General features: G+C 44.7%; 3 protein-coding genes, 1 long non-coding RNA gene and 1 pseudogene across 5 annotated transcripts; 2 read left to right on the top strand and 3 right to left on the bottom strand.

The window, feature by feature from the left end:
* Positions 1-41,803: 41,803 nt before the first annotated feature.
* Positions 41,804-52,553, bottom strand: LOC111960606 (rho-related GTP-binding protein RhoU). Its single transcript, XM_023982678.2, has 3 exons — positions 52,101-52,553; positions 50,030-50,088; positions 41,804-42,821 (listed from the first exon to the last, which is right to left on the bottom strand). Exons 1-3 carry the CDS (start codon positions 52,315-52,317, stop codon positions 42,366-42,368), a joined length of 732 nt encoding a protein of 243 aa, XP_023838446.1. The 5' UTR covers positions 52,318-52,553; the 3' UTR covers positions 41,804-42,365.
* A 3,306-nt stretch (positions 52,554-55,859) lies between these two features.
* On the bottom strand, positions 55,860-56,083 carry LOC139024036 (uncharacterized). The gene is made up of 2 exons (XR_011475274.1): positions 55,991-56,083; positions 55,860-55,936 (listed from the first exon to the last, which is right to left on the bottom strand). It is a non-coding gene; the product is annotated as an uncharacterized lncRNA (long non-coding RNA).
* Positions 56,084-56,272: 189 nt separating this feature from the next.
* Positions 56,273-74,052, bottom strand: LOC111960605 (reticulon-2). Of its 2 annotated transcripts, XM_023982675.2 has the most exons (9): positions 73,946-74,052; positions 72,853-73,377; positions 72,062-72,274; positions 61,255-61,462; positions 60,607-60,745; positions 57,457-57,526; positions 57,120-57,166; positions 56,942-57,000; positions 56,273-56,707 (listed from the first exon to the last, which is right to left on the bottom strand). In XM_023982675.2, the coding sequence occupies exons 1-9, from the start codon at positions 74,043-74,045 to the stop codon at positions 56,632-56,634; spliced, it is 1,437 nt and encodes a 478-aa protein (XP_023838443.2). In that variant the 5' UTR covers positions 74,046-74,052; the 3' UTR covers positions 56,273-56,631. The 2 variants fall into 2 exon arrangements, with proteins under 2 accessions (XP_023838443.2, XP_023838445.1); XM_023982677.2 differs by lacking the exons at positions 72,062-72,274; positions 72,853-73,377; positions 73,946-74,052 and adding an exon at positions 67,558-67,670.
* Positions 74,053-78,804: 4,752 nt separating this feature from the next.
* LOC111960604 (protein phosphatase 1A-like) lies at positions 78,805-90,388 on the top strand. Its single transcript, XM_023982674.2, has 5 exons — positions 78,805-80,916; positions 81,716-82,287; positions 89,245-89,362; positions 89,594-89,708; positions 89,845-90,388. The coding sequence occupies exons 1-5, from the start codon at positions 80,511-80,513 to the stop codon at positions 89,927-89,929; spliced, it is 1,296 nt and encodes a 431-aa protein (XP_023838442.1). The 5' UTR covers positions 78,805-80,510; the 3' UTR covers positions 89,930-90,388.
* Positions 90,389-98,295: 7,907 nt separating this feature from the next.
* LOC139023515 (amino acid transporter heavy chain SLC3A2-like) lies at positions 98,296-105,959 on the top strand (annotated as a pseudogene).
* The last annotated feature ends 10,850 nt before the right edge of the window (positions 105,960-116,809 follow it).

Genomic DNA, 116,809 nt, shown 5'->3' with positions numbered 1-116,809 from the left:
ACAATATTTATTGTATAGCATATGTTTTTTTTGAAAAATGTGCATATTTATGGTATAAATCATAAATTACATTTCAGCTACAATCGAAATTGCACCGAAAGCAGCCATAACATTTACAGACACCACGTCAAATAACTAATTACTCATCATAAAACATATCTGAAGAAATACATACTGTGCAGCAATTGAAGACAGGATTCTTGTGATTCCAGACAATATTCCGATTTATTAATTTTACAGCGAAAACAAAATGTAGCGCTATTTAGGCATAGCCACAATAGCCAGCACACTTGGGCGCGCACGACCAGTTGACATGCACGACAGATATATGAAATAACATTATAAATTGGGTCTTACTTGGCTGATCTTTCATCAGAATGTTGATCAGGGTGTCCTTTGTCCAGATGAGTCGTTGTTTTGAGTCAGGATGGCAACTTTCCTTTCTCACTTAGCAATTGGCACTGGTCGACTGGCACGGATTTTGTCCAACGTTAAAAAAGTCAGAGAACGAACACGCAAAACTCCCGAAAAAAATTCAAATAATCTGATTAAACTATATTGAAAAAACATACATTACGATGATATGGTCTCATTTATCAAATAAAAACCCAGCCGGAGATTGTTCCCGTCCAAAACAGCAGCAAAACAGAACACAATATCACTCCCAAGACGCGCGCTTCAGACTTCCGGAAGTGGTCGGTCACGTCAAAGAAATAGCTCTTATTCAACCTCTGAACAAGATATTCACTAAATTTCTTCTCTCATACCCTCTTGACACCCAGAGCAAGGGTACGGAGTGTACGTAGGGTCTTACGTATAAGACCATGTATAGCATAACGTTTGAAGCGAGCATAGATTTCTGACATTCTACTTCTTGGTCAGGGAAGTGCTGCAAATGACTTCTGTACCACTAAGAGAAAAAATTAGAACGGTTTTAGAAACTAGAGATTGTTTTCTATCCAATATTATATTAATATGCATATTGTAAGAGCAAAAATTGATTAAGAGGCCGTTTGAAAATTGGCACATATTTCCCAGTTTTTTTTTGCTCACCGTTCTTGTGATCATTTTGACCCCACGGGGTGAGATCTTGCGTTGAGCCCCAGATCGAGGAAGATTATCAGTGGTCTTGTATGTCTTCCATTTCCTAATAATTGCTCCCACAGTTGATTTCTTCAAACCAAGCTGCTTACCTATTGCAGATTCAGTCTTCCCAGCCTGGTGCAGGTCTACAATTTTGTTTCTGGTGTCCTTTGACAGCTCTTTGGTCTTGGCCATAGTGGAGTTGGGAGTGTGACTGTTTGAGGTTGTGGACAGGTGTCTTTTATACTGATAACAAGTTCAAACAGGTGTCATTAATACAGGTAACGAGTGGAGGACAGAGGAGCCTCTTAAATAAGAAGTTACAGGTCTGTGAGAGACAGAAATCTTGCTTGTTTGTAGGTGACCAAATACTTATTTTCCACCATAATTTGCAAATAAATTCATAAAAAATCCTACAATGTGATTTTCTGGATTTTTTTTTCTAATTTTGGCTGTCATAGTTGAAGTGTACCTATGATGAAAATTACAGGCCTCTCTCATCTTTTTAAGTGGGAGAACTTGCACAATTGGTGGCTGACTAAATACTTTTTTGCCCCACTGTATGGGCGGCAGGTACCTCAGTGTTTAGAGCGTTGGGCCAGTAACCAAAAGGTTGCTAGTTTGAATCCCCGAGCTGACAAGGTGAAAAATATGTCGATCTGCCCCTGCACAAGGCACTTAACCCTAATTGCTCCAGGGTCGCAGTCAATAATGGCTGATCAGCCACTGTGGCCCCACTCTCAGACGGAGTCTCACACGCGTAAAGGTTACCCACTTGTACATGCAGTGAAACAGGACAAATATAAATACATCCTATTTGACATATGTTATCAGACTGTTTGCTTTGGAATGAGAAGACCCCACAAAGTTTTCCATTGGTACATTTTCCATTTATGCCTCGCAGGTCTGAAACAAAACAAAGCGTAAGTGCACTAACAACATTCCATCTCATGTTTCCAATGGAAAACTGACGTATAGAGGAACACACATAACACAGATATGCTCATTATGTGTTTACCAACGGAAGAGGTGAAGAGACATACATTGACTAGAGGCCGGTATGAACCAAGTCATCACTCTAGTGTCTGATTATGCATCCCACTACATGTTGAGTCTCATACACTCTTCCAAAAAGAAAATGTCATCAAATCCAAGTGTACTGTAATAAACGCTCCTCAATGCGTGTGTGCCATCTGTGCATCGATGCATCTTTCAACACCAGGCCTAAGAAGAATGGGCCTTCATAGGAGACAGTGGCTTGTGTTAGGCAATGGAAAAAAGTAAAAGGTGTGCATCTGTCTGTCTGTCTGTCTGTCTGTCTGTCTGTCTGTCTGTCTGTCTGTCTGTCTGTCTGTCTGTCTGTCTGTCTCTCTCTCTCTCTCTGTGTGTGTGTGTGTGTACGCATGTCAGCCCACCTGTCAGTCATTACCTACTATCACAGCTTGTTCAGCGTCCCCCAGGTATTCCCTCCCTGTCACTTTTATTCCCCAGTAGAATGAACTGAGTCCGTAGTTTATAAAACACACAGCAATTTGCCAGGGAAATAACTAGCTACTAGTCATTCAAATAAATCACACTAAAGATCCCCTTGACACAACACTGGCTAGACAGTCCTAATAAATGCTTTGAGTTAGCACACAGCATGGGATCTTTTAGTTACCCCCCCACACACTCACTCTCTCTCTCTCTCTCTCTCTCTCTCTCTCTCTCTTCTCTTCTCTCTCTTCTCTCTCTTCTCACCGTCTCTTCTCTTCTCTCTGCTCTCTCTCTCTTCGTCTCTCTTCTCCTCTCTCTCTCTCTCTCTCTCTCTCTCTCTCTCTCACACACTCACACACTCATACAAACACACAAACACGTGCGCTCATATCATCCTGTGGCGACGCCGTTGATCCCCCAGCCTAAGACAGTCTGCTCTTACTCGGCCCTACCCAAACAATCGCACGTTTGGAGAAGAAATTGGTACAATAAATCACAACTGTAACAGACACCAGCCGCCCTGCCCGTGTTCCACTGACCCTGAGAGCCCAATTAAACAAACTCTGAAGGTTCAGGGAGGAAATCGGGCTGCCTGCATCCCTTCCTCATAGCACCGCAGCACATTTCCCACACACCACTGGGGCTCACCTCTAACCCCTGACCCTTAAAGAGGACCACCCATCCAGGCTCTTAGAGGGGCCCCCAGGGGGATGAGAAGGGAGGGTGAGGGACGTCAGGGGACAGTCCCATCCCAGAGTGGGGGAGTCCCATCACCGGCACTGGGGCAGGGGAGAGGAGATTAGAGCAGGGGGTACTAGGAGGGGGGAAGAGCCTCAGGGTGGATGGGTGGAGGGTTATTGGGGTAGGGGTGAAAAGGGCTTTAAACTTTCAAACTATTGAGTGGGGGGTCACTAAGTACTTCATTAACGACTACAGGAAAGGCAGGCAGATCCTAAATACTGACATCTGTCCCAGTTCCCCTCTCTCCTTTCTTTCTCTTTCTTTCTTTCTTTCTTTCTTTTTTTCTTTCTTTCTTTCTTTCTTTCTTTCTTTCTTTCTTTCTTTCTGTCTTTCTTTCTTTCTTCTTTCCTTCTTTCTTTCTTTCCGTTTTTCCTTCTTTCTTTCTTTCCAAATCGCCTCCTCACTTTGTCTTTCTCTATATCTGCCCTACTCCCCTCCCCCACCTCTCTTACGATCTGTCTCTCAGAGTAAAGATCAGGAATTAAAGCCGATTTTAAAGATGGTGGAAGTAAGTACCTTCAAAGTGGTTTGACTTTTTAATGTCAACTTCCTTTGGTGTCACGCTAAATTCACTAGCTGATATTTTCCACAAGCTAAAGTTATGGAATTTCATCAGGGTAAGGTCATTTGGGAAAGGTTGTTGTGGGTCTATTGAAGTGGGATGGTTCTGTGGGTTATGGAGGGGAGGGGGTGATGAGGTGGTATGGATAGAGTGAGATAGACAGAGGTGTCTCTATCCCAGGCTATAAATCTCTCTCTTCACCTGCCCATTAATGCTCCCAGGGCCTTCTTACAGGCTGTATAGAGCCGCAATAAAGCTGCCAGATTTCCCCCAACACATCATCAGGCAGTAAAGCCACTTCATCCAACCCTGCAGGGCAAAACCATAACGACTGGTTACAGACTCTCAGATTCAACCCCCGCTCCCGGATGTCTCATATCACTGCTGCACAAATCATTCTGAATCTGTTTATACTTTGATATCATTTGAAGAAACACCCAGAGAAAGTGGCTTTTTTTGTTGTCTGACTACAGGTCTTAATGACCGTGTGCGCTGGCGGGAAGCTGTCCGATGTGGCGTTTGAAATCCAAGCGTTTGTGATGTGTGATGGGGGAGAGAGCTGGAGAAAGAGAGCGAGAAAGAGAGATGAGAGAGAGAGAGAGGAAGAGAGAGAGGAGAGAGAGAGAAGAGAGAGAGAGAGGAGAGCAGAGAGGGAAGGAGGAGAGAGGATGAGCAGATGAGAGAGAGAGAAGACACAAAGGGCTGAAAAGGACAGTGCTGGAATGTGCCGGCAGGTAGCAGAGGGGCCCAGGAAGCAGGGAGACATGGGAAAACATGGAGTGGGAACAATAGCAGCGGTGTGTTTTGTAGGAGAGGGGAGAGAGCCCAGGGGGCAGATCAGCTTACCTACTACCACTTACCTGCGCAATACAACATTCACACTGGGAACAGGCCTCAAAGGGAGAAAAATCAATGTCCGCCATTCATATCAGCCCAGGAATGTGTGTGTGTGTGTATACGTGGTTGAGTCTGTGTCTGTCTCTTTTCAAGAGCACACTTGCGTGCGTGTGTGTGTGCGCGTGTGTTTGGCAGAGAGGGGCCCGTTTATTAATTGATGTAGGGAAGAGAGGGAGAGGAAATCTTTCAGGCTTGAGTCAATTATAGCCTAAAACAAACCCCTGTGGTCTTTCTACGAGCTTGTGGTATAGAAACAGAAGTCTAATTTCCTCAGCGTAATAACTCCTTTCAAATGAGCTCCCGTGCTCTTTAATTACACTAACATGCTGACCAGACTGATTTTGTCCACCCGCGCCAGACGCAATCAGGACACACAGGTTGAAATATCAAAAACAAACTCTGAACCAACGATATTAATTTGAGGACAGGTCAAAAAGCATTTAATATTAAGGGCAATTTAGCTAGCTTGCTGTTGCTAGCTTATTTTTCCTGGGATACAAACATTTGGTTGTTATTTGACCTGAAATGCTCAAGGTCCTCTACTCCGACAACTAATCCACAGATAAAAGGGTAAACCAAATTAGTTTCTAGTAATCTCTCCTCCTTCAGGCTTCTTCTTCTTCGAAATTTATATTGCCGGTGGCAACCAATTTTAAGGTGCATTACCACTACCAACTGGACTGGAGCGTGGATGTAATGAATACGATGGGAGACAGACACTGGTTTCAAGCGCAGGGCGCAGCGGGTTTTTATTAGGAAAGGACCACAGGAGGAGGAAGGTAGCTGGGTCCAGGGACAGGCAGAAGGTCATGCACAGGGAGTCCAAACAGGTAACAGTACAGGCAATGATGGGGTGCAAGGAACAGAACTAAATAGTGTGTGTAAATGACCTACTGGTGTGTGAACAGGTGATCAGAATTCAGGTGATTGGGATCTGGAGAGTGAGCTGCGTTCAGGGAATCTACGTGTTTGAGAGTGTGAGTTGGAAGCAGATGTTACAGTGGACCTCAGTTCCTCGTTCAATCACCCACGTGGGAATATGCTCCTAAAAACCAATGAGGAGATGGCACGTGGGTATATGCTCCTAAAATAACAATGAGGTGATGGGAGAGGCGGGACTTGCAGAGTGTCAAGCATCACAAATAGAACCAAGTTATATTTTAGCATCTGGCAACGCAGACACTCGTTGACGCGCGCGAGCAGTGTGGGTGCAATGATTGAATAACACGTATGTGTACATTTATTTTGCGACGCTCGGCACACGTGACGCGAGCCGTGTGGTCAGCATGTAAGTGGCAGACTGAATTCATGTTGAAATGTTGACCCAGATACAGAGAGAATAAAACCATGCTTCATTCACCATGGGACCACCATTTCACATGAATTATTCTAATACTTCCCAGTTTCACCCATATGCCACAGTGACCCCTCCAACTTCAGTTCTAGTTTGTGTAAGGAATAAATGGTGAATAGTGCAAATAATAATAAACATGTATAAAGGGAATAATTCAATCTCCCTGAATTGACCGACATTGTGAGGAAGTGGGTCGAATAAGAACCGTAAAGAGTAGCAGATACGATCTCAGTCCCCCAGCCCAACCTTCAGTCTCTCCTGATATATAGACAGGGTTGCTATGAGGGCATGAGGAGGTGCAACATCTCTTTCAAAAACAGAGAGGCCCAGAGACAGCAGGGGTGAGAGGAATGTGTGTGTGTGTGTGTGCACGTGTGTATATGCATGTGTGTAAAGATCACCCGTCCTCTTACGATCTGTGTCTAACGTGGCAGATGTTGGAGTGTAATATGAGAGGAGCCCTGCTTTTCTCCCAGGGCTGCAGAGACATGGGTCACAGTGGCAACAAGTCACATAGTGGAGCAGTGGGACTGGGCTGGTGTGTGTGTGTGTGTGTGTGTGTGTGTGTGTGTGTGTGTGTGTGTGTGTGTGTGTGTGTGTGTGTGTGTGTGTGTGTGTGTGTGTGTGTGTGTGTGTGTGTGTGTGTCGTGTATGACACTTGATAGGCCATTGGCCAGATGTCTGATTGAGACATGCCCAGTTGTCAGGGGATTCTCACGCCAATTCTTTAAATAAGGACCAGCTCAGCCAATGTTGTTGAATTCCTTGTGTTCTTCAATGAGCTTTACGTTACAGATTTTGTGAAACAATACACTTTCAAAGATATGGGCAAATACTGAAAATGATGATGATGATGTTAATTAAAAACAAAGTGGCAACAAAGTGACACGGCTGTCGTCCTCCCTTTTAGTCACACTACTCAAACGTTATTTAAAAACATGGTAGTGTAATAGTGAAAGCACGTGCTATAAACCCTAAAAACACAACAGAATCACAACAGCCCTCATTTACCCTCCCCTGTGTATGCTGGCTGAGCACAAACACCAGATCACACGTGAGCGACATGCTAGCCCGGACACACAAACGCGTGAACACACGTACACACCTGTGTCTCCTGCGAGGTCAGGTCGCAAGACGGGGGAGACAAAGAGAAATGTTTATGTTCACAACAGACCGACCGCTGACTGTTGCGCAAAATAGGACTTGTTATAAGGGAGGTTTGCGAGAGACGTCAGAAAAATTACTTAGATGGAAGAAGGGGGGAGAGAGAGAGGAGAGACAGGGAGAGGGAGAGAGAGAGGAGAGGGATGAGGGAGAGAGTGGGAAAGAGAGATCAATGAAGAGACAGAAAGAGAGAGTGAAACAGAGATAGCACTACTTTAGCCCTGTCCAACGGTATATATATATTTTTAAAAGCCTCATGTATACTGTATAGTCCTGAGATTTGGCCTAGGTGCCCTCAGCAGGGGCTGGGGTGTCCTCTCTCTGCCCTCCACTGTCCCAGCAGGGGGCTGTTATCCCGGATCCTTCAATCTACCCCCTATGGAGAGGGCAAATGTGAGGGTGCCATCTCCCCCAAAACATTCACCCCATTTCGCTGACCACCTCTCACCTCCTCCTCCCGTCCAGCACGCAGACACACTCCACACCTTTTGCGTTAGCACAAGTCATGACCTGGGAGTGCCTGTGGACCACATGTCACATGGTGGATATTCCATACCGTACCACCCATAGCTTCTGGTGATAGGCTCATTCTCAGCCGGATTTGCCTTTGTAGTCTGTGCTAGTCTGTAGTCCTTGCCACATGCGACCCGAGTCTGAGTTGTCGAACAGCGATTCAACTTTGAGTCTTTTTTCCGTCCCTAATGGATTTGAGGAGCTCGTTTCTGCTTGCTTTGTACGCACCGTGCGTCGTCGAGTCATCAGGGTTTGTTCTGCTGACATTGAATGCTGCAGTACGGGCTCTCAGCACGGTATGTAGGGTATGTTTGGATTGTTATTGTGGGTACAACATCATCAAATCATTTCCTAATGAAGCCCGTGACTGACGACGTCAATTCTTCAATGTTGATGGATGAGTCCTGGGTGGATGAGTCCTGGGTGGATGAGTCCTGGGTGGATGAATCTTTGAACACTCAACGTCAGCAAAACAAAAGAGTTGACTGTTGACTTCAGGAAGCAGAGGAGGGAACATGCCCCGATCCACATAAACGGGGCCGCAGTAGAGCGAGTCACGAGTTTTAAGTTAATCGGCGTCCACAACACCGAGGACTTGTCATGGACCAACAACACCGCCACTCTTGTCAAGCGGGCGCAACAACGTCTCTACTTCCTAAGGCGGCTGAAGAAATTCAGCGTGTCGCCCCGGATCCTCTCCAAATACTACCACTGCACCATCGAGAGCGTCCTGACCGGTTGCATCATGGCCTGGTAAGGTAAATTGCTCCATCCACAACCACAAGGCCCTCCAGCGGGTGATGAAGACGGCCCAGTACATCACTGTGACCGTGCTTCCACCTGTCCAGGACATCTACTCGAAAACGGTGCCTGAGGAAGAGACGCAGCATCATCAAGGACCCCACACACCCCAGCCACGAGCTGTTCTCTTCCTTACCGGACACATGAACTGGACTGACCACCTGCTCTAATTCTCTGCACCTTAGCACACACGCGCACGCACACACGCACACACACACACACACACACACACACACACACACACACACACACACACACACACACACACACACACACACACACACACACACACACACACACACACACCACACACACACAACACACCACACACACACACACACACACACACACACACACACACATTCATGCTACACACACACATACAACTGCTGCTACCAGATCTGTTATTATCTGCTCAGTTTATACACTTCCCCCCCCTTCCCCCCTTCCCCAATACACATGTAAATATTGAACTGTATGATGTTCCTTCCTGTATTATACTTATTCAAAAAATAAGCTTTGTACTCTACTGCCATTTACTCTATGTTCGTATTCTTATATTTTATTATTTATTATTGTTGTTTGCATTGTCTAGAAGGAAGCTGCAAGTAAGCATTTCATTGGACGATGTATACCATGTATATCCTGTACCTCCCTACGACTAATAAAACTAGAAACTTCTCTGCTTTGACCAATCCATAGAATGTTCAGCACCAAGCCACACTCAGAGACAGAGGGCTCCACCCTACTGATAGACAGGTGGAAATATCCAGGAGCTTTCCCCTACCCTGCAAGTGGAAGACCCTTATCTGGCTCATATAAAGCATACTGCTGGGCAGGAGCCCCCTCACTGTACCAAAGCCCAAGGGCAGAGACACCATAACAGCCTATAAAGACTTGCAGTCAATGGCAGATGTAAAGAACTGCTGGGGAAGTATGCAGGTGTGTTTTTCAAAACAACCAGGAGAGCCATCAGCTGCCCTCTCTGCCCTCTCTGCATTCGAATCTGTCCTGATACTACCAATCTCTCCCTTTCTGCAGCGTCTGTCTTCAAACTGTTTCTGGGGCAGAAGTATATGTTTCACATGGGTTGTCGGAAGATTTACAATAACCCTGTCCCCTCTCGCTCACCTCCTCTCCTTCCATCCCTCTCCCCGTAAGGAGAGCGTCCTGCCTTGAGCTGTCCTGGGAGTCCGTCAGCGGGTCATCCTGCATCCCGTTATTATGTCATCCCTGAGCCCTCAGTCCACAGCCCCAGGGGCATGTCAATCAACCAGAACATTTTTTTTAAACATTTAAAGTAATTTAGCAGATGCTCTTATCCAGAGCAACTTGCAGGAGCAATTCGGTTTAATTGCAACCTTTCGGTTACTGGCCCAATGCCCATGAAACAGGGTTTGTGCTGCCTCCTCTACTTTTCTGTACAGACAAACACCCAGACAGCCTAGTTAAAGCTTTGACAATTATTCGTTTTGACAGATAGTGCTTCCAACTCAGTGCATTACTGAATATCTCCTATGCACAGCAGTCATTTTGGTTTGTTATAACCAAGCCTGAGGTGTATGAAACATTCCCCACTGCCACAATGACAACCCCCCCCACTCTCACGTCACACAAAGACGTGATAGACGTCCACACAAAGACCTCCCTACACAGAAAGCTCCCCGCACAGGACCTCCCTACACAGAGACCTCCCTACATCAGAGACCTCCCCGCACAGAGACCTCCCCGCACAGAGACCCTCTCCCTACACAGAGACTCCCTACACAGAGACCTCCCTACACAGAGACCTCCTACACAGAGATCCTACACAGAACCCTCCTACACAGAAAGCTCCCCGCACAGAGACCTCCTACACAGAGACCTCCCTACACAGAGACCTCCCCGCACAGAGACCTCCCGCACAGAGACCTCTCTACACAAGACCTCCCTACACAGAGACCTCCCTACACAGAGACCTCCCTACACAGAAACCTCCCTACACAGAGACTCCCTAACACAGAGACCCTCCCCTACACAGAGACCCCCCTACACAGAGCCTCCCTACACAGAGACATCCTACACAGAAAGCTCCCCGCACAGAGACCTCCCTACACAGAGACTCCCTACACAGAAAGCTCCCCGACACAGAGACCTCCTACACAGGACCTCCCTACACAGAAGCTCCCCCGCACAGAGACCTCCCTACACAGAGATCTCCCTAACACAGAGACCTCCGATCACACAGAGACCTCCCTACACAGAGACCTCCCTACACAGAGACCTCCCTACACAGAGACCTCCCTACACAGGACGGCCCACACAGAGACTCCCTACACAGAGACCTCCCTACACAGGGACCTCCCTACATCAGGACCTCCCTACACAGGACCTCCCTACACAGAGACCTCCCTACACAGAGACCTCCCTACACAGAGACCTCCCTACACAGACCAGGACAGAGCCAGGATGGGTTAAGTTGCCATTTGGGCTCCATCCAAGCAGATGGCTGAGTAATGACACTGTCAACATGGCGCAGCATGCAGGTCTCCCTCTACAAACAGGCTCTTGAAAAAATCCTGTCTTTGTATTGGAGACACACAAACAAAGTTCACCTGAGAAGTCAACCTGAAATGCACGCACATCCCACTTTCCATCTCCCCTGGGGGGTTATTTCCACCCAGAACTGACAACCAGACTCACAGTGTAATGCATACAAATGTGTTGGGCTCATCGTCTGTGTTTAAATTAGGACACAGTGTGTGAGTGTCTGTCGCCGTCTCTGGGGGTGTCTCGTTTGTTTATCTTTGTATATTTATAAACGATATGAGCGTGTATTTCTGCTCTCTGACTGTGCACGTGCGCGCGGGCGCGCGGGTGTGGGTGTGTGTGAGGGGCAGCTGAGAGTGCTCTCATTATACCTGTTAGGGCATGAATACTGTACCCACTGCATGACGTGCTTTAAATGTAGAATGCGTGTAGTGTGCTATATCCTAGAGCCATCTGTTTAGAAAATTGAGAAAATTGAGGGGTTTTGCTGGGAACAATATGGGTTTGTATGTGTAGTGAATTGGACATGTGTACGGAATATTTAAATGTCATACTTGTCTGACAATATGTTTTTTTGTGTGTGGGGGTTGGGGTGCAGTGGGTGGGTGCATTGGGCATCGTTATGTGCTATGCGCTTAACAGGCAAACTGAGTGGGGCAGTGAGAAGGGAGAGGTCAGGGGAAGGGAGTGGGCAGTAGGTTGACGAATGGCACACAGTGTCCTTCTGTCTCTCTGAAAGAGCCCTATTGACAGGAGGAATCATGGATGCAGATTAACAAGGGGCCTTGCTCCGTCCGACATGTCGCTGCATGGAGACACACTGCACATCCAACTCCATCCCTGTCCCCGCCTCATCCCCTCCACTCTGTAGCTAGTTCCATAGCCCACCCCAGGACACCGCCCACCCAACAACCTCACCCAGCCTATTCATACCAGCCTACAGACACACAGACAAACAACAGAGAGACGGATACACACAAGCAGAAAAACAAGTACACACACACACAGCAGACCTGCCCTCTGGTCACTGGAGCATTGGTCTCATCACCTGCCTCGTCACTCAACACACACACTGAGTGAATATGTTTTAAGGTAGAATCTGTATTTGGTGAAACAGCGCCACTGATCGCCCCAGCACCTTTGTTTTTGTTTTTGTTTTGTTGGCGAAACGGAGGAGAGGAGCGATCGTCAGCGCGGTTAAAACTTTTTTGAATAAAATACTCTGCTGTTCTTTCTAGACCCGCGTGTGTTTGACAGCAGCTGATAATGAGATACCGATGGCGGGAATCATCGCAATTGTGCATTCGATGAATCATTCTCAGGATTGGTGAGCCTAGTATGTTGATATTTGTTGCTCACTGAATTCGTTTTCACAAAACAGTACATTATCAATAGTATGCAGTATGATTAGTGCACAGTATGTCGTTTGAGTAAGTAGTAGGCAAGACAGATTTCAGACAAGGCCGTATGACTCTAATGCATTAGGTGCATTACATACAGTTGAAGCCGGAAGTTTACATACACCTTAGCCAAATACATTTAAACTCAGTTTTTCACAATTCCTGACATTGAATCCTAGGCAAAATTCCCTGTCTTAGGTCAGTTTGGATCACCACTTTATTTTAAGAATGTGAAATGTCAGAATAATAGTAGAGAATTATTTATTTCAGCTTTTATTTTTTTCATCACATTCACAGTGGGTCAGAAGTTTACAAATAGTAGTTTACAAATAGTATTTGGTAGCATTGCCTTTAAATTGTTTAACTTAGGTCAAACGTTTCGGGTAGCCTTCCACAAGCTTCCCACAGTAAGTTGGGTGAATTTTGGCCCATTCCTCCTGACAGAGCTGGTGTAACTGAGTCAGGTTTGTAGACCTCCTTGCTTGCACACACTTTTTCAGTTCTGCCCACAAATTTTCTATGGGATTGAGGTCAGGGCTTTGTGATGGCCACTCCAATACTTTGACTTTGTTGTCCTTATGCCATTTTGCCACAACTTTGGAAGTATGCTTGGGGTCATTGTCCTTTTGGAAGACCGATTTGCGACCAAGCTTTAACGTCCTGACTGATGTCTTGAGATGTTGCTTCAATATATGCACATAATTTTCTCTCCTCATGATGCCATCTATTTGTGAAGTGGACCAGTGCCTCCTGCAGCAAAGCACCTCTACAACATGATGCTGCCACCCCCGTGCTTCACGGTTGGGATGGTGTTCTTTGGCTTGCAAGCCTCCCCCTTTTTCCTCATAACAATGGTCATTCTGGCCAAACAGTTCTATTTTTGTTTCATCAGACAAGAGGACATTTCTCCAACAAGTACGATCTTTGTCCCCATGTGCAGTTGCAAACCGTAGTCTGGCTTTTTTATGGTGGTTTTGGAGCAGTGGCTTCTTCCTTGCTGAGCGGCCTTTCAGGTTATGTCGATATAGGACTTGTTTTACTGTGGATATAAATACTTTTGTACCTGTTTCCTCCARCATCTTCACAAGGTCCTTTGCTGTTGTTCTGGGATTGATTTGCACTTTTCGCACTAAAGTACGTTCATCTCTAGGAGACAAAACGCGTCTCCTTCCTGAGCGGTATCACAGCTGCGTGGTCCCATGGTGTTTATACTTGCGTACTATTGTTTGTACAGATAAACGTGGTACCTTCAGGCGTTTGGAAATTGCTCCCAAGGATGATCCAGACTTCTGGTCTACAATTAGAGGTCTACAATTATTTTTTGATTTCTTTTGATTTTCCCATGATGTCAAGCAAAGAGGCACTGAGTTTGAAGGTAGGCCTTGAAATACATCCACAGGTACACCTCCAATTGACTCAAATTATGTCAATTAGCATATCAAAAGCTTTTAAAGCCATGACATAATTTTCTGGAATTTTCCAAGCTGTTTAAAGGCACAGTCAACTCAGCGTATGTAAACTTCTGACCCACTGGAATTGTGATACAATGAATTGTAAGTGAAATAATCTGTCTGGAAACAATTGTTGGGAAAATGACTTGTGTCATGCACAAAGTAGATGTCCTAACCGACTTGCCAAAACTATGTTGTTAATGTGGAGTGGTTGAAAAACGAGTTTCAGTGACTCCAACCTAAGTGTATGTACATGTTCGACTTTAACTCTATATAAAATGTTCTACATGATTGGTAATACATGTTGTAGATATTTGGGTAAGTTTGCATGTGGCAGCTTGTATATTCAAAACCCCTCTACTCAACTCAGGGCCTGGATGGAGCAGACAGGTAGCGTGTACCTTCTCTGATCAAAATCAACACATGTAGCATTAAAACAGCAAAAGGTTGTCAAGGTAGCCAATATAAAACTGTTTTTTTACTGTACTGTAATAAAGTAATAAAATCAAATCATTAGCTGACAAGTCGAGGGTGTGTGTTTTATTGGAGTCAATGTACTGTATACTGTGTGTGTGTGTGTGTGTGTGTGTGTGTGTGTGTGTGTGTTGTGTGTGTGTGTGTGGTGTGTGTGTGTGTGTGTGTGTGTGTGTGTGTGTGTGTGTGTGGTGTGTGTGTGTGTGTGTGTGTGTGTGTGTTGTGTATTGTTAGATCAGCTGTTTTGGGAATGGAGACTGCACTGACAGTTATAAGGAGGCAGGGTATGTATAGGCCCTGAGTGATGTTAGGACCAGCTGTTGAATATAGTCACTGAGTAAACACACTGTCAGAGTAGGCCCAAATGAAAGGGGGAGATAGAGGGACGAGAGTGTCAAATAGTGAAACGGTGGAGATTTGCCAAGACCAGCAGGATAACTGCTGTGGATCTACAGGTCAGTGAGGACACTGGATCATTGTTTTCCCAGGAGAGAGAGAGAGAGCGAGACGGAGAGAGAAAGACAGAGAGTGACAGAAAGCGAGAGCGAGAGATGGATGTTGTGTACTATGGGGAACCTCCGGTGCTGAGACCGTGTTTGGGCTGGGCTGAAACACAAGGAAAAGATCATGGATGTCTCTTGACAGCTGGTCGTCTCATCACAGGGCAAAGGGGACCTATTTCTCTCTCAGCTGCTCTTCTTCCCTTTCATGTTTACGAAGCCAGACACGAACCTCCAACTTCATGCCATAAGCACCCAATGTACCTCAGAGTCCAGCGAACGAAATAGAATAGAAACACCAAGGCAGAATGAGTTCGAGGTATTGCAGTAAAGGACATAGACTGTTGCTCCAAGATGTCTTAATCATTGGCTCAAACCATCAGAGTAGTATCTAGCGAGCTTGAAAATAGAGTCTGTGTCAGATTTACGTCAGAGGGGTCACCATGAACCCACTCACACCCACATACAAGCGCACACACTGACCCCTACACACACACAGGCACGCTCCTCTGCGCAAACACTGACCCCTACACACACACACAGTCTCAGACGTACACATCTGGTTTGACAGAGAGCCCAGTTGTTCCCCAGTTCCTCTCCTTCCTCCTCAAACGAAATGCTGCAGGTCTACATTTCAAAGGCCAAGGTCACGGTAGCCTGCATGCGTACACCAGGAAGTTAGACGCTAATGAGAGCAATTAGGGGGCATGGGTCCCATTATGACTGGCAAAAACCAAACACTGCTTTCCACAGTAAGAACCTGATACCAACGGTCAAGCATGGTGGTGGTATTGCAATGGTTTGGGGATGCTTTGCCAATCAGGACCTGGAAGACTTACCTTAATAGAAGGAACCATGAATTCTACTCTGTATTAGAGAATTCTACAGGTGATCTATTTCACCTGTCTTGTGATTGTCTCCAACACCCACCAGGTTTCTCCCATTACCTCGTGTGTATTTATACCTGCATTTTCTGTTTGTCTGTTGCCAGTTCGTCTTATTCCGTCAAGTCCTACCAGCGTGTTCCTGTGTTTCCTGTGCTCTAGTTTTAGCTTTCATTTTACCTTTATTTAACTAGGCAAGTCAGTTAAGAACAAATTCTTATTTTCAATGACAGCCTAGGAACAGTGGGTTAACTGCCTTGTTCAGGGGCAGAATGACAGATTTGTACCTTCCCTTAAGAACAAATTCTTATTTTCAATGACAGCCTAGGAACAGTGGGTTAACTGCCTTGTTCAGGGGCAGAATGACAGATTTGTACCTTCCCAGCATACCCCGGTGTCCTGAGAACCTTGTTTACCTCCTCCAGAGCACTACGCTAGAGATTCTGGAACCTACCGTGCGTTTCTCTCCCAGTGCTCCCTCATCTTCGAGCTGCAGCCTTCTTCGTTCCCCTCGAACTGCTCGAAAATAGCATACCTGATAACGCTGATGTCCGGGAGGGCACTCGCCTGGGCGACGGTGGTGTAGGAGCAACAATCCACCATTTGCCTCAGTCTGGAGGAGGAACGAAAAGTGGCTGATTCTCCATTGTCCGGCCGGGAGGCTGTTCGTAAGCTGCTCCAACTCCGTCAAGACTCCCGTCGTGTGGCAGACTACACGGTGGATTTTCGCACGTTGGCGGCTGAGAATGCCTGGAACCCGGAAGCCCTGTTTAACCATTTCCTTCCCAGATTATCGGAGGTGATTAAAGACAAGCTCGCAGCCTGGGAGCTGCCCATGGACTTTGACTCCCTCATAGCCTTGACCATCCGGATTGATGGGCAGCTACAGTAACATAGGAGGGAGAGGGGGTCTGTTCCATGTCGCCCACACTCGTCCTCGAATTCCACCTCGCCCCCGAGGAATCCAGGAAATCCCAGAAGTCTACATTTCCGAGAGAATCCGGTGTCACCCGAGTTCCCTTGGAAATCACTGAGGGCTGTCGACTCGCCTCCTCCGGAGCCCATGCAACTGGGCAGGACTAGATTCGCTCCTGCTGAGTGCTTACGCAGACTGAACACCAAGAGCTGTCTGTATTGTGGAGCTACGGAACATTTCTTATCTACCTGCCCATTAAAAGACCAGGCTCATCAGTATGTACAAGTACACTGGTGAGCCGTACGGGGAGTTTCCAGTCTCTCACTACACATAACCCCCTCTATGCTACCCTGCTGTGGGGAGACCAGTCCAAATCCATCCAGGTGCTCATTAACTCTGGGGCCGACGAGAGCTTTATGGACACTACCTTGCTGTCGGAGCTGGGCATCTCCACTCAACCCCTTTCCATTCTGATGGACGTCAGAACGCTGGATGGGGCCTCTATTGGCAGAGTCACCCACAATACGGTTCATATCAACCTGCGAGTGTCAGGCAACCACAGTGAGTCTATGCAGTTTCTGCTCCTGGACTCACCTCATGTACCCATGGTTTTGGGGTTTTCATGGCTCCAGAGGCACAACCCCTTAATCAACTGGGCTACGGGTTCCATCATGGGTTGGAGTCTATTTTGCCATGCACATTGTTTGTGGTCGGTGCAGCCTGGGCTTGGGTAAAGCCTTGGATCTCTCCGCCGTTCCCGTGGAGTACCAGGACTTTTGGGAGGTTTTCAACTCTGCCCGTGCCACATCTCTTACTCCACATCGGCCCTACGACTGCTATCGACCTTCTCCCGGGCACTGCACCGCATCAGGGGCAACTTTATTCCCTGTCGGGTCCGGAGACCAAAGCGATGGAAAGGTACAAATCAAATCAAATTGTATTAGTCCCATACACATGATTAGCAGATGTTATTGTGGGTGTAGCGAAAATCTAACAAGTAATATCTAACTAATTACACAACATATGCCCAATAAACACAAATCTAAGTAGGAATGAATTAAGACTATGTACACTACCGTTCAAAAGTTTGGGGTCACTTACAAATGTCCTTGTTTTCCATGAAAACATACATGAAATCAGTTGCAAAATGAATAGGAAATATAGTCAAGACGTTGACAAGGTTAAAAATAATGATTTTTAATTGAAATAATAATTGTGTCCTTCAAAACTTTGCCTTCGTCAAAGAATCCTGCATTTGCAGCAATTACAGCCTTGCAGACCTTTGGCATTCTAGTTGTCAATTTGTTGAGGTAATCTAAAGAGATTTCACCCCATGCTTCCTGAAGCACTTCCCACAAGTTGGATTGCTTGATGGGCACTTCTTATGTACCATACGGTCAAGCTGCTCCCACAACAGCTCAATAGGGTTGAGATCCGGTGACTGTGCTGGCCACTCCATTATAGACCGAATACCAGCTGACTGCTTCTTCCCTAAAAAGTTCTTGCATAGTTTAGACCTGTGCTTTGGGTCATTGTCCTGTTGTAGGAGGAAATTGGCTCCAATTATGCGCCGTCCACAGGGTATGACATGGCATTGCAAAATGGAGTGATTGCCTTCCTTCTTCAAGATCCCTTTTACCCTGTACAAATCTCCCACTTTACAACCACCAAAGCACCCCCAGACCATCACATTGCCTCCACCATGCTTGACAGATGGCATCTTTTCATTTTTTCTGCGTCTTACGAATGTTCTTCTTTGTGATGTTCTTCAATCTTAGATTCGTCTGTCCATAACTGTTTTTTCAAATCTTCCTCTGTCCAGTGTCTGTGTTCTTTTGCCCATCTTAATCTTTTCTTTTAATTGGCTAGTCTGAGATATGGCTTTTTCATTGCAACTCTGCTTAGAAGGCCAGCATCCCGGAGTCGCCTCTTCACTGTTGACATTGAGACTGGTGTTTTGCAGGTAATATTTAATGAAGCTGCCAGTAGAGGACTTGTGAGGTGTCCGTTTCTCAAACTAGACACTAATGTACTTGTCTTCTTGCTCAGTTGTGCACCGGGGCCTCCCACTCCTCTTTCTATTCTGGTTAGAGCCAGTTTGCTCTGTTCTGTGAAGGAAGAAGTACACAGTGTTGTACGAGATCTTCAGTTTCTTGGCAATTTCTCACATGGAATAGCCTTCATTTCTCAGAACTAGAATAGACTGACGAGTTTCAGAAGAAAGTTCTTTGTTTCTGGCCATTTTGAGCCTGTAATCGAACCCACAAATGCTGATGCACCAGATACTCAACTAGTCTAAAGAAGGCCAGTTTTATTGCTTCTTTAATCAGAACAACAGTTTTCAGCTGTGCTAACATAATTGCAAAAGGGTTTTCTAATGATCAATTAGCCTTTTAAAATGACAAGACCCTGCGCATGTGTATCGACTACCTGGGTCTTAATGACCTGACAATTACATTTTTTTACCTGCTACCACTCATCTCCTCAGCTTTCAAGCCTCTCCAAGGGGTGGTAATCTTCTCCAAGTTGGACCTTCAGAACACCTACCATCTGGTTCAGACACGGGAAGGAGACAATTGGAAGACAGCCTTTACCTCGGCTAGCGTGCACTACGAGTACCTGGTGATGCCGTTCAGACTGCCCAACCCTCCTGCAGTGTTCCAGGCCCTGGTCAATGATGTGCTCCATGACATGTTGAACCGATTTGTGTTTGTCTACCTCGACAACATCCTCATTTATTCCCAGTCAGCTCAAGAGCACATCCTCCATGTCTGACAGGCCCTCCAGCGTCTCCTGGAGAAGCAGCTTTTCATGAAGGCAGAGAAATGTGAGTTCCATCGCTCCACCATCTCCTTCCTAGGATACGTCATTGCTGCAAGGAATATTCAGATGGACCCTGACAAGGTGAGCGCAGTGGTGGATTGGCCTCAACCCACATCCAGAGTGCAGCTGCAACATTTCCTGGGTTTTGCTAATTTCTACCGTTGTTTCGTCTGGGGTTACAGCACCATTACTTACCCCCTGTCTGCGGAACCTCTTCCAGGGTTCCGTTCATATGGTCTCCAGCAGCTGACTGGGCATTCTCAGACTTCAAGCAGCGATTCACTACAGCTCCCATCTTAATCCAACCGGACCTGTCCCGTCAGTTCGTGGTGGAGGTCAACACCTTGGACATCGGAGTGGAGGCTGTCCTGTCCCAGCATTCTGCCCAGGACCAGAAGCTGCATCCATGCGCTTTCCTTTCCCATTGGCTTAACCCCGCTGAGAGGAACTATGACGTGGGAAATCGAGAATTACTCGCAGTTAAGATGGTGTTGGAGGAGTGAAGGCACTGATTAGAAGGGGCAGAACATCCATTATTGGTGTGGACAAACCATAAGAACCTGGAAAATCTCCCCACCGCCAAGCGCCTCAACTCCTTCCAGGTGAAATGGGCACTGTTATTCACTCGTTTCCATTTCACAATCTCCTACGGACCCCGAGACCATCCTCCCTACTTCCTGTCTAGCGGCTGCTATCATCTGGGGAATCGAGAGTCTGGTCTGCAAGAAACAGTGCTCCCAGGGTGTTCGTCCCAGACTCTTCTCCGGTCTTGGAATGGGCACATACCTCGAGACTCACCTGTCATCCTGGTTCCCGCCGGGCCTTGGCTTTTGTCCTACAATGTTTTTGGTGGCCCACCATGGTTCCTGACGTCTCAGCGTTCGTTGCCGCCTGCACTGTGTGTGCACGTAACAAGACTCCGCAGCAAGCTCCGGCTGGTCTCCTTCAACCACTCCCTGTTCCTCACAACCCCTGGTCCCATATATCCTTAGACTTCGTCAGGGGTCTCCCTCCGTCAGATGGCAAGACCACCATCCTTATCCCACTTCCTAAGTTGCCCTCAGCTAAGGAGACGGCCCAGCTCATGGTGCAGCACGTCTTCCGGATCCATGGACTTCCGGTCGACATGGTCTCCGATCGCGGTCCTCAGTTCTCATCCCGGTTCTGGAAGTTGTTCTGCATCCTCATTGGGTCGTCGGCCAGCCTGTCCTCTGGTTTTCATCCCCAGTCTAACGGCCAGTTGGAGCGAGCAAAATCAGGACCTGGAGACGACTTTTTGTTGCCTCGTCTCCACGATTCCCACCACCTGGAGCCAGCAACTTGTGTGGGTGGAATATGCCCGCAACACCCTTCCCTGTTCTGCTACTTGCTACTGGTCTCTCACCTTTTGAGTGTTCCCTGGGATATCACCCCCCACTCTTCCCAGAGCAAGAGGAAGAGGTCAGCATACCTTCTGCCCAGATGTTCGTCCGTTGCTGTCGCCGTACCTGGAAGAGAGCCCGGGCTGCTATTCTCAAGACCACCTCCAGGTATCGATGACAGGCGGACCACCACCGGACCCCTGCTCCCCGCTATCATCTTGGGCAGAGGGTATGGCTTTCCACTCAGGATCTGCCCCGCCGGGTTGAGTCCCGCAAACGTTTCCCCGTTTTATCAGCTCTTTCCCAATCTCTAAAGTCCTTAGCCCCTCTGCTGTTCGCCTTCTGTTGCCTCACACCCTCCGTATAAATCCAGTTTCCATGTATTTAGAATTAAACCCCTGTCTCACAGCCCGTTGTCGCCTGTTCCCCTTCTACTGTAATAAACTCTGAGACTCGTACTATTTTATTTAAAAAAAATTATTTAACCTTTATTTAACTAGGCAAGTCAGTTAAGAACACAATCCTATTTACAATGACGTCCTACCCTGGCCATACCCTAACCCGGACAACACTGGGCCAATTGTGCGCCGCCTTATGGGAGTCCCAATCATGGCTGGTTGTGATACAGCCTGGAATCAAACCAGGATCTGTAGTGAAACCTCTAGCACTGAGTTGCAGTGCCTTAGACCGCTGCGCCACTCGGGAGCCTGCCTCCTGTGTCTACATCTGGGTCTTAGCCTGAGACGTGATAACAGGAGAAAGTCAGGCCACCAGTCTGTGAGCTGAAGCTGAAGCGCAGCTGGGTCATGCATGAAGACAATGATCCAAAACACACCACACAATCAAATCTACATGAAAATGGCTTCAAAAAAACAAAGTTTGAAGTTTTGGAATAGCCTAGTAAAAGTCCAGACCTAATCCCAATTAAGATGTGGCAGGACCTGAAACGAGCAGTTCATGCTTGAAAAACAAACAAACGTCTCTGACTTACAGCTGTTCTGCATGAAAGAGTGGGACAAAATTCCTCCACAGCGACGTGAGAGACTGATCAACAACTACAGGAAGCGATTGGTTGGAATCATTGCAGCTAAAGGTGGCACAACCAGTTATTGAGTGTAAGGGGGCAATTACTTTTTCACACGGGGGCATTTGGGTGTTGCTTAACTTGTCACTACAGGGGTGCTGTTTCAACTTCGACATTTTGCGTCTCCAAATTAAACTGCCTCGTACTCAATTCTTGCTCGTACAATATGCATATTATTATTACTATTGGATAGAAAACAATCTCTAGTTTCTAAAACCGTTTGAATTATGTCTGTGGGTGAACCAGAACTCTTTCTACAGCGAAAATCATGACAGGACATGCGAAGGTCTGAAAACTAGGCTCTGATCTCGGATCAGTTTAAAACTCTGTGTGTGCCCTATGGATCGAAATGAACTGCACCCGCCTTCCCCTGGATGTCAGTAACCAATGAAAGTGGAATGGAATCTCTTACGTATTTCTCAGAGTTTATAAAAGGCAATGGAGTGACATGTCCCTCTTTTCGTCGCTCGCCAAGGCGCAAGAGGGGACATCAGAATGGCATGTTGAATAGCTCTTGTTATCGGGCTAAGATATATCCGTCTGTGATTTAATTCGAAATAGGTGTTAGAAACATCATAACGAAGTTATTTGAAACCGATTTATATCAGTTTATGCGAGTATATTGCTATTTTCTGAATTTCTGTAGTATTGCGTTTGAGGATTTGGACATGTGTGTGCCAGGTAGCTACTGTTAGCTGCTAGTTCGAAGTTGAAGTGGACGTTTTACAACAAAGCAACGATTCTTTTGGACAAAAGGACACCTTGCCCAAGATTCTGATGGAAGCTCGTCCAAAAGTAAAACTATTTATGATTTTATTCCGTATTTATGTGGAAAATGTAAACGCATTTTTTCGGCCAATATTGCGGCACTAGTCTGGCTGTAACGCACACTGTATGTCAAGTAAGGTTAATTTAAAAAATCTAAATCAGCGGTTGCATTAATAACCAATGCATCTTTCATTAGCTGTCCAACCTGTATTTTTTTAGTCAATCTAATCGATAAATAATCGTAAACTTAGGTGCCCTTCCAAGATGGCGCCGGCCAGAATGCATGCCATGTTTTGACTGATTACATAGCATAACCACGATTTGTGATGCTAAATATGCACATTCAAACAAACTCTATATGCATTGTGTAATATGATGTTACAGGACTGTCATCTGAAGAATCTGAGAAGGTTAGTGAAAAAATTAATATATTTTGGTGGTGATAACGTTATCGCGCTTTTTGCCTCGAATCAATGCTGGGGTGAGTTAGCTCATGTGGTATGCTAATATAACGATATATTTGTTTTCGCTGTAAAACACTTAGAAAATCTGAAATATTGTCTGGATTCACAAGATGTTGGGCTTCATTTGCTGTACGCTGTGTATTTTTCAGAAATGTTTTAAGATGAGTAATTAGGTAATACACGTTGCTCTCTGTAGTTATTCTAGTCGCTTTGGGTGAGTTTTGTGATAGTGGCTGCAATGGTAAACTGTGATTTATACCTGAAAAATGCACATTTTTCTAAAAAAACAATTGCTATACCATAAATATGTTATCAGACTGTCATCTTATGAAGTTGTTTCTTGGTTAGTGGCTATATATATCTTTATTTAGTCGAATTAGTGATAGCTTACTGATGAAGTAAAAAAAAATGGTGGACAAAAAAAAGTTGTGTCTTTTGCTATGGTGGTTAGCTAATAGAAATACATATTTTGTCTTCCCTGTAAAACATTAAAAAAATCGGAAATGATGGCTGGATTCACAAGATCTGTATCTTTCATTTGGTGTCTTGGACTTGTGATTTCATGAACATTTGATTATATGATATCCCTGTGGCTTTAGGCTAGGCTATGCTAGTCAGCTTTTTTGATGGGGGGGATCCCGGATCCGGGTTTGTGACTCGTTAGAGGTTAATAGGCCCTGATGCGTTATCAGTCACACGATGGGAGCAAATTAAGAAAAGAACAAACAGTCAAATTAACCTTTACTTCATACCCATATTATTTATTTACGAAATAAATTAAATAAGTATGTAATTGTTGTGTTATTTGTTCACTCAGGTTCCCTTGGTCTAATATAGATTTTGGTTGAAGATCTGATTGCATTCAGTATCAAAAATATGCAAAAGTAAAGAAAATTAGAAAGGGGCACCGGCACTGTATGTGTATGCTGCAATGAGCAGAACAATCAAAATAATTGATTTGGTCTTTGTCTGTTCTCTCATCCAGCATGTTCATGTTTGAACGAAACGTGACAGAAAAAAATCCCTTTTCCTCTCTTGCTCCGTTCAAACCTTCCCTGTAAATTCTCACACTCTCGTTGTTTCCGTCTTACTCCCCCTTCTGGAAAAACCACATGAATGTCACGTCATCGCATGTAAATTGTAGCAAAATCACATGTGACCTTCTGTGAAGACAACATGGAATGCAACGTGATAACATGAAACTACACGGGATTTCCCACATGGGAAATCATGTGGTTTTTCTGTAAGGGCCCTCACAGTCGGCTACTCCATCTCTCCCTTGCCTCACTTTATCTTTCCCAGCACCTCGTTATCTCACTCGATTCTTCTCTAACTCCCTCTCAGTCTCTCACTCCCTTTATCGCCCTGCCTTTCTGTCTCATCCTCCCCTGACCCTTGTTCTGACCTGATTCAGGGAAACCATGCCATTAGTCCATGGCTCACTGGCCATTCTTTACTGGTTTACGGAAGAAAAAAAACATCCCCATGGTAATCCTCTTAGGGGATCAACATTAAACAATTGCTCACCAAGAGAGGCCCGATCCAACCCAACGGGCAGAAAATACCTTTGTAACACACTAAAACGCGTCAGGGTGACTTACTGATTAAGACTGGGTGAAAATGTGGACCTGCTTGCTCTACTGCTTCGTGTGACTTAGGGTCAAAAAATGAACTTTGCTGACACACATAATCATGAACCCCAAACCTTACTAACAACAACTCCACAGGCCCTGATGCGTTATCAGTCACACGATGGGAGCAAATTAAGAAAAGAACAAACAGTCAAATTAACCTTTACTTCATACCCATCCCGGATCCGGGAGCATCCTCATCAAAAAAGCTGACTAGCATAGCCTAGCCTAACGCGACAGGGATATCATATAATATAATTTCATGAAATCACAAGTCCAATACAGCAAATGAAAGATAAACATCTTGTGAATCCAGCCATCATTTCCGATTTTTAAAATGTTTTACAGCGAAAACACAATATGTATTTATATTAGCTAAGCACAATAGCCAAACACACAACGGCATCTTTTCACCATGTTTCCACCGCATAGGTAGCTTTCACAAAATCCACAAATAGAGATACAATTAATCACTAACCTTGAACAACTTCATCAGATGACAGTCTTATAACATCATGTTATAAAATACATTTATGTTTTGTTCGAAAATGTGCATATTTATAGCTACAAATCCTGGTTTTACATTGCAGCCACMATCACAAATAGCACCAAAGCAGCCAGAATAATTACAGAGAGCAACGTGAAATACATAAATACTCATCATAAAACATTTATGAAAAATACATGGTGTACAGCAAATGAAAGATAAACATCTTGTGAATCCAGACAATATTTCAGATTTTTTAAGTGTTTTACAGCGAAAACACAAAATATATTTCTATTAGCTCACTACAGTAGCCAAACACACAACGCAATTTACTCCCCGCAAAAATAGCTTGCACAAAACCGACAAAGTAGAGATAAAATTAATCACTAACCTTGAACAACTTCATCAGATGACAGTTTTATAACATCATGTTATACAATACATTTATTGTTGTTTTGTTTGAAAATATGCATATTTATAGCTACAAATCCTGGTTATACATTGTGAATACGTAGCAACGATTCACCAGAATCTCCGGAGATATTTTGGACACTCACCTAATCTGACCAAAGAACTCATCATAAACTTTACATAAAAATACTTGTTGTATGGCAAATGAAAGATACACTGGTTCTTAATGCAACCGCTGTGTTAGATTTTTTTAAAATAACTTTACCATAACATACAGCATGCGTTATTGTGAGACAGCGCTCACCAACACGGCGGAGAATAGGAGTCAACATTTTACACAGAAATACGAAATAACATCATAAATGTTGTCTTACTTTTGCTGAGCTTCCATCAGAATGTTGTGCAAGGAGTCCTTGGTCCAGAATAAATCGTTGTTTGGTTTTAGAATGTCATTTTCTTCTGTCGAATTAGCAACCTTGGCTAGCCATGTGGCGCGAACATTACCATTATCTCTTGGCGCAAAGAACGGAAAATTCCAAAAGTCCCAATAAACGTTGAATAAACTGATCAAAGGCGGTTGAAAAATCCTACTTTATGATATTTTTATCATATGTATCAAATAAAATCAGAGCCAGAGATATTCGCCGTGTATAACGAACGCTTTTCAGAAGACAATGTCGAGATCCCCCGCGCGCCATGGAAATGTGACAAAATACCGGACCTGTCACTCTGTCCAGGGTTTCCATCAGCCCATTCTTTTCCCTCCCTGTCATTCCTTTTCCATTTCTCCTCTTTTCCTTGTGAATGCGTCATTGCCAGCAAAGTATAGAAGAACAAACTCCCTTTGTTACGCTCTCATTCGGTCTCAGATCAAGCTAGACACCCCATTCAACCTTCCACTGCCTGTTGACATCTAGTGGAAGGCGTATGAAGTGCATAAATATCGATAAATAAAAGCCAGTTGAATAGGCAGGCCCTGAAACAGAGCCTCGTTTTCAGATTTTTCACTTCCTATATGGAAGTTTGCTGCCAAATGAGTTCTGTTTCACTCACAGATATAATTCAAACAGTTTTAGAACCTTCTGAGTGTTTTCTATCCAATAGTAATAATAATATGCATATTGTATGATCTAGAACAGAGTACAAGGCCGTTTAATTTGGGCACGATTTTTTCCAAAGTGAAAACAGCGCCCCCCTATTGACAAGAAGTTTTAAAAGGCACCGGACAAAAACACCTCAATCAAAAGGTATCAAAACCTCTTTTCTGCTATAGAGGGAGAAAGTGAGAAAGAGAGAGAGAGAACCTGCTTTTCAATGGGCCATTCTGGGAAAGCATTGGCCAAACAAGACAGGGCCGAAAAGCAAACAGATGATATGGATTCACATTGACCAGTGGCGTAACAAAGGGAGTTTGTTCTTCTATACTTTGCTGGCAATGACGCATTCACAAGGAAAAGAGGAGAAATGGAAAAGGAATGACAGGGAGGGAAAAGAATGGGCTGATGGAAACCCTGGACAATAGTTTATTAATGTGCAAGGGAGAAGACAAATGTCAGTGTCTAAACTACTTTAAGATTTAACCTCCATCTAAAATGTATTTAAGGGGGCCATTTTCTTGGAAACCTGTGGAGTTGATGACAGCAACACAGAGTTGTAAAATCTCGTTGTCTGTTTCTCAAAGAAAGACCAACCCACCCTTGCAAGAGGCTGTTCAGCATCGGCTGTTCTGTACTGTTCTCGTCATTCTGACAATAGCCTACAACCCCCATAGATTCTAACCAAGAGAATGCAACAAGTAGATTATTAGCAGACTGCAGGGACACAGTGCAGCTCTAAAAAGGACACAAAGGGAGCTTTCAGATCGGTTTAGATTAAATATGGTTCTTAGTACAAACAGTAGTTCAGGTCAATACCATTGTATTCATCTCAGGGGCAATTCAGATACACAGGGCAAATGGGCCAATAGTTCACCGAAACTAAATTTATGAGCACCTCATCACCTTACAGGATTGAGAGTYTGCAACATTCTCATGGTAGAGTTCACCAACAACTGCCTTTCTGAAAACATAAACAACTCTCTGAAAACAGCCTGAGACCGAACCCTCCATCTCGGACTTGTCATGTTGTCCAGGTACAGACGCCAGGCCTGGACAGTGTCTGGGGTCAAGGCCCTCCAACAGAGCCTCCAGAGAGGGCACATCCTGTCCGAGGGGGGACCACGGGGAGCATCCCCAACCCCGGGAGGTGGGAGGGGTCAGGTCAGGGGTCAGGGCAACTCTCTCAGGTTTCAAAGCTGGCTGGGGGCTGGGGGGTCAGAGGTGAAGAAGAGGGGGGCTCAGATTGGGGGTGTGTGTTTGAGGGGGGGTGGTCCCCCTCTTCAGGGGCAGCTCTAGTTAAGGCTGCTGTGTCTTTGTGGAGCGAGGCAAGCAGCGGGACACACTAATGGCTTCCGCAATGAAACACTAAAAGTGGAAGCGATTAGCTCGTCCGCTTAAAGAGGCAACGAGTGCCTTGACGACGGCCGCATGGACCCAATCACCTCGTCTGTCTCCGAGAGCTCGCTTACCCAGCATGCAGTGGCATGCAGCGGGGCTTAACTGTGATTGAAGTTGGTCACCCAGAAATCAATCACTCAGGACCAGGGCACCTCTCCTATTGACCCCAGTATATATAACAAAGTCACTGTGTGAGCCCACTGACCGAGGAGAAAGGACTACTACGTATGGGACGTGTTTCAAAGGGGGCTAAAGAGTAAAGACACTGTTAGTTTAGAGAGAGAGAGCGCGGAGAGAGAGAGAGCGCGGAGAGAGAGCGGAGAGAGAGAGAGAGAGAGAGAGAGAGAGAGAGAGAGAGAAGAGAGAAGAGAGAGAGAGAGAGAGAGAGAGAGAGAGAGAGAGAGAGAAGAGAGAGAGCAGAGAAGAGAGAGAGAGAGAGAGAGAGAGAGAGGAGAGAGAGAGAGAGAGAGAGAGAGAGAGAGAGAGAGAAGAGAAGAGAGAGAGAGAGAGAGAGGTGGAGGTGCATTGTTGGGAGAGAATGAGAATTATGATTGTTGGAAGACTGGTGAAATACTTTAAGGAACAAATCCCTCTGAGGGGGGTGAACGGAGGATGAACAAAATGTAATAGAGAAAGAGAAGGCAGAGAGAAAGAGAGTGAGAGGGGTAGGCATGGTTTGGTTTGGAGGTCACTGTCTGCAAACACTGAAAGAATAACTCATGGTTCCTCTGTTTCAGTTGAGAAACTGAGGGCACATATTCAGAAGTGGGTTAAAGGGCAAACCAGAGAGCGAGCGAGAGACAGAAAGAGAGATGCAGAGAGAGTGAGCAGGAGAGAAGGTAAAGGAAGAGAAAGGGAGTGAGAGAATAAGGACATACAAAGAAGCAAAAGTGAGCAAAGTAAATAAAGTCAGTAGAAGAAAGAGGGAGGGGAAGAGAAAAATAGTGGGAGCCGAAAGGGAGATAGACAGAAGCTGTGGAAAGAAGAGCAGACAATCCCGGGGAACAGTGGGTTAACTGCCTTGCTCTGGGGCAGAACGACAGATTTTTACCTTGTCAGCTCAGGGATTCGATCCAGCAACCTTTCGGTTACTGGCCTACTGTCAACACCTGAGTCTGGGCTTGCTTTAAACCTTCATGGGTCCACAGGCCAGACGTGTGTGTTACGTAGTACATTAGAAACTGGCAAAGACAAAAGTTGGGACTGCTATAGAGGTAACTGAGGCAAAGGAAAGTGGTTGGAAGAATGAAGTAGTACAGTCGTAGAAATTCACCTCTCAACAAACATTAGTCCACCTATTTGAAAACGCACAGGGAATGAGCACGCAGTCTGAAACAAGGACTGTTTTGGAGCATCTATCACTAACACAGACGTCTATTGATAATGTTTCCACATAACACACATGTACATCTGACCGTTAGAACACAAACAACTGCGTAGGGGTTTACGAGAAATACTGTATGTCTGTTTGCACCGAGATCGATTCCGGCCTATTTGGTCCCTGAGCAAGCAAAACCTAATCATAGGAGTCATGAGAGTGAATAAATACCTTCGAACAGTGACGTTATCACCGACCAACAACTATGTTTACTGACTTCATCAATGTGTGTTTTCTTTGTGAATGAAAGTGCACTTCTGGCACAAACAACCGTTAGATAATCTTTTTCCTTGAGCATGGGACAGATTAGCTGGGTGGTTGGTAAATGTTTGGCTTGCTTTCTTCCAAACAGACAGCCATGGCAACGGAGGATCAATACTAAGGCCTGGGAGGGAGGGTCGTTAGGTCTGTCGGTAGGTAGGGTTATTCACAACCACGCGCGCACACGCACAGCACATGGCGCACGCACAGGCGCACACACACACACACACACACACACACACACACACACACACACACACACACACACACACACCACACACACACAACAGAACTTATCTGTCACCGTGAGAGATCAAAGAGCAAGACCATCAACAAGAAGGGGGAACGCCAACAAAACAAACTGCTGTAGAGATACAGGTAGAGATGGATGGGCGAAAGAAACTTGAGCGCGAGAGGGAGGAGAGAGGGAGAGAGAAGTGGAGTAGAGCAAGGAGAGAGAGAGAGAGAGAGTGGAGAGAGAGTGGAGAGAGAGCAAGAGAGAGAGAGAGAAAAAACTTGACGGCATGGCTAAAAAGAGACTGGTCCCCCCACCAACCTAGTCAACGCACACACAAAAAACGATGTACATCCCAAAAGGCCAATCAGATAAACATATCCAAGTGGGCGGCTGCCGTCAACCAATCATACATTCCGGTTGTGACTTAAGAGGCACAGCTGGATTCAGAGCAATAAATATGTTGGAGAGTAAAACGATCCAAAGAGTTCCTCTTGGAAATCACAACCTTATTGAATTAGGCCCCAGAGCCCGAGAGTCTACTCTCGGGCTCCGGTTTCACCAGCCATTTCCCTTACCAGAAATGAGGCGAGAGAGAGAGAGAGAATGGTGCCAAATTGAAAAATCATGCCCCAGATACAATTTGGCACCATGGACCGAAACTAACTACAGTTCAGGCAATTCGAGAAGAGGCTCAAACGGTTCTCATCAGGAGGCACATATGGAACTCGAAACACACAACAGCATTGCATCTAAACGCTCATGTTTATTGCTCAACTTTGAGGGCCAGTTGTGCAACATCAGAAGAGTTCTCACCTCCAGGTGATGAGCAGACAATCATTAACTTAGATCCACAAGGCAGGGAAGTTTCTACTGTCGATAACAGCCAGGATAAGGCTGAGAGATATTGGCCTACTTCCATCAGATGGTCTATTTTAAACAGCACAGCATGAATTGCCTTTTCAGCTGGGTGAGCTGCAGCTTACACACTGGGATTACATCTCCTCCCATTCAAAGGTGATGGACAACAATATAAAGGCCACATGTGACCAGCATTCACATGATAGCATACTGTTTGCGCGCATATTCGAAGAACCACTGGTATGACGACAGACGGTCCAAGCTGAGTTTACATACAAACACATACAGACATGCATGCATGCCTGCATACGCACACGCAAATGCGTACAGAGAAACATGCACGAACACACACACACACACACATACACATTTTCTAATTCCAAGATGGCGTAGCAGTCGGACGTGTGTTTTGTCTTGTCCCGTGTAAATAATCGTTTTCCTCGTTTTTTCCGTTTATATTTTAATCTCACTTTCCATCTACGGACTGAATATACTCTCCTGCAACCCCCAACACCCAATGTGGTACGGATCTGCTATTTTTATACTTTAGAACCGGAACCCCCATCAGAAGCTAGCCAGCTAACTAACTACTAGCTAGTTATCAGTTAGTCACTGCTAGTGGTCTTTACCGTTAACTCGGACACCAGCCAGCCTCAGCTTGGTCAATTACATGCCCCAGTCTTGCACAGCGCGATATATCAACCCAGAGAATATCGGACTGCTTTTTCGTACCAAATCTCCAGATTACTACCGCAAGCTCTGGACCTTTACACCGGATCAGATAGCTAGCTGCAATCTGAGTGGCTACTCCTGGGCTAACGTCTCTGTCCGAAGCAAGCAACAGTTATCCTTGAGCTAGCCTCGAGCTAGCCAATCTCCCGGCTACCGAAGAGGTCCCGGCTAATTCTTGTGCTACAATACATATTTTGCCAATTGGCCTGGACCTTTTTTGCCGACACAGAGCCCTGCCAATCCATCACAACTGGTCTAAAATCAGCTACAAGCTAATTTAGCCATTTTTTGCCGCTGCTAGCAGCTTTTTACCTTCTGCACAGACACCAGCCCTGTTATTAGCCTGGATATTACTCACCAATTTACCACATCGGACTGTCTCTCGACAACAACGCGCGGATTCCTGCCGTAATCCCTGAGCCACTACTTCTGATCCTCACAGCTAGCTTGCAGCTAGCGCAGCTAGCGCCACTTGCCACGAAGCTAGCACCAGTTTAGCAAACACAATTCTACAATTCACAACCTCTCTTTCGCCATCGCCATCCGGCTTGGATTTCTTCTGTCGACACGACCACGTCTGAGCAGACCCCCTCCGTCTGAGCCAGACCACCCCCCGGGCTACTACTTTTAAACGTCTTGCGTGGCTAGCTTAGTGGAGGCCTCCCTGCTCCATCTACGGCTGCCCCTGGACACTATTGATCACTTGGCTACATAGTGATGCCTGCTTGGACTGGTCCATTAATTCACGGTACTCCATTCTGTGTTATTGTGTTTATCTGTCGGCTCTGTGCTTTTAACTCAGGATCGTGGTGTAGTTAATCCGACCCTCTCTGCCTAGTCGTCGCCATTTTTACCTGTGGTTGCTGTGTTAGACTAGCACCCTGTTATTGCTTGCTGTTATCTTACCTGTTGTTTTAGCTAGCTCTCCCAATCAAGACCTGCAATCACTTTATGCCTTATTGTATGTCTCTCTCAAATATCAATATGCCTTGCATACTGTTGTTCAGGCTAGTTATCATTATCAGTGTTTGGTTTGCAATGGACCCCGTAGTTCCACTCTCCGTACCTCTGATACCTCCTTTGTCCCACCCCCCACACATGCGGGTTGACCTCCACCCATGAGACCAGCATGTCCAGAGATACAACCTCTCTTATCATCACCCAGTGCCTGGGCTTGCCTCCGTGCTACCCGTGCCCACCATACCCCTGTCTGCACATTATGCCCAGAATCTATTCTACCACGCCCATAAATCTGCTCCTTTTATCTTTGTCCCCAACGCTCTAGGCGACCCAGTTTTGATTAAGCCTTTTTAGACCGCACCCTCATCCTACTTAACTCCCTGTTCCTCGGGTGATGTGGAGGTAAACCCAGGCCCTGCATGTCCCCAGTGCACCCCTCAATTTGTTGACTTTCTGTGATTGAAAAGCCTTGCCTCATGCATGTCAACATCAGAAGCCTCCTCCCTAAGTTTGCCGTATCTCACCGCTTTAGCACACTCTGCCAACCCTATGTCCTTGCCGTGTCCGATTCCTGGCTTAGGAAGCCACCAAAAAATCTGCGATTTCCATACCCAACTATAACACATTTCGTCAAGATAGAACTTGGCCCAAAGGGGAGGGAGTTTGCAATCTACTGCAGAGATAGCCTGCAAAGGTTCTGTCATACTTTCCAGGTCTATGCCCAAAACAGTTCGAACTTTAATTTTTAAAAAATTAATTCTCTCCAAGAAATAAGTCTCTCACTGTGCCGCCCTGCTACCGACCCCCCTCAGCCTCCCAGCTGTGCCCTCGACACCATCTGTGAATTGATGCCATCCCCATCTAGCTTCAGAGTTGGTTCTGTTTAGGTGACTAAATAGGGATTGCTTAACACCCCGCGCAGTCCTACAATCCCAAAGCTGTGATGGCCCTCAATGCACACAAATCATCAAGGAACCCACCAGTACAACCCTTAAATCCGTAAACATGGGCACCCTAATAACATTATCCTGACCAAACTGCCCTCCAAATTACACTCTCTGCTGTCTTCAATCAAGATCTCAGCGATCACTGCCTCATTGCCTGTAATCCGCCACGGGTGCGCGCGGCTTCCAAAACGACCCACCCCCTCATCCTGTCAACGCTCCCTTAAAAACACTTCTGCGAGGCAGGCCTTTCTATCGACCTGGCCCGGGTACCCTGAAGGATATTGACATCATCCGTTCAGTTGAGGATGCCTGCGTCATTCTTTAAAAGTTACCTACCTCACCATATTGAACAAAGCATGGCTTCCGTTTCAAAAAATGCAGACAGAAACAGATATAGCCCTTGTTCACTCCAGACTGACTGCCCTCGACCAGCAACAAAAACATCCTGTGGCGAACTGCAAATAGCACGAAGAGCACCCCGCGATTATGCAACTGTTCAGGGAAGCTCAGGAACCAATACACGCAGTCAGTCAGGAAAGCAAAAGTGCAGCTTTTTCAAGCAGAAATTTGCATCTGTGAGCTCTAACTCCAAAAAGTTCTGGGATACTGAAAGTTCCATGGAAAACAAGAGCACCTCCTCCCAGCTGCCCACTGCACTGAGGTTATACACGTCACCACGATAAGTCCGATGATAATCGAAAAACTTCAACAAACATTGTCTCAATGGGCTGGCCATGCCTTGCCTCCTGGCACTCCAAACCTGGCCAACAGCCCCCCGTCCCCCCCCCCCGCTGCACTCGCCAAGCCTCCCAGCTTCTCCTTTACCCATATCCAGATAGCAGATGTTCTGAAAGAGAGCTGGAAAACCTGGACCCATACAAAATCAGGCTGGGCTTGACAATCTGGACCCGCCTATTTCTGAAACTGTCCGCAGCCATTGTCGCACCCCCTATTACACAGCCTGTTCAACCTTCTCCTTCGTTATCATCTGAGATCCACAAAGGATGGCGAAAGCTGCCGCGGTCATCCCCCTCTTCAAAGGGGGAGACACCCTGGACCCAAAACTGTTACGACCTATATCCATCCTGCCCTGCCTATCTAAGGTCCTTCGAAAGCCAAGTCAACAAACAGATCACTGACCATCTCGAAATCCCCCGTACCTTCTCCCTGTGCAAATCCGGTTCCGAGCGGTCACGGGTGCACACTCAGCCACGCCAAGACTACTAAACGAATCATAACCCATCGATAAAAGACATTACTGTGCAGCCACCGTCTTCATCGACCTGGCCCAAGGCTTTCGACTCTGTCAATCACCCATATTCTTAGCGCGCAGACTCAGTAGCCCTCGGTTTTTCTAATGACTGCCTTGCCTGGTTCACCAACTACTTTGCAGACAGGAGTTCAGTGTGTCAAATCGGAGGGCATGTTGTCCGGTCCTCTGGCAGTCTCATGGGCGGTACCACAGGTTCAATATCTCGGGCCGACTCTTTTCTCCTGTTTACATCAATGACGTGTTGCTCTTGCTGCGGGCATTCCCTGACCACCTCTACGCACGACGACACCATTTATATATACTTCCGCCCTATCCTTGGACACGTGCTATTAACACCTCCAAACGAGCTTTCAATGCCTACAACACTCCTTCCGTGGCCTCCAACTGCTCTTAAACGCTAGTAAAACCAAATGCTGCTTTTCAACCGTTCGGCTGCCTGCACCCGCACCGCCGACTAGCATCACCACCCTGGACGGTTCCGACCTAGAATATGTGGACATTCTATAAGTACCTTAGGTGTCTGGCTAGGACTGCAAACTCTCTTCCAGACTCATTCAAAATCTCCAATCCAAAATCAATCACAGAATCGGCTTTCTTATTTCCGCAACACAGGTCCTCCTTCACTCACGCCGCCAAAACTTACCCTAGTAAAAACTGACTATCCTAGCCGATCCTCGACATTCGCGATGTCATCTTACAAAATAGCTTCCAATTACTCTACTTCAGCAAACTGGACGTTTATCACAGTGCCATTCGTTTTGTTACAAAGACCTTATACGACCCACCACTGCGACCTGTATTGCCCTAGTCGCTGGCCCTGCGCCTACATGTTCGGTCGTCAGACCCACTGGCTCCAGCGTCATGCTTACACAGGCTAGCTAGGTAAAGTGCCGCCTTATCTCAGTTTCACTGCTCACGATGCTACACCCACCCGCAGCACGCGCTCCAGCAGGTGTATCTCACTGATCATCCCTAAAGCCAAAACCTTCATTTGGACGCCTTTCCTTCCAGTTCTCTGCTGCCTGCGACTGGAACGAATTGCAAAAATCTCTGAAGTTTGGAGACTTTTATTCTCCTCAACAACTTTAAAAATCTGCTATCCGAGCAGGCTAACCGATCGCTGCAGCTGTTACATAGTCCATCTGTAAACTACCCACCCAATTTACCTACCTCACCCCCCATACTGCTTTTATTTTATTACTTTTCTGCTCTTTTTGCACAGACCAGTATCTCTTCTTGCACATGATCATCTGTGATTTATCACTCCAGTGTTAATCTGCTAAATTGTAATTATTCGATTATTGCCTACCTCATGCCTTTTTGCAACACATGTATATAGATTCTCTTTTTTTTCTACCATGTTATTGACTTGTTTTATTGTTTACTCCATGTGTAACTCTGTGTTGTCTGTTCACCACTGCCTATGCTTTATCTTGGCCAGGTCGCAGTTGCAAATGAGAACTTGTTCTCAACTAGCCTACCTGGTTAAATAAAGGTGAAATAAAATTTTAAAAAAACATACAGCGACACATGGTACGCAGACCAGCGACCAGCTTGTCCAGAGTCAGAGATAGCTCTTTTTATGGCCTATCAACCAGAGGCTCAAAGGCTGTTTAAAGACTGAGTCACTGACCTGGGACCTGGGAAAGTGAGAAGAGCTCATTTAACTCTCTCTAACCACACAGAGAGGGACATCTGTAAAAGGTCGTCAAACAACCAACGAGCCCGGAGCTGACCTGACCAGGAGCACCGCAGCGTTGCTTCGTGTCAGCTGTATGACACCGTCCACGGTCTACGGGACTTTATTTGTCTTTCTGGCAGTGACGGTGAGAAGTGCTGGAGACACGGTGGTCATAAAGACGGCTTAACTCTCTGTGAGAGAAACCAAGCAGACTGGGCCCATCAACCTCCCCTGACACTCACTAGCTCAAGGCCATTCGATTGTGTGAGAACCCCTCACTTCATACACGTAATAAGGCTCTTTAGCAAGAGAGGAGCAAGAACTGCAAGACCCCTAGGCCTTCAACATACTTTGAAAGCAGTTTTGTGTCAGGAACAATGTACCCGAAGTTGAATCAGACCACGGCGCTGTGAAATCCTGCAGCCAAGGCTTTCCATTAGACCCAGACACATTGCATCACATTACAAGCGCTTGGGTAATGCTAATCCCAAAGACAACGCCTTACTAAGCGGCCCACAGTGGGCGAGACCGCCTGAGATCAGCCCGGCCCCTGAGTCCCGACGTACATGACAAAGTCCCTGTTCAACTGTAATCCTGTTCCCATAGGCTCATGTCTAATGATTCTGGTCATAGTCATGTAAGGAGGGCAAGATAAATCCTTCACCAACTTTAAGCCATCCAAACTTATTATGGAACAACTCTTTCATGTGGAGTCAGAGTTCATCTGTTACCTAAACGTTTCCCAGAACGTCACGTAAGCAGTAGGGCGAAGGTTCCTTTTCTGAACCTAAACGTGCTGCAAAGCTGCTGTAGACTTGTAACTGGGCAGGCTATCCACTTCATGGGATTGCTCACAGAACACAGGCTACTGTACCACAAGGTCACATATGCTGATTGCTTCACTCTACTTTTCGTTCTTTTAGACCACAGTCTGCTTATGAAACTATTTCAGTGTAGGCCCGTAGTCCAGGAGATATACAGTGCCTTCGGAAAGTATTCAGACCCCGTGACTTTTTCCACATTTTGTTACGTTACAGCCTTATTCTAAAATTGATAAAAATCGTTTTTTTCCCTCATCAATCTACACACAGTGCCCCATAATGACAAAGCAGAAACTGTTTATTATTTTTGCTAATTTCAAAAAATGTCAAACCTGAAATATCACATTTACATAAGTATTCAGACCCTTTACTCAGTACTTTGTTGAAGCACCTTTGGCCATTACAGCATTGAGTCTTCTTGGGTATGACACTACAAGTTTGGCACACCATTCTTCTCTGCAGATCCTCTCAAGCTCTGTCAGGTTGGATGGAGAGCGTTGCTGCACAGCTATTTTCAGGTCTCTCCACAGATGTTCGATCGGGTTCAAGTCCGGGCTCTGGCTGGGCCACTCAAGGGCATTCAGAGGCTTGTCCCGAAGCCACTCCTGTATTGTTTTGGCTGTGTACTTAGGGTTGGAAGGTGAACCTTTGCCCCAGTCTGAGGTCCTGAGTGCTTTGGAGCAGGTTTTCATCAAGGATCTCTCTGTACTTCATCTTTCTCATGGTCTGAGAGTCTTTAGGTGCCTTTTGGCAAACTCCAAGCGGGCTGTCATGTGCCTTTTACTGAGGATTGGCTTCAGTCTGGCCACTCTACCATAAAGGCCTGATTGGTGGAGTGCTGCAGAGATGGTTGTCCTTCTGGAAGGTTCTCCCATCTCCACAGAGGAACTCTGTCAGAATGATCATCAGGTTCTTGGTCACCTCCTTGACCAAGGCCCTTCTCCCCCGATTGCTCAGTTTTGCTGGGCGGCCAGCTCTATTTAAGAATGACGGAGTTCATTGTGTTCTTGGTGGACCTTCAATGCTGAATACATTTTTTGGTACCCTTCCCCAGATCTGTGCTCCGACACAAATCCTTTCTCGGAGCTCTACGGACAATTCCTTCGACCTCATGGTTTGGTTTTTGCTCTGACATGCACTGTCAACTGTGGGACCTTATGTAGACAGGTGTGTGCCTTTCCAAATCAATTCAAAGTTTATTTGTCACGTGCGCCGAATACAACAGGTATTCCTTACAGTGAAATGCTTACTTACAGGCTCTAACCAAAAAGGTAATAGGTGTACAATAGGTAAGTAAAGAAATAAAACAACAGTAAAAAGACAGGCTATGTACAGTAGCGAGGCTATAAAAGTAGCGAGGCTACATACAGACACCGGTTAGTCAGGCTGATTGAGGTAGTATGTACATGTAGATATGGTTAATGTGACTATGCATTTATGATGAACAGAGAGTAGCAGTAGCGTTAAAGAGGGGTTGGCGGGTGGTGGGTGGCGGGACCCAATGCAGATAGCCCGGTTAGCCAATGTGCGGGAGCACTGGTTGGTCGGCCCAATTGAGGTAGTATGTACATGAATGTCCAATCAACTGAATTTACCACAGGTGGACTCCAATCAAGTTTTAGAAACATCTCAAGGAGGATCAATAGAAACAGGATGCACCTGAGCTCAATTTAGAGTCTCATAGGAAAAGGTCTGAATACTTACGTAAATAATGCATTTGTTTTTTATTTTTATACATTTGCAAAAATGTATAAAAAACTGTTTTTGCTTTGTCATTATAGGGTATTGTGTGTAGGTTGCTGATAATTGTTATATTTCATCCATTTTAGAATGAGGCCGTAACATAACAAAATGTGGAAAAAGTCAAGGGGTCTGAATACTTTCCCAAGGCACTGTAGATTGTCTTTTATGACGTCTGACTTCTTGATATTCCAGATGGCATCGGACATGTTTTCTCCTTTCACAATACTTGGGAGGTCTTCTAAATGGGACAGTTGGACACCATCAGTCAACAGTCAAATCTGAAAACAGAAAGGATGTTTCATCTTGCGCTGTAAATCCTTTTCATTTTTTTCCCGCTGTGACCGACACTTGGATTCAGGATTCCTATCTGAAAAGGCCTAGCTATACAGTATATCCCAAAGGTAGATTTTACAGCTAAGTATAAGTACTGCCTTGTCTCTACCGTACTGCTCATCACCATTACCAAAGGCTGGACACAATGTAATGGCTCCTTCTGAGAGAGACAAAAACAACAGCTTTGTGTCAAACTATCAGTGCAGCTCCCAGGAACCATTGTAACCATTATAATTAAACCACTGGCCCAATGCCTACCTCCGTTTCATCCACACTGTCACCAGACTCTGTATGCACACCCAACTGCCATCCAAACACAACAACTCTCAAGATATCATTAAAGCTTAAAAACAGACTATAACTAGCTGTAATTGTCGACCCATTATCTCCACTGTGGCGACGTGAAAGAAGACTTTCTCTTCTTGTAATTCTACTGCAATTCTCCTCCATTTATAATAGACTCCGCACCAAAAACACTGATATGACTACCAACTGTTCAGTTGTAATAGGGATATATTGATGGATTGTCCTAGATAATATTGGAGAGTTTTTAGGAGAGTTATTTTTTCTTCTTCGGGAGAACCAAAGAGCTATTCCTATAAAGGGACACGATTGTCAATGATCATCCACCACAACCCAGCACATTCTTGAAACAGAGAGGGTGTGATGAGGGTGACGAACACAATGCTCCTCAACACACATTTACATAGTGTTTTCACCTTTGACCTCACACGGAGTGTCACCAGTATTCATTTTAGACTCAATGGGAGATAGGATTCATTCAATCCCTCACACACTCCACACGGGGTAAAAGATAGCATATCTCTCTGCAAACGCATAGAAACACAGATACACGGCATGTTTTTGTTAAGATTTCACATTTATTTCGATCTCTGTTGCTTTTATAAACAGTCCTCGACAGTATCAGAAAGCGAGTGAAACACTTCCGTCTCATTCTGTACCATTTAGGGTGTTTTGTGACGGATACAGACCAAAATGTACACAAAAAAAACATTGTTAGACAAAATATACATTTCATTTCTTATACATTTGTTTGTAGGGTTGATCAGTGGCTGTGCATTTTATAGTTGATGCCCCAAATAAAGGGTTACACACAGAGAGCATACAGACAGGCTTCTGAAAAATAAGAAGCAAATACAATTGGTTTCGTTGGCGATTCACCCTGTTATCATAAGCCTGCTGGAGAGGAGAACGAGAGCCAGTGAACTCAATATTTGGGCTTATAGTACTGTAATTACAAAAATGTAGTGATCAACAGTGGAGTGAAAACCTTGCGACTCTCACGGAAGGGTGAAAATCAAACGTTTCAAATGACAAAGAGAGACAGACACTGTGCAGTCTAAAGGCCATTCGTATGGCATCATTGGCACGACACCAACAACGTATTTGGGCTAAGCGTGATAAGTGCAATTTACAGTGGCACCACTCCATGACCTTGTGTTCCTCAATCTAATCTCCTCACTCCGACAGAGTGAGACAACGCTCTCAGCAGCTTACAGACTCCCATCAGTTGAGGAGTGGCTATTGGATGGAAACCGCCGGGTTCTCCGGGTTGGAGCAGGTTGAGTGGAGATCAATGAGGGTGTGTATCGTTGAGAGCGCTCTTAAAGGTCTGACCATTAATGTGTATTGATGAGGAGCACTTTTCTGTCTGGGGAGCCCAGTCCCTCACTGTGTGGTCTGCTAACAGTGGCAGCAGCTGTATCAACAGACACAGTGTAACGCTGCAGCAGACAGACAGACACAACCTGGGCTAGAGACCTCAGTTGGTCATGTGGTTAAACACGGACACACATAAATACACGCACACACACACCAGGCTTAACCCTCCACCCCCTGGCTTAATGGCAATGACAGAGTGACCACCACCAGAGGACCATTGGGCCAGGTCATGCTGCTGACAGTGATGACTAGGGCCAGGTGGAAAAGTCCCTTATCAATACCTCTAAAGTCTTGTCTGTAAATGCAATTGATACGATTGTAGATGTGAACGTATTGTAGCTGTATTCGTATAGTAGCGCCGTTCGAGTTGAATTCCACGTTAATCCCTCGGTTTGTTTCCGTCTAGCTCTACCAATGAGATCTATCGGCTGTTTGATTACAGAGTCATGTGGACGGCATAAAAGATGTGAACATATATAAGGTATGACGACGGGGGGAATACATACTCTATGCAGCACAGCATGATAAAGTTTTTTAAACATTTTTTAAAGGGTGGCGTATAAGAGTACATCCCAGTCTTTTCCCCTCCCCACCCATCAGTTCATATAAAAGTCATTATTGCGCCGAGTTCAACTCGCTCTTTGCTCCATTGTATTGTCAATCACGTCGATGGTTTTACCCCTTGATCTTCTGTGACAGCACTCTGCTCAAAGGTTAGAGTTCAGACCAGCTCAAGCAGACAGGGAGTGGTTGGAGCACAGTCCTGTCAGTCTCTTTGCAATCAACCAATCAGTGGATCTCCTCCAACTTGAGACACTCTCACTCCCCAGTCCACCCCCTCACTCCACTAAGCCGTAGGTCCTTGGTCATTCATTTTGACTAGGGTCGCAAAATTCCCTGAACTTTGAATAAATTCCCAGGTTTTCCTGAAGTTCTAGTTGGCAGATTCTGGATTCCCTGCTTATTCCCTTCTGATTTCGGGAATCGTCCAACTGGGATTTCGGGAAAACCAGGGAATTTATTGAAAGTTCCCGGWATTTTGCAACCCTAATTTTGAAAAAACGTGGGGTCATCTGAGAGGAGCTAAGACAGAAGTCCTTCAATCCGTATGAACAACATAGGCTCATCTGAACACGTTTCCAGTCCCAATTTCATAGTCCTAGTCAATGTCCCTCTCCTCTTCTCTTTCTACTGGACACAGACGTATTTCTTCCACCACGACTTGGACAGTGTCTTCATCTTATCGGCCGTGCTGCGCACCTTCCTCTCCCGCCGCGCCCTCCTATCGGCGTGCTTCATCCCCACGGCGATGGCCGCGTCAAACACCTCCTTCAGGTTCTTCTGGGTGAGCGCCGAGCACTCCACGTACGCCACGGCGCCCACTTTGTCCGCCAGGGCGCGGGCGTCCACTTCGGCCACCGGCCTCTCCCTCCGCCGGGCCAGCTCGATCAGCACCTTGACGTCCTCGCGCAGGTCACACTGGGTTCCCACCAGCAGCATGGGCGTGAGCGGGCAGCGCCGGCGGATCTCTGGGACCCACTTCTCCCAGACGTTCTGGAAGGAGGCAGGGCTGACCACGCTGAAGCAGAGGAGCAGGGCGTCGGTGCGTGAGTAGCAGAAGTGACGGAGCTTATCGAATTCATCCTGAGGAGAGAGAGAGAGAGATAAGGGACACGGGGGCGTTAGTGAGAGGTTGGCATTCAGCAGTAACAACACAGGGCCAGTCCCATTATATATGAACCCAAAGAAATGGTGAACTGAGTATCTTGAAAGTGGTTGACTTGGTATAAACATTGTAACACGTATAGAAGGGGGAAAAAGCATATGGGACAAGATGTTAAGGAAACTATATTTCCAAAATAATTTGTGTTTATAGAAGACAGGTGAAGAGGGAGAGTGGATAGACCAGCAGTGAGGATAAGTTCACTTCTAAAGTATTATTTAAAAATACTAATTCTGCTGGATACTATACTTCATTGTCTTGACGTTTTGCGGCTCCGAGCACAGATGATGTTATATAAAATCCATCAAGGTCTTACAAACATTTTCCAAAGCACCTAATCCCTAGGTAGTTGAGTTTCACCAACTCTAGTGTGTGATGTATTTCACTTCAAGGTTCACACACAAACAAACCAGTTTCACACCAACACATTTCAGTAATCGCTTTATAGGTCAATGCAAAACAAGCAGGCAGAATGTCAGTAGAAATAAATGGTGGTGATAATCTTTCCATAACAATCCTTGTGAGAGAAGTCTGTTTATGTTGAGCAGTAACCTCCTCTTTTATATCACACTGATCTCCCAAATGAACACCGTGGAGCCACAGAGCCTTGGGTAACAAGGGCCTCCCACATTCTTGATTACACAGATTAAGGCTGGCAGAAACTTGACACAAATCCCTCTCTCTTTAACCCTTTTCAGAAGCCTGACAGGGAAAGGTACTTTTTTATATTCAGTAGCCTCTGAGTGGAATAGTCTTTTCCCACACTTTTCCTTTCCAAATCATACTTTCACCTTTAGTGTTTGCAAACTGAGGTGATGGCGCAGAGATATTGGCTAACATACAAAATGCATCAATCTTGCTGAGCGGGGAGTGACTTTGTTTAATTAACAAGGTCATTCTCAGGTAACCAGTTATAAAATGTCTGTAGCAAATTGAGTTACATAACCATGATGCATCTGCAAAAATCAACTGTCATTCTGCAAAAATCAACTATAATTCTGAGGACTAAGATGTTTAGCTTTTGGAAACGTGTCTTATTTTCAATACATTCTTAATTTCCGCCTGATTTTTTAAACATTTTCACCCCAATTTCACATTACCGAAATGCAGCCGGATTAAATTTTCGGGTAATGTTATTTAAAACATTATTTAGAAAAACCTAACTTATTTGAATAAAACAAAATGTTGCTGTAGTTTGTCAATAAATCATAAAAATGGTATACTAGTTGAAGTTTACATTAAAGTATAATATTTATTACGTGCAAACAGTGTCTCATTACCGTACCACTTTTTCAAGTTCCTGTAAAAACTACAATCCGTTTTTAAATAAAGTTTTATTCACCCATGGTGGATCATCTAGAGGAGTGGTCCTTAGCTGAGCACAAGTTAATGTATTCGCTTATATGCTTTCAGAAAAGGTTCTTATTCTCAAACACCCCCTTCACCCTACTTGGCTTTCCCATTATCGAAACGGTTAAGGACCTCAAATTGGGGAAAAGGCAGATTTAATTTGATAATATTTGTATAATTTCATTATATATATTTTTTTTTCAGTGTTATATTTAACTAACCTTTATTTTCATTAAGGAAGCAATGTAAAAAAAATATTAGAAATATAGATTTGCTTATTACTTTTTGGAACTACGAAAACTGTTACGGTAATGAGAATTTTGTGAATTGGTTGGTAAAATGCATATCTGATCAAAAAACATAATAATTATGCAATAGATAAGTACAGATCCTCATCTCAGTGATTCAGAAGGCATTTCGTGAAGAAAAAAAAACTAAAATAATTTTTTACTGTTTTGTGAGAATGACCTAACAGCCATGGCAGCAGTTGCTATCGTTTATCTCAGGCGTTCTCAGGGTGCGGTATCTGTTCTCCTGCTATAAAAGTGCATATATGTACAGTAAGTGTTTGTTGACTTTGCATGTGTTTGCCCCAGCTCTCTGTGGCTGTGAGAGTGGAGGATTTAGAAGTTGTGCACAAAGTAAACACATCCATTCAGCTCGAAGACGACTGTGAGGAGTTCACTACAGTGCATGTATTCTGGGAAGTGTTTGGGCCTTGTGTTCATTCCAATGGTTGTGAACTCTACACTCAACCAAACACAGTCAAGTCTTCTTAGGAAAAACACCTTGGATGATGTGATTGTGTTTACAGTACTGGCAGTGCCCTGCGGTGCTAGTGAACTTCACTTATATATATATACCAGAGGGCTACAGGACAATAGGCAAGCAGCTTGGTGAGAAGGCAACAACTGTTGGCACAATTATTAGAAAATGGAATAAGTTCAAGATGACGGTCAATCACCCTCGGTCTGGGGCTCCATGCAAGATCTCACCTCGTGGGGCATCAATGATCATGAGGAATGTGAGGGATCAGCCCAGAACTACACGGCAGGACCTGGTCAATGACCTGAAGAGAGCTGGGACCACAGTCTCAAAGAAAACCATTAGTAACACACTACGCCGTCATGGATTAAAATCCTGCAGCGCACGCAAGGTCCCCCTGCTCAAGCCAGCGCATGTCCAGGCCCGTCTGAAGTTTGCCAATGACCATCTGGATGATCCAGAGGAGGAATGGGAGAAGGTCATGTGGTCTGATGAGACAAAAATAGAGCTTTTTGCTCTAAACTCCACTCGCCGTGTTTGGAGGAATAGAAGGATGAGTACAACCCCAAGAACACCATCCCAACCGTGAAGCATGGAGGTGGAAACATCATTCTTTGGGGATGCTTTTCTGCAAAGGGGACAGGACGACTGCACCGTATTGAGGGGAGGATGGATGGGGCCATGTATCGCGAGATCTTGACCAACAACCTCCTTCCCTCAGTAAGAGCATTGAAGATGGGTCGTGGCTGGGTCTTCCAGCATGACAACGACCCGAAACACACAGCCAGGGCAACTAAGGAGTGGCTCCGTAAGAAGCATCTCAAGGTCCTGGAGTGGCCTAGCCAGTCTCCAGACCTGAACCCAATAGAAAATCTTTGGAGGGAGCCGAAAGTCCGTATTGCCCAGCGACAGCCCCGAAACCTGAAGGATCTGGAGAAGGTCTGTATGGAGGAGTGGGCCAAAATCCCTGCTGCAGTGTGTGCAAACCTGGTCAAGAACTACAGGAAACGTATGATCTCTGTAATTGCAAACTAAGGTTTCTGTACCAAATATTCAGTTCTGCTTTTCTGATGTATCAAATACTTATGTCATGCAATAAAATGCAAATTAATTACTTAAAAATCATACAATGTGATTTTCTGGATTTTTGTTTTAGATTCCTTCTCTCACAGTTGAAGTGTACCTATGATAAAAATTACAGACCTCTACATGCTTTGTAAGTAGGAAAACCTGCAAAATCGTCAGTGTATCAAATACTTGTTCTCCCCACTGTATATATAGGGAAGGGCACTCAACTTGTACTGCACTGACTCAGATGACTGATGATTGGCTAAAATAAACGGCTAATAAGATGATAGTTGGAGCTGTATTGTTAGATTTCAGTGCAGCCTTTGGTGTTATTGATCATCATTTGTTATTGAAAAAAAACTCACTTGTTATGGCTTTACATCACCTGCTATGACATGGTTGGAGAGTTACTTATCCAATAGAACTCAGCGAGTATTCTTCAATGGAAGCTTCTCTAACATCAGATATATACAGTGCGGTATCCCTCAGGGCAGTTGACTTGGGGCACTGCTCTTCTCTATTTCTACAAATGATGTGCCACTTGTCTTACAAGAAGCTAAAATTACTATGTATGCTGATGATTGCACACTCTACACATCAGCACCTACAGCCAGTGAGCTCACTGAGACTCTTAATAAGGACTTACAGGCAGTGTCAGAATGGGTGATTAACAATAAACTGGTCTTAAATACATCTAAAACCAAAAGTAACACATTTGGTTCAAATCATTCTCTTAGACCTAAACCTCAACTGGAGTGGGGCATAAACCTGAACTCCTAGGACTAACATTGGATGATCAGTTGTCATGGTCAAGTCATATTGACAAAATTGTAGTGAAGATGGGAAGAGGTATGTCTCTTATAAAAAGATGTTCTGCGTTTTTGACAGAAAGATCAACTATACTAGTTGTTCAGGTTTTGATTCTTGTCCCATCTTGATTACTGTCCGGTAATATGGTCAGGTGAAAAAAAGAAGCTGCAGCTGGCTCAAAACAAAGCAGCACGCCTTGCCCTTAACTGCACACACAGAACTAACAGTTGAAGTAGGAAGTTTACATACACTTAATGTTGGAATCATTAAAACTCGTTTTTCAACCACTCCACAAATTTCTTGTTAAAAAACTATAGTTTTGGCAAGTCGGTTAGGAAATCTACTTTGTGCATGACAAGTCATTTTTTCAACAATTGTTTACAGATTATTTCACTTATAATTCATGGTATCGCAATTCCAGTGGGTCAGAAGTTTACATACAATAAGTTGACTGTTCCTTTAAACAGATTGGAACATTCCCGAGAATGTTGTCATGGCTTTAAAAGCTTCTGATAGGCTAATTGACATAATTTGAGTCAATTGGAGGTGTACCTGTGGATGTATTTCAAGGCCTACCTTCAAACTCAGTGCCTCTTTGCTTGACATCATGGGAAAATCAAAAGAAATCAGCCAAGACCTCAGAAAAAAAATTGTAGACCGCCACAAGTCTGGTTCATCCTTGGGAGCAATTTCCAAATGCCTGAAGGTACCACGTTCATCTGTACAAACAATAGTACGCAAGTATAAACACCATGGGACCACACAGCCGTCATACCGCTCAGGAAGGAAACGCGTTCTGTCTCCTAGAGATAAATGTACTTTGGTGTGAAAAGTGCAAATCAATCCCAGAACAACAGCAAAGGACCTTGTGAAGATGCTGGAGGAAACAGGTACAAAAGTATCTATATCCACAGTAAAACAAGTCCTATTTCAACATAACCTGAAAGGCCGCTGAGCAAGGAAGATGCCACGCCATAAAAATGCCAGACTACGGTTTGCAAATGCACATGGGGACAAAGATCGTACATTTTGGAGAAATGTCTTCTGGTCTGATGAAACAAAATAGAACTGTTTGGCCATAATGACCAGCGTTATGTTTGGAATAAAAAAGGAGAGGCTTGCAAGCCGAAGAACACCATCCCAACCGTGAAGCACGGGGGTGGCAGCATCATGTTGTGGGGGTGCTTTGCTGCAGGAGGGACTGGTGCACTTCACAAAATATATGGCATATTGAGGAAGGAAAATTATGTGGATATATTGAAGCAACATCTCAAGACATGAGTCAGGAAGTTAAATCTTGGTCACAAATGGGTCTTCCAAATGGACAATGACCCCAAGCATACTTCCAAAGTTGTGGCAAAATGGCTTAAGGACAACAAAGTCAAGGTATTGGAGTGGCCATCACAAAGCCCTGACCTCAATCCTATAGAAAATGTGTTGGCAAAACTGAAAAAGCGTGTGCGAGCAAGGATGTCTACAAACCTGACTCAGTTACACCAGCTCTGTCAGGAGGAATGGGTCATAAATCACCCAACTTATTGTGGGAAGCTTGTGGAAGGCTACCCAAAATTATCCTAACTGACCTAAAACAGGGAATTTTTACGAGGATTAAACGTCAGGAATTTTGAAAAACTAAATTTAAATGTATTTAAATGTATTTGGCTACTTCTGACTTCAACTGTACATGAACAACATGCATGATAGTCTTTCATGGTTGAGGGTTGAGGAGAAATTGACTAATTCTCTGCTGGTCTTTTTAAGAAACATTCGTGTGTTGAAAATGCCTAGCCACTTGTATAATCTATTTGCATACACTTCAAACAGACATACATACCCCACCAGACACACCACTATGTGATTCTTCACGGTACCCAAACCAAAACCAGATTTAATGCGTCACTCATGTCATCGTGGAATGCGCTGTCACAAGAGGTTACTCAGGCAAAAAGCAAATTTAGCTTAAAAAAACAGATAAAAAAACGATTTATCACAGTGCCTCTCCTCTTTATAAAGATCATATTTAACTGTACTGTATGTAAGAATATGCATATATTAAGTGTGTACATAGTATATTTGTTGTCTCTTGGTGTCTCTCCTATAAAAATATATATATTTTGAATTTAATGTAATATCTTACGTTGTTCTTGTCTTTTACTGTTCTGTACTTTGTCATGTATTCATAGGTTTTACGTGGACCCCGGGAAGAGTAGCTGCTGCATGTGCAGTATCTAACGGGAATCCTAATCAACTAAACTATGCTCTCTGGGCTGGGTTGTAGCTATAGAATGAAATTACGACACCACCCATGCCCAGAGAGAAAACACCAAGGCTTTCACAACCTGTTCTCTTTCTAGAACAATCTAACCATGCTAAAAAGGCTTAGCATGACGCTCAGAGCTCAGGCGCACGACTCTCAGTTACACCAACCGTGCCTGCCTATGCCTGCACAACTACAGAGAAAGGGGGTGTGGGGAAAAGAGGAAGAGAGCAGAACGAGATAAAAAAAAAACATGCATTTACAGCTACTTTCTGCGATTGAGTCGTCTCCCTCCCTCGTAGCGGTTGCCACACAATGTGGCTTCAACCCAGATCTGTTCTAATGAGTTCCCGCCGTTCTAACGCCTCTAACCTTTCCCAAATCCCCCCTCCCAACCCCCATCCCCAAAAGCTATGCCAATGGATTTGCCTGGTTCCCACTTCAGATGTAGAGTGGCATCAAAGCCCAGGAATTCATTTCTCTCTAGGGGGGGTGTTAGAGAGATATACTCAGGAGAACCAGCGGGCCCCACAGCTGCCACAGAGTAGTGGTAGAGCCTGGGAAATAAGACGGTGGCCCAGAATGCTGCCTTGGGCAATACCCACCAGCAAAGACGACATGCAAGACAAAAGCCAACACCGTCTCGGACTCTAAAATCATGTAACATGTATGAGAACCAAGCAGAAGAAGGAGAACGGCCGTTGGGGAAGTTCAGTGGTGCTCGGCATCATTTTTCCTCTGGGCATTACATGCCTGTGACAGAGAGCGGCGAACTCAGCGATGCAGCACCAATAGGTCGAAGCATACTATGTGGAAGCACCGTATGTAGTATGTGGAGTGTTGCTCTGGTGCATGTCAATATGAGGCTATGGTTCTCACCTGTCCAGCAGTGTCACAGAGCTGTAGCCTCACAGGGTGTCCGTCCACCTGCACCACCGCTGTTGGGAGAGAGAGAGAGAGAGAGAGAGAGCGAGAGAGAGAGCAAGAGAGAGAGAGAGAGAGAGAGAAAATCAGCAGGGCTATAGTCCCATCTGCCTCCACATTGCTCCACCTGACACTTTAAACAAACATACACACACACAGAAAGGAAGAGACCCCTGACAGACGAGGCCAGCCCACCAAAATATCCTCTGGGAAAAACCAAGGCAAGCCAGTTTGACGTACTTCATACCCCCTGGACAGAGTGAACAGAAAGCTCACACATCCCCCTAACTCAGAGTGGCGGTCTTGTCTCGCCCACCCACTCGCCCAGTTAAAGTAAAGGCAATAACTACTCTCTTTCATACCATATTCTGTTCTTTCAAGCTTTGAAAGCCATGCCAAGCTGTCTACAGAGGAAAACAAAGCGGATTTGTTTGTTTAGTGACTCTCCCAATAGCTCTCTCCAGATTGGAAGAGTGGTATGAGTCATGCCACTAGCAGTTTCATTATAGGCCATGTTTCAAAAGAGCCCAATGTGGTGAAGCTTATGGAAGTGTTTACAAGGCGCCCGGGGTATATGGTCACATCACCTGATCAAAGAGCAATGGGGACTAGTCCGCCGCAGCATCGGACTACTCCTCATTAAAACCCAGCGCCTATTGTGCAATCATTCCCAAATCCCTGACATATGATCTGCCTTGTATTCCACTCGGGCCCAAAACTCTCTGCCCTCCCTCTCTCTCCATCCCTTCCTCCCTCTAATTCCCTCTACCCCAAGTGTCACCTGTGGAATTGCATAACTGCCCAGAAATCAGCTTTCAAAAGAGGGCTCTGATTCCAGGAACGGATACATGACATCATCAAATGGGGCCCCCAACTGCACAATCCCTCTCTGTCATGAGGGAGAAAGACAATCTCTGCTCAGAGCCATTGCAACAGATGTGTCCATTCCATTATAGCAGACAGACGGCTTTCAGGTCAAGGCTGACAACAACGGCCAGAGTTGTGCAATCCAAAACCATGCCTGCCTGTGAGAAGCATGTTCAACAAGAATGTTCTGCTCATTTTAGGCCTTATAACTTGGATTTCTGAGGGCAGTGAGAGAGGGATGAATTAGTGTGTGTGTGTACGCCTATTAAAATATGCAATAGTCTCATTCAAAACCTTCCATAGCGGTTGGCATAAGTATACTTAGGTGTTTAGAATGATAGAATGGTTATAATAGATGTATATTCCTGATGAACGGATAAGTAAGGGCAGCTGCTGGACATATCATTTTGAATGGGTCATAAAGAGGGTGTCACATTTTTCCAATCAAGCCTTCCCTAGACTCCTATAGTTATCATGTCATGCAAGTTTAGATTAATTCAGACATTGTGTTTTGGTGGAGGTTTCCTGAGATCAAAGTTTACAGCGAAAACTTCAAAAGGAAGAATAGGCCTCTCCTGAGATAATGACGCGCCAACGTCAGTGTGTGCGGGCGTTGTCATCACTTGCCAACCGAGGTTAGTTTCAACAAGTATGCAGTTTAAGTTTTCAACCATTTCGGTACGTTAGACAAACATTTGCTGGTGGCTACGTTTTGGAAATGGAATTCTGCCAACTGGAAATTACAACAGGCCCGGGCGTATAAAATGACCAAGGCGCATAATATGTGTGCAATAATACAAATATCTGCAGACAGACAGTCGCTGCTGTTAGCCTCGAGGGCAGCAAAATGACACAAGAAAAGTTAGGTAAGATTCGTTCCGCAGAATGGGTGGCTGCAAGAGAGATCCAGCGCATTTCCCCGTTACAATGTAACAGATGTTCACTATGGTCAATTAAGCCTTTGTTACAATGTAGCAATGTGCAATATATGGGTGTTGGCCCATAGTCAAAATCTAAACGCAGCAATGTGCAACAGAAAACATGTTTTATGTTTATTTTATCTGGCTGGGAAGATGCAGATTTGATGTCTGTAGGAGACAAATCTATCATTATTTTTGTCCAAGAATAGTGCCACAATAAATGGTTTTAACTGGCTCACCTGAAAAGTCATCAAACGCAGTGGGGACGTACTTCGTTGGATAGCCATTCGTTGTGTAGCTGACAACTAGGCTGGTCTTCCCAACCGCTCCATCGCCGAGTAGAACGCACTTCAACACACGCTCCTGAGCCTGGAATGGCCGGGAAGTTTTGGGTTTGTGCGGCGGCACTGGAGGAGCCATGGTCTGGTTATAATCCATTGGAACTGGAGGTGACATTCAGCACTGGTTACGAACACCTTTTCCTTACTCCAGTAGGAGCAAATAAAGAGAGCACCATGAAAATGTGTTCCGTAGCCTATAATATATTTGTCAATTAGACAGGTTGGTCTATAGCCGTTTTTTTAATTTGTTAGAATTCAAAGCAGTAGTCTTGTGCTCTCCAAATAACTAATAATCAGTCTTTGTAAAAAGTTGAAAACAGGCACTTCTCTCGGTTTTGAATACTCCAATCTGTTAGACATTGGAGGAGGAGGGTCTGCCTTATAACTTCCAGCATGATTTGACTATTCCCTCCCCTCCTCCACCACTGCGCTTTGAAAGGAAGCGAGTTGATGGGCACGCCTTCTGTCAGTGGCAAAATGAACATATTGGTGTTCTTGTAGGTTTATGTACTGCAGGGGTTCCCAATTACATTCAGCCGCGGGCACATTTTTCCTTGAGCGGATGGTCGGGGCCTGAACATAGTTATAAATAAATTGGGAACAGATTTCCTAAATTAAAGTAACTTTGTGCTGATTTAATGAGGATTTTACAGTCTTTTATGTCCAACAGCGAAAATGATCAAATATATATATATACAAATGTTTTTCTGCTCAGAATTGGAGAACCCTGGTGTTCTGTATTCAAATGTAGTATAGTGAACAACACACATACTTAATAGACATGCATTTGTGTAGCCCACCATTCCCTGTTCCTATTCATTTTAGATTAACACGAAGAGAAAAACTTGAAAGGCAACCTTTGGAGAACTTTGACATGCATTGCCCCTTTGGGAATTTACCTGCTAACTATTTCAAATGAGGACCAGTAACTCAAAACATAATTCTACCAAAAAATGTTGGCCCTACCCTTCAACTGTTCATGACTATTTGGCTTTGTCAAGCAGCTAGTTGTGAAAGGAGACATTTCTTTGACACCCTGACCTACTCAACATGCTTGAAAGTGAGTGTGGCACACCTTTGACAGATTTAGGCTGATGCAATATTATTTCAATGGCCTACATTGAGAACAGATTAAACAAAAAGACAAAGCCTATGTGCCTACAAACTAGGCCTAATACACATTAATAACACCTCGTTTGAGGTCAGGGCATGTTGAGACTTGTCAAGGTAAACCCAGTTTAAAAGGCCCAATATCCTTCTGTCACGTGCCGACCTTTTAATAAAGTACAAGCTGAAACGCCAGTGAGGCCCATGGTCGAGTTTGGACTAGGCCCATAAATTATGTCGCCTACAGCACTATATTTGAGCCTTGAGCAGGCAGTACTGCATTTCCAGTCGATTCCGTCATTACTGGTTAATTTTACCATCGGGGTTTCCCTTTACCAATTCTAAAGATATCTCAGCCTCGTGGATATCTGCATATTAAATTCTGCAGAGTCACTGTCAAGGCGACTTCACAGTATCCAACTGGCTGTCCATCAAGTGTAAATGTCGTATTCAAAACATCAATCATAATGGAGTGAGTATCCTAGATCAGGATTCATTGTTTGAATGTAAGATGCCAATCATTTGAGACCTTCACTATTAATCTGTGACACAGTATGACTGTTGCAGTACATGCATTGGCTTTTGTCGCCTCCCTGTGGTAAAAAGCTAGTCATCAAAATGCTCTCCCTCTTTTTCTTTCTTTTAGTTTAGCTTTAAAACGTTTACATTAAAAACTCAGTCTTCTCTCTCTCTCACACACACACACACACACACACGGTGGTGTGAAACGCAGAACGGAATCAAACACTAGACTCACGTCAAAATGTTGATTTATTTTTCAAGATTTGGTTTAATATATATATTATTGCAAGATTCAACATTTGGATACCCATTTGTTTTTTGATCATACAAAATTATTCATGTTGGTCTATGCATAATACAAGTAATGACATTTAATTTTAGGTTTGTTAAGACTTGCTCTCGTGTCCTTGCCTCTTCTAAGGGATCGTGTAATAAAGTCTTCCTGCGAACCATAACCCATCTCACCACTCATCTTCCAATTCACCATCTACCAAGGGTTCAGGTCTGTTGTGGGCTTCCGGCATCCCTAGTACTGTGTAGTGAGATCAGTACAACATACTATAGGAGGGAGGGAGACATCAAGTGTTGGCGAACAGGCCACATCATCTAACCATGTCCTGGGATAAAGTTAATTCTAACTCTTAGAATTAAGGGTTGTGGCACACAGTCAAAACATACAATAATAAGGCAGGGGAAAATGTACCCTTAAAAAACAGGTCTAGGACTATTACTAAAGCACACTGCCAGGCTGTGGTGAGGACCTGAAGGCAATAGATGTGAGGTGGGCATTTCTGTGGCAGCATATTCTGAAATGTTTCTTTGTGAAATGGTAATGATGATGATTATAAATTATTGTGAAATGACTCTAAAAAAGCCTTGGTTTCAGTCCGACGTGAATGGCTTGTTACAGAAGACGTCTAGTTATCGAGCTAGTCATTCATTCCCTGACGACTCCAACGGAATTGTTCCACTGCTCTATGTTCGCTACATACTTCGGTCTGAGACTGCCGTCGTTTAAGTCGTTTGTTGGGACGTTTGGGTAGCCAGGCAAAGTCATTCAGTTCATGCACTAATGGGACTGTTGATAGGAAGGCACCCATTAAGTTGTCGCTGTCAAAACACCCTTTCAGGCTAGACGTAATCTCGGAAACCCAAAACTAAAATCTCACGTAATTGCGTCAGATGCTCATTTAGGTTCTTGGGTGAGATGTATGAGAAAAAGATATTAACAAGACTAGTCTCCACCCCCCTAAACCGAAACTTCCCTCCCCTTCTGAAATTTGAAAGATACAAACACCTGTGAAATATTGATTGGTCAGGTAATTTAAAAAAATAAAAAAAATCGGCACACTGGAACAAAGCTCCTCGTTTGTCGTCGCATTCCAAAGTCAGTTGGCAGACTCAACCATACCGTCCTACGTTTGCGTGCATTAGGCTAGAGGTACCCTCTGTGTGGGTGATTGGGGTTTAACGTTTGGGTAACAGTACCCCCTCCATAGATATTCAAATTGTCCATCTAGCCTTTTATTTTCTCAACTCCTTTGCATGAATACTTCCGATGCATTACCAGAAGGACATGTGCGTGCCTCTGTATCCATAACAATTGGCCTGTCATATCAAATCATATTCTGGCTGGCAATGAAGGAGATTCATATAATTGTTTCAATACTCCAACATCAGAAGTCTGGTTTAACCCTCAATACTCAGATTACCCAGATTCCTTTTACCTCAATCTCAGATGAAATTCTAATTAACTGCATTTTCCCCTATTCCATTCTCACGGATATTTGGATCTTTAAAAGTCATACTGTGTACATTTTTGATCAGTGTCTCCTTGAATGTCAATTCAGAAAATGCATTTCGAGGCCTGGTTCTGACTGCGCTGATGCATCCTACAGTTGAAGGCCATTTTAGAAACCTCACTGGTTGTACAGACTGTTGAAACGAGAACGGAAGACGTTCAACGTTGATGAACACAAAACGTTGTGTGGATGACCATGTGGGCAAAAAGAAACAGAACATTTGAAATGAAAAGAACAGTTGTGGTTTTAATAGTTCTCAGGTAACAGGTTCAGATCAGCAAGCTGCATGTCAACTCACACATACTGTGTACACACACACACACACACACACACACACACACACACACACACACACACACACACACACACACACACACACWCGTCGTGAGCACAAAAGTGCCATCATTCCCTCACACACACTCTACCACACACACATCCCGATTCCAAGTGTTAGGCTGCTATGAATAATGATGAACTCCGGTTTGGTGAACTCCAATTTCTGACCCTGTCCTAGCTCCTGGTGAACTCCAGTCCTGCTGGACTCTATACTGAAGTTTTTAACTTCCCTCTGTTCAGATATACAGCTGTCAATAAGGAAACCCACAGGTCTCATAGAATCGGAGGTTCCAATCAGTCGTATTATTTTACTGGACTGCAGCTGCCGGTACCATTCAAGCCACAATCACCCATGTCGGTCGTTTAACACTGTACCAACAATCATGAGTTGTGTCTTAAATCTTCCTTCAAAACAGCAACAACTCCCGTCCAGATATCACTCCCGTTTCCTCATCCTCACCCASTAGCAACCTACCCTATCCCACCATACAGTATCATCATGTCCCAACCCCCATGCTTCGACTCCCCACATAACCTGCCCAATCTCAGAAGCTCCGCCTTCTGGAGCTCTGAGCAGACTGCTGAGTAAGACATCTGAGTGACAGCCTGTAACTCCTCCTCTTCTCTGCTCCTCATCCTCCTGTCCTGTCCGCCATGACTCTTCATTGCGTTTTGGGCTTCGCACCGCCAGGGGTTGGGTCAGGGGCGGGGCCACCACCTTGGGCAATTCTGTGGAGACTGTATTAAAGAGAGGGGTCAATATCACATGATCTCATTTACATTGGTCATTGACAAAGGTGATATGCTTTTTCCATACCATTTCTACAAATACTGCCAGCCATTACAAATTTAGTAAACGTCACAGTGATTCAGAATTCAGCTCAGGGTCTGCAGAGCTGCAATGGAAAACTACAGGAAGGAAAGAGGAATGTTTCATTCCACTGTTGTGCCATAAGATGGCGCCATACTCACATGTCCTTGACGTTGTCAACCTTTGCCTGAATTCCTGCAAAGAAGCTGTCCACTTTTGCCTGGAACATCAAAAGAGGCATTGGTGAGAAACACACTTCATTTGAACAACTGACAGAAGTACCTTATTTTGCTGAATTAATCAGGAGAGCAGTTGTCAGCAGCGTGAGTGAGATTTTACCTGGTGCTGTCTGTAGAACAACGGTAGAGAGAAGAGAGTGATCACAGCTGGAGAAGACAGAAAGGGAGGAGTGAGCATGTGTTGAGCTTTTTGATTGAGTATATAGCTTCTTCAGACTAACAACATGGCACACCCTTTTATTAAAATTAAACAATATACGGTAGGCGCTGTCTTCAACTGAAATACTAGAAGTACAATCTGCGACAATGTCAGCATTCATTAACCGACGGTATTCGTCTCCACAGGACAAATGGCCATCATCATTATTCATAATTATTGAATGGCAAGACAATCAAGTTATTCAAATGCTGATTCTAACGGTGTCTGTGATCCTCACCAATGATGAGCACTGTAAGGCCGTTACACAGGTCTCCCAGGAAAGTCACCAGGTACATCAGAGCCAGGAGCTGAGGAGAACGGAAGGAAACACACAGTGAGCTCCACATACACAATTGAATGTACTAAATAAAAATATATTTAGCAGACGATTTTAGCCATTGCAACTTAGTCATGCATGCATACATTTTACGTATGGGTGGTTGTCCCACCTAGCTATCTTAAGATGAAAGCACTAACTGTAAGTCACTCTGGATAAGCGCGTCTGCTAAATGACTCAAATGTAATATGTAAATGAATGCATGCATCATATGTTAAAATTGCACATGGTCCCTGACAAACGAATGAGTACATATTTCCCAGATCATCCGCCATAACCCTTCTGGAGTTGGTGTAATATAGCTCAGTGGGTTGTCACTTAGGGCCCATACCCCCATCCTGAAACGGGACACCCCCCTCTCAGAGAAGACGAAACTCCTCTCGTACCCTGTAACTGGGTGAACAGCCACCTGTGTCCCATGTCACATACCGGCCAGGTCAGGGTTGAGACCGCGGGACTCTGGGGCTCAGGCTCAAGGCTACGTGGCACAGTCACACTGGCTCTCACTAACCGAGATAAGTCACACTAAGTACTCCTGCTGTACATTTACATTTAACCCTGAAGCATTATGGTGCAACCAATACGACTGTTGTCGATTCAATGAGCCAATGTTTTAGTTCTACTTTCCTGGTAAACTGGAGACAAAATTAATGAAGTTTAAAAGGAAGGTTTCTAGCAGAAACGCTAGGAATTAAGCTTTAGATGTTGTTACCAGCCAAAGTTTGCAAGCATACAACATGTGCTGTATATATTGCCTTACTATGACAAGGGAACATGCTTCACCGATATGTCAGGACCCTCTGTAGAAAAGGTTCTACATGGAACACAGAAGGGTTCTACCTGCAACCGAAAAGGTTTCTTCAAAGGGTTATCCTACGGGGACAGCCGAAGAACCCTTTAAGGTTCTAGATAGCACCTTTTTCCTGTTCTGTATGAAACACATACATAGGATGGGGAGAAGGAAAGGACAAGAGCCTTTGTATAGCCTCGGCAAACTGTTAAAAGTAACCTTTGCATAAGTACTATGTTGTTTTAGCCTCCATAAAAAGTGACACCACTGCAATGCTTAGAGAGGACTCACGGACGCTTGTAAAGGGAAGATACAGTTGCACTGCTTTCTTATTGTTACCCTTACAATACGACACGTTTTTTGTGTATCGTTCGCAATGCAAATTGAATACAAACCCGAAGTTCTACAAACTCACAATTGTGCTTGCTGCTAGTTTGCTTGCGTCACACTCCGATGCGACCGAAAACAAGGACACATTTAAAGCTGCAGAACCGTATGTACATGATTATCACAGTCATATGAACCACAGTGAGTTGTGGGTATGACAGCAGCTGTTTTTGATAGTGGTGTTGTTAGGAAACACAGTCGTCATTTGTCATTTGGCGACGGTGGGCATGACAACGTCGTCATCTCGACGACACTACAGTGGTAGGCTTGATTACCAACAACGACGAGACGGCCTACAGGGAGGAGGTGAGGGCCCTCGGAGTGTGGTGTCAGGAAAATAACCTCACACTCAACGTCAATAAAACAAAGGAGATGATCGTGGACTTCAGGAAACAGCAGAGGGAGCACCCCCCTATCCACATCGACGGGACAGTAGTGGAGAGGGTAGTAAGTTTTAAGTTCCTCGGCGTACACATCACGGACAAACTGAATTGGTCCACCCACACAGACAGCGTTGTGAAGAAGGCGCAGCAGCGCCTCTTCAACCTCAGGAGGCTGAAGAAATTCGGCTTGTCACCAAAAGCACTCACAAACTTTTACAGATGCACCAATCGAGAGCATCCTGTCGGGCTGTATCACCGCCTGGTACGGCAACTGCTCCGCCCACAACCGTAAGGCTCTCCAGAGGGTAGTGACTGCACAACGCATCACCTGGGGCAAACTACCTGCCCTCCAGGACACCTACACCACCCGATGTCACAGGAAGCCATAAAGATCATCAAGGACAACAACCACCCGAGCCACTGCCTGTTCACCCCGCTATCATCCAGAAGGCGAGGTCAGTACAGGCCATCAAAGCAGGGACCGAGAGACTGAAAAACAGCTTCTATCTCAAGGCCATCAGACTGTTAAACAGCCACCACTAACATTGAGTGCCTGCTGCCATACATGTAAAACATGTATCACTAGCCACTTTAAACAATGCCACTTAATATAATGTTTACATACCCTACATTACGCATCTCACATATGTATATACTGTACTCTATACCACCTACTGCATCTTGCCATCTCTATGTAATACATGTATCACTAGCCACTTTAAACAATGCCACTTAATATAATGTTTACATACCCTACATTACTCATCTCATCTGTATATACCATCTACTGCATCTTGCCTATGCCGTTCTGTACCATCACTCATTCATATATTTTTATGTACATATTCTTCATCCCTTTACACTTGTGTGTATAAGGTAGCTGTTGTGAAATTGTTAGGTTAGATTACTCGTTGGTTATTACTGCATTGTCGGAACTAGAAGCACAAGCATTTCGCTACACTCGCATTAACATCTGCTAACCATGTGTATGTGACAAATACAATTTGATTTTGATTTGATCTCCAGTGAATGGGGAGGCAGGCTGATGCCAGTACAGAACAGAACAGAGAAAGAGAAAAAGATGGATAGAGAAAGGGGAGGGAGGGATGCCTGCTCTAATGAAAGAGAGCAGAGCCCAGACAGCTAGATGTTGTAATGTTGAAGTAAATCCGCAACAACAAGATGGCCTCCTGTAAACACGGTAGTGGACAGGGTTCAAAAGACAAGGAGAAGGGAAGGAGATTAAAAGACAGACAAAGAGAGGGAGTGAGAGAGAGAGCCAGACAGACAGAGAGAGAGAGGGCGTATTTTTAGGGACTAAAGATCTATGCCATTCTGAAGGACTTCCTTGTGTAGAAAGTTACTTGAACCTTAAGTGAACGAACGAGATCGAGAGGAGCCGTCGAAGGGGAGCACATAAAAAGTTACACGGTCATATTCTGGCCAATTCTAGATGAAGATTGATGAGATCCAACACCCAGGCAGTCTCACCTTGAGAGAGTCAAAGAGGTTTCCAACCAGGAAGAGATTCTTGAGTGAGTTAGCAGCAGAGATGACTGTAACGATGGCCTTCTGCGTGTATTGGTCCGCCAGCTCCCCACTGAAACTCATTTCCAGATCCAGATACGCCCTGAGGAGAGATAGAGAGAGGGGTAGAAAAGGAGGGCGCAGTAAAGACAGTGATTAGAGGGGGAGTGATGGAGAACGAGAGGGAGATAGAGTCCAGGGTCAAGGAAGCAGGAAAGAGGGTGTTGATTAGAGAACGAGCGATAGTCGCCACAAACACACCCTGATGCACGCACAGTTTGTTGTCTCATGCCTCAATTATTTCCATCAGCGCAGATATTCAAAGAAAACGTTCCTTTCAGATCCTGACGAATGAAGTCTATCAACTATTTTCGTCAAACAGCAGTGGTTAGCCTAAACAAATCATAAAACACACTGTCGTTTTTTTAAAAGCAAGCCCACTGGACTGTGAGCCCAGGCAGGATTTATTTTGGGAGGTGAGGGAATCCAGCCAATTAAGAAACTATTCCTGAATTCCACTCCCACTGCATTACTGGAGAAGAGAGGAAACAAACAAGAGTGGAAGGGAGTGGGGGATGAGAGAAAAGAGGAGAGGATTGGCGAGTCACTCACTTGAAAGGGTGCACTCCGTCTCCCATGTTGAGCACTTGCAGGATTTTATAGTAGATGCTGACTGAGACGGTGAAGCACATGACGCCCAGGGAGATGGTGGAGACGACTGTGATGATGCTGAGCTGGAACAAGGACAGCAGGCCAACCACCAGCCCTGTGAATACCATGCCTGTACGCTCTGTGTCCTTCCAGTAGATCAGATCCATCACTGAGGAGGAGGAGGGGAGGAGGGGAGAGCAGAGGGGGCAGAGAAGAATAGATGGTAACAGAGGGATGGGGAGGGGAATTGACAAGAGAGAAGAAAAGGTGGAGAAATAAGAACGTTTCATAGTCTACATGTTCTCGTCACGTATAAACCAATGAGGAACAGAGGGGAAGCCAACATGGATTCAAGGAGTCTTCATTGAAGCAGGGTGGGGGAGGGGACAAGCCCATGCATTTGACACTTCCTCTATTTTAGTTGGTCGCTAAAGGCAGCAAGGTCAGTCACAGCTGCAAGTCTCTCCTCCTCACTGTTCCTGCCTATTTGCTTTTTACAAACCCCCCACAGCATCACCAGCCAGTCAGTCCCTGTTTGTCTCTGACTCTCCAGTGTTCAGTGGGCCAGAAGGCCTTTCAGCTGTGCAGAGGCGGAGCAGAGGGACAGTGATCACCAGGCAGAGAGAAGACACACACAGGAGCAGGGGGAGAACCTGGGCTTAATATAGCCTGCACTCTGTATAGAGCAGGGGTGGGCAACTCCAGTCCTCAGGGGTCTGATTGGTGTCACACTTTTTAAATCAAATCAAATCAAATCAAATTTTATTAGTCACATACACATGGTTAGCAGATGTTAATGCGAGTGTAGCGAAATGCTTGTGTTCTTCTAGTTCCGACAATGCAGTAATAACCAACAGTAATCTAACCTAACAATTCCACGCTACTACCTTACACACACACACAAGTGTGAAGGGATAAAGAATATGTACATAAAATATATGATGAGTGGTGGTACAGAACGGCATGGCAGATGCAGTAGATGGTATAACAGAGTACGTATATAGAGTACTGTAGGGTATGTAAACATAAAGTGGCATAGTTTAAAGTGGCTAGTGTACATGTATTGCATAAAAATGGCAAGATGCAGTAGATGATATAGAGTAAGTATATACATATGAGATGGGTAATGTAGGGTAATGTAAACATTGTATTAGTGGTCATTGCTTAAAGTGGCTAGTGGTACATTTTTACAATATTTCCATCAATTCCATTTTAAAGTGTGGAGTTGAGTCAGTATGTTGGCAGCGGCCGCTAATGTTTAGTGGTGCTGTTTACAGTCTGATGGCCTTGAGATAGAAGCTGTTTTTCAGTCTCTCGTCCCTGCTTTGATGCACCTGTACTGACCTCGCTTCTGGATGATAGCGGGTGAACAGGCAGTGGCTTGGGTGGTTGTTGTCCTTGATGATCTTTATGGCCTTCCTGTGACATCGGGTGGTGTAGGTGTCCTGGAGGGCAGGTAGTTTGCCCCTGGTGATGCGTTTGTCAGACCTCACTACCCTCTGGAGAGCCTTACGGTTGTGGCGGAGCAGTTGCCGTACCAGGCGGTGATACAGCCCGACAGGATGCTCTCGATTGTGCATCTGAAGTTTGTGAGTGCTTTTGGTGACAAGCCGCTTTCTTCAGCCTCCTGAGGTTGAAGAGGCGCTGCTGCGCCTTCTTCACAACGCTGTCTGTGTGGGTGGACCAATTCAGTTTGTCCGTGATGTGTACACCGAGGAATTAAAACTTTCCACCTTCTCCACTACTGACCCGTCGATGTGGATAGGGGGTGCTCCCTCTGCTGTTTCCTGAAGTCCACAATCATCTCCTTTGTTTTGTTGACGTTGAGTATGAGGTTATTTTCCTGACACACACTCCGAGGGCCCCCTCCTCCCTGTAGGCGTCTCGTCGTTGTTGGTGATCAAGCCTACCACTGTAGTGTCATCGCCAAACTTGAGATCGAGTTGGAGGCGTGCATGGCCACGCAGTCGTGGGTGAACAGGAGTAAAGGAGAGGGCTCAGAACGCACCCTTGTGGGCCCCAGTGTTGAGGATCAGCGGGTGGATGTTGTTACCTACCCTCACCACCTGGGGGCGGCCGCGTCAGGAAGTCCAGACCCAGTTGCACAGGGCGGGGTCGAGACCCAGGTCTGAGCTTGATGACGAGTTTGGAGGTACTATGGTGTTAAATGCTGAGCTGTAATGCGAACAGCATTCTCACATGGTATTCCTCTGTCCAGATGGGTTAGGGCAGTGTGCAGTGTGGTTGCGTTGCGTCGTCTGTGACCTTTGGGTCGGTAAGCAAATTGGAGTGGGTCTAGGGTGTCCGGTAGGGTGGAGGTGATATGGTCCTTGACTAGTCTCTCAAAGCACTTCATGATGACGGAAGTGAGTGCTACGGGCGATATCGTTTAGCTCAGTTACTTAGCTTTCTTGGGAACAGGAACAATGGTGGCCCTCTTGAAGCATGTGGAACAGCAGACTGGGATAGGATTGATTGAATATGTCCGTAAACAACCAGCCAGCTGGTCTGCGCATGCTTGAGGACGCGCTGGGAATGCCGTCTGGGCCTGCAGCCTGTGCGAGGGTTAACACGTTTAAATGTACCACCTCGGCTGCAGTGAAGGAGAGCCCGCAGGTTTTGGTAGGGGCCGTGTCAGTGGCACTGTGTTGTCCTCAAAGCGGGCAAAAAAGTTGTTTAGCCTGTCTGGGAGCAAGACATCCTGGTCTTCGACGGGGTGGTTTTCTTTTGTAATCCGTGATTGACTGTAGACCCTGCCACATACCTCTTGTGTCTGAGCTGTTGAATTTCGACTCGATTTTGTCTCTGTACTGAGACTTAGCCTGTTTGATTGCCTTGCGGAGAGAATAGCTACACTGTTTGTATTCGGTCATGCTTCCGTCACCTTGCCCTGGTTAAAGCAGTGGTTGCGCTTTCAGTTTCACGCGAATGCTGCCGTCAATCCACGGTTTCTGGTTTGGGAATGTTTTTATCGTTGTGTGGGTACGACATCGTCAATGCATTCCTAATGACTCGCTCACCGAATCAGCATATTCGTCAATATTGTTGTGGACGCGATGCGGAACATATTCCAATCCGCGTGATCGAAGCAGTCTTGAAGCGTGGATTCAGATTTGGTCGACCAGCGTTGAACAGACCTGAGCGGGGAGCTTGTTGTTTGAGTTTCTGTTTGTAGCAGGAATCAACAAAAATGGAGTCGTGGTCAGCTTTTCCGAAAGGGGGGCGGGGAGGGCCTTGGTAGAGTGCGGAGAATATAGTGTAGCAATGGTCCAGTGTTTCCAGCCCTGGTAGCACAATCGATATGCTGATAGAATTTAGGGAGTTTTGTTTTTAGATTACCTTGTTAACTCCCAGTACGATGAATGCAGCCTCAGGTGTGTGGTTTCCAGTTTACAAAGAGTCAGATAAAGTTCGTTCAGGCCATCGATGTGTCTGCTTGGGGGGAATGTATACGCTGTGATTATGATTGACGAGAATTCCCTTGGTAGATAATCGCGGTCGACATTTGATTGTGAGGAGTTCTAGATCAGGTGACAGAAGACTTGAGTTCTTGTGTGTTATTATGATGGTCACACCACTTCTCGTTAATCATAAGGCATACCCCCCCGCCCTCTTCTTACCGAGAAGATGTTTGTTTCTGTCGGCGCGATGCATGGAGAAACAGCTGGCTGCACGACCTCCGTTAGCGTCCCTTGAGTTAGCCATGTTTCCGTGAAGCAGAGCACGTTGCAATCCCTGATGTCTCTCTGGAATGCTACCCGTGCTCGGATTTCATCAACCTTATTGTCAAGAGACTGGACATGTGGCGAGTAGTATGCTAGGGAGTGGAGGCGATGTGCCCGTCTCCGAAGCCTGACCACGAGACCGCAGTTTTCCCTTTTCGGCGTCGCCCAGGGTCGCCGGCTGGATCAGATCCATTGTTATTGTGTTGAAGGCAAGCACACTGGATCCGTTTCGGGAAAGTCATATTCCTGGTAGGAACGATGGTGAGTTGACGTTAATCGTATATTCAGTAGTTCCTCCCGACTGTATGTAATGAAACCTAAGATTACCCGGGGTACCGATGTAAGAAATAACACGTAAAAAAACAAAATACTGCATATTTTCCAAGGAACGCGAAGCGAGGCTGCCATCTCTTTCGGCGCCGAAAGTTACTCAAAAGTTACCCATCCTTATCAAACACAGCTGATTAATCAAATTGCATTCTAAACTGAAGATCATGATTAGGTGATTATTGGAGTCAGGTGTGTTAGCTGGGGCAAAACTGTGACACCAATCAGGCCCTCGGTGGACTGGTATTGCCCACCCCTGGTACAGAGGGAGGGAGAGAGAAGAGAAAAGAGGAGGGAGGGAGCAGGAACCCTGAATTTAAATGTTGCCTCGGAGAGCACCTGTTGACAGTCTTCAAGCCCGCTACCACCCCTTCTCTGCACCCTGTCCGTCTCCCTCGATCAGTCACCCAGCAACTGGAGCCGCTGCGACTGGGCCCTCTCAGTGCCAAAATGGAGGCTCCCCTGGCCTAATCCCTCCATGGAATATGTAAAAGTAGCTCCAAACAAAAGAAACATTACAGCCAAAACACTGATAGCACAGTGTAATGAAGCTGAACACCAGCAGCTAACCCTCGGACGTGGTAAACTGTAGTGACAAAGGCATGTGTTCATTACTCCATGGCTATTAGTGTATGAGTGAGCCTGGGAATTAGAATAGAGTGCACTGATATATCTGACCAGCAGGAGGACTATTTATAAACATTACCACAGACTATTAATACCCACAAAGCCTCCAGCACACACACACCTGTCCATTGTCCCAACAGGTGGAACTGTAGCATACAGCCCTCTTTGATGTGTTGGCACTTTGCGACATTGACCAGCACATGGTAAGACCATTCAATGCACGAAGAAAAGGAAGACATACCACAGCAAGTTACACTAACTCCGGGAAAAAACAAACCCCTCATGTGACGGTCCAATAGGTTGACTCTATACTAAGCCACGACTATATTGGTTAATGTTAATATAGTGATATAATGAACTCTCTGAGAAGAGTACAGACAACATGAAGCGGGGAAGGGGGAATACACACGCACACGCACACACACACCGATTGAAAAGGCTTTAATTATCTCACACACAAATAGTCATGGTTTAATGCCCCCCTCTCTCTCTCACACTACACACTACACACACACACGACAAGAGTGTTCCACTGATATTAAAGGTAAACAAGAAGTTCGAGGAACACACAACACACACACACACACACACATACACACCACACACACATCACCCCACACAACACACACACACAACACACACACACACACACACACACACACACACACACACACACACACACACACACACACACACACACACGTGATCAAATTGAAAGCTGCATTTGCCATCATCTCAGTGAAACCTCTCTATCTGTGCCAATGCAGCACTCCACAGAGCTGAGCACTGACTGCCTGACCGTGAATGACTCAATCGTTACTTCAACATGATACATTACCAGTCAACCAATTCACAGCCTGACCTGGCATTACTTACCACCACAACTAAAACCACCACCCAGCCATTTTAAGGGAAGTCCCAGAGTAACCCTGTGAAACACCTTGGCTCTGCCAACCCTGCTGCCAACCCTGCTGCCCAAAGAGGTAACCCTGTCAGATGGAGGCACAGATAGGCTGATCACGCTACTAGCCTCTTACATACAAAAACAACCACACAGATGGCACCTACATGCTGTAACAAGCTATAACACAACTCTGGATGGTCACCTCTAGGGACGGGATGAGCAGATTTTTAAAGGACCAAAAAGTTTCATTTTTGCCATGGAAAAAAACATTGCGATACTAGTCCCATCACTAAGCAGGCAGGCACACACAACTCTGCACAGTTGGTACGGTCTCAAACACTCCTGGTCAGTGAGTGGTCAAAATCCCCCAAAGACAGCCCTGGCTGTAGCTGGTCTCCTGACGTTCAGACTCCTCTCCAAACACACAGTCACTAAATGCATGGCTCTGCAGTGGACAGCCAGTCAGTCCCTATATGTGGAAGCGCCCCTGTGGCTGAGGAAGATAGGTACCATAACTCTAACTGTGCCCTGATCTTGCCGGTGTCTGAAACGAGACACTGCTTTGCCCATTCAATAGGTCCCTTGCCTCCCCGCCTAGTCAATTCCCTGATAGATCTCAGTGTGTCGACTGCCACCGTCTCATATTGTCTCCATCTTGTCTCTCAGAGCCCAGGGTCTTACCATTAATGTTGGCCATTTTGGTTGCTGCTCAGGCGATCCCCCTTCTCTCTCTTTGACTCTCTCGCAGTCCCCCTGCTCTCTCTCTGCCACTCGGAGCTGTTTTTGGCCTCCCCTGCCCCGTCAGCAGTACAGAGACCTTTCAGCCCAAAATAATCTGCCCAATAGGGCCCGCCCCCTCAAGACTCATGGAGACTCCTACGTAGATAGACAGATAGATACCCAATACATTCACTTATTCACACATTTAGTACATGCACGTACAGAGACAAACAAACCTTGAGACAGAGAAACTTGTTGGTATACACATAGCTGGATAACATAGAGAACATACACAACCACTAGAGACCCAATAGAGACATAACCACAGACAAAGATGACAGACACACAAACCCATTCAGAGAAAAACACTCACACGGAAACGGACATGGACACAGACAGAGATTTACACAAAACACTTATGTAAGCAGAGACAGAACAGACAACAGCTAACAAAGGAGCAGGTATAGAAGTAAATGCACATTATTGTGACATCCATAGGGTACCGTGTTACCGGTAAGTACACACTCTTAGAAAGGGTTCTTCGACGGTCCTCATAGGACAACCCTTTTTGGTTCCAAGTAGAACCCTCTGTGGAAAGGGTTCTACCCGGAACAAAAAAGGGTTGTTCAAAGGGTTCTCCTATGGGGACAGCCGAAGAACCCTTTCAGGTTCTAGATAGCACCTTTTTTTGTAAGAGTGCAGACGATAGCTCAAATAGCCTCATATATTTCAGATGCGCATAGCGGTAGTCTAATCTCTAGGGGGTGTGGGACGCTACCGGGTGGGGCGCAGAGCGCCAAATTCAAAAACAGAAATACTCATTATAAAAATTCATGAAACATACAAGTGATAAATAGCGAATAGCGACAAAATTCATCACTTACCTTTGATGATCTTCATATGGTTACACTCGCAAGACTCCCAGTTACCCAATAAATGTTTGTTTTGTTACGATAAAGTCCCTCTTTATATCCAAAAACCTCTGTTTTGTTAGCGCGTTTTGTTCAATAATCCATTGGAACAAAGCGCGGTCACAAAAGACAGACGAAAAATCTAATAAATCTAATAAGTACAATAAAAGCTCGTAGAAACATGTCAAACGATGTTTATAATCAATCCTCAGGTTGTTTTTGCCATAAATAATTGATCATATTTCAACTGGACAATAGCTTCGTCAATAGAAAAGGAAAAACAAGAAAGGCACGCTCCTGGTCACGCGCAGGACACATGTCTGGAAATTTCCACTGTCCTCTCATTAAAAGTGGTAAAAGCCTGAAACAATGGCTAAAGACTGGCCACATGTAGTGGAAGCCATAGGGATCGTGAATTAGGTCATTATCTCTTTGTATGGTGGATAGGCTTTCAATGGAAAAACAGGCATTTCAAAATAATAGCACTACCTGGATGGATTTTCCTCAGGTTTTCGCCTGCCATATCAGTTCTGTTATACTCACAGTTCTGTTATACTTAACAGTTTTGGAAACTTTAGAGTGTTTTCTATCCAAATCTACCAATTATATGCATATCCTAGCTTCTGGACCTGAGTAGCAGGCAGTTTACTTTGGGCACGCTTTTCATCCAAAATTCTGAATGCTGCCCCCTACCCTAGTGAGGCTAACCTGTAACCGGCTAGTCCAACCTCACAATAAACATGGGGAGTTAAACATGTTCTGACGCATTCAGCCCCATTCTGATACAGAAACCAGATGGTTTGCTTTACATGATATCTAGAAACCCTTAAAGCCTCTCAACAGCTTGACCAGCCATTAATCACCCGGGGTCAGTGTGAGGGGGAGTGGACAGTACAGTACACCCAGCCCCCAGTCCACCCAGCCCCTGGGCCAGCCACCCCCCAGTCCACCCACTATAATAAGATTGGAAGATATGCCAGAGGTCCATATTGAGTGGCGCCCCCCTTGAAGAGTGATCCATATCGACCATGGAGTCCAGAGAAGATCTCTCTCTCTCTCTCTCTCTCTCTCTCTCTCTCTCTCTCTCTCTCTCTCTCTCTCTCTCTCTCTCTCTCTCTCTCTCTCTTCTCTCTCCTCTCTCTCTCTCTCTCTCTCTCTCTCTCTCTCTCTCTCTCTCTTTCCTCTCTCTCTCGCTGCTCTCTCCTCGCTCTCGCTCTCCTCTCTCTCTCTCTCTCTCTCTCTCTCTCTCAGCGGCCTTTATTGGCATGGGAACATATGTTTACATCCCCAAAGCATGTGAATAGATTAATAAACAATAATAAATTCCAGGTAACATTACCCATGAAAGTTCCAAAAGAATAAAGACATTTCCTCTCTCTCTCCTTTACTGCCCTGTCTATACATTCTCTTTATCATGTGTACAGTGATCCAAGGGATGTGGAAAGGATTGGGGTGTCAGCGTGTAATGTCCGAGCAGACATACAGTGGGGACAAGTATTTGATACACTGCCGATTTTGCAGGTTTTCCTACTTACAAAGCATGTAGAGGTTCGTCATTTTTATCATAGGTACACTTCAACTGTGAGAGACGGAATCTAAAAACAAAAATCCAGAAATCACATTGTATGATTTTTAAGTAATTAATTTGCATTTTATTGCATGACATAAGTATTTGATCACCTACAACCAGTAAGAATTCCGGCTCTCACAGACCTGTTAGTTTTTCTTTAAGAAAGCTCCTGTTCTCCACTCATTACCTGTTATTAACTGCACCTGTTTGAATCGTTACCTGTATAAAAGACACTTGTCCACACACTCAATCAAACAGACTCCAACCTCTCCACAATGGCCAAGACCAGGAGGCTGTGTAAGGACATCAGGGATAAATTGTAGACCTGTACAAGGCTGGGATGGGCTACAGGACAATAGCCAAGCAGCTTGGTGAGAAGGCAACAACTGTTGGCACAATTATTAGAAAATGAAGAAGTTCAAGATGACGGTCAATCACCTCGGTCTGGGGCTCCATGCAAGATCTCACTCGTGGGGCATCAAATGATCATGAGGAATGTGAGGGATCAGCCAGAACTACACGGCAGGACCTGGTCAATGACCTGAAGAGAGCTGGGACCACAGTTCCAAAAAACCATTAGTAACACACTACGTCGTCATGGATTAAAATCCTGCAGCGCACGCAAGGTCCCCCTGCTCAAGCCAGCGCATGTCCAGGCCGTCTGAAGTTTGCCAATGACATCTGGATGATCAGAGGAGGAATGGGAGAAGGTCATGTGGTCTGAATGAGACAAAAATCGAGCTTTTGTGGTCTAAACTCCACTCGCCGTGTTTGGAGGAATAGAAGGATGGTAACAACCCCAAGAACACCATCCAACCGTGAAGCATGGAGGTGGAAACATCATTCTTTGGGGATGCTTTTCTGCAAGGGGACAGGACGATTGCACCGTATTGAGGGGAGGATGGATGGGGCCATGTATCGCGAGATCTTGACCAACAACCTCCTTCCCTCAGTAAAGACATTTGAAGATGGGTCGTGGCTGGGTCTTCCAGCATGACAACGACCCGAAACACCAAGCCAGGGCAACTAAGGAGTGGCTCCGTAAGAAGCATTTCAAGGTCCTGGAGTGGCCTAGCCAGTCTCCAGACCTGAACCCACAATAGAAAATCTTTGGAGGGAGCCGAAAGTCCGTATTGCCCAGCGACAGCCCCGAAACCTGAAGGATCTGGAGAAGGTCTGTATGGAGGAGTGGGCCAAAATCCCTGCTGCAGTGTGTGCAAACCTGGTCAAGAACTACAGGAAACGTATGATCTCTGTAATTGCAAACTAAGGTTTCTGTACCAAATATTCAGTTCTGCCTTTCTGATGTATCAAATACTTATGTCATGCAATAAAATGCAAATTAATTACTTAAAAATCATACAATGTGATTTTCTGGATTTTTGTTTTAGATTCCTTCTCTCACAGTTGAAGTGTACCTATGATAAAAATTACAGACCTCTACATGCTTTGTAAGTAGGAAAACCTGCAAAATTGTCAGTGTATCAAATACTTGTTCTCCCCACTGTACGTACAGACAGACCAGGAAAACAGACAGATTTTTTTTCTCGCAATTAGCCCATTAGCCCTCGGAATCCCAAGGGAATGTTGTCATGGAGACACAATGGAACACTCAGGGCTCACAGTGGAATACATTCCAGGGTCCGTTTTACTCAAGCAGTGAGAGGTTTTTCTTTATTTTCAGTATGGTTTGAAAAGGATTGATTGAGGAAGGCTTTGTGCTCTCAGCAACGTATCGAGGAAGGGGTTGGGAGTGAGGTATCAGGGTAGGGGTCATTGTCTTCCGACAGATGGCGTCATTCTAACACAACCGCGTTGCCATGAACTATCAGTGCAGACTTGCTATGTGACGTAAGATAATGTAGTAGAAGTCAAATAGATTGATTTGGGCAAAGGCAGGGGATGGTAGATGTTCAAAATGTAAAAGGTTGATCCAAGATAGGAAAGTCACATAAAAATAGACAAGATGTGCTACAAACGTTACCTGCTACGTGGATGCATATCGCGGGGCCTGATAGGTTGAACGCTGAAAACCACTGTTCGCTGACCAGCTCTTCCTGAGTGTTTCGACCAATGGAGGTGGAGGAAGTGGATGGCACGTCATCGGTGAGGCCGCCTCTTGGTCGCACAGCTGTGAGCAGTGTGACGGTGGTTTCCATGGTTACGAGGGACTCAGGCTCAGGGGGCGGGGATGCCGCTGAGAAACAGAACACAGGTCATTGTGATGATGTCATCACCCAGCATCAAGTTAGTCTGCAACCAAGTTGCATTAGATTAACTAGAAGTGTAATTTATCTAACGATGTCATTATTTAGCCTCACCTACTTTACAATGAAGAGTGATTTAGAAATCGTATAACCAAACGCGCTCATTCTGACCCTACAGAACAGGAGAGAGCATGCTGTCCAGGGAGTCTAAAGCACAGTGGTATCTGACTTTGTCTGTGGTCATGGTGTGTCACACACACACACACACACACACACACACACACACACCACACACACACACAACACACAACACACACACACACACACACACACAACACACACACACACACACACACACACCACACACACACAACACACACACACACAGTATTAGCTCAACTCGGTGTGTTGTGTGTAAGCCATGTTACAATGGCTAGAAAGCCTGAAAAGATGCAGTAGCTTCTGCTTTTATCTGTAGCTCCATGCAGGTATATATATCTACCCTGATCCCATCTACCCTCCATCTAGATAGCCCCACCCCATCCCCACTGCCCCATAGTGGGCTCACCCTGGTGGCTGTCTGAGGGACTGTAGTGCCGGGGCTCCAGGGGCTCTGTCTCCCCTCTCTGGGTCTCTGTGTCCCTCTCCTGAGGTTCAATCTCAGTATCTAGGAGAGATGCATAGACCGTCTCAGTCTGTCTGTGGACCTCCCTTTCCCTTTCCTCCTGTTCCCTCTCCTCCTCCTCCTCCTCTCGGGCGAGGAAGGCGTGGGGGTCCCACTCCACGTCGGGGGAGTCCAGAGGGAGGAGCATTTCCACGGTGTCCGTGCGGCTCAGGGAGGTGCGGCCTCCCCTGGCCCCGCTCCTCCGCCGGCTCCCTGACGATGAGTCACGATGATGTCGTGAGGATCCGCCTGCCTCTGCCTCGGCGATGGCGATGTAGGAGAAGGTGGGCTCGAAGGAGTTCTGTCTCGGGGTCCCCCAAATGGAGGGGGATGAAGCTCCACCATCATCATCCTCCGGACCCCCATCTTCTTCGTCAGACCACTCCCTGGCCGTCTGCAGGTCGTACAGCTCAGATTCGTCATTCCCACCTGGAGAGAACAGGCACAGGAAAAGCCTTAAAGCAAAACCTATATTGCTTTAAGTATTTTTATATTTGTTATTCTGTCCTGTATCAATGTTATACATTGAAATTGTATACACTTTTATTACAAAAAAGCTAAAAACTTAGCTATAAACTTCAACCATTACATTGAAAACTTTCGTCCTAGGAGGTAAAGCTATACAAGCGCACAATATTATTCCAAAACCATATCACATGTTCTGTGACTATAATGTCTACGGAGGAGCCGTTTGACTCATCTACATGTCCTCTGATGTTTTTGAGCGCTGAGTTGGGACAGCCCGCTGAAGCGCAACGTGCGTTTGTCTGACTGAAAGGGCAACATCCAAAAGATGCAAAACACCTTTGATTGAGAGTAATGTTTCCAGATTCAAACGAACAAATCGACACAATCAATCTCAGGTTACACCTATAGACTTTGTGGACATGTCATAGTATGATTCCCCTCCCATATTATGATTCTCACACATGAAGTTCCATCATTCACACAGTCCATTTCTAAACGTGTACGGTATGTATGCCTTGTGCGATGTTACCTTCAGTGCAGGGAGATGTTGAATCAGGTGTGGAGGAGACAGAACCATATTCCTCTGGAAGAAAAAGAACAAGATTCATCAGAGATATGTTTATTACCATTGGCTGGGGAACTATCATAACCACAGTCATGAAACGTAGAGTATCTACTCATTAACAACTGATTAAGGATGGCCGCTTGGCCGTTCTATGTGAAACTGGAGACTGTTCTATACCGTCTATGTCTACAACTCCTCTCTTCCGTTCTGTTTCTATGTCTGCAACTTTTAGCCAAGGCCTATTTGCATATAAGCCTAGAGAGAAGACACTATCAAGATAACAGTTTTCCTCTCAATATCACCCATTGAAGCATTGTATCACATTCAAAAGCAGTACATTGCGCAGAAAAGCATTATACCACAAGTAGCCTATTCTCAGATGACCTGCTTTCAACAATGTAAACGTATTTCTATAGTGTCTCAATACATTGAGATGAGATTGAGAGAGCAAATGAAAGGTTTGCATTTGTATTTTTTAGGAAAATCCATGGCTCGAATCCAGGCATTTGAGTAGCCTTTTTCTAAGACCCAGTATTTAAAATAAATGTCATTAGTGTTTGCATATATAATGCTAACAGCTAACTACAGTATTTTCCCCCTCCTACAGCACAGATCAGAGCAGGCAGGGGAGAGGCCTTCACTACATTAGCAAGCCTCCTGCCTCAGATCACCCAATAGATCAGGCAGCCCTGGCTAAAATGAGAGACCCCTCGCATACACACACACACACACACACACCACACACACACACACACACACACACACACACACACACCACACACACACACACACACACACACACCACACCACACACACACACACACACACACACCACACAACACACACCACACCACACACACAATAACTAAGACCTGCGATGTGGATGGAGACTACAGGAGGGTTGCGGTGTCAGAAGGAAGTGAGAAAACACAGCAAACAAACACAGCGACAGCAAAAAACAACACACAGCTTTCTTCATCCTCATCTATCTCTAAACACACACACACAAACAACACATAATACCAGACACAAACACACACACACATAAACCAGTGCTCAGCCAATGAGAAACACACACACATAGCCTACACATTCTGAGAACACACATACACAACTGCAATGGTCCTACAAAAGAAAAGAAAGAGGTGCGTCTGCCCACTGGCACTGCATCCATCCATCCACCCGTTCAACCATGTGTTGTATCAAGGCAGGGAGCGAGAGAAAGAGAGGGAGGAGAGAAAGAGAGTGAGAGGGGAGAGCGACGGCCATGCATATGGCTGAGGTACAGATGCTATACAGATAGATTGGGGATGCAGAAAGACAGACAGACAGACCAAAAGCCGACGACCACTCACTGGCAGCGGGAGAATCCTAAACCTGGCCCATGCTCCATCAAGGCACCGCGGCCCATCCAGTCTGGAAGCCCCCCTCTCTTCCTCTGGATTTCTCTCTCTCTCTCTCTCTCTCTCTCTCTCTCTCTCTCTGCTCTCCTCGTGCTCGCTGCTCCCTCGTGCTTTATCCCTCTTCCACCTCCCTCCCTCTCTTTCTTGTTCCACCGATGCAGCACTGCTGTTGTCTCTGGCTCTCCCTCTATGCACCGTCCGCTTCCTTCTCTCGCTCACGGGCCCCTCCCTACCTCCCTCTCCTGCTCTCTCTTGCTCTCACGTCACCATGACAGCGGGGGAGCAGCACAGGCAGGGCAGAGCCAGAGAAAGAGTGTGTGTGTGTGTGTGTGTGTGTGTGTGTGTGCGTGCGTGCGTGTTTCCGTCTTTCCATTCATGTTTAATCATTAGTGTGTGCATCCAGCCGAGCGGAGTATATCTCTGCTTTTGTAATTTCACATAAGCATCTTACGGGGGCTTTGCCTTGTTGCATTGCACATAACAAAGGGAAACATCGAGCTCATTAAAAATGCATGTCCTTTGCACCCTCCCACACACAGACAGACATACTAGGTGATTCGTATAACCCACGTGTGAGACTGCTAGACACAGCAGAAGGGTGCGTTTGTAGATTGTCTTGCGGCGGTAAGCAGCAGCAGCACAGACTGGAGTCCAGCCCGTTGTAGCTCTGGTGTGCTGCCTGAAGCTACTGCTGCCAATCAAATGAAATTCCATTTTATTTGTCACATGCGCCGAATATAACCTGACCGTGAAATGCTTACTTACAAGCCCAACAATGCACAGTTAAGAAAATATTTACTAAATCTATTTTATTTAACCTTTATTTAACTAGGCATAAATAAACTAAAGTAAATATATATATATTAAAATCAAATAGCAATAACGAGGCTATATACAGGGGGTACGGGTACCGAGTCAATGTGCGGGGGTACAGGTTAGTCGAGGTAATTTGTACATGTAGGTAGTAGATAATAAACAGCGAGTAGCAGCAGTGTAAAAACAACGGGGGGGGGGGGTTATAGACTGTATTATGGCTTCGGGGTATAAGCTGTTAAGGGGCTTTTTGGACCTAGACTTTACGCTCCGGTACCGCTTACTGTGCAGTAGCAGAGAGAACAGTCTATGACTTGGGTGACTGGAGTCCTTGACAAGTTTCTGGGCCTTCCTCTGAGTTTCTGGGCCTTCCTCTGAGTGGTCACATAATGTGTCAGCTAAATCATCTTGCTCATGTACATCACTGACTGCACTGACTCACAGTTCAGACTTCGACAATATATAAGGGCGAATTATATGAAATATTGAAGAGAGGTTTTCGGAAAGAGGTTCAAAGTGGTTTTCGGAAATACATTCAGCAATGTAAAATGACATTTGGCCAACTACTACAATTATGGCATGCTCATGTAATGGGATATTAAGAATAGAATGCATTGGATTCCTAATGTTTAATGGATAAATTTACTCACACATTTGGCCAAAACAATTCTCACAATTTTCTCAGTTCCATTGCTAAATATTCAACTGATTTCCAAGAACTGCTCATAAAGGGAAGTTGCAATGGACACATTGGGATTACAATAAGAGGCTACTGTAGCTTTCGCCACTCGCCTTACTTACCTGTGTATCCTGTTAAAAGCTGGGGGATCACTCATCTAGTGGAGCAGGATTACAAAAGCACTGCTGGTGCGATACTGACACACACAGACACACTGATCTTGACAACCAAAACAAACTCCAAATGCATCCAACAAGTTCGTAGAGTCACAAGCTTGACGTGGTCATTGTGTGCTGTGAATATGGGACCAAATACTAAAGCTTTGACTACTTTAATACATAAGTGAATTTGTCCAAATACTTTATAAAATATAAAAACGTATTCAAATAACGGGACTAGATACATTGTAAAGATGACGCTGGGAGTCAGGAGGCGAGTTTAATAATAAAGAACATAGCGCTATACTAAACAAGAGAAACATCTGGACATGAACACAGAACTAATACTGCATGAGGAGTGAGGCTAGGGAGTGCTAGATAAAGGGGGAAGTAATCAGGATAGTGATGAAGTCCAGGTGTGCCTCATGATGGTATGCAAGTGTACGTAATGAGGGTTACCAGGTGTGCGTAATGTTGGGTTTCCAGGACCAATGGCGATCCGCCTGCTTCTTCTGGCGGCGGATGGCACACTGGATCCTCACGTGGGCATAGTTCCAAACCTCTTCTGCACACCTGAACCAATCATCCACCACAGGAGCTTCGGTCTGGCTCGGGGTCCACAGAGCCAGGGCTGACTGGAACACATTGGAAGGGAGTCAGCCCGGTGGAAGAGTGACAAAATAAATTCTGGGTGAACTCCGCCCATGGAATGAATCTGGCCACTCCCCCTGCCGGTTCTGACAGTGACTCCTTAGGAACCTCCCCAGCTCCTAGTTCATCCTCTCCACCTGCCCGTTCGACTGAGGCCGGTATCCGGAAGTGAAGCTGACCGTGACCCCCAGCTTCTCCATGAAAGCTTTTCATACCTGTGACATGAATTGGGGGCACTCAGCAGGGTAGGTAGCAGGCGCGGGTTCCCTCTCCAGAGCCTGGCAGATATCCACATCTACATCCCAAAATACGGGACCAACGATATGGGAGGACGGAGTGGTGGGTTGGAGGGCACTCACAGGACTGGAGACGTTGCCACTCCTGGCCGCAATAGGGACACAGTCCCAGCTGCCTCCGGCAACGTTGCTCTGCCATGGACAGGTGTGACCCTTATCTCCAAAGGTTCAGGCTCTGCCTTAGGACGGCCAAAGGAGGAGGGTGGGGCGAGATGAGGGCGTCAGCACTCCGAAGAAGTTTGTCCAGGCAGATGGCCATGGTGATGAGCGAGTCCAGGGAAAGGTTGTTGTCCAGACACGCCTACTCCATCTGGACCTCCTCGCGCAGTCCTATCCGGAATAGGGTGCGGCGCACCGGCTCATTCCATCCACTGGAGGCTGCCACAGTCTGGAAGGCGAGGGTGTAATCAAGAAGCAGTCTGGGCACCCTGCCAGAGTTGGAGAAGTTGCTCACCTCCCGCACTGCCCTGCGTTGAATGGACGAAGACCGCCCTGAAAGGAGCCATGAACCCCTCGTTGGAACCCAGCTCTTCCTCTCCTCTTTTCCAGACGGCTGTGATCCACTCCAACGCCTGCCCAGTCAGCAGGGAAATGACCGTGGCAACCTTGGACCTCTCAGTGGTGGGGGCGAAATAAAGGGAGCACTGGAGTAGGAAGCCACAGCATTTGGAAGGAGTCCCGTCATACTTGTCCGGGAGGAACAGTTGGGCATCACGGACTGCTGGGTAGGATGGGGGACTGGCTCGCTGGGACAACTCGTGGTAGAAGGTCCTCCGCTATTTGAAGGTGAATCCTCTCGTGTAGTGTCGAGGCCGTGGAGGACACGGAGGACCTCATCCATAGTCGCACCCAGTTGCGCCAGCTGATCGTGGTGTTGGCTGAGTAGGTGTCTCGGTTCGTCGATCGTCTGGAAGATGTCTTTCTCGTCTGCTGCTTCCACATTGAGGCAGTATTCTGTAAAGATGACACTGAGAGTCAAGAAGGGGGTGGTGAGTTTAATAATAAAAACAGTGCGATACAAAACAAGAGCAACATCTGGACATGAACACAGAACTAATAATGCCTGAAGAGTGATGCTAGGGAGTGCTAGGTAAAGGGGGAGTAATCAGGATAGTGATGAAGTCCAGGTGTGCCTCATGATGGTGCGCAGGTGTGTGTAATTATCAGGTATGAAGGGAAGACCCAGACAACATTGAATAAATAATGCTTTAATGTTCCAACAGAGGCAAGTAGTAGACAGGTCAAGGCAGGCAGAGGTCGGTAATCCAGAAGGGGGCAGAGTTACAGGTCGGCAGGCAGGCTCAAGGACAGGCAGAGAGTCAGGACAGGCAAGGGTCAAAACCGGGAGGGCAAGAAAAGAGAGACTAGAAAAAGCAGGAGCTGAGAAACAAAAACCTGGTTGACCCGAACAAACAAGATGAACTGGCAACAGACAGACAGAGAACACAGGTATAAATACACAGGGGATAATGGGGAAGATGGGCGACACAATCACAAGGACAAGGGAAACAGATCAGGATGTGAAAGTAATGAGGGTTGCCAGGTGCACGTAATGATTGGTTGCCAGGACCGGTGGTTAGTCAACCTGCAACATCTAGTGCCAGAGCAAGAGTAGACATACATAAAGTGTATTTATGAAAATAACCTCAAATTAAAGGTGACATTCTGTACTGTCACCTCATCTGAAACATTTGATCTCATATCCAAATGTACACTTTTTAGCTTCACTGTCCAAATAAATACAGAGGGGAGTGTATGTGTAGGTTACTTACTCATTCACTTCCTTATCTGACCACCAGCGGGTCCCATCCCCAACCTAAACCCATAACTCAACCTATAACAGGCTCTATAGATAGCTGGATCAGCTATCTGTCCAGCGTGCTGCTATGAAACGCTGACAGGCTCATCATCCATACTGTACATTCGGTCATGCAGTGCTAATCTAAGATCCCTCGCAGGTTGGAGATTAACTAGATGCATTAAGAGAGAGAGAGAGAGAGAGAGAGAGAGAGAGAGAGAGAGAGAGAGAGAGAGAGGGAGAGAGAAAGAGAGAGAGGGAGAGAGAGAGACAAGGGAGGAGTGATCATGCGGAGGGATAATGCAACAGAAATAGATACAGGCCAATAGCATCACAATGCAAACACTGCCCAGGGACAGGAGAGAAAGAGGGGGAGAAAGACAGAGAAGGAGATAGAGAGGGCACCATACAGCCACATACAGTGCACATAAAGACATTGAGACAAATGCTAGGAATCCAGAAACCACGCCAACAAGCCAGGTTTACAAAGACAAGGATGGCCACAGCGATTTCTGCCCGTATCTAGTGAAGCCCACCTAACCTCTGAAGCCCACCTAAACACTACTCTACAGACCAGAGTCGACACATTTTCCACCTGCTCAGCGTGTCCAGCTAAACTCACTCCCCTAGACCTGCTGCGTGGGAGACAGACTGGGAGAAGGAGGAGAGAGGGGAAGAGGAAGACCAGCGGCAGGTCAGGAAAGAGACTCGAGCGGCGCCTCCGAGGAGCCATGAGGACGGCCAGGCGGGCCAGCACCGTGGAGGTGCCCTCGTTCCTCCGCCAGCTAGCCAAGGAGACAGAGAAGATGGTCACCTTCTTCTTTAAGGGAGGGCAGAGAGATGTCCAGGAGGGGAGCGAAGAGGACTTCAGTGATGAGGATAACGGGCCAAGCGTCTACCTGGACCGGCCCATCGTGGAGAAACACGCGACCGAGGGGGGGTCTCAGTGGGGGTTGAGCTATGCAACGGCCAGCATGCAGGGCTGGAGGGCGCAGATGGAGGACGCCCACGCCTGCATGCCGGAGATGGGAGGGGAGCTGGCGGAGTGGGGCTACTATGCAGTGTTTGATGGACACGCTGGCAACACGGTGGCACAGTACTGCTCCCGCAACCTGCTGCAACACATCCTCGCTACAGGTACCAAATTGGGCCGCGCACTTTGACCAACTGATTTATAATCATTGTAGGCAGTCTAGTTTATTTTCACTTGGAAGGAATATGTGGGCAAGTAGGGAAGCATTTTACAACACCTGTTTCCGGTGTGTGTTCCACAGACATAGCTACAGACAGATATTGTTTGATAGATCAATGAACTACTTCTTTGTCTTAGGCATGGGTGTCTTCCATTGGAGCAATGACAACCTGTGCAGTAGGCTTTGTGTATGGTGTTCTTGATCTAAAGTTGTAACTTGAACACCAAAGACAATATCACTCTTGGTTTTATGTATCATTCCTAAACATTAACATGGTAGCACAACATGGCTGACAGCTGTTGTTGTTGAAAACCTCTTGATCCTTGTTCTTGGCCCGAAGTATGAGATACTAAATCTGACACTTGTGCCTACAGTGTCTGCTATTTAACTCAAGACAAACTTTAATCCTAACCTACAATGCTTGAGTTAATCAATTAATACCACAAGCAAGACAGACTGACAGTGACCTCAGAGGACTACAACATCGTGACCTGAGCTCTGAGATTTGGGCACTGTCAGGGCACCAACAGTGGGCATTTGTCCCTTGGAACCAAGCTAGCAAGGCTGGGGGTCAAATAATTGTATTGTAACTATGTGTAGTTACCCTGTAGTTGGCCCCACTGTAGTTAACTTCTGTGTGTCGATTTTAGGCAGAGCGACCTGATATGAATTAGAACCAAATTATGTGTATTTGTCACCTATAGACCAGGTCGTTAACCCGTATTGATCTCTCCTGCCTCCAGGGCGCATAAAGGCAGAGGAGGACCCTGAGGACGTGAAGGAGGGAATCGTCGAGGGCTTCCTGGCCATTGACAGCCACATGCACACGCTGACGCGCGAGGAATGCTGGGAGCGCAGCGGCTCCACGGCGGCCGCCGTCATGCTCTCGCCGCAATACGTCTACTTCGTCAACTGTGGCGACTCGCGGACGCTCCTCTGCCGTGACGGCCACGTCATCTTCTACACGGAGGACCACAAGCCCGTCAACCCCAGGGAGAAGGAGCGAATACAGAACGCAGGCGGCTCGGTGACCCAGCATAGGGTGAACGGCTCCCTGGCCATGTCCAGGTCCCTGGGAGACTTTGACTTTAAGGAGGTGGGGTGGAGGTCCCAGACTGAGCAGCTGGTTTCCCCAGAGCCAGAGGTGTATGAGCTGGAGAGGTCCCCGCAAGACGAGTTCCTCATAGTGGCTTGTGACGGCGTGTGGGACGCCATCGGCAACGAGGATCTGTGTGCGTTCGTCCGCAGCCGCCTGCAGGTGTGCAATGACCTGAGGGAGATCTGCAACCAGGTCATTGACCTCTGCCTCTATAAGGTCAGTGTGTAAATGATCAGATCACATTACGTGCAGAATCACAATTATCCTAAACCTCTGCCTCCTCTATATGGGTACATATGCAGGACCAGAGTATAAACTTGAAAAAGGGTACAATCACACTCACTAATTGCCAAAGTGAGTAAATTGCAATGATAACTGGACATTGTATGGAAAGTCAGAAGGTGCCGGGGCTGAGAGGGTTTAGAGGACTTTGGCAGTATCTTCGGGCAATGATATCATCCCAAGGTCTTGGCTGTCCTCTCCCCTCCTGTTGTCTTGGAGACTTATACTCAATGTTCAGATCAGTCAGAGGATTTAACAGCAGGACACAGCCAGGTCGGTACAGCCAGGTGACTTACACTGCACTGCAAGGAGTCTGCTCCATAGCCAATGGCCATTTTCTAAATACAGGCTAAATGTTTTTTTGTTTTTTTATCAGGGTGTCATACTGAGACCAAGGTCTATTTTACAGATGAGCCCTGAATTACATACATTACAGAAAATACACGCATCAAAATATAAATGCAAAATGCATGAAGAAAGAGAAACACGGTCATAAAAAACAAACACATTCATCAGTAATAAGATCCTACATCAGCTTTATGAATTTCCCTAGAGGCACCCAAAAAATCTAATTTAAGGACATTTTGAAGATTCTTCCACAAACAAGGTGCAAGAAAACTAAAAGCTGATTTACCTAACTCAGTATAGACCAAAGGAATTTCCAGAGTTAGCCATCCCTGAGACCAGATGTGGTAACTCGTATGTCTAAAGTTTAGTAAAGATGTTAACCTCTTTGGGCTAGGGGGCAGTATTTTGATGTCCGGATGAAAAGTGTGCCCAAAGTAAACTGCCTGTCACTCAGGCCCAGAGGCTATGATATGCATATAATTGGTAGATTTGGATAGACAACACTCTAGAGTTTCTAAAACTGTTAAATTAATGTCGGTGAGTATAACAGAACTGATATGGCAGGCGAAACCACAAGGACAAAGCATCCCAAAAAAAAAAGATTCCGCCTTCCACTGATTTCAATGGCTGTCACTTTTATTACAAGGCGAAATCCTCCCAAATTGCAGTTCCTAGGGCTTCCACTAGATGTCAACAGTCTTTAGAAAGAGTTTCATGCTGTTTTTTTGAAAAAATTGTAGTTTTTCTAGGTGGCTCCCATTTTGTCTGTAGTGTTTTCCATGCGCATGGACAAGAGCGAGTTCTTTTTGTTTATCTCCGGTAAAGACAATAACGATTCTCCGTCTTAAATTTTATCGTTTATTTACATATTAGGGCACCTAAGGTTTGATTATAAACGTTGTTTGACTTGTTTGGAAAAGTTTATTAGTAACGTTTGGGATTCATTTTGTATGCATTTTGATGGAGGGAAACCGGTGGATTATTGACTGAAGGGCGCCAGCTAAACTGAATTTTTATGGATATAAAGAAGGACTTTATCGAACAAAAGGACCATTTGTAATGTAGCTGGGACCTTTTGGAGTGCCAACAGAAGAAGATCTTCAAAGGTAAGGCATAAATTATATCGCTATTTCTGACTTTCTTGTCGCAACTGCCTGGTTGAAATATGGGCTTCATGTTTTTGTATGCGGGGCCCTGTCCTCAGATAATCGCATGGTAAGCTTTCGCTGTAAAGCCTTTTTGATATCTGACACCGCGGCTGGATTAACAAGAAGTTAAGCTTTATTTTGATGTACTACCCTTGTATTTATATGAATGTTAAATATTTTTATTTCTGTAGTTTGAATTTGGCGCTCTGCAATTTCACCGGATGTTGTCAAATCCCGCTAAAGGGATTTGATCCCTACTAACTCATCAATATTATTTTTAAATGACAGCCTTTCATCTACCCAGATGCCCAGATATTTATAAGCAGGGTCATGACCAAGATGGACACCATTACATATTCTAAAATCATCAGACTTATTTTATGCACTCTATACTCTTAGAAAAAAAGGATTGCAAAAGGGTTCTTCGGCTGTCCCCATAGGATAACCCTTTTTGGTTCCAGGTAGAACCTTTTTTGGTTCCTGGAAGAACTAAAGCTGCTGCGGTGACCGTATTACCACCACACCAGAGGTCACGAGTCATGAAGGCAGTCAAATTCAACATGACCGTTTAGTCATGGTAATTAGGCTTCTCCAAGCTCTGATGCTGCTGATGGTCATTAGTAGCCTACCAAACTTGCTAACTGCCTGGTACTCAGCACTCTATTGTTCCTCTAATCACTCTGACATCAATGCAAATTGAGAATCGAAAATCTAATCAAACACTTCATGAGAGCCCATGTTGAACAATATTTCTAAAGGCTATGCAATTGCACGAGAAAACAGAGTGATTGCCTCTAAAAAGAGGAGGATTCCATCAGATTTCTATAGGCTAGGCCTACTATATTTACTTCTCAACTTCCCTAATATTGAGCACATTGCTTATCTTTACAACAGGAGTATAGCCTACTTGGCTGGCATGAAAATGAACCAAGGGGAAAGCATCCTCCATTCACTATTTAAGTGCATAGATGACATGTATTTTTTCCCCTGCCCCTGTTTCGAGACAGGTGCATGATAATGGTCCATTCTAAATAAAAAATGTCACACATATTATTTAGTATATGTAAAGAAAATTAAATCAAGAATAGTCTGATGGGTAACAATATTAGCCTCTCACTTCTGAATTATATATTTTCACCCAGCATAAGGCAAGAAACAATGCCTTTTTTTGCAACTTTTTCAAATCATAGTCACACACCTCATGTAGCCTAGCCCAAATGCCTATATGCCTTGATAAGGTTTGTATCACAACTAGTGGCCAAATAACTTATTAAAATTAAGCACATTAATACGCTTTACGAGGGGTAAAGAGCCTAACTGGCATGCATAAGCAGCGCGTGCGTTTCAAGTTTGGGGAAGATCATTTTCACCATAAAAATACACCTTTACAATAAAAGCATTACATGCATAATCACATTTGCGGTCACTTTTGATAATGGTGTTTTCCCACTAATGGAACATTTGTGCTTACAGCCTACTGCCATGTGTGAAATGTACCTAGAGTGTGCAAAGCTATCATCAAGGCAAAGGGTGGCTATTTGAAGAATCTCAAATATAAAATATATTTTGATTTGTTTAACACTTTTTTGGTTACTACATGATTCTGTATGTTTTATTTCATCGTCTTGATGTCTTCACTATTATTCTACAATGTAAAAAATAATACAAATAAAGAAAAACCCTTGAATGAGTAGGTGTTCTAAAACTTGACCGGTAGTGTAGGAATACCTATTTATTAGGTTTACCGCAGAATAGCTGCATATGCACACTCCCTCAAATTGTTTGGAGAAAATATACTTTCTATTTAATTCAGCTTTGTTCAATTGTATTCTTCATACTATAAAATAATATAAAATAATGCCACGGAATTCTAAGCAAATCTTGTCTGCTAAATGAACTAGTGTAGCCCACAGCTGTTTGGCATAGCCAGATCAGGACCTAACACAAGGACAATTCAGAGTATGCTATTCTGTTATTCTTAAATAGACTACATTTTCTTCATAGCTGTAACGGCTTTCGTCCTCTTCGTCTGAGGAGGAGTAGGAAATATCGGATCAATGTGCAGCGTGGTACGTATCCATAATATATTTTAATTAGAATGAATACAAAAAGAAGAGAATCAAAATGAAAACCGAAACAGTCCCGAATGGTGCAAACACTGAAACGGAAAACAACTACCCACAACCCCTAGTGGGAAAACAGGCTACTTAAGTATGATTCTCAATCAGAGACAACGATCAACAGCTGCCTCTGATTGAGAACCATACTAGGCCAAACACAGAAATAAAACACAGAACAAAACATAGAAAAACAACAGAATGCCCACCCCAACCAAACTAAAATAAAGACAAAAAGGAACTAAGGTCAGAACGTGACAATAGCATGTTTCTTTAGACCTGTCTAAAATAAATAATGGATTTATTGTGAAGGCGTAGGCTATGTTAAATGGATTTATTAGACTTTTTAAAATGTAGATGTTCCAAAGTTCTGCATTAGTGGCTTGTGGAAGCCAGGAGATGCTAAATGTGTTTATGTTCATTAACGGTCAATTACCGTGACACCGACAGTTATTTGCTTGGCAATCACCGCTTGACAAAATTTTGTGACCGCCACAGCCCTAGGTAGAACTCTTTTGGGTTTCATGTAGAACCCTCTGTGTAAAAGGCTCTACCTGGAACCAAAAAGGGGTTTTCAAAGGGTTCTCCTATGGGGACGGCCGAAGAACCCTTTACACAGATTGCACCTTTTTTTCTAATAGTGTAGAGAACAATATATACTTCGTTTAACCTGCATTGAATACACATTTTTAGGTCAATAAAGTTTTTCTGTAATACAATGAAGGCAGACTGTAGTTCAGATAGAGCCTGGTCAACCGTGGGGGCAATAGCATACACAACAGTATCATCGGCATACAGTGCGGGTTAAACTTTTGTTACAGACAAGTCGATATTGTTAACGTACACAGTAAGAAGTACAGGACCCAGAACCTACACCTGCGGGACACCTTTCGTAATATCCAGAAAACCTGATTTAACACCATCAGTAGATACACATTGAGTTCTATCTGTCAAGTAATTTTTAAACCAGTTATGTGCAGCCTGGTCTAGGCCAGGAAATCCTCAGAGTTAGCCGTGAGTGATCAACAGTATCAAAAGCCTTTGACAGGTCAATGAAGAGGGCAGCACAATGTTGCCTTTTATCCATATCTGTAACGGCAGTCTATCTCTTCCTCCTCTTCGGACGAGGAGACGCGAGAAGGATCGGAGGACCAATGTACAGCGTGGTAAGTTTCCATGATTTTAATATCCACGAAAACAAGATACAATACAAAATAACAAAAGAACTAACCGTAACAGTCCCGTGTGGCACAAACACTGACACAGGAAACAAACACCCACAAACCAAACGTGAAACCCAGACTGCCTAAGTATGATTCTCAATCAGGGACAACGATTGACAGCTGCCTCTGATTGAGAATCATACCAGGCCGAACACAAAACCCCAACATAGAAAAACACACATAGACAACCCACCCCAACTCACGCCCTGACCATACTAAATGAATACAAAACAAGGGAAATAAGGTCAGGAACGTGACAATATCATTTATAACTTGAGATGCAGCGGAGATAATGCTATGACCTGGTCTAAAACTAATGTACATAATAGAATATATTTCAAAGATAAGAAAGAACAGAATGAATCAAGGATTCTAATGTGTTAGCTAGGCAAGAAAGTTTAGAAATAGGGTCAGAATTATTTAGGCCACAAGGGTCACCACCTTTGTGAAGGGGGAGTACATGATGGCAGTCAGCACTGGACAGGGTGTGTGTTGAAGGGCCTACATAATTACATACCTAATGTACCAAGCATCATGTAAGCAGTTATCTTATTCAGGTCCGCTTATGCTGGTTAGGAATTACAATGGTACGTCTTAACACTGGCACGACCTGCACCTGTCCTCTAAATAGCAGGATTATGAAAGGGAGCTATAGAGAGAGGGAGAGAAGGACAGAGGTGAGGGCAACACAGTGAAGGATTATGGGTGAGTGTGTGTTAGCTAGGCCTATTAACCTGGCCAAGAAGAGTGTCACTTTACCAATGGCAACAGAACAGGCTTGCCTCATTTGAATCTGTACTTAAGCTAGATGGGTTGTGTTGTAGCACACAGTGCACCTAACTTCTCAGCTATGTGACATGAGATCACAATAACCAATTAGTCCCCATAGAGATCCTATTAAATTACTAGAAGGCCTATGTCATGATCCCTCAAAGTTTCAGAATGGGGTGGAAATGGCAGCCATCTTGGTCAGGGAGAAATCCAGAACCAAATTGGAATGAATGGCAGTAGAGGCAAAGGTGATGCATTTCCTGCTTTTACTTATGCAGGAATATAAAAGTAAGGCATGTGATGTATCAGAAATTGTGTCGTAGAATTATAGTGAAGCTAAAATATTGTCATATAACAATGAATACAGTTTATACAGTTTTATAAATACAGGTTTATTAATAGCCTCTAAAATATATGTAAAAAGACAAATGTCCCAGATTTAGGAGGTGCTATTATATGATACAAGATCAGTACTTCTTGCATTTCCTCATCAACTGATTTGAACCAGTGTATGGCTGTGGATTGACAGCATTGTTTGAATGGAATTTTGGCATATTAATTAATGGAATCACTCCTGTAAAACTGGCTTGCTAGCTAGCTAACACAAATACAGTGCAGAGAAATGATTCACATTCATTGTTTTACACAATATCTTATCACAGCACTGGCAAACCATGGCTGAATTTTCGGACCATCATTACATTTTAGCCATTTAGTATGCACAGTGACTTAAAGGAGAAGCTTCATATGAAGATTCATGTCCATTCTGGTATACTAATTCCTAATTCTACATCCCATTGTTCCATTGTGACCTGTTTCCAAAATTCACATTTCTGCTTTCTGTCAGTACACAATTATGACAGCACAATATCCTTCCGCCTGTAGTGTCATGTGAAAATCTTCCCAGGTGAGTCACTCCCTGTTCTTCCCAGAAGACACTCTGAGACTTCATAGTCCTGCTCTCCATTGTGATGTCATAATGACACTTGTTTTCTTCGCTGTTTACGTTATCATTAAGCAAGCAAAGAATATTCCTCATCATCGTATTATTCCTCAAGTAAACTTCAATATCAATAACGGCAGCTTTATGTTAGCATTCTCAATGTTAGCTTCTCAACTTTTGGGGTAACAAAGGACATTATTGAAATGAATCATACGCCAACAAACAATGTTTCCTATTCATATAAAATATTGACTGATGCTGCTGTTACAAGAGCTCATAGAATTGTGCCTCTATCAAGCAAAGGCATCATTCCTGCACTCCCTCTTTGTCGCCTCCTACAGGGTAGTTTGGATAACATGAGCATCATCATCGTGACCTTCCCTGGCGCACCCCAGGTGTCACAAGAGGCCCTACAACAAGAGGCCGAGCTAGAGACACTCCTCGAGGCCAAAGTGGAAGGTAGGTCTTTCGATGGGCTTTTGATTTGCGATTAAGGTTACTATGCAGCTGTAAACCATCTTGGCTTGATCTCACTCACAATAGGCTTTCATATTAATATGACATCACATCAAAATTAAACTTGATAACAATAACAAAAACTCTGAGACAATGGCAGCTTAATTCTCTCCTCTGAGGACAGTGACCGATCATTACATAACTCACTCCCTTTCTCTCTATCTGTGTGTGTAGAGATTGTAAATTTGCTAAGGTCGCAGGACAAGGACCCTGACCTGCTGTATGTGATGAAGTTTCTGGTCTCTGAGGACATACCTGGCCTGCCACCAGGGGGAGGAGTCACCAGCAAGTAAGTCACTCACTCACAACTCATCATTCAGAGTTCAAAAAGCGACAGAGGCCTACATGTGTGTGAATGAATAGGAGTAATTTGTAATATGAAATGTTCATAATTTGTCATAACTCATTCTCTTTTTCCTTTGCAGAAGAGACTGTGTCATCTCTGCGTATCAGAAGTTTGTAACGCCCTCCAGATCTCTGGAACCAATGGTAGGAGACGACCAAACATAGGTCACACACTCTTGCACCATGTCTCGCTAAACACATCAGTGCAAACTGGACTACAAAGTAACTAAGTTACTGTTTTTCACTGACACATCATTGACTTGTCGCATTCCAGGACATCGGAGAATTTGAAAAGTCCAACTAGTCGTTTCCATGTAAATGTATTCTTTAGCCTCACGTATCCATGGTGACCAATTCCAACTGGGGACTCTTTTCATCTGAGGAATCAGCCAATGGCTAAATAAAGAAATATGGTGGGAGGTGGTTTGACCTGGGCCTGCCCTTAGCCAATCATCTCTTCTCTGTTCCTCATGTACACTGTCTATCAACAAGTCTACTGTATCTTTAGAAAATATCAAATAGTTGGCATTTTCCAGTAAGGGAAGAATTACACACGATTCGACAGTACAATAGATTACTATGAGAATTGGGGCAATAAATGAATGAAATAAAATTACATTCTGTGAACAATTTTGTCCTGTTGTTTTTGATGGAGCGGAGTGAGTTATTACTCCTAAAATGTTTGATTACCACCCAATTACAGCCTTCAGACTGATAGATACAGCACTACAGGGTTAGACTAAGGACCAAGGGAGAAGAAGACAACACAGGTCCATAACCAACCATTGATGTCGTTCCACAACTGTCTTTTGGCCAGTTGTATGTATCTTAACCAGGGGTGTCAAACTCATTCCATGGAGAGCCTAGTGTATGCTGTTTTTAGTTTTTTCCCTTTCAATTAAGACCTAGACAACCAGGTGATATGATTTCCTTACTAATCAGTGGCCTTAATTCATCGATCAAATACAAGGGAGGGGCAAAAACCCACTGACACTCGGGCCTCCGTGAAATGAGTTTGACACGTGATCTAAACCATATGACTCTTGTTTGCACATGCATGTCTGGGTGTGACAAATGTGAGAGAGGCAAGATAGGGTAGGGTATTCCTATTTTTAAATGTATTAATGTTATTAATTCAAAGGGTAAGCCGAAATATATATTTTTCTTTCACTCATATAGGGAAATTGCGTCAGGCAGTGGCGACCCGTCATTCAGGGCAGGTCATTTTGGTATTTCATACGTGTCACACATCAGTTTGCAAACAGTGTAAAAAAAATAAAAAATAAATGCCATTGAGTTAATAAAGCCGCATACAAACATGGTCTCTTTTATGTTTTCTTGAGTAAGGCAGCTCCAAAATGCAGGTGTTTCAGCCTAGCTCAGTGCTTTCTGTGGTGGTGGGGCAGCCAGCGGAAAATACAGAGCATTGCGCCTGATTGGCTCCGTTTTCTGTCATGATTGGCTCAGTTTTCTGTCACTCATGGGACAGAACGTCATCCCCAATTCTAAGGTTAGAGCTCAAAAAATGTTGCACCTTTGGGTTCTGCCATATATTTATATTAGAGGTGCCCATCCAAGAAGGCTCAAGGTCATTGGTCACAGATAGAATGACATCAAATCATGTTATAGCCACAGTAGCTTTGATTGGACTGATCATGTCAACATCATACTTCAAAAATAAAGACGACAATCAAAACCTTTTTCAATCGTTGTCATATGAAGAGAAATTATAGATAAAACGTATCGGTGCTCACTGGCAATTGGACATAAACATTACACAACAAGTTGGAAATAGCAAATTCAACAATGAGTGGTTTGGGAAGGAATCAGTGGCTAACTGCAAGTTTAAGACACCTGGGAACTCGGGGAAAACGAGCTACGACTAGGAAAATACGTGTTGAATGACTGTTCAAAACGTAGTAGTAAATCCGGCATCTTTCTCTTTTATGATAAAATTTGCCCACGAAGGACCGCCGTGCCACTTTCCTGTTCAAGCACATCACAAAGTGAGTCAAACAATGTCTTATGCTGCTTCATAAATTATATAGGATGCCAGAGAGATGTATACTGTAGCTAAAGTACAACTAAGTGTATGTTGTGAAGTAAGCTGTTGGTAGCCCATGTGCCTCATCCTAATAATTTGGTCTATTTTCACCAACGCGGTATTGTAAACACATCGTTCGTGGCCGGTGTGTGTTTGTTTGCCTATAACCTGTTTTAGAGAAATGTAATCATTGAATATTGTAAGAGCTTTCATTGTCTGCTTATATGTAAGAACGGCCTATGTTCTGAATTCTGTCACTGTACATTTCAAAAGTGCTGAACAAATAGTTATATTGACTAAGTCTATCGTCTCTCGCTCATTAATGTCTTAATCGAAATTATGGATTGCCTCTTATCCGCTTGTCGTCCCCTTATGCCATAGTTTGTACATCTCAATTGTCAGTAGAAACCACATTTGTTGAAGCAAGTCAGCCATATCAGCTATGTTTTTTTTTAAAGGCAGTAAATGAGGCTGAATGAACTGTAGCAGTGGTAAGGTGTTGGGACTGCTGTAGGCCCACCGAGGTAAAGAAAGTTTCCGGTTGGATATTCAACGGATATTCACCTGTAGTTTTGTCCACCAACAGCAGTTAGGGACCGTCAACATAGTGACAAATCTAATTTTTCAAATTTCAATAGCTCTTTAACCATTACTCCTAAAACGTACAAAACTGGTTGTAGCTAACCTGATGACACAGACACAAGTTGCACACACTTGTTTTTGTCGATTTACATCTCGCACTATTTTAAATTAGCTATTTACATTTTTGAATTTCAATAGCTCTTTGGTCATGTGACCTACTGACTTCAAACAAGGTTCAGAATGTCCACTGACTACCCTTATATAGTCGGTGGACTATAGTTATTCCATTGTACTGGATCTAATACATATTAGCATTTTACATACATTCATAAGCGTAATCATTTTTTATGACATACTGTGAAAAACTCTCTTGGCTGCTGGCTCTGTCACTTTCAGACATGCGCAGAGCAGACTTGAACCACAGGGGTTCTCTGTACAGAGAGAGTAATCCAAAAGGCACAGACACACCCCTTGACTTTCAATTGGCACCCTTGACCTGTATGTATTCTCTCCTGATTGGTCTCCGTGGTGCTTAGTCAATGGGAACTCCATTACCGGCCCCATCATAAAGTTTTGACAAAGTCTGTCAGTCTGACTAAAGTGCCAGAGGTATGAGGAAAGCCATCCTCCTTTGTATTTATGGGAACAAATATTTCCTAACACATAGGATACTATTCTTGGACAGTTAGACACAATGCGTCAATGAAAATAAAATAAAAAAAGTACTAATTACTGTACATGAGTAACCTCAACCTGGGTCTGTGGGTGTTTGGGCCAATAAAGTGCCAACTCAATTCTACCACTGACTAGTCTCTCATGCCCCTATGAACGGGGACACAGGGCAATAGTTTTTAATCTAAACCAGCCCTTTTTTTACTGGAGTACACTAACCCCTAATTGGGGCTCTTTTCTTGACACACAGTAGCAGTTTACCAGATAACAAGTCAAGAAGAACAAAAAGTAGATTGTTGTAAGGGTGTATTACGCCCTGTGCTGGCCCCATTGTCATATCCATTCTGGATTCTGAGTGGTAAAATCAGAGCTGAAAAATGCCTCTATGTATGTGTATACTGTATGTGGGAATGTCTTATGTCCGTCCTACATTTAGTGTTGATACATGGAATATTCCTCAACTGCATATACCATAAATTGCTATTGCAAATACAAGTATTATGTTCAACAACTGACATTTTCAGATATTATTTTGACAAACACACTTTAACACACTTTGGTGCTTACAATTCATTCTCTATTGTCATTAGCTCGCATGGGCACTTTCATCTGTGATCTTTGTGATATGACTTTCTTTAAGCACGTACTGATGAAACTGTCACTTCATATTTTTTTCTTAAAGTCTACAAACGCTCTACTTTATTCACTCTGTGATAGGGTTGGATCCTATATGCTACTTTTATTATGTTCCTGTAAATGGTTCAGTGCCTATAATTTAGGCTGTGTGTAGAATGGGGCATAAAGGAAATGACCTCTACTAGATTACAGTGATAAGGAAATCAGCATACAGTTTTTGTCACGCCCTGATCTGTTTCACCTGTTTTTTGTGTTTTGTCTCCACCCCCTACAGGTGTCACTTATTTCCCCCAGTGTATTTATCCGTTTTCCTGTCTCTCTGTGCCAGTTCGTCTTGTATGTTTTTCAAGTCAACCAGCGTGATTTCCCATGTCCTGCTTTCTATTTCTCTTTTGCTAGTCCTCCCGGTTTTGACCCTTGCCTGTTTTCTGGATCCATTCCCGCCTGCCTGACCACTCTGCCTGCCCTGACCTCGAGCCTGCCTGCCACTCTGTACCTCCTGGATTCTGGACTGGTTTTGACCTTTTGCCTGTCCACGACCATTCTCTTGCCTACCACTTTGATTGTTAATAAATATCAAAGACTCTAACCATTTGCCTCCTGTGTCTGCATCTGGGTCTCGCCTGTGTACCTGATAGTTTTGGCCTTGTATTATGCCTATAACTAATCAGAATTCCATTATGTTTACATAAAAAAGAGAATACTTCAAAATGAGAAGATCCTGCCATGAAAAAGACGACTGGGTGGACATGAAGTGGAAAGGAGGGGAATTAACTCACACCATGTAGCAGGACACCTTCAGGTGCGGGGTCTTTGTAATGCAGGTTTGATAGTTATATTTTCAATAATGAATGGTGAGCTGTTATGAGACAATTAGGTCAAAAATTCAATTAATTTTTTGGTGTAGATGGCCAAGGAAGTTGCACAGAACTTCCCCAACATCCCCTCCCAAATTGATATGGAACCTTCACAAAAACACATGGAGCAACTGCGAAAAGAAATGGCTGAGAATATAATAAAAATGTCTGGTATTTAATTCAAAGTGAATGTAAATTCTTTATTTTTATGGGTGGCTAATTCATCATACTGCATTGATATTTGATATTATCTATAACGTGCGACGCTTTGTTTTGTTTCAGATTGAATGTTTTGCATGCCAATAGTGGTTCCATGTGCTGTACCTAGGAATGAAGACAAAAGAGTTCAACAGAGTAAAGAACACAAACTGGAAGTGCAGTCTTTGTTGTTGAAAATGTATGCTATACCCCATCCACACTGAAGAGGCTCTGACATGTACATCAACCAGGGATAAAGAGAAAGTTAACACTGTGATATGTTTTGTACTTATTTTAAGTAAAGTGTCTGACATGTTGGAAAGGATTAAAGGTCTACAATTTCTGTTTAATTTGTCAATATTCCATTTTTATTCATTGATTTTCTGGCCACTATTACTGTGGTTACATGTTCAGTATATGTATTGACCAGCAAACCCACTGCAGCCTACCTCACTAGCTCACTCTCCATCCCTGCTTTGGACAATGAACAACATGACTCTCGTACTTTGCCCTTTTCCTTTATGGTTGATATTAATGACGAAAGGAGATATTATCTGTCTCTCTCCTATTGTGTACCACTTAAATACTGTGGTAAAATAAAATAAAAACTGGGAAAATAAGTACTTAGAACTACCAATTATGTAACGTCCATCATTAAATGAAGACCAAGGTGCAGCGTGGTAGGCGTACATTTTCTTTATTAAAATGTTCCACCAAAAAAACAATAAACCACTCAACGAACGAAAAGCTTAGGAGCGCAACCCATGCAACAAACAAAGACAAGATCCCACAACAGAAGGTGGGAAAAAGGGCTGCCTAAGTATGATCTCCAATCAGAGACAACGATAGACAGCTGCCTCTGATTGGGAACCATACTAGGCCAACAAAGAAATATAAACATAGATTTCCCACCCTAGTCACACCACACAAATTATTATAGATAAATATTAAAGAAAAGGGTTAACACAACACTGGACTGAACCCCCTAATTGTCAAACTAATATTAATGTACAACAATATAGAAGATACATGACTAGAGGTTACGCATTATGGGTGTATATCCACTGCATGCTTCTTAGGTGTGTAATTGACATGACCAAGGAGCTAAACTATGAAAAATGTTTGTTACACTGCGTGATTTTACAGCACACAAACAAGAGTGCAATATATAATGCTAGTCCGTGAACCTTCTGAAGTTAGGTCACATGACCAAGGAGCTATTGAAGTTTTAAATTCTGAAAAATCTATGTAAAATTGGGTGAGATGAAATTGGACAAACTAAAGGGTGTGCAATACATAAGGGCAGTCAGTGGACATTCTGCACTTTGTTTGAAGTCAGTAGGTCACATGACCAAGGAGCTATTGACATTTTTAAGTTTGAAAAGTTCAGGTAAAAACGTGAGATGAAAATGGACAAACTAAAGGGTGTGCAATACATAAGGGTAGTCAGTGGACATTGTGAACCTTGTTTGAAGTCAGTAGGTCAACATGACCAAGGAGCTATTGAAATGAGAAAGTTTGAAAAATTCATGTAAAAACGTGTGAGATGAAAATGAACAAACCAAAGGGTGTGCAATATAGAAGGGTAGCCAGTGGACATTTTGAACCTTGTTTGAGTCAAGTAGGTCACATGACCAAGGAGGTATTGACATTCGAATGTAAAAAAACGTTGTACTTTGTTTACGCTCCCTAACTAATTCAACTAGGAATACAAAATGCTGTTCACATTTCCACATTTATTAGCTTTGGAAAGCGAATTAATGTCCAAATCGTGAAAATAAGGCCTGTGCAATGTTGTGCACAATTTTTCCAACATCATGACACTTATTTGCAGTCTGTGGCTCAAGTGGTTTGAAAGCGGGAATATCCGTTGAATATCCATCTTGAAACTGGCTTTACCTCGGTTGCAGGCCCTAACAGTTTCCGGGGACCGTTTGTCACCGTTATAGTGCAATTAATGTACTGTTTAGTGTTGTGTAGTGGCTTTGCTGGCATGCATCCCACCTTTTTTTTTTTTTGCCCCACCAAGATTTACATACTGTAATGAAACAGGCAGGGAGCAGGTCTTCTAGCCCGAAGTCCAGCGCGCTATCGACTGTTCCGTAAAAGCATGCTCCAAAGGCAGAGTCGATTTCCGAGTTTATAAACCCAGGGTCGTTACACTACTTCCTCCTTTCAACGAGCGCGTTCTCGCGCTAGCTATCTACTCTACGTCTTACAGGAACGCGCTCACCGGCCAAGCACACGCACTGTCGTGGATGCAAGGTCCGATCACTTCTGACACCAATCTAATGCCCTGACTAGATCATACGGCAAAGCACACGCACTGTCGTGGATGCAAGGTCCGATCACTTCTGACACCAATCTAATGCCCTGACTAGATCATAAAGGAACAATTGTCCATACAGAGGATTGAGTTTATGAATTGACGGTTTATTAACCCAACTTTACACAGGCTACTGTTTGGCCGTAGCCCACGCAAAATAAATGAAAGATACCCTACAAGCCAACCGTGCCCTTCTCTTGTGAAGGCCAGACATAAGAGAGAGAACAATGTCTAAACCTGGTCTTGACTTCCAATGCTCCATCCCCCTGCCCAACCCCCCTCCACGCCACTCCGCCAACCACCAGGATGCCCGGCTTCAGAACATTCCAGGCATTCCCGTGATTGGCAGATAGCAGGTTGATTGGCATGTCGGACCCCGCGAACACTGATAAGTACAACACAACCCACTAATAGCCTAACACATAACACACCGCTGTCTGTGCGGGTCGCTACAATACTAAAATCGCCACTGGTGTCAGGCCAGAATATTGCTTTTTCCAGTAATTAGTATTGACAGTAGCCTAGGTCCTCTTCATTTGTTTCATCTGATCAATATTGGTTAAATTAAACGTGGGTTAATCTAGCTAACGGATGGAGTTAGAATTCAAATAAACTGACAAGGTAAATGGGCTAATGGGACGATTTTAAAACGCATGGTATGAATGTTGCACTTTGACAGGCAAGAGTATCATTCACTCGTCGACTGGTCACGGTCAGGGCATTCCAGTCCTCCGTCCCGACGGTATCCTAATGGTAACAGTTTTCACCTGTCCGGTAGGCGAGTTCCTACGGGGCTGTTAAGTAAAATGAAAGCAATATTTTATCAAAAGTATTCAAATATTGAAAAGTGTGTAGCCTATTTTACCCAAATATAAAAAATATATATGTTTGTAGATGGCGCACGTTGGTAACACCTCCATTGAAGTCGTTAAAAGTTTGAAAGTGTAATGAATTGTTTCCTAGTTGTAGGCCTATCAACTATTAATTGATATTTTCGTTTTATGTAAATAATATTCAATTATGGAATCTTGTCATCCTTTTTATCATTGAAATTTCAGGAGCCTAAGTAAGAATTCCATTGAACATGGATGGTGACCAGGGCTACGGCAGCGTGGCAGTGGCAGTGGGCCCTGGAATGTCAGGCAGTCTGGGTTGCTCTGCGACGGTCCCGCTGCTGATCACGGACCCCTAACCAGAGACGACGAAAGGGCAGCCCATGTCTAAGGAGCAGATGGAGCTCGAAGCGGCGGGCTTGGGGTGGAAGAAAATACACTCCCGCCTAGTGCTGGTCTTCTGGTTGGGTTGGCTGGCCTTGCTTGGGCGCCTCTATCGCCATCAAAGTGCAGAGCCCCTGGCCGGTCGCACTGCGGCTACTGTGGTGACAGAGGGCGCTGTTCTACCGCCTACAGCCCCCACTGTTCATGGACGCCCAGAACGAGGTGCCAGGTGGTATCGACGGTGAGTTAAATTGGGGTCAAGAATACAGTAGCTGCACTATATAGACTGTCTTTACAATGTAAAGTGTGCATGCGCAGGGAAAGTGCGCAGGGAAAGTCATTTATTGTTATTGTCTTTAAGCACAAAACGCATGAAAAATTACAAAGCAAACGTAATTAAATTAAGTAAATTAATCCATGATAAGGCCTACTTAGATATACACTTTATATACAAAGTATGTGGACAACCCTTCAAATTAGTGTATTTGGCTATTTCAGTCACACCCATTGCTGACAAGTTTATAAATTCGAGCACACAGCCTTGCAATCTCCATAGACAAACATTGGCAGTAGAATGGCCTTACTGAAGAGCTCAGTGACCTTAAACGTCATAGGATGCCACCTTTCCAACATATCAGTTCGTCAGATTCCTGCCCTGCTAGAGCTGCTTCAGTCAACTGTAAGTTCTGTTATTGTGAAGTGGAAACGTCTAGGAGCAACAACGGCTCAGCCGTGAAGTGGTAGGCATCACAAGCTTACAGAGCGGGACCACTGAGTGCTGAAGCGCATAGCGTGTAAAAAGTGTCTGTCCAGGGCTCCCGAGTGGCGTAATAGTCTAAGGCACTGCATCGCAGTGCTAGAGGCGTCACTACAGACCCATGTTCGATCCCGGGCTGTATCACAACCGGCCGTGATCGGGTATTCCATAGGGCAGCGCACAATAGGCCCTGCGTCATCCGGGTTAGTGAAGGGTTTGGCCGGGGGGGCTTTAGTTGGCAAATCACGCCAACTAGCGACTCCTTGTGGCGGACCGGGCGCCTGCAGGCTGACCTCGGTTGTCAGTTGAACAGTGTTTCCTCCGATACATTGGTGCGGCTGGCTTCTGGGTTAAGCAGGCGGGTGTTAAGAAGCGCGGTTTGGTTGGTCATGTTTCGGAGGACGCATGACTCGACCTTCGCCTCCCGAGCACGTTGGGGATTTTCAGCGACAAGACAAGATCGAAATTGGGGAGAAAAAAATACAAAAATAAATAAGAAATCATCTTTCCTCCGTTGCAACACTCAGTACAGAGTACAGCCTCGAAGCAACGTCGGCACGAGAGCTGTTCGTCGGCAGCTCCATGAAGTGCGTTTCCATGGCCGAGCAGCCGCACACAAGCCTAGCATGCTGACCACACCGCTCGGGTCGCAAAATAAATGTAAACATACATGTTATTCAATTATTGCACCCACACTGCTCGCGTGGGTGATTGAAAGATGAACTGAGTTTGGTCGGTTGTCATGGTAACTATGAAAGTTAGATGCGAATCGCCATATAAAGTCCAAAGAAGAGAAACCCTGGAAGGAGGAGAGATGACTAGAAATTATATGGTTGACCGTATTAATTGGATTAATTGTCGGAGTAGAGGACCTTGTGCATTTCAGGTAAAATACCTCAACATTTATATCTCAGGACAAATTAGCTAGCAACAGCACGCTAACTAAATAGGACAAATTAGCTAGCAACTGTAAGCTAGCTAGCTAAATTGCCATAAATGTTTAATGCTTTCGACCTATAATTGGTTCGACCTATAATTGGTTCAGAGTTTGTTTTGATATTTCAACCTGCGTGTCGTGATCGCGTTTGGTGTGGGGGGACAAAATCAATATGCGCACGATGGCGCACGCACGTGGCCGATTTGGGTACTGTGTAAGATCACCATGCGCAATGCCAAGCATCGGCTGGAGTGGTGTAAAGCTCGTCGCCATTGGGCTCTGGAGCAGTGGAAACGCGTTCTCTGGAGTGATTAATCATGGTTTACCATCTGGCAGTCCGACAGACGAATCTGGGTTTGGCGGATGCCAGGAGAACGCTACCTGCCCCAATGCATAGTGCCAACTGTAAAGTTTGGTGGAGGAGGAATAGTGGTCTGGGGCTGATTTTTTTCATGGTTCAGGCTAGGCCCCTTAGTTCCAGTGAAGGGACATCTTAACGCTACAGCATACAATGACATTCTAGAAGATTCTGTGTTTCCAACTTTGTGGCAACAGTTTGGGGAAGGCCCTTTCCTGTTTCAGCATGACAATGCCCCCGTGCACAAAGCGAGGTCCGTACAGAAATGGTTTGAGATCGTTGTGGAAGGACTGGACTGCACAGAGCCCTGACCTCAACCCCATCGAACACCTTTGGGATGAATTGGAACAATTAGGCCTGCGAGACAGGCCTAATCGCCCAACATCAGTGCCCGACCTCAGTAATGCTCTTGGCTGAATGGAAGCAAGTCCCCGCAGCAATGTTCCAACATCTTGTTGAAAGCCTTCCCAGAAGAGTGGAGGCTGTTATTGCAGCAAAGGGGGGACCAACTCCATATTAATGCCCATGATTTTAGAATGTGATGTTCGACGAGCAGTTGTCCACATACTTTTGGTCATGTAGTGTGTGTGTATTTGGAAAGTATTCAGGCTGTTATCTTTTTCAACATTTTGTTACATTACAGCCTAATTAAAACATGTATTAAATCATTTTTTCCCCTCATCAATCTACACGTATGTTTTAGCCATTTTTGCAGAATGTATTAACAATAAAAAACTGAAATATCTTATTTACATAAGTATTCAGACCCTTTGCAATGAGACTTGAAATTGAATTGAGGTGCATCCTGGTTCCATTGATCATACTTGAGATGGTTCTACAACTTGATCGGAGTCCACCTGTGGTAAATGCAATTGATTGGACATGATTTGGAAAGGCACACGCCTGTCTATATAAGGTCCCACAGTTGACAGTGCATGTCAGAGCAAAAAAACAAGCCATAAGGTGGAAGGAAATGTCCGTAGAGCTCTGAGACAGGATTGTGTCGAGGCACAGATCTGGGGAAGGGTACCAAAAAATGTCTGCAGCATTGAAAGTCCCCAAGAACGCAGTGGCCTCCATCATTCTTAAATGGAAGAAGTTTGGAACCACCAAGACTCTTCCTAGAGGTGGCCGCCCGGCCAAACTGAGCAATCGGGGGAGAAGGGCCTTGGTCAGGAAGGTGACCAAGAACCCAATGGTCACTCTGACAGAGCTCCAGAGTTTCTCTGTGGAGATGGGAGAACCTTCCAGAAGGACAGCCATCTCTGCAGCACTCCACCAATCAGGCCTTTATGGTAGAGTGCCATACGGAAACCACTCCTCAGTAAAAGGCAAATGACAGCCCGCTTGGAGTTTGCCAAAAGGCACCAAAAGGACTCTCAGATCATGAGAAACAAGATTGAACTCGTTGGCCTGAATGCCAAGCCTCACGTCTGGAGGAAACCTGGCACCATCCCTACGTTGAAGTATGGTGGTGGCAGCATCATGCTGTGGGGATGTTTTTCAGCGACAGGGACTGGGAGACTAGTCAGCATCGAGGGAAAGATGAACGGAGCAAAGTACAGAGTGATCCTTGATGAAAACCTGCTCCAGAGCGCTCAGGACCTCAGACTCGGGGCAAAGGTTCACCTTCCAACAGGACAACGACCCTAAGCTTCGGGACAAGTCTCAATGTCCTTAAGTGGCCCAGCCAGAGCCCTAATGTTAACCTAATTATCCTAATCTTGTACATTAATTAGTCCAACCTGCTGCACATAGACATGGGAGGTAGTTATGGGGTGGGGGTGCTGAACTTGTTTTCCTGCCCTACAGCCGGCTATATCGGTCAGCTAATACAGGACTTGTGAAGGCCCAGTGTACTACTTTTGTGAAAATTCAGGGAGTGCTGCAGCACACATATATCCTGAGTCTATGCTGCTGTGTAAATTCTCCTAACCTGCTACGATAAAGTCACAAAAGTCACCGGTTGTAGCTGTATCGAAGTGTCATGTTTTTAAGGAATCTCGTGGTATGGGACAGGATACGGAAGTGTTGACGCCACTTTCCCAGTGTAGGATTAATAACCCCTCCCACTAATTACTTATTCATCACAAATGACCATAGGCCTAATCCATAGAAAACGCTGGTCAAAGGCCGATTAGCCTACACAAGACAGTCTCAGGATGTGAATTCACTAACATTTTATAGAATAAAGTTGCAAAACACAATAATAATTAAATGGGTCTTCCTTGCTCTACTCTTCTAACCATCATAACTAAAGTCCTACCTTTTAACCACTGTCAAAGCACCAAATAGCTTTGACATTTGCAAACTGTACATGCAGTTCAACCATGTAAGGAAAGTAGGGTGCCCTCTGCTGTTTTTTCCCGAACTACATCGAGAACACATTCCCTGTTTGATACAGTATTCAATACCGGTATGTCTGTCAGCTGTAGACCACTATTGTGGCCCAATGGACACTGAGTCAAATATAAACATGCTGTGCATTTTCACATTTCCACTCTGTACACTCTCGCATACCTTCCCTTATTTCGTTCATTCTCCTGTTTCATGTATGTTTAAACCAGTCACACGGCCTCAGTCCTGTTGCGTACAATTATCTCAACCTAACAGTATCTTTCTCTGTTTTATGGACTTTAGTCAAGTAATTGACATTGCACCATTTTATTGTGTGGGGAACCTCTGTTTGTAAAGCTAATCTCTGAGTTGATTTGTGGTGTGTGAGCTGCTACCTGGGTGTGGAGGCTCTTATTCTGGAGGGTCTGTTTCATCGGGACGCGTCCCCTCCGGACCTCAAAGAGATCAATGAGCGAGTGGGTACAGTGCCTCAGATCCAACAACTGCTAATGGAGAGCCACAAAGCAGGTATGTACCCAAAACATCATTGCCCTTACAACAAGACAACTAATGCCAGATCTAAACTGAGGCCATCTAGCCTGTATCCTCACAAGGACATTTCCAGAGCTCTTGAAAGATGCACTTAACTTATCGTATGTTCTGATCCACTATTCACATGGTCTTCCCCCTTTAGGCATCAAAGTACTGCTTGACTTCTGTGAGCTGGACCTATTCGGACCCCAAGACTCAGTAGGCAACGACTCTGCTGTGCATTCTGACCTCTCTCGCTCAATACATATAAGATAGGTCTTGCATGAGTAGCAGTGGTGTAAAAAGTACCTAACTCTCAAAGTAAAGATACCTTAATAGAAAATGACTCAAGTAAAAGTAAAAGTCACCCAGTAAAATTCTACTTGAGTAAAAGTATAAAAGTATTTTGTTTAAAATATACTTTAGTATCAAAAGTAAAATTATTAAATAATTTCAAATTCCTTATATTAAGCAAACCAGATGGCACCATTTTCTTGTTTTTATTTATTTACGGAAAGCCACGGGCACACTCCAACATTCAGACATAATTTACAAACGAGTAACAAATGTGTTAAGTGAGTCCGCCAGATCAGAGGCATTAGGGATGTTCGGTTGATAAGTGCCTGAATTTGACCATTTTCCTGTCCTGCTAAACATTCAAAATGTAATGAGTACTTTCGGGTGTCAAGAAAAATGTATGGGGTGAAAAGTACAATATTTTCTTAAGGAATGAAGTAAAGTAAAAGTAGTCACAAATGTAAATAGTAAAGTACAGATACCCCAAAAAACGACTTAAGTAGTACTTTTAAAGTATTTTTTACTTAAGTACTTTACACCACTGATGAGTAGAATTGTTAGATCTTGGTTTCAATTGTTATGTAGACTGAATGAGTTTTAATAATAGTTCTGTTACCCCACTATGCACTCAGATTTTGGTTGGAACAGGGTGTGGCAGGATTTTGGATCTGTGACAGACGCTGCATATTCAGACTGTTGAACAATGCTCAAAATTGGTTGCCAACCAATCAAAGCCAGACCAATTTATTTCCAGTTCATGTAAGCACAGATTTTTAACTGAACGTTATGTTGTCTGTTCATGTCGTCTGTTCGTTTTAGACCCTGACCAAGTGGGGGTTGCATTAACATCTGCTAACCATGTGTATGTGACCAATACAATTTGATTTGATTTGATGTTCAGCACATCAGATGATGAGAGGTGCTGTGGCACTGCTAACACTTAACATACAGAACAAATGATACACAACTTACATGTACTGTTATACCTGTGTTAAGCAAAATTATATTTGTGTTTTAGTCACTAATATTGGCTGATATATGTAAGGAATCTGTTAGGATTGAGGAATATGTAGTTAATGTTTTATAGCAAAGTAGTTGTGGTTGAAGTTGGAATGTAACCTGCGTGTGTCATCTGTGCAGGATTGTAGTGGTGAAACAGTCTCCACCTGCCCTGAATACCTCTAGCACTTCAGCCAACATCTCATTGGTGGAGCTAGTTATGATGTCACTACTGCCGCACGCGCATCACCTCCTGTCCGGACAGGAAGTGTCCATTGCTGTGGAGCGACACCTGTCAACATCCAACGGCAAAATTTGGCCCAGTTGGACGGTAATGACCCGACATTCTTTCTGTTCGTTCTTTCACAGGCTAGCGAGGATGGTGTCCAACTACTTATTTGCAAAATTACATCAATACGGTGTGTGTGATGCAAGGTGGGCGGTGAAGCATCACCGGTGTTGCACAGAATACTCCTGGTTCAGATGATGACACTACCTGGATCACCTGTTGTCAAGTATGGAGAAGAAATAACCCATTCACCGGTAAGAGACCTGAGTCCTAGGGATGCAATACAGACTACCTGCATCTGATGTGCTCATGCTTTAGTACAGTGCAACACCAGTGAATCGTTTTCTTTCTGTGGTGAAGAATGTGTCTGCAGAAATGAGCTGGGAACATGAAGCAGATAAGACCAATGGACTGAACGACTCTGTTGGGGTTTGTAGTCCAAACGGGCTATTTTAGTCTAAAATAATATCAAGCTTGTTGGTCTTCACATACCTACAGTATTACCACATCTGAGCTCCGTGGTTCTACGACCTCTGGCAAGTGGTTTATGTTTATACCACAGAAAGTCTCTCAGAATGACAGGCCGATTTTTCATTTGATCTGTTTCTCCATTTGACACCTCTGTTCCTCCCTTCTGTCCTTCAGGAACAGAGGATGCTCAAATGCTCTGCCTTGGCTCTTGTTCAGCTCCCTCAGTCGCTGTCGCCTCAGAGAAGAATCTCTCATTTATGGGAGCTTCACCTTGCTCCCCTTCAACACCACCTCCCTCCCCCCTACTCCTCCAACTCCACCCTGTCCCCCCCCGTCGACCCCTGTGCTAGCCTTCCTGCGCTCCTTGGGCTGTGTCCACTTTGTGGTGCTGCTCAACCTGGGGCCCGAGGCCCAAGCCCTGGTCCCAGCCTGGGCTCCCAGCCTTCCCACTGCCGAGGTGTTTGTGACCAGCACAGGGATGGACCGCCCTGGCACCACCTCCCTGGAAACACTGAGGCTCCAGCCAGAGGAGTCCATAGTCATCAAACTGTTTGAGTCTGGCAGCTACTCCTCCTAGGGCCTGTGGTCTGGGGCATTGGGCAGAGTAAGAGGGGCTAGGACTGGATGCAGGGGAGGATAACTAGGCAGCAATGGGAACTATTTAGCCATCGCTTCTGTTGCGCACAGTTGGTAATGTGTGCCAGGGAGGAGTCAAGAAATTGTTTTTTAAAAGGCTGTATCAAAATGTTTTTTGAAAGGTCTTAAAATAATAAATTGTATAGTAATAATTAGTTCTGACGACAGTGTCAACTTCAGAGGGTGCTAAATATTTGGAATACAATGCAAACACATTTTCAAGGCTATGGCTGTATTTACACAGGCAGCCCAATTCTGATCTTTTTTTGACCAATTGGTCTTTTGACCAATCATATCATATCTTTTTCAGAGTGTATAAACACAGGCATTGTACTGTTTATTGTCATGAGTAACAAACACTTGATTCAACATGTTTCAGTCGAGAAACAAACATTGTATGACGTATCCTGAGGTATGTAGCTGAATAATGTGGTGGAACATACAGTAAATCACTGGATGAACCACAATGATTGGTGGGAAGGTCACACATGTTTCTGGTTCATCCATTGTACATTACTGCCTTGAGTGACGTATTTGTGCCTAAAATCAAACCAGTTTGGAACTTAACATGGTGTGTGTGTGAACACACACTTCCTTTTTGCAATATGCATCCCTTCTAACTCTTATGTGGAGAAAAAGCTAGACATAAATCATTTTAGGCCAACCAAACCCGAACAGCGTCAGCAGCCAGAGTGAGTTTAAAGTAACACTTGCAACATGTCTTGGCCTGGCGAATGTTTGCTGATTGCCCATTCTCATCTATTACAGGGTTTCCCAAACTCGGTCCTGGGCCCCCCCAGGTGCACGTTTTGTTTTTTGCCCTAGCACTACACAGCTGATTCAAATCAAAGCTTGATGATTAGTTGGGAAACCCTGCTTCTAGGGAATGACACTTCTCCAGTGTGTGATCTAACCCCAGAATATATGCCGCGTTCAAAACAACTTGGAACGGGGGACGACGACTGGGAAAAAATAACTTTAAACGGTCATCCAAGTCGGAAAACTCAGGCATCTTTCTAGAGCTCCATCTTGCCGACCTGAAGATCACGGATATGATTTGACCTCGTTCCCAGTTGAAATAACCAATCACCCTTGATGATTATGACGATGATGCAACTCAAGGGCCAATTTTAAAAGCCGGTGCAGAAGGGTTAAACTGATCGAGTGATTGACGTTTTTTACTGTGTTTGGTGTGAGTTGACCAGCCACAGAGGCGCGCCGGAGGGGATGGCTGACGTTTTACGTGCTCCTAACCAACTGTGCTATTTTGTTCCTTTTTTCGCATTTATTTTGTACATAATGTTGCTGCTACTGTCTCTTACGACCAAAAATAACTTCTGGACATCAGCACAGCGATTACTCACCTCGAACTAGACCAAAAAATATATATTTAATGAGTCCGACGCGAAGGATATACTGCTTTCTCCGGAATGGGCCCAAATCCCTGTTATTTTCTTGAAGAAAAGACAGAGAAAAAGGGGGCAGAGGTCGGAGTGCCTTCTGAGAATTCTTAGGCGAGTGAGTAAACCCCCTCTACCATCAGTCCTATTAGCCAACATGCATCATTGGATAACAAAATGGATGAGCTCCGATCAAGGATATCCTCCAACGGGACATTAAAAACTGTAATATCTTATGTTTCATCGAGTCATGGCTGAACGACGACATGGATAACCTACAGCTGGCGGGGTTTTCGGTCCATCAGCAAGATAGAACAGCTGCCTCCGGTAAGACAATGGGTGGCGGTCTGTGTCTATGTGCAAATAACAGCTGGTGCACGAAATCTAATATTAAGGAAGTCTCAAGGTTTTGCTCGCCTGAGGTAGAGTATCTCATGATAAGCTGTAGACCACACTATTTACCAAGAGTTATCTATATTTTTCGTAGCTGTCTATTTACCTCCACAAACTGATGCTGAAACTAAGACGGCACTCAACAAGCTTTATAAGGCCATAAGCAAACAGGAAAATGTTCACCCAGAGGCAGCGCTCCTAGTGGCCTGGGACTTTAATGCAGGGAAACTTAAATCCGTTTTACCTCATTTCAACCAGCATGTTAAATATGCAACCAGAGGGGAAAAAATTCTCTAGACCACCTTTACTCCACACACAGAGACGCCTACAATGCTCTCCCTCGCCCTCCATTAGGCAAATCTGACCATAACTCTATCCTCCTGATTCCTGCTCACAAGAAAAAACTAAAGCAGGAAGTACCAGTGACTCGCTCAATAAGGAAGTGGTCAGATGACGCGGATGCTACGCTACAGGACTGTTTTGCTAGCACAGACTGGAATATGTTCCGGGATTCTTCCGATGGCATTGAGGACTACACCACATCAGTGACTGGCTTCATCAACAAGTGCATCGATGACGTCTTCCCTACAGTGACCGTATGGACATACCGGAAGCCATGGATTACTGGCAACATCCGTACTGAGCTAAAGGCCGCTTTCAAGGAGCAGGACTCTAACACGAACGCTAATAAGAAATCCCGCTATGCCCTCCGATGAACCATCAGACAGGCAAAGTGTCAATACAGGACTAAGTTTGAATCGTACTACACCAGCTCCGACGCTAGTCGGATGTGGCAAGGCTTGCAAACTATTACAGACTACAGAGGGAAGCACAGCCGCGAGCTGCCCAGTGACACGAGCCTAGCAGACGAGAAAATAACTTTGAGGCAAACAACACTGAAGCATGCACGAGAGCATCAGCTGTTCCGGACGACTGTGATCACTCTCTCCGTAGCCGATGTGAGTAAGAATTTTTAAACAGGTTAACATTCACAAGGCCGCAGGGCCAGACGGATTACCAGGACGTGTACTCCGAGCAAGTGCTGACCAACTGGCAAGTGTCTTCACTGACATTTTCAACCTGTCCCTGACCGAGTCTGTAATACCAAAATGTTTCAAGCAGACCACCATAGTCCCTGTGCCCAAGAACACCAAGGTAACCTGCCTAAATGGCTACCGACCCGTAGCACTCACGTCTGTAGCTATGAAATGCTTTGGAAGGCTGGTCATGGCTCACATTAACACCCAGAAACCCTAGACCCACTCCAATTTGCATACCGCCCCAACAGATCAACAGATGATGCAATCTCTATTGCACTCCACACTGCCCTTTCCCACCTGGACAAAAGGAACACCTACGTGAGAATGCTATTCATTGACTACAGCTCAGCGTTCAACACCATAGTGCCCTCAAAGCTCATCACTAAGCTAAGGACCCTGGGACTAAACACCTGCCTCTGCAACTGGATCCTGGACTTCCTGACGGGCCGCCCTCAGGTGGTAAGGGTAGGTAACAACACATCTGCCACGCTGATCCTCAACACATGAGCCTCTCAGGGGTGCGTGCTCAGTCCCCTCCTGTACTCCCTGTTCACACATGACTGCATGGCAAACCATGACTCCAACACCATCATTAAGTTTGCCGACGACACAACAGTGGTAGTCCTGATCACTGACAACGATGAGACAGCCTATAGAGAAGAGGTCAGAGACCTGGCCGTGTGGTGCCAGGATAACAACCTCTCCCTCAACATGATCAAGACAAAGGAGATGATTGTGGACTACAGAAAAAGGAGGACAGAGCACGCCCCCATTCTCATCATCGGGGCTGTAGTGGAGCAGGTTGAGAGCTTCAAGTTCCTTGGTGTCCACATTACCAACAAACTATCATGGTCCAAACACACCAAGTCAGTCGTGAAGAGGGCACGGCAACGCCTATTCCCCCTCAGGAGACTGAAAAGATTTGGCATGCGTCTTCAGATCCTCAAAAGGTTCTACAGCTGCACCATCGTGAGGATCCTGACTGGTTGCATCACTAACTGCTCGGCCTCCGACCGCAAGGCACTACAGAGTGTAGTGTGTACAGCCCAGTACATCACTGGGGCCAAGCTTCCTGCCATACAGGACCTCTATACTAGGCGGTGTCAGAGGAAGGCCTAAAAAATTGCCAAGGACTCCAGCCACCCTAGTCATAGACTGTTCTCTCTGCTACCGCACGGCAAGCGGTCCCAGAGCGCCAAGTCTAGGTCAAAAAGGCTTCTTAACAGCTTCTACCCTCAAGCCATAAGATTCTTGAACAGTTGATTAAATGGCTGCTCGGACTATTTGCATTGTCCCCACCCCCCATTTTTTACGCTGCTGCTACTCTCTGTTTATTATCTATACATAATCACTTTACCTCTACCTACATGTACATATTACCTCGACTAACTGGTGCCCCCGCACATTGACTCTGTATATAGCCTCGCTACTGTTGTCGCTACTTAATTATGTTATTTCTTATTTTTTCTTATTTTTATTAACTGCATTGTTGGTTAAGGACTTGTAAGTGAGTATTTCACTGTAACCTGTTGTATTCGGCGCATGTGACAAATACAATTTGATTTTATTTTATTGCAAGTATTTCACTTTGTGTTGTGGCCCCAAAGGTATAATGTTTTTCATGGTACACTTCTGATTATCAAACAAGCCAAACCCATTTAATTGAATAATAGTATCTAAATATCAGTATCTGAACACGCTGCTAATCATTAATTAGTTGAATTAGTTTGAAGAAACAAGTGTAACTATTGGCAAGAGAGCTGATCTGATTGGTCAAAAGACCAATTAGTGGAAGACGATCAGCATTAGGATGCCTGTGTAAATGCAGCCTTCAACAGTCACAAACAACCACCTGCCGTAAACCCAACTGTTCTGAACAACTTATCTTTGCTTCTCACCCCATTCCTACCTTTAGCCCAAACTGCTGGCACTCAATTATTATTATTTTTTTTCTTCCCCCGATTTCTTAAGTCTCACTCCTTTTACTTCCTCGGTAATATTCAAGGTTTCCAATAATATCTGCTTCTTACCATGTAAAATCTGAGTATTTGACAATCAACCAACCGGATCTACAGACATGGAATACCAAAACCGGTACGCCCACTTCTCATACACCCACAGGGGGGTGCACTACTCAATATTATGAAAGTGTTCTTAATGTTTGGTATAATCAGGCGGCCCAGTTCTGATCTTTTGCCCAATTATTGGCAAAATAGCTCATCTAATTTGTCAGAAGACCAATTAGTGTGGGGGGGATCAGAATTGTGCTGCTTGTGTAAACGCATTCCATTGTTTCTGGCATTTCCCTACAGTTCTTACACATCACATACCTACCTTAACCTATAAACCCTAGGGGTCATTCTGGCTACGTTAAGATAGGCAGCCCATTTCTGGTATTTTTTCTCACTAATTGGTCTTTTGACCTATCGGATCAACTCTGAAAAAGATCTCATGTGAAAAGCTCTTATGTGATTGGTCAAAAGAATATCAGAATTTGGCTGTCTGTGTAAACGCACCCGTTGTGAGCTCAATTTCTCAGGAAGAATCTGTTTTACATCATGTCACGCCTTCTCTCTCTCTCTCTCTGGTGTTTCAAATCAGGCGAACATGTGATATGGAATCCAATTGGACTGTCGTCACACTGTGCATTGTTGTCCATAACAAACTGCACTCCCAGATGAGGTAATTGTTATACCCAGGGCATGTTATTTTGATTACGCTGTACTTTCTGCTTGTTGGGAATACTGCATTTGTATTTTAAAATTGCATTATGTTTTGCTATTGAATTAGACATGGTCAAGTGAGGCTGGCCTGGCTGAATCATGCCAGTATTGTATGGAGGAGGAACACAATATGCGTTCCATCACAGGGGTCTTCCCCAACTAAGAGGGGACTTACTCAGTGTTCCTTTGTGTCAACCGCTGGTACATACATGGAACTAATGTTAAGACTTGTACAACAACCAGGTGGTAAATTAACTGGTTGACCCTCTGTGCTGCACTGCCTCTTGTGAAATCTAGATGTTAACGCCAGTTCATCTCAAGGCACCATTAGGGTCAGGAATGAGAGAGAGGGGGGGGGGGGTGATTTCTCAGTTACATGAAGTTACTTCTCGTTGGGCATGGCAAGATACCACATTTGACCCCGTGTCTTTCTTATGCACAAACACAGAGACTGGCACTCGTGCATGCACACACAAACTGATTAAATCAGGAAAAGTATTTCATATTTTCATTACTTATAGCCTAAACCTGATTCTTATCTATCTAATAGCAAGTTAAGCAACCAGACGGCCTTTCTTCGGGACAGCCTCAATAACAGAACAGATCTCACCACAGAAATGGGAAAGACCATTAATAAAGGTTAAAAAAATAAAAATACTTTATTTTGATCAAATTTATTTTTGGAAGTCTATGAACAAAAATATATTAATGTCCAGAATAGTCCAACTGCAGTTCCCAGACAGACTGAAGAAAAAACACACAGTCCCTTGTAGCTTTACATTCTCCCCAACTGGAATGTCTGTCATTGGGAGATTCCATAATGCTGGAAACTTTGAGAATCTACAGTAGGAGATGTATCTCTGTGTCCCCAATAATGATCTGCTTTCGGTTACAGAAGAGACAATGGGACCACATCAAAGCACATTTTCCCTTCCACCATCACGCTCTTCGCAGATGAAATGTAACTCCTTCTTTATCCATTCTCACAAAATTTGAAATCAATCTCCATGACATTTTATTACCTTTTTGTGCCATCCAGAAATGCATAATATTAAACATATTAAACCATGATATAAAACCACGATTCTCTTTATATTACACCTTACCCTTTCTGACATTAGCTAATCAATTGAGCTGAGGGAAGTGTCCAGTAAACCAGGGACTTAAATTACACTTAATGCCGAGTCAGACTTGCTTGGCCACGTCATCTACAGTACATGTCGTGTACACGTCTAAAAAGAGATGTGTTATCGACAAAGAAGTATTTGCTTGAACAAGTAAGTGGGAGCTGTTCTAATATACTGTGAATATGGCACAGCTAATAGTGTCTCATTGCTTTATTATACAGTTTCATCATCTTTCACTAAATCCATATTCATATGCTATGAATATATGGTCACAATTTATTTTGGATAGTCAGAATTGTCCATCTGTAGTTGATCTGCAGATGGTCATACTCTCTGTTGATAAGCAACTGCTTGTTAAGGTTAGGTTAGGGTAAGAGTTAATGTTAGGGTTAGTAGATAGTTGAAATGCCATTGATAGTCCGTCTGTAGATGCTCTACAGACTATCCAAATAAAGTGTTACTGAATATGTTTATCAGGTAATATAACATTTCATAAGAGCCCACTTCCAGTTAAGTGTTACCAAAGACTACTTGTCAAGCATAGAACCAGATCCAGACTAGCTGATTTACTGTTTTCAATTCATAAATGGAATGACGATAAACTGTAAAACACCGATTTCCATTCATTTCCATAAAGGATGTTAAACTCATGAGTTCATAGTAATGGCCATTCCTCATGATCTGTCTGTCTGTGATAGGTGGTCAACCTTTCATACAAGTCAATCTCATCATGTGCCACATCATCCATCTTGTCAGCCGAGGCAGGGAATCAATGTTTACCAGACAGGGGAATCTATCTTAAACGCAACCCTGACCCAGACGGAACAAACACAGGCGCCAGAAACAAAGAAATTGGCTGGATGTTCATGGCTTTATGATGAATTGTGATACCTTTTAGTGCTACTTGTTGGATTTATCATCAAACTCAACTCAGATTTACCAAAAGGTCAGGCAGTGTGGCAAACTGAGGTATTGGGACAGAAAGTTCATGAGTTTGAGAGTTGTACACTGAAACCACTGTAAAATCCATTAGAAAGTCAATTCATCAAACCTGACTGAACGATTTCACAGAGGGACATCACCCACGTAAAGGGACCTGGGTTGATGTCACTGAAACAGTATGTAAATCCAATCACAGCTCTTCTTTAGAGGACTTTCAGTCCGCTGTCGAAGCAGCTCCGGTCAGTCAGATATGTATGAGGATATAAACCACTCTGTGATCATCTGGACAGTTTGAGTGACATTCCCACATCCTTTCTAACATTCCTGTCTAGCCTCAATTGTTAACCTCAATATCGACTATTAAGGACTGATGTCCTGTGGCCTTTATGAACAATACCAGTCCAATGTTCTCTCCTTGGCCAGATAGGAGCTCGAGACGTCTAGCTGTGCAGTTGTGTCTGCATCATACCATTGATGCATCATACCACACTCCTGTTGCGGTTAATGGCTGTATGGCTCACCAACATCTGCCTTTGTGTGTGTGTGTGCTCGCGGGCGTGCATGTCTGTGTGTGTGCTTGTGTGGGCTTGCATGCGTGAGAGACTGCACGTATCACCAGATGTCTAAGACCTGCTCTATTTATTGCTTCTGCAAACCTTGACTAGCTTCTACTCCTATCTCTGACAAAGGCCATAACACACCAGTCTTAGTACACTAGAACAGATCCCAGGTGAGATGTCACCATCTGTATGCAGAGCAGAGCACTGAGCGGGCTTCAAAGAAACAGCAGCATTCTTCTGCCCTTTCGTTTTTCCCCAGGCTAACTCCCGGGCCAGGAGCACCGTCTCTGTGCCGCCAAACCTGAGACGCACACAAAGTCCTTTTGGTGTTTCGTTTATTACCAACAGCGCTGACGTCCCAGGCCAGGGCTCTTGTTAAATCATTTCAGGGAGATATTTAAAATCTGTAATATAAAAATATGTCTCTCAAAGGCTTCAATTCCGCAGTTTATTTCTTCTGGTCCATTTCACGTTTCTATTTCTGCTCTGGTCTCTGGCGAAGTATCCGGACAGGCACTGAACCCATTACAGAGTAGGTCAGCTGTAAAAGTGGAACTTTACCAAATTCAAGACCAAAGTGACTTCATAGTGGTTTGTCACTAGGATGCATTGAGAAGGGGATTCAACTCAAATAATACTTCACAAGGTCACATTATGTGGGTTGGTGATTGTTATCATGCAGTACTCAGCCACCGGACCACTTACCTAACCTGTTTGTTCTTCCACCAAGGAAGCCTAACGGTAAAAACCGAAGACATCAATAGATACCAATCAATAGTGTATGTTCTTTAAACATGTTCATCTCAGAGAGTAAACCCTATGACCCTGGTGCAACAGGCATAGGTTTAACGTACTCTACCGCGACCATGATCCTCAGCTTACTCCTAAGCTCCAGTACATTAAAGACCCAGTTCTCCAACAGACACAGAGGCTCTGCGATGAATCAACGTATAGCCCCAACTGTCTGCAACAATCTATCTCAATATGGGGCTATGTAAATAACGTCAGAGTTATGACATTGGCGTGGTAGTTGGTATATTGATGCTGGTCTCCCTGGTTCTGCGTGCCTATTCTCTCCATGGCCCATGCCCTCTCTATGGCTTTGTCTGGGTGGAGTTTATTTAAAAGATGCCACTGTGTTTTGTTTTATGGGCAGTAGACTTGTAAACAGTCCCAGGCATCCTCTCAGTGATAATCTGTGAGGACTTTTTTCCCCCCCTCTCATGGTGCCAGGGAGCATGGGGGAATGATAGCGGGACGGGAAGGACAGATCAGGGGAAAGGGGTAGAGGCCTTAGCTTTTCTTTATTGCAGGCCCCGCTTACATGTTTGATAAGAGAATATGGCTGACATGACGGAAATGCTTCAGACCCAATATTTTGGTCCAGTCTTGTTGCCACGACAAAAGGCACTGAGTGTGTTTGAGTACTTCAAAGTGCAGGCCATATTGTATTGTTTCACAGCATCTTTTTGGCCTGTGCCGCAAGCGAGAAGGGGCCAGCCCGTTCGAATGACAAACCGTTAGCAGCATGAAGGGACGTAGGTCAAAGAAACAAACTCCTAACATAACCCAACAACCATTGGCTGAAAAAATGTGTCGACCATTCAATGCATTCTATGCGTCTAGAAAACGACTGCTTAAAAGGTGAAAGCTAAACAGAATGCTGCAGAGGCAAAACAGAGCTACCCAAGTGTTATTACTAATTTGGCAGCGATGATGGGTTATGTTTGACGACAGCGTTCCGCAATGGAAAAGCACTCACTATGGAGAACGGCAGCAGGTGCACTTAGTGTGAAGCTGCTGATGATTGTTTTTCGATTTTTCCAGATAATTCCATATGGGCATATACATATTTTATAATGAGAGCCTGTAACAAGCCTCGATAGGGAAATAGGCCGCCAGGCAGACTGATCATTCGTGGAGAGTGTGTGTGTATCCTACTGTTGGCAACATCATGTATCAGATGTTGTTAAAAGATTAGCTCTGTGGGACAAACTAGTGCCTCCAGGTGCAGATGAGACAGATGTGATGAATCAGAGTAATGTTTTAATCAAACGGGTGGAGGAGGTGAAACTCAAATCTCCTGTCTGTAAAAAGAACCACAATCTAACACACACACACACACACACACACACGACCACATACACATGCAGGCACCTGGAAGTGAGTCAGGCCAATAAAGACATCTTCAAACTCTCCACGTAACATCTGTTAACATCTGTCGAGTACAATTCCTACTGGTACTGCTCAATGAAAACACCTTGACTCAACAGAAAAGACACGTTACACGCCAAGGAAACCATTTCTCTGACAGCCCTAGTTAGATTTTCTCTGCGCCAAATCAAATCACATTAAACATTGGAGCTAAAATTAAATCCAACGGCCTTGCTCACACCACCACACCGTTATAAGTGATGGCACTATGATCTGTAACACCTGGGTAGTATGTAGAATACCAGCACACATCCATCGTCATTACAGACCAGTGTCACGGGGGGATGTTTGGAATGGGTCTTCTGGACAGAGGAGAGCATGGCTCATTTCTGCCAGGAAGCTTTACAGCTTGAATGAATCTTCTTACTCCGCATCTCTGTGATGGGTACATGAAAACCAGTACGCACATATGTGCGGACGCGCGCACACAAACACACACACACACACACACACACACACACACACACACACACACACACACACACACACACACACACACACA

The sequence above is a fragment of the Salvelinus sp. IW2-2015 genome, linkage group LG4p (assembly GCF_002910315.2).
Source record: "Salvelinus sp. IW2-2015 linkage group LG4p, ASM291031v2, whole genome shotgun sequence".
NCBI classification, from domain to species: Eukaryota; Metazoa; Chordata; class Actinopteri; order Salmoniformes; family Salmonidae; genus Salvelinus; species Salvelinus sp. IW2-2015.
Note: the sequence above shows the minus strand (reverse complement) of the source record. Positions and strands in the feature narration are given on the sequence as shown.

Excerpts from the sequence above, each read along its gene's own strand:
- LOC111960605 (XM_023982675.2), bottom strand. The coding sequence starts at position 74,045 with ATGGTAATAAACATATCTCTGATGAATCTTGTTCTTTTTCTTCCAGAG. Across the intron at positions 73,378-73,945 it reads AACATCTCCCTGCACTGAAG|GTGGGAATGACGAATCTGAG; the intron begins GTAACATCGCAC and ends TGTTCTCTCCAG. Across the intron at positions 72,275-72,852 it reads TCCCTCAGACAGCCACCAGG|CGGCATCCCCGCCCCCTGAG; the intron begins GTGAGCCCACTA and ends TCTGTTTCTCAG.
- LOC111960606 (XM_023982678.2), bottom strand. The coding sequence starts at position 52,317 with ATGTCACCTCCAGTTCCAATGGATTATAACCAGACCATGGCTCCTCCA. Across the intron at positions 50,089-52,100 it reads TGCGTTTGATGACTTTTCAG|CGGTGGTGCAGGTGGACGGA; the intron begins GTGAGCCAGTTA and ends CTCTCCCAACAG. Across the intron at positions 42,822-50,029 it reads TCTGTGACACTGCTGGACAG|GATGAATTCGATAAGCTCCG; the intron begins GTGAGAACCATA and ends CTCTCTCCTCAG.
- LOC111960604 (XM_023982674.2), top strand. The coding sequence starts at position 80,511 with ATGAGGACGGCCAGGCGGGCCAGCACCGTGGAGGTGCCCTCGTTCCTC. Across the intron at positions 80,917-81,715 it reads GCAACACATCCTCGCTACAG|GGCGCATAAAGGCAGAGGAG; the intron begins GTACCAAATTGG and ends TCCTGCCTCCAG. Across the intron at positions 89,709-89,844 it reads GGGGGAGGAGTCACCAGCAA|AAGAGACTGTGTCATCTCTG; the intron begins GTAAGTCACTCA and ends TTTCCTTTGCAG.